Source organism: Aythya marila, assembly GCF_965140915.1.
Source record: "Aythya marila genome assembly, chromosome: 10".
In the NCBI taxonomy this organism is placed as follows: domain Eukaryota; kingdom Metazoa; phylum Chordata; class Aves; order Anseriformes; family Anatidae; genus Aythya; species Aythya marila.
In genome coordinates this window covers 19,235,114-19,366,820 of record NC_139051.1, presented here as the reverse complement: position 1 = coordinate 19,366,820, position 131,707 = coordinate 19,235,114, and the positions used below count along the sequence as shown (strand labels likewise).

The following is a 131,707-nucleotide window of genomic DNA, read 5'->3' as shown; positions in this document are numbered from 1 at the left end:
GCTCGTATCCCAGCTCCTTGTAGCTGAAAGCAAATCATTCTGTTACACGAGCATTTTCTCTACATAATGGATCGTTCTGACATAACAGGAGTAGTTATACATTTATACCTAGGTTGGTATCAGAATAGCTTTTCTGTCTAGGCACGCCCTTATTGTCTGCTGTCTCTATCTAAATGTTCATCTGTTTACTCTAGTGCCTGACACACATTGTTAAAAACAGTCTTGCCCTGAGCGTTTTTGATCTCATGTTGTGTCTACATGAGCAGTATTAACAGCTCTGTGCTCTTACTATAGATGCAGTTTATAGCAGCGCAGCTGTGTTTTGTGCAAATTGCAGCAATCATTCTTCCTCTCTCCCTTCAGAAATGAAGTGAGCTGGAGAGGAGCAGTTTTCCTGGTGTAACAGCAGCTAAGCTGGGGATTCTGTTGCTGAACGCTTGGGACTGTGTCCCTTCCTGCCCAGCACCCATGCAGTATTATTCCTGCACCATGTGGTGTGTGTTCCATCTCTTGCTCTGGTGAAGTTACAAGGCATTAGTTGCCCCCTCTTGCAACAACACAGAGGATGCATTACACTGCTAAGGCATAAACCAGTCACTGCCATGCAATAATCGATGTCAACAAAAATAAATCTTGTCTGATGTTGCCTACATAAGAGATGCCACCTGTGTGCTATGTGCTGGAAGTACAGTGACTTCACCACTCAATGTAACTATACGTGCAAAATTTGTCATGTATAGCTGGAGTGCAACTAGCTATCCACACACGCATGAAGTTAGGATGTGAAAGTACAGCAGATGAACTAGATCATTGCCCCAAATACAAAGCAACGCATTGACTTTTTCCAGAAATTACGGTGAAAGAGTTTGGCTTGCATTACGTTTGTGCCTGTTACTCGGGGCTCTTCCTTCCTTTGTGGCCCATTTCAGTGCCTGGCACTGCCCCCGGGAGGCCAGAGCCTGTCTTCTCGGGCAGAAACTACGTGGGGCTGGCAGAGGCAGATGCTGAGGTGAGAGGAGGTCAAGCTCTTGGCCCCTGGTAGATGCTCGTGGAAGTCTCTGGGGGAGTCTGCAGGTGCTGTTTGAGCAGGAATATGCAAAACTAATCCAGAACCAACACTTTTTTTTTTCCTTGCTCTCTGCAGTGTGGATGTACAGTTTGGCAACTGAGAATTAGGGTGATGCAGCAGTGGCAGCTCTGGGGCTGAGCACAGGCTGCACACTCACAGGTTGGGGGGAGCTGAACAATGTGTGAATCCACTCAGTGGGGGTACATGCATGGGTGTCTGTCCTCACCCTCGGACCAGAGGCTGTGGGCACAGGAAGCGGGTTGTAATCCCTCTGCTACTCATGCAGTAGTCTCGAGAAGCTTCCTGCAGGAATTACAGTGCATTTAAAATTAATCCTTTTCTAAATATTTACATCTCACGCTTCCTGACAGATGTCTTTCATACATGTGTTTATACATCTGCACCTACATTATGTTGATATTCACTGTCACATGAACTTTTTTGATGTGTTAATTGAATTAGTGAACACTTTTTAATAATCTATTGCCATGTGTAGACAGGTTGCATGTATCTCCTGAAACAACACTGGACTTGGGTCTCGCAGCAGCTCTGCCCTGAGCATGGAGACACTGAGGCAGCTGCCCTGTGTTTCGCTGGTGTTCTTCTCTTTTCTCTGCAGTCCTCTCTGCTGCCAGTTGTACGGGGACCACGCAGCACTGGGGCTGCAGCACACCTGCTGGGCAGTGGCAAAGGGTGGCCACACCAAACACAGGCTTCTGCACTGCCATAAGGTTTACTGTTAATGACCCAGAAAAATGTCTTGGGCACTGACTGTGAAGGCAGAAGTCAGCTCCTTGCTACGCAGCAAGTCTTTGCACCCTGTGGATGCAGCATCAGGTGCCCAAGACTGGAGGGTTCATTATTATTTATATAGGCCAACATGGTGTACAAGAAGTGAGCCTTTTCATTTCTCAAGTGAACACTGATAGGAACAACGATGATGGCTGCCAGACCTCCCAACCTACGTGCAGCCAGGACATCACTACCCATCCCCAAGGTGAGAGCCACACGGGGGTTATCAGCCACTGGGGTCCTGCAGCAGGGTGCTGGGGACTGTGCTGAGCCGACCAGACGTGGCTCTGAGGCCAGCTCTGTGCCCTGGCTCCAGGTATGGAGCCCATCTCACAGCTCCCATTGCCCAAGCACAAGGAGGGGGCTGGGCCATAGGTGCAGGGAGAGCCCAGCGTTGAGTTACAGAAGGGCAGTCAGAGAGATGTGAGCTGAAGTGACCTGGTGGAGCACTGGTGGGCAAGCAGCGTGCTGGGGAAGAGCCAGAACCAGCTAATTTCTTCTGCTCGTGGCCGTGCTGTGGCAGGAGGTGGCTGTGTCATGGCTGAGGTGCTGCAAACAGGCCTTGGACAGCAGCCACCAGGCAGACCCAGGGCCTTCTGGTGGGAACAGCCAGCCGGTGGGGTGTCAAGAAGGGCCAGTGCAACCCTCACAGCCATTTCAGTGGTATTTTGCACCTATAGTTGTGACTACTACAAGTAGAATAATAGCCCCTGCCCTCCTGCATGTGCAGCAAGTTTTGCTCCGCTCCCTCCAGGCTCTCCGCAGGCCCTGGAGGCCTCGTTGTGACCCATTTTTGCCTCCTTACAGGAGGTGAGCTGTGGAGCTAAAGCTGGATCGGATCAATGCAGCAGTACACGGCCAAGTGCAGAAAGTGCAACAGCCCGAAGGGAAGTCAGGCAGGGGGGAAGGAGAGCTTTTGTAGCACAGCCTTGCCTTGTGCCATAGGACGTCCCTTTCTCTCAGCCCACCTGCAGCCTAGAGACGAGGCAAAAGGAAGGGCAATGTAACAAGCAATTAAGCAGACCTCATTATCACCATGGCAGGCCTGTGAGAGGAGAAGCATGGGCTGGGTGCCCCCAGGTGAGCCTGGTCTGCAATCACCAGGCATGGATGGCCTCCTTCCTTCAGGGACCAGGCTGTGTGCTGAGGTTGGCAGGGGGTGAGCATTTAATATGCAAGTGAGGGATGTCAGTGCCAGGAGGGATTTGGTTGCTCAGGCAGGAGAAGGTGCAGTTTTGAATGTTTTTTGGGGTTGTAATGAATTGTTGGTTTGGTGTTTAAGCCTAGGTGTGCTTTGTGGTGAAGGGTGGGCCTGGTTCCTGGCTGTAGTCACATCTGTCCTCACGTAGCTACGCAGATGAATTTGACAATATAAACAAAAAACATGAGGGAATGAGTTTGACAATATAAAGGAAAAAAAAAAAAAAAAAAAAAAAAAAAAAAAAAAACCACGAGGGAACCCTGAAAATATAAAGTAAAAGTTGGGGTAGGTGCTACAGAGTAGCAGGAGTGCTGCAGATTCCTGTTGCCTATCAGCTTGTTTCAGTTTCGTAGTGGTGCAGTTACAGCACTTGTGACAAAGTGTAGTGCCCTGTAGTGTGCCTCCTGATCAGGATACATCCACCTTTCTGGATGAAACAGCCTCAAGTGACCCTTGTAAGCACAAGTAAGAAATTACAAAATAAAATGCAGAAATGCAGGAGAAGCATCAAGTCTTCATTGCAACTTCCCCCTTGGACTCTGATATCGTAATGGATGGAGGCAGAAGGCAGCTCTCAGCACAGCAGCATGCTTTGGGTGAAAATAACAAAATACGAGTACGACTGCCAAGTTATGAAATCTTGTTTACAAATGGTTTAAATGTTTATAAAAACATTTTGCATGAGGCTCCTCAGTGGCCACGTTACTCGAGTAACCCTGGCTGAAATCACTTTTACAAAGCACTTCTGGAAGCCGCAGCCTGGCCCTGCAGCCTTCGTGTGCTGGGCAGAGCTGCAGCTGGGTGAAGGAGGTTGCTGCTGGCCCTGAGGAGTTTCTGCTGCCCCTGAGGGTGACCTGGGGGTGAGGTGGGGCATTATCCCTCCAGAATGTGGCTTTTCCCAGAAGAGTTGGCAACCAAGTACTGATTTCTAGAGATTGCAACTGAACCTCTTCTGATGGTTTTTCTGCTTGGTGCGCCTCAGACCTCAACTCTTGCTGGTGACTCCTGCAGTCCTCTGGTGACAGTGACAAGCAGTCTGTCCATGCAGCCCATTGCTCCAAGAACCAACCGTAAGAGCAACAAAGGATTAAAAATAATAATAATAATAATAATAAAAAAACAAAAACATATTTTTCCCTTTCTTTTTGTATTTTCATTCTTATTTGCATCAGTGGCTGTGGACTCTGCTCTGACTTTAGCTTTGTGTCTGCACTGATGTATTTGGGCTGCTTTTCCTGGGGGCTCGTGGATGCTTTGGGTGCTTTGATGTACTAAGCACTGGGTGAAGCGAGGCCTTTTCAGGGAGGGAGCGGGACAGATTGCTGCTGCTTTCATCCAGCAGATGAGTCGTGAGGGAAGCCTACTGGCTGGTGCTGTAGGTGGCAACTCTGACTCCTCTTCAGCAGCTCCTGCTGCCTGTGGGAATGCTGCTGCCCTGCTCGTGGTGTGCCAGCTGAATCACACTTGTAGCTGAGATTATGACGATTTGCCAGGGGAGGTATTGTAAATCCAGACTGGCAAATACAGCTGCTCCGTACTGCCTGTATAAATTGGCTGTTTCCTTAGAGAGTAGAAACCCAATTTAACCAGGACATATGAAAGAGGCAATGACTGCGGGGCGCATGGAAGAGGGGAGGGATGTGCAGGAGTACCAAGCCTCAGGCTTTTGTTTGTGAGCGCAAACGAGTGCCTGAGCTCCCACTGCTTTGCTCACCCGCGGTGCCTGCAGAGGGCTGCCGAGCACAACCGTGCTGGGCCGTGCCTGCCTCCCGCACCGCAGCCTCCGCCACAACGCTTCCTGAGCACTAGGGGCCTTCCAGGGTGCGTGGAACTTGGACACTGGGCAAAATGTGACCACAGCCCAACGAACATGCTGGGAGATGTGTTGCCCAGCTCACAGACTGTGGCCCAGGAGCAGCTGGCTCGAAGTGGAGTGGACGTGCGGTCCTCGCAGTGAGGCTCTGCAAGCTGCAGGCCCCTCAGCTGCGAGGTGTGTGGAGGTTTGGCTTCTCCTCTGGCTCACGCCAGCACAGCTTCCCACTTGTCCAGGCGAGGAGCTGGGTCGCTGCTTGGGTTTGCTGTCCTGTCTGTGAGGAGCCAGGCTGCTTCTCAGGCCGTGTGTGAGGGGTTACAGAGCAAAGGCTGGAGCAGGAGGGTGGGCGGTGAAGCCCCTGCGCTGGGGCCTCCCAGCCCAACCCCTTCACCAGCCGCCTGTCTCACTTACACAAGTGTTTCTGATGAGTTAAAGCAGGTCGACATAACACTACATGACTGGGTGCTTTGCATGTTGGAGGATGTGGCCTGTGGGAATTGGCAAAGTCCACAACCAATGATGGAGAGGTGGTAGGTTGACCCGGGAGGCTGCTCTGAGACTCAGCCCTCGCTTACTGTCCTCCCCTTGCTCTTGCCACAGCTCAAGCGGGGATGGTGTGCTTCTTTGATGTTTATTTTATTTTTTCGTATTTAAGCTATCCTCCTGAAAATTAAGTTTGATGAAGTATTGCACATGTAATGTGTGTGGTGAGAGAAAAGGCATAGCTGGTGTGATGCTTCTTGCCACCTGGGCTCTAAACGTGAGGACTATGTTTAATGGAAGTATTTATATTGCTGAATTAAATGTTTGCTTCTGTCACTGAGCTCAGTAAAATGTGACAGCCATTCCACTACTTTATGCCCTGCTGTAAAACACAGACAATAAACACCTCAAAAATATTTCTGTACCCAATGTTCATTAAATTGCAGGAGGCTTTGGCTAATAAATGTATATACTTCAACAAGCACATCTGCCAGCACACCTGAAAGGCTGCAGGACGTGGTCAGGGTGATGCTGCAAGGCAGATGGTTGCTCTTCGATCCCACTGCCCTCTCTGGGGCTCCCCACGCTGCAGCAGTGGCACAGGAATACCAGGAAGGGTGGGGGGTGGGAGGGAGGACTACTGGTGATTTTCTGAGTTATTAGAATCTTTTCCTCCAAACAATGCATTTGAAATCTTAAAACCTTGTACAAAAAAAGCTGGTAAGTTTTTATTGACATCTGAGATGGTGGTCAAAGTTCAGGTTTTATGAATCCTGCAGATTCTGGTAAGCCATGCTGAAGACACAGTTTTATTGTCAGTACAATGCTGATGCCCAATGAAGTAGCTTCCTTGTGTCAAGGTTCGGTGTAACATGAGCTTGTGTGCTGAAATAGGAGGCAAAGTGAGTCGAAAGGTACATGTATGGACTGATAATGCAATTTACGTTAACTGTTATGAATACGAAATAAATTCTTTAACTAGATCTTTAAGCTAATTTGCTACATGAAAGGCCCTTTTAACCTAGTCTCCTGTTACAATTTCAATGATTTTTAAATTACAGATGCTGTTTACATTCTTGACTGCCTTGCTTCAAACGGCATATCTCATTATTCCCCCTGGTTTGGAATTTGGGTTTACTTGGGTGTTTTATTACAGCATTTGAACTGCTGCCTCTGTGTATTTACTGTAAAGTTCCCCGCAGGACAGCCCTGGCACTTTGTGTGCTGCATGACCGCTTGTGCCCGTGCTAGACCTGCAGGTTGGGTCCCACTGTTATCTCACTTGGCCTCCACTTCTGCTCATGGCAGGGCTGAACAATCACAGGAGACAGTGTGTGTAAGTTCTCTGTTCAGAATCTTAACTCAGCTGTATGTTTTTAGAAGTTTCTTAGTGTTTCTTGAGATCTAACCAATTAATGTAATAAGGAGATCTGGTATCAGATGAGGAAAACTGGAAGGGACGTACACTGTCACCAACTAGTTCCTCTCTTGCTGAAGCTCAGTGATCCCTGTTGTTTCAAGGTTGGTTTCATAGATATCTTCTTCGTAAACATTTACTTAATGAGCAGATATAGTTGAAGGGGAAAAAAGTTAATGTGGTTTTCTTCTTTACACTAGCAGTGAAATAACTCCAGGGACAATGTGTCGAAAGCTACAGGGAAGGACCTTGTATGTACCACTGTAGAGGAAATCTATAGGAAGTACAAAATGATAATGAGGAAAAACTGGAAAGCTCAAAAAATGGTAATGGTAATAAAGAACTTCCCTCTGTGCTGGTGATCAAGTCAGAGCCTTTTCTGTGTGCCTTACCAGGCCAGGGACCTGAGAGCTGAGTATTGTGAGTGTTTACTGGTTGTAATCAAAGAGCAGATGGAGGCTCCTCAGAAGTGCCCAGGTAATTCAGAATGTCACAGCTGGTGAGCCTTGTGCTCCAGGATCACCTGAATACTCCAGAAAAATCTCATCCCCTTCCAGAAGCTCAAAGATGGCAGCAGATCTCTGTGCGTGGTAGCCCCACGGCTCCTAGCGCTGTGTGAGCTCGGCCTACAGCTAGGCTGCTGTGAGCATCCTGTCCGCAGAGTCCGCTGTCACCATGCGGGTGTTTTCCAGGCAGCTGTTTGGGCTTATGCTGCTGGGTAGTTGTTGCTGTTGTTGTTTTCCTACCATTTTAAAAATATTTATTAAAAACTTGCTTCAGAATTTCGAACATGTTAACTCAGTGATCAAATTATGTTAGGTTAAGGCATCTCAGCATCACTCCACAACTCGCTCCTCCCTGCATGAGACCAGCCAAGCACCGTCCTTGCACAGCTACTGGGTCTACAGAAAAACTCAGAACAACGGGACAACCTTACCAATTAGTTTCTTTATATGCTAATCCCTGGCAAAATGAATTGTACAGCGTCTGAGTTGCCAGAACAGAGCATCCGACTCCCCTAACTTGTTTCCATGCAGTTTTGGCAGTGTCAGCTCCAGCAGCCTCCCGCACGCCGTCAGACAACCACACCAACTTCACACAAACACTTGTGCTGGTGGCGCCGCTCTGCTGCTGGAGCGGAGAGCAGCAAGGGACAGTGGAGCAGCCTCACACTGCTCAGACCGTGTCTGTGGAGCAGCGTCTGGCTACACTCTTGTGCAGCCCAGCCACCCTTTGTTGTGGCCACCAAAATCCCCGCAGTTTTAGGAGGGTTTCTTTCCCCAGTGGCTGTAGTGGAGACGTGCTGATGCTAGAATCTCAGGCGGTACTTTGGAAATAGGACTGCTTTCATGGAGATGCTTGTGGAACTTGAAGAAAGGATGTGATTTTTCACAGAACACATGGGTTTGGTAGCTCATAAAGCAGGAACAAGGCACTCCAGGTTGCAGTTGCATGCCTTTCTAGTGTGCGGAGGCAAGAAAACAATTTTTGCTTGACTGTCCCATAATACAAAAGGTTATCAAAATCAACAGAAGTTCTACCTAAACCTTTCCTGCAAAACTGAGAGGTTCTGATGGATGTGGTTGGCATGTTCAGGTGGCGAAGAGGGGATCCTATAAAAGCCCACTTAGCTCTTGTGATGGTTTTCTGGGCCTTGTCTCCTCATCCTGTGTAACTCCCTAGACTCGCTCTTCTTTTTTGGTTGAAACCCCAAGCAATTAAAATCATGATAAATCAATTCAAAGTTAAAAGGGGTCTGATTTTTAGAGGACAAGATCCTTATACCACTCGGCATAATGAGGAAAATAGGCCCCTTTGTGTGCCTCAAAATGTCGTTCAAAACAACTGAGTCATGATGTAAAATGTAGGCCTATAAACTTAGCCCTGCGTTACCACACCTTGAGCTATGCTAGAAATTCGGTTTCACTTGTAAACATTCATGGTAGACCCAGGAATGTAATTTCTGACACTAGTTCAATGTAGCTCTGCATGAACACTGACTGAAAGTCATTGCTGTGGCATGTAAATTTGATGGGCAAGGCAAGTAATTTTGACGGTGTCTCTTCAATTGGCCTAGACAGGTTCTGCCTGTGCCGACAATGGCCTTATCTCTGCAAGGGGAAAAAAAAAAAAAAAAAAAAAAAAAAAAAAAAAAAAAAAAAAAGAGCTCAAGTTATTTGGGCCCTTGAATTCCCCTTGTCTACTACAGGTGATTTCTGATGATTTTTGCAGACTGCTGAAAAAACAGAAAGGTGTCCATTTTTTATTTTATTTTTTATCTATTAACAAATAGATATATCCTCCCGTCCCTCAAATGAGATGGATTCAAGACACCAAATCAATTGTAACTGGCAATCACACGTCAGGTGGGACTCTTTGTGACTATTTTATGAAGTTTTCGCACATCTATGAGAAGTGTGCCAGTGGCTATCAAACACACTCAGGGCGTACATCCCAGCAAACATCCCAAAGTGTGACTATTTTAACCACCCCAACAGCTGTTTGGAGCCTAGGTGTTGGGGGAAATTGAGGTCCTGCATTCTCAATCTGGGTTCAAATTTTGCCTTTGCCCCCCTGTTTACTGCTCTCTGTCCATGAGGCAGCTGGTGTCTGTGGGCAGTTGTAGTCTGGGGCTATGCAGGGGTGTCCAAGGGGCACCTCAGAGCACGGAGCCCATACCTGCCGGCTTTGGGTCGGTGCTTTGCAGGCACGGGGTGTTTATTTTCACCTCTGCTGTAGCAGCCCTGCTTGCTCCGTGGCTAGTGGTGACCGGACCAGCACACGCAGAGGCAGGTACCTTCACACGCACTGCAATAACTCCAAACAACTAGCAGACCATTTATATATATTTTTTTCTTTTTTTAATATAAATCAACACACGTGCAGCTTGTGCCCAGAGGCCCCTAACCACCCTCAGGGCACTACCCAGCGGGGTGTCCTGTCAGCCGAGGGGGCAGCACGGCGGCTGCGAACCGCTTGGAAGCGCGGATGCTCCGCACCTGGCCGCGGAGCGAGAGCTGCCCTTGGGCGGGGGCGTCCGAGCCCGGCTGCAGGACGGGGGGCACCGGGGGGGTGCTGGGGGGCACCGGGCGGGGGGGTCTCTCCCTCCTGCCCCCATCCCTGGGCACCCCCCGCCGTTCCCGGGCCACTTTAGAAAGTCCCTCCCGGGGCACCGCACCGGGGATTGCCCCAGGCACAAGGCGACCCCCCTCGGGCCCCGGGAGCCCCCCGAACTCACCCGGCGCGGAGCGGAGCGGAGCGGAGCTGCCGCCTGGCCTCGCCTCGCCTCGCCTCGCCTCCCCCGCCGCCGCCCGCCCCAGCCCCAGCAGAGGAAATATTGCAATGTTGCAAGCTGACGTAAGGACATTACAAGGAAAGGGCTACATTTCGGAGTGTTTATGAAAAGCCTCGGTACTGTACTGTCACCAGGGGGCATGCAATATAATGCATTTCGCCAAACATTTTGAATAATAATCATTTAACAACAACAACAACAAAAAAGCCCCAGTCCGGTCGGTCGGCGCTCGCGGAGCCGGAGGAACCATGCAGCCAAACTTTGCGAAGCCCTTTATTATTTTTCTGACATTGCTCGCTCGCCCTTGAGGAGCCGTAATTGCATTATCTGATTTTTTCCCCCCCCTTCTTTTCTTCCCCCTTCCCCCCCCCCCCCCCCCCCCTCCCCGCTCCGTCTCTCGACATTGCAAATTTGCTGGCATTTTGGAAGGAGAAGCAGCAAAAGCTACCTAGCGGCAGGAGCCGCAGCGAGCCCCGCTCGCTTGTCTGGGAGTCCAGCGTTGTTTTGAAGGGAGCTAACATGGCGACGGTGCCCGTCTATTGCATCTGTAGGCTGCCCTACGACGTAACCCGCTTCATGATTGAATGCGATGCCTGCAAGGACTGGTTTCACGGCAGGTAACACAAAGAGATCGGGCCTTTTCCCCCCTTTCGCCGCGATCCCCCCCTCTCGCTCGGTGCCTTTCGCCTCCTTTTCTCTCTCCAGGGCAGAGCGAGGGAGACGGTGCCGTTGGAGCCGCTGCCGTGTGCAGTTTTCCAACAGGCCTTTTTGGAGAGGAGGAGGAGGAGCCACTCTGCCCCCGTCTCTCTCTCTCCCTCTGTTGTATTTTTTTTTTGTTTTGTTTTGTAAATTTCGCTCAATTCTCCTCACAAAGCCCCCCCCCCCCCCCCCCCCTTTCTCCCCGGGGCTCCGGTGTCACTGGGGTGGGGGGGCTATTGTGCTTTCCCCGGGGCGGGCAGCCGCCGAGCGGGGGCCGCGCTCGCCCCGCCGCGGGGGCCGCTGCTGCGGGGCCCGGAGCTCAGCGGGGCCCCGCGGCTCCCCCCGGCCGCCCGCGGGAGCGGCTCGGCGGCGGCGGCGCGTCCCGGGGCTCGGCCGCCCTGACAGCGGGCTCGGCCGCACGGAGCCCAGGGCCCCCGCGCGGGGTTTCTCTCTTTTTATTTATTTATCTATTTATTTATTAAATGTATTTATTTATTTTTAAATTTATTTTATTGTTTCTCTCTCTCCTCGCCACCCCGCGGCACCCACCGGGTGTTTCTGACAGGGCTGCTGCCATCGCCGCGCCGGCCTCTCGCCTTAACCCTTGGCGGGGCGAGCCGGGCGGCGGCGGGGCAGGGCGAGGGCTGAGGAAAGGGAGGCGTGTGTGTGTGTGTGCGCGTATGTGTGTGTATTATGTGTATATATGTGTGTGTGTGTGTATTATGTGTATAAATGTGTGTGTGTGTCTGTGTGTGTGTCTGTGTGTGCACGGGGGGGACGCGGCGCCGCCGCCGCTGAGGGCCGGGCTCCACACGCGCCCTGGCGGAGGGGAAGCGCGGCCACGCTGGCTCCGCCGCGCCGAGGGGGGAAGCCCCTCCGCAACCGGGGAGCGACGGCCCCGAGGCGGGGCGCGGCCGGGCGGGGAAGACCCCGGCGGCACAGAGCCCGCCCCTCGGCCGGGCAGGGCCGGGCAGGGCCGGGCAGGGCGCCCCCGCCTCGGCGGGGACGAGCAGGGTCCCCCCGGTCCCCCCTCCCCCGGTCGTTCCCCCCCCCGGTCCCTCCGCCGCCGTGTGGCGCCGAGCCCCGGCGGCCCCCGGACAATGGGCGCCCGCCTGTGACCGGCCCCGGCCGCCCCACCGGCCGCCGCCGAGGGCTGCAGCCCCTCCGAGGGGGCTCGTTTGGGGCGGACAAAGGCGGGCTGGGGCTCTCGCCCCGGCTCTCCCCTGAAGCATTGTCATGGAAAGCAGGCGCAGGCGGGCTTTTGTGCGGGAGACAATGGCAGAGCGAGCGCGCGCGAGTTAACGCCGCGAAACTGAACTTCGGGAGCGTTTCGCTTTTTTCTTTCTTTCCTTTTTTTTTTTTTTTTAAATTTTTATTCTCTTTTCCTTCCGCTCTGAGAGCAATGGGGAAGTCGGCAGAGGGGCTGAGGAGCCGGGTGGCGGGGCGGGGAGAGACAGAGTCACGGTCAAAATTAAAATGCAGCCTGTCACAGGGCGAGTGCTGGGCGCGGGTGGTGGCCGGTGAGGTGAAATGGTGTTAAATTAGAGGTGTTGGGTACGTGCCTGGGGCAGGGGGCACTGACCGCGGTCACGGGCAGCCGAGCAGGCCCCGTGTCAAGTGCGGCGTCCTGGGAACTGGCCCCGTGCGCAGAGGAGCTGGTAAAGAAACCTAGAGGTGGCCCTCGGGATGGTGTGCCACCAGTGGGTTAAAAAGCTGTTTGTAAACGTGAAGTGAAATAGGGAAATGTGCAGTTCCGTGCCCGTGTTGGCAGTGGGGTGCTCTGCGTTTGTGGTTCTGGACATCAGGCTCGAACAATGCGCGCCGGCCTGTGCTAACACTGAGGTACAGGTGGAACTGACTGAGAGGCTGAAGAGAAACTTCAGTAGGTGTGTGCTTGAGACTCGGGACACTAAAGTACTTGATAAAAATGAAGACTTTCACACTTCATGGATTCCTGAAAAACCTAAGCAAGACAAGGAGTTAAGCTGCCTCGATACAGTGGGTAATGTTGATTAAAACTGATGAAAAGCGATCAGCTGTAACTGAGCAAGACGATGATCGTTCTGTGAGCAGCTCGGTGACCATCTTCCACATGCACAAGGAAAGGTGGTTCATTTATAAAGGGAGAGTGGGGTCATAAATCCATCACACTGCCTTAAAAACAGGGTGCGTATGCTTTTTGCTTAGCCACAAGGTAGCATCCAGAGATGTATTTTAATGTAAACAAAACTGAGAAGGAGGAGACTTCTGTTCAAGGGGAAACCTCATGGTTGTATTGGAGAAGTATGTTGACTGATGAAGTAGGAAACCCCTTGTATATGTGCCTATTTGATTTGCTTGGTATTACATGAACAAATTCAACAATGAAAAATGTAAATCAGGATTTAGTCATGTAGAATTGTCCTGTCTGTCTCCTAGTCTCACAAAGCACTGACAGTGTTAATGTTTATGTGGATACTCTACTGCAACCAAAAATAAGCAAGTGTGCAAAGCTGCACAAGGAGGCTTGCCCAACTTTTTAATTCTGTAATCATGCTTGTCTCTTTAACATGGCACACAGTGTGCAATTCAGAAAACAAATGTCATTCCTATTTTGGTTTTGTGGAAAAAGATAAGGTGTTTTCCTGCTTCCTTTCTGGCCCTAGTTTCCAAATATTTAAAGAAATATTTTTCACAGTTTCAGTTACACAGCAGTCACTGTCTCCCTGCAATCTAATGGTGGGTAGCATCTCTGTGGCAACTTCAGTGGTTTTGAGGGTAAATTAGAAGTACTAAATGTGAGTTAAACTTGTTTAATGCAATTAGAAACTTGTTTAATGCAATTAGAAGTTGGAAACAGGGAGATGGAACCACCACCACGTGACGGATGAGCGCTTTCCAGACCACCACAGTGTACTCAGCAGTTTGCTGATGTGCCGTTTACTACAGTTTGGAAATCACTGCTCTGTGATGTTTCCTCAAACAAGTGCCAGAGGGAGGGAGCCAGGGTTCTCAGGGGCTTTCAGATTTCACTCATCAGGGAAATTTTTATTAGTGAGGATTTCTCTTGTGAAGCAGTGTTTGATCTTTAGAATTAATTCCTTAACTCTGAGAAGCTTCTACGTGGTTGCTCATTGTCATATCTAAACTTTTGTGTGGCAGGGGAAGGCTGTACCTCAGAGCACTCCTCTGTTTCCTGGCTGCCTGTCATCATTCTGGTTTGGGCCTGTACGTAGTGAAGTTACTGCGTTAGAATACACTGCTGAATTGATATAGATGGCTGATAGGTTTCCTGTGAGAGACAAAGTTTAGGCATCCCTGTTAATTCTGTGCATCAGTCGTCACTGGTAATCTTGCCCATGTGGTGGTGGTGATCTATAAAGAGAAAGAGGAAAGACTTTTTCATCATTGGCTCCGTTCCTTTCCTGTGAATGCCTTCAGAGGCCCTTTGTTATGACTCCATATGTTACCCATCATCAGAGACCCTTAGATGCTGTTTATGAAGTGGATTGAACGAAGGAGCCACTGGTATGTTCACAGAGTGCTGTTTGTGACTTCTCATTAGATTGAGTTTCAATCGTTTCTGTGCTTTCTATGTGCCTGAGCAGCTTGAGACGAGCAGCTCCAAGCTCCGGCTAGAATGGAGATGATCTTATAGGCAAAAGGAAAAAAAATCCCACAGCAGACAGCAGGGTTGTCAGACTCCTCCGCTCATGAAGACTGTACATTCTTTGCCAAAGAAATGCATGGAGTTGGGACACTTTGAAATACTTACTCTTGGATTCCCAAGGAATCACGCTTGTCCCTGCTGTTACTTTTCCTCCCCTGTGGTTAGTTAAGCTGGCAGAACGTTTCTGTAGCACAGCACTCACGAGTTTTCCTGTTGCAGTGGTCATGGACTTGTCATCCTCTGTGAGAATGATGAGTGGAAATCTACTGAAGACATCACTTAGGTCAAATGCAGTCTTATGGCCTGTATTTACAGGATTACAGTGGTCTCCAGTGACTCTAATCGCTGAGTCTGCACAGTCCATTCTCACTAGGGATATTGCTGGGGACTACCTGAAAGTCTCGAATAAGGTGTTGGACTCAAATGGGCGGATAAACCATTCAAGACTCAGACTTGTCTTTGTGGAGCTGACCATATACTAGCTTCAGTAATCCCAGCTCCTGTGTTTGCTGTCCTCTGCATCCTCCTGCTATGACCTCCAAAGTGTTGTCTGGTATCTCCTGAAATACCCCTGAAAATTGGATGGCAGCTGTGGCTTTCATAGTGCACAGAACCCACCTCTGACCAGGCAACTCAGCATAACTTCAGCGTGCAAGCTCTTTTCCCCATATTTGGCACAGGATAAAACTTGTATAGTGCAGATATTACACATGATTTTGTGTGGTCATTTGGTGCTATATGTGATGTATGCCGTCTGATGTGGATGTTTGGTCTAGTGAAATCCCTACACCCCAATTGCTTCTAATCCTTTGCTTTCTTGTAAACGGCCAGCCTGGGTGCTCCACGCTTTCCTAGCTCCTGCATCTTTGCCATAATGCACGTATGTTACGGCCCCACTTCCTGGGTTCCCTGCCTGGTGAGGAGTGCCAGGAGTCATCCTGCGTGTTATCCAGCAGCAGGACCGTGGGTACGAGCAACAGCGGAGTGTCAGAGGTTCCCCCAGCTGTAAAGCTGGTGTGGGAGGTGGCTCTTTGGGCCTGGGGAAGGCAAAGAGAGGAGAAGGAGGGAGTTGTAGCACGTGCTGGTTGACAAAGAAGCTGAGAATCGGCAGGTTCCCAAGCAGCTCCTCTGCTATGTCTTCTGCAGGCCTGGCCAGCCAAATTGCTCTGTGCAGGCAGTGCTGAGAGCTACACGTGTCTTCCAGGCCACGTACTGTGCAGGCTTGCTTTAGGTGGGGTGGGAGAAGATAGTTTACCAGCTCAGGGGCATGGTTTGGCAAAAGCATGTTCTGCCTCTGTGTTGTGAACGGCACCTTCTTGTCTACATCTCAGTGATGATGTTGCTCATAATCTGTGAAGTTGCACGTGGTTTAGGAGCCACCCGTTTTAGGGGCACCCTCTTCTCCTGTGCACCTTTGCTGCAGTTGAAAGCAGTTATGGTATTTTTGCAGACAGTTTGTGAATGCAAAATAATAATGGTAGGAAGATGTCATGATTAGAAAGAAGTCATATTTATTAGCGAGCCAAACTCAGCTACTACAGGAGTTTACAGAACCTAATATTCAAGACAAGGAAAGTCTGTTTGTACAAGTTTGTTCAACTAAAAATCCGTTGTGGGTTATTTGGTACAGCTGTAGGTGAAGGAAGGTGACTTATTTATTTTCTCTGCAGTGGATATTTTGTTACCAGTATTTAAAACATGCACCTGTGGTTTTAGGGAGGGATCCTACAATCACTTGATACAAGAATAACAAGTATTTTAAATATTTATTTTTCTACTCCATGTAGATTTAAACTTTAAAACTTTCTGCCACAGGCATAGCTGAAGTAAATGTCTTAGTAAAATTATAAAAGGTTTAGTTAACTAGAAATTGTTAATGCACTTACTGTATCAGCATAAAATTATGATGGGTTTTAATCATAGTGCCTTGATGCACAGAATGAACTCCATCTGGATTAAGAAATGCACTTTTCTGTTATATTGCAAAACTAAAAACACTGTGTTTGTAGAGATGTAATTCTCCTTCTGGAGTGTTCAGAATTGCCTCTTTTTTAAATAGGTCTAGTTTTGCATGGCAGTGTTTAGTTCTTCTCTTGTACATCTTTATCACTAGCTGTGCCCAAATTTGGGTAAATCTTAAAGATTAGGTTAATCCTTAAAATACCATGCAGTTCCCCTTAGTACTATAACAATGGAGGGAGTTACTAACGTTAATTGTACCTTGCACAGAAAAGATTTCATTGAATATGAAGAATTTAGATAGAGCAAGGTAAATAAGTTTTTTCGATAAATAAACAGTTAATATTTAAAATTATTTCTAGTTGTTTCTGAAGAGTTTGTCAGCATTATAGACTCAGTTATACTGAGAGGTTGACCAGAGCAACTATTGTGAATAAGCCATACTAATACCTGTACTGGGAAGTGTTTCCTTATGGACGATTTATTCCAGGGAAAAAAAAAAAAAAAAAGAAAAAAGAAAAAAAAAAAGACAGGTTCTTGAGAAGTGTTTTTATAGAGCCCATAAAGCATGCTAATTATTCTGGATAAACTATCCATACAGACAAGTTAGTGGGAATTGTTTACTTTAGAAGGAAAATAACCTAAACAAACCAAAACACCTACTTAAAAATATATTTGCTAGTGTGGAACATGAAAAAGTTTTGAACTTGTGATAAAGCTGTTAAAAGCCTTCTTCTGTTCGGGCTGAAATCAATGTCACTTTAATCTTCCTTTCTGTAACATAGTATTACTTATTCTGAAAGTTGAAAACAGTTCAGAGAACTTAAGAGACTTTTGTCAGTTCAAATGATGTCAGTTCAAAAAATATACTTAAATGCATTTAAAAAAAAATATCCAGGACTGCATAGAGATAGAAATGCGTGGCACACTTGTCCCAGTACTCATGCTGAGTTTGTTGTCTCATACAATTGTGTGATCCCCTGGTGATTTTTAACAGCAGCTTCCAGAGTACAGGGAGTCTGGCCAGAAGGTAAAGCGAGTCGGTTTTTGTGCTGCCAGTCAGTGTTGTGTTCTTGGTCCTTTGGCACGGCTACGTAGACTGCTCGTCTTACCTTCCCACATCCATTTGTGCTCTGAGAAAGAAACTGTGATTCCGAATAGAAAATATATTAGTTTTAGTATGCCATCAAAATTTCATTTGACCTCAGAGAGTCTCGGGCCTTTGCAGTATCAATCACATCTGCAGGAATACTTCACAACTATTTGTTAAAAGAATATGCTCAATTTATATGGCAGATTTTCAAATGCAGTTTTATCTGCAGTTTTATCTTGCAGAGAAAATATGCTAGAGTGTTGAATGCTTGTCTTTGCTGTAAATTAAAAGTATTGATTTCCAACCTCCCCTCCTCCCCAATAAGTTTACGTTTAAATTGAAGTTCACCCTTAATTTTCTAAGGTGGAATTCTAATGCTGACATCCCCAGGAAAAGCACTTGATGCTGCACTCTCTTGGTAAACTACAGGCTAGTCTGTGGATTTGCATGCAAGAAGTGCATCAGCTTCCTCACTCAAGTATTTTCAAGTCTTCTGTCCTCTTCTGGAGCACTGCCTAAGTAGCAAACTGTCTTTCAGAGGATGTTAATACAACACTTAGGTCTACAAAGCTGACTTTGAATGTCCTTTTCTTTTCTGATCAGTTCTTTGCTGTAGGACTCAGCATGACTGTTAGACACCTCTAGGTTTACAGTGCCTGGATGCCTTGTATTTAAATGTGCTGGTTAGAAAACCCTGAGGTTTCAGTTTGAAACAGCGTTTAACAGATGCACTTTGAGTCCAGCTGTGACAAGCACTGATTAGTCCATTTTATGCAAATAAGAGTTTAGGTATAACGAGTGCCTAACTGGCCTGTACATCGAAGTCTTGATGTGTCAGCTCAGACCTCAAATTAAAGAATGCTTTAGAAAATACGAGTTTCAGTAACACTAGGTGTGGACAGTAACATAGGAGCTGGCCTACAAATATGTTGTTTGTTCAACCGGTATCTGGCAGTAAGTATAGATCACATAAGGGTGCTGTATATAAAGATTCCTGTAATTTCAGAGGGGTTTACAAGTAAGAGGATAAAATGTTGTGAATTCACATTTAATTTAAAAAGGCGTGTTAGAAAAAGAGTATAAATTAATGAGTGCTCTTCAGCAGCCCAAACCTTTTAGCTAGACTGTGTTTGTTAAGCAGTCCTACAAACATCCAGGTGCCTGTTAAGTTCAGTTATAGCAGGACTGCACCCTTAGCAGGTGCTGGAGTTTAATGGGGCAGTTAAAGCAATGCCATTTTTCAGGCAACAAAAAATCAGTTCTGCACGCAACGTGAGCCTTGATTAACTGACCCGCTGCTTTTTCCTTATTGCTAAATAGCTCTGCGGTGGAGGAAATAGATAAAAATGTCATGAAAAAATGATCAAGGCAGTGTAGCTATGTATGGAGAAAAATTGGTGAGGAGAAAAAATGTTCCAGATGAATTATAAGACTCTCTAAACTCCATAATTTTCAATAGCACCTTAATACATTTTCCTCTTTGTGATCAATATACGTTTTCCAGTGAACGAGTGAACATATCCACCTAAGTTCTTCTGATCATGTTATTCCAGCAGAGCTATTACAGTTGCGCAGTCCTCATGCCCAGCTGCTGAACTGTTTGTTGGCTTTGTACCAGAGATACCTGCCTCGGGACACCAGCAATAGCGGTGCAGAGCCCTTTGTCAACACAGGAGGTCCAGCTCTGCTACCTTTCTAGACGTCAGGCGGCTGATGGCAGTTCTGTGGCCTCCGTGCAATGAGGTGGAAGCCTTCATCCTTTCCCAACGTGCCAGCCACATCCAGTACCACGGGGCTGGCTCAGCACCGTGGGCAGGCTGGGCCATTCGGGGAGCTGTGGCAGGCAGGCACTGGGTTAACTGAGAAGTGCTACGTGGCTCCTTGTCACACTTGGAAGGGGCAAGCGGTAGGGAGGGAGGTTAGTATAGTATGTGTTTGCTTCAGTTCTCAGATAACATAGCCACAGTGAAAACTAATGGTATTTTTACGGCCTGGATAGCTGTCTTGTGTATGACAGCCTGTAATAAAGCAAGCATGGGCTGCAGCCGAGGTGCAGTTTGTACAGCTGTGCAATTGCACAAGGGCTCTGAGTAAATACTTGATGCCTGGAGCTGTGCGACTGCCCCACGCTGAAAGCTAGCTCCGATCTGCCTCCAAGAATTTGGGTTGCACTTTAGAGCTGCACTGCAGGCTTATGCAGAGCTGCTGGGAGTCGTGCTCTGTGCAGGAGCACTGCTGAGGCCCTCGGTCGCTGGCCTCCCATTATGACAGTGTACTTTCACTTTCAAAAGCAAACGATCTTTTTGCTTGGAGCTTTATTAGCAGCATTTTACAAGACTTCCAAAACATGCAAGTTCTGTCACAGCAAATATAAAACCCCACTAGTGGTATTTTATTACAGCATGATTCCAACGAGCAGAACTCCATTAGCTAAATGGCACTAACTTTCTAGTTGTTTTGACTTGTTTTCCTGTTCATCAGAAGTTCCATATATCTAAAATGTCTTTTGGTTCCTCAAAACATTTATATTAAACCAAGCTTGTGATACTAAAAGTGTGATATAAAGGTGCCCTGTAGACCTAGATTTTTTTTTTTTTTTTTTTTTTTTTTTTTTTTTTTTGTGATGTAGGTGAGCTAACTCTTGGAAATCAACTGGATTTTTGACAGTAGCCATTTTATCTGCAATGTGTGTGTATATTAGAAAATCCTAGACTTGCCGAGTGATATAAATAGTAATTCCTTTCCAGATTTTTATTTGAAAACAATAACAGAGTGCACAATCTATTTAGGGCATCATCCACGATCTATTCTGGGGGCATTATCTAGCTGTTCATTGCATTGAAATACCTTTCATATAGTTTATATTGGCAAAAAGGTTTTAAGGAAATTTCATAAGTTCTCTATTTATTTTTTTTCCAGAAAATGAACCTGCTTTTAATTACCGTGTTAGGCAAATTATGTGTAATTTTACTTGCAACAATGTAAGTGCTAAACATGAAAAATATTGTAGGCCTTAACTGACATCATCTGCAAATCAGTGAGTATACTTCAAAACAAGGCTTCCTAAATTATGAACATGTATAGTTAGTCCAGTGCAATCTGACTGGCTAAATTCACTCTATTCTTTCCAGATACACTAATTAATACACAGGATTTATAAAACAATTGCCACTGCACCCGTGTTTCTGATGGAAATGTCATAATAACAGGAGATACAATTTGGATTTATCCTCCATGTAATGGCTGAATAGCTCAACCACTTCTGAAAAAAATCACAGAAGGGTGGACAGTGGTGACCAAGCTCACTGAGGATGATTCAGCCATACTGCAGCAGTTCCTCATTTATTCTGTTGCCTTTTTTTTTTTTTTTTTTTTTGGGTACTCTCCATAGCTGGAATTCCAGCAGGGAGGGTGGGGGGTGTTTACATCCAGCACATGAGGAGATAATTTTCTCATGGTCTCAGAGAGTGAAAACTCCTTGTTGAGCTCCTGCTTTTTTTCAGTTGATGTAAGAGGCTGAAGATGTGTGAAGGATGCCCAGCCAGGAGTAAGTGGAGTTCCTCTCCTCACTGCTTCTCAGGCAGATCCCTGGAAAAGATGGGTACCTCCTTCTCCTGTTCAGGCCACGACTTAGTATTGTACTTGCAGTCCTGAGCAGATGTGAGGGCAGTCACTTTCACTGTGGTTTCTATTTAACAAGATACTCAGCTGTTTTATCCATTAGTTCTAGTAAGTAGTCAAGACAGGCCTAAAGTTAAGCAAGATTGTATTCTGACAGGAAAAACCCAAATAATTTTAAAAAGAAAAATAGTTTTAAATTTTGTATTTGCAATTATTAATGTGATCCCTTAGAGCTATGTGAGAGCACTTGCAGTTATAGTTGCCTTTTTGTCTTTAATTAGTTGCTTATGGATTTAATTGCATTTTCCTATTTTAGCAAAAACTACAGAACATTTACCCTCAGGAAGAGCATTGTTCCTTAAAGTTTTTGTCTGGCAGACTCAAAGGATGTAACAAGTGGGGAAAAAAAGTGAGATATTTGTGCTGTGAATCATTAGTTGTGATTTTTTTGTTAAACCTCCTTTCTTTGTTGTTAACATCGCAATGGTAAGTGGTGGAAATGTGAAAATTGGCAGGAACATTGTTCCTATGGCATATGTGCCATTCATTGGTCTGGAAAGACTGAATTTTATATGTCCAAATTATAATGACTTAAAAAAAAACTAGTTAATACCCATTACCAAAAAAAAACAAAAAACAACACAATCTTCTGTGTTCCTTTTGCACAGTGACATTATGTCTACACTGTGTGTGGACAGAATAGTAATTTCAGTTGACTAGATGATGTCTTTGGTTTTCGTGGGATTTGCACATGTAGTATGAGTGATTGTAGTATGCATTTGTGATTGTTCATGCGTATAAAAATATACTCATTAAATGTGAGCCATGTGGTTATGATTTACCCTTTCAGCTCAGATCTTTATTATTACTAATATGGTGTAGAACAGTATCTCATTGTAAATTTCTAGCAGTGGGTACTGTAAAGTCTTCAGCATTCTGATGCCAGATACAACAAAGACTGCAAATGTTTTCCATTATGGTCTTGGATGAACACAGAATAACGTGGGAGCACATGAAACAGCCAGTGATGGTTATTCAGGCATACAATGCAAATAGCCAGAGCCTGAGCAATATTTAGTCCCTTATATTGAAATTTCATCAGAGGGCAGGAGGGGGAAGTGAAAGGGTTTGTCCTTCTGTTGTTGTACAGCCTGTGTCTGAACAATGGGAGTATCTCCTGGGCCACAGTGCTGTCCATCTGTGACTTTCTTTCTCTCCATTCGTGATTATTAAATACACTTATGTACAATTACAGCAGTTGCTAAGGAATGTAAAATTAGAAGTGTTATCTACTGTATTTTTTTTTTTTTAAGCTAAGACTTTCAGTTTATTGGCTGGAATTAATTGGGAGGAGGATCACATCCAGCTCCTTACAGACTTCTATAGGTATTGTGTATGAGCTCCTATCCCAGAAGTGTTTCTTGTGGAATTAAAGAATGCTGTCACGGTGAGGAATCCTGCTGGATACCTGGATGAATGCTAAGTGAAAGAAAGTTGGTAAAATTGTAGAGCTATTGAATATTTTTCCATCATCACTTCAGAAACGTACATCACAAAAGTACCATCCAAAGCAATCCACAGAAGGACCAAATAACCGAATGCTGCTTTCCCACTGTGTGTAATCTAGCTAGAGAAGAAGTCCGTGGGCAATCTCTCAGCAGTTTCAACTCATTCATCCCTACCTTTTGTGTATGAAACACTAAAGCCTGTAGTCTACATTTAGTTGCTGACTAGGGATTAATCATTCTAAACACTTGCGTAATTTCTGGTCTGGAGACAAGGCCTTTCAGTTATGCTTTAATACTGGAAGTCATAAAAATGGTAGAGTGTTACAGAAGATCTGAGAAAGATGAGAACACCATTTCCTTACAGCTGAACACAGGACATTTGTTCTAAAATGGTAGGCTTGCTCTTGCTTAGATACGTGAGGTGATCTTAAAATGTTCAGACTTGTTCTGAGAAGATCCTATAAATTCACAGGTTTTTGATGCCAAAATGGTGGTTGGCTGTATTCTGTACTCTTATATAGAATATCAATCAACTTTTTTTTACATCAAAACAAATGAGCTGAATTAAAGCACATCGACTTGTGAGAAAAAGTCAACAATTAACTAGTGAGTTGTTACAATGGTTGATTGTTTCATTAATAAAAAACAAAACAAAACAAAACATGTATTTCCAGTCTGTTTGCTTAGTTTCAGTTTCTAAATGTTGTTTCTTGCTATTTGGTTAGTTGAGTCAAGCTCTCTTTCTCAGACAGATTTTTCCATCAACACATTGACATCCTCCTGTTAAGAGTCACCTAACCTCTTTAATTGTAAGATGTTACAGTTGTTCATTTGAGTTCAGCTGAGAAAGTAGTTGTGTTTCTTCTTGAGTCCAAGAAAAAATGTTTAATTCCCTAGTTCTGTAAAGAGACCTTGTTTTTGACCGTATTTCTATGAATGTTTTCACATGTCTTCCACTCAACAATAATGGTTCCCTTTTGCTTTTTATATGTGTGCAGTAACTTGCCAGTCATAACCACCAAATATTGGTTAACTGCATTAAACTCATAAAGAAGCCAACTATGAGTTACTAGTTATTTTTTAAACAATTCAGTTCGGAAGTGGGCTTTATACCTTTTGAAGTAAATCATGAATATTAGCAGAAGACTCTGAGTCTTTAGAAAGTAAAACCCTCTCTAACATGGTGATCTAGCAATGATAAATCAAAGTGTGAGTATTTAAGAAAATTTAAATCACTTGCAAGCGTGGGCTTATGTTGAATTTAATCACAACTGCGGTGTCAGTGTACCATGGCTACAAGCTAATAGCTCTCAACAGGCGTCAGCTGTGGGGAACATTTCGTCATCAGTTCTGCAGGAGAGTTTCCTATCTGTCCATTAGACTGAGTCGGTCTCATGACCATAAAGCCATACATCACCTCTCAGAAAATGTCTGCATTTTTCAGGTGCTAAGTATTGTGTTAGCTGGGGAAAATTATTTGCTGCTATGTATAAGGGTTCACATTCTCCAGTCAGTCTATCCTAATATGGAAGGGAAGGTAGAACTTTATGATAAAACTTCAGAATACAGCAGGATGTTAAGACAGTGTCTTTGGAAAATAATAATTTCTGAGTCCTGCAAAAGACATACAAGAACTGTGAAGGTGAAATGTCTGTAAAATATTTGATTAATTTGGAGGAGCCCTGCCTAAGCAATTCTCTGGGTTTCCAAAGGATTAGGAGAAATAATGCATTATAATTCTTCAGAATCTGCTTTACTCAGCACAGAAAGGCTGTTCTGAAGTTCCTCACTTTCTGCATTGACTTTGTCTTCAACTTGTACCTCTAACACTTTACAAACTGTTTCAGAAGTGGTAACACTTTTTCACCCACAGCTGTATATCACCCCATGGCACTACTTACAGTTTCCTGTAGTTCTACTCCCATACTATTACTATTGAAAGCTATCCCGCATTACTAGTGGCACGGATATATTCATTGAAACTTACCCGTTCGCAGAATCACAGAATCACAGAATTGTCTAGGTTGGAAGAGACCTCCAAGATCATTGAGTCCAACCTCTGACCTAACACTAACAAGTCCTCCACTAAACCATATCGCTAAGTTCAACATCTAAATGTCTTTTAAAGACGTCCAGGGATGGGGACTCCACCACTTCCCTGGGCAGCCCATTCCAATGCCTCACAACCCTCTCAGTGAAGAAGTTCTTCCTAATATCCAACCTAAACCTCCCCTGGTGCAACTTTAGCCCATTCTCCCTCATCCTGTCACCAGGCATGTGGGAGAATAGACCAACCCCCACTTTGCTACAGCCTCCTTTTATGTACTTACAAAGAGCGATAAGGTCGCCCCTGAGCCTCCTCTTCTCCAGGCTGAACAAGCCCAGCTCCCTCAGCCGCTCCTCGTAGGACTTGTTCTCCAGACCCCTCACCAGCTTTGTTGCCCTTCTCTGGACTCTTTCGAGCACCTGCATGTCCTTCTTGTAGTGAGCGGCCCAAAACTGAACACAGTACTCGAGGTGCGGCCCCACCAGAGCCGAGTACAGGGGGACGATCACCTCCCTAGCCCTGCTGGCCACACTGCTTCTTATGCAAGCCAGGATGCCATTGGCCTTCTTGGCCACCTGAGCACACTGCTGGCTCATATTCAGCCGACTGTCCACCATCGCTCCCAGGTCTTTCTCTGCCTGGCAGCTTTCCAACCACTCATCTCCCAGCCTGTAGCTCTGCTTGGGGTTGTTGTGCCCCAGGTGCAGGACCCGGCACTTGGCCTTGTTGAACTTCATGCAGTTGACCTCAGCCCATCGGTGCAGCCTATCCAGATCCTCCTGCAGAGCCTTTCTACCCTCGAGCAGATCAACACATGCACCTACCTTGATGTCATCTGCGAACTTACTGAGGGTGCACTCGATCTACTCATCAAGATCATCGATGAAGATATTAAAGAGGACCGGCCCCAGTACCGAGCCCTGGGGGATGCCACTAGTGACTGGCCTCCAACTGGACTTGGCTCCATTCACCACGACTCTTTGGGCCCGGCTATCCAGCCAGTTTCTAACCCAACGAAGCGTGCGCCAGTCCAAGCCAAGAGCAGCCAGTTTCTTGAGGAGAATGCTGTGGGAAACAGTGTTAAAAGCCTTGCTGAAGTCAAGGTACACCACATCCACAGCCTTTCCCTCATCCACCAAGTGCGTCACTTTGTCATTCCTTTCATCATACCTATAGCTGTGGCCTTAAAAGGTCTTGAGGACTAAGCAACGAAAGCTGAGCACTACTGAGAGGCTCACAGTGTTGATAAAATGAAAATGAGTAACAAGGACTCAGTGACTAATGTGCTGCCCTTCGAGCAGTTGGCTGGCGTCATGTTGGAAGGAGCTGTACTGTTGGAAGACATGTCCTCAGCATTTAGTTGACCACAGGCAGTCATTAGAGGGCTTTATGGTGATTTCACCAGGCTGGATTTTGTAATGTTAAATTCTGTAAATAAAAAATAAAAATAATAAAATAAATAAAAAATAATATTGGGGAGGGAGGTGGCTGGCAGCAAGCTATACTTTTCTTTCTGCTCTCCTTGGTTCTTCAGCATTTTCATCTCTTGTTGCAATGTACCCAATCTTCTAGCTGAAATGCACAGTAAATTACAGGCCTACACTAATGTGCTGCAACTATCTATTGTGCTTTGTAGAATGACGGAGCATAAAGGTAGTCTGGATTTGAAGTTGCTGTGTAAATTATTATAGTCAGAACTCCACGTTAAATACTTCACCAGTATGAAGACATCTATATTTTCAGACATACTGGTTAAACACACAGATTAATGAAGAGAAAGAAGAGATGGACTGCAAGATTTTGTTGCTGGTTTTGTTCCTCATTTCCTCCTGAGTTTTTGTCAAATCAGTTAACCCCTCTGTGGTCTGGTTTGGTTCAACTCTCCTGCATGCAGTACAGAATGTAGCAGTAACAAATTGATACTAAGCCAAGGCTGCAATACTGATCCATCTTACCTATAGGATGTAGTAACATCTAATTAGTTAACTTTAGAAAGTGGCTTGAACTCTTTGGTTAAAATGTCCTTTGCACTCCTCATTAATATTTTAAATGTAATATGTAACACAATAATGAAAATGAGTAGCTTATATCTGCAAGAGGAAGGGGAATGAAAGTTGTTCTGGAAGACGCGGTCAGAACAGGACCAGGAATTTGTTGGGAAGATGTGATCGAAGTGTGGTTTGTGTTTGTTGGATTCCATTCCCATGCATCTGGCTGACCGTTTGAGTTACTTCTGATACATAATTGTACAGGAACCACTCTAGCCATCCTTTTTGCTCTTCTTTTTCCATGTATTGACTTACACACTGTTGGAAGTATGTATCAATGATCTTTGCAATATTTAATTATACTCGGTGGAAGTCTGGTAAATTGTAATTGCACGGAGTCTTCCTCAGTGATTTAGTATCTTAAGAAAATTGCTTCTTTAAGGCAAGACATATATCTTGAACATGCTGTGCTACTTTGCAGCTTGGCAGTGGTATAGCATAGCAGCTAAGGGACAGTGCACCATGATTTTTCTGAGTGTGTGTCAGAGTACTAGCTCTTGTGATATAAGCTATTGTGAATAAACATATCTGTGTACAGCTTGCAGTTTCTAGAATGCTGCTGTCATAAACTTGAGTAACGTCATTTGATCACTCTTCTGTGGTTTTTTTTTTTTTTTTTTCTTGTATTTCATTTTTAGTTTCACTTTTTCTCAGCAGAAGTTACCTGATTTCCCTTCTTACATAAGTCGGTTTCTGATCAGCTTTATTTCACTCCTGCATAGTCACTGCTCACTGTAACTGAGAAAAAATCTGAGTTCATTCTCAGGTAATGTGAAGTGATCGTAGTCTTTTGATTTTCAAGCTCAGTGTGGTCCATTGTCCTTGCTGGGTGCTGTAGGTATTACTCTAAAATAGATGTTTCAAATTCACTTGTGATGTTTGCAAGCTATATCATCCATGGAGTAGGTAAGAAAAAGGGTGCTAGTAGAGTGGTTCTGTGAGACATCCAGCAGAAGCCGTGAGTTTAAATGTGCAGAGTAGAGTTGAGGAAATGGTGTAAAGCCCTGTGTTTCACTGTGCTTGTCCCTGGCAGCGTGCTCTGATCCCATTCACAAACCAGGGCAGCTCCTGAGTTGCATCAGCTGCCCGCAGTAGTCAAGGACAGGTGGAGCACTGGGCCACTGGGGCTGTGCGTGCTTTGCTGGAAGTGCCCTGGAGTGGTCCTGTGAGGTCAGGCACTCGCTGCTTGGCCTGGGTCCATGGTGGTGTTGTGCTGAGCAGCCTCCTTTGAAGGAGTGCTTGTGATTTACAAAAGGGAAGGAGAGGGAGTGTAGAGGAACGAGCAGCCTGAAGATATAAATAAAGCTGTTACACTGTGTGTATAACTAATCTGCAAGATAACTGCCAGGCTGCTCACCAACTCTCCAACTACTTGAGTCCGATATACAATTTATATCACTTTTTATAATACTGCTAGGTTTTTCCATTTTAAAAAAGTATTGCTCTTGCTGAAATTAGATTACTTCAATGCTATTTGAAAAAATACTCAAACAGCTGTAGTAAGCAGTAACCATAATTGTTCCTTTATGCTTCAAAAGTAAAGGACAGGAGGAAGTTACCAATTCAGCATGTTACTTGTAATCGGAGATGTTGTTACGTGTTGTGTTAAAGGAACGACAAGCCAAGCCTTGAAGTTTTTACCTCCTCAAGCCTCTGCCCTTTCCTGGGAGGCTTTCCTCAGGGAGGGGCTGACAGCTTTTTGTTCGTTTGCTTTTGCTGCCAGCAGCGGTCCAACAGGAGGCAGAAGGAGCGGAGTTGTTTTGTGCTGCGGCAACAGCAAGTTGCACTGATCCCAAGTTGTTGCTACAAACGCTGCTCAGAATATTTTTTGTGCATTTTCACGGAGAGAGAGGGTTGGCAAATGACGTTATAAAGAAAAGTAGATTTCAAGAAGGTGTGGTATGTGGAGCGTGTTTCTGAACAGTGCTTGCACTGAATTCAGCAGTGAGCAGGAATGCGTCGTGTTTTCAGCCCATCTGACTGCTGACGGTCACAGTCTAAAACAGCTGTCTGCTGCTTATTTTTTTGCTGTTGTTCTGTTTCAATTTTGTGCTTCATTGCGTTCTTGGAGCTAAGTTCAGCTCAAAGCAGGACCGTTCACTTTAAATGCAAAACACGGCTCACAGCAAGTGAGGTTCAGCTGCACCGGCCCCCTTGCGTTCCCACGGAAGTGAGTGGCAAAATGCCTGCTGAGAGCAGCGCAACAGATTCAGTCCCGCGTCTTGCTTGTGCCACAGCTCTTCAGGGAACAGGAATACTGAAATTTAGACATCAGTGGCCAGTATATACACAGATGTTTTTGTCCAGTTTCCATAGAGATTACTGAGAGCAGAGCACGTACTCAAAGCCGAATTTAACTCCTGGAAAGTTTCCTGCTCACAAATCTGCTAGTGCTCTGCAAAGGAATATGTATCAGAATGGAAATGGGACAGGGCTACAAAGACGCTGGAGCATTCCCCAGAACCTTTGTTTAAAACCTTGTTATATTGCAGCTTTTCTGATCGTTGTTGCAGGTAGGCTCCCTAGGGTAAAGAAACTTTTGCACTGCTGAGGGAGTTAGTCCTTCTGTGGATGGCTTAAGGAAGATCAGCGAGTGTATTTGTGTAAAAATCTGGTGTGTTTACCATGGGAGGGTGGGCATGCAGAGCAAACCTGCTGTGCAGCAGAGCCTTCCTGAGGACTGGTGTTCGATGAACTGTGGAGCATCTTGGGGAAAACCAGCCAGTGTGGACTTGAAACTTTCACTCCTTAGGTGAAGTTTTCCCTTTCAAGGAGAGCAAGGCTGTGAGTTCTCATTTTGTGTTGATATGCCACAAGCCAGGAAACAATATCAATGCTTTATGTTGGGTTTGTACAATGATATAAAGCCTGCCTGGAGAGAAAGAGTAAATGTATTACTTCCCATATAACAACTTAAGTAGCTTTGGAAATGAATGCCACTAGTACCAGTTCTCATTTTTTTACTCTTTTATGTATGAGTTGCAGTAAATGTAGCATCTTGATACATGCAATATAATTTTTAAATGATAATCTTAAAGCATAATGTTAAGCATAAATATAATGCTAATTTTGCTTAGGAGTATGTACCAGAAAGAAAACAAAGTTTCATCTAAGACTTTGCAGAGGAATAGCAGAAATTCAGTAGCATGTGTCAAGTGTTGTAGATTCAAAGAACCACAGACTTCAGGTGTATGAACATCAAAGCCATTCAGTGTGTTTATGGAGACATTTAATCCCTGTCTCAAAATGTAAAACGATTATGTTTTTTACAGTTCTTTGGTAAATGGAAATCTGCTTCATAAATTGTGTGCAGTAAATGTTTGTCAATTTGCAGACATCCGAATCAGTTGAAGCAAATAGCAATTTGCCAAAGCGTAACATAACATACATAACAATGTGCAATCTCAAGAGCATCATTCGGTTACCAATGACGGGGAATGTTACTTGGTATTTTTGGTCCTGTTACTTGTCTGTGCTCCTCTGCAGCTCAAAATAATGTGTTACTAAGAAATATTTTGGGGTTCTCTGTTAGTTTGGAACAAATTACACGTAGTTGCATAAATGTGAAGTTAGCAGGTCTTAGCATATTTGGAGCAATTTGAAAATAGGCTAAAAATTACTGGAGACTGATGTGTTTCTTACTGAAAAGAAATTAGTATCTCCATTATTATGCACTAGTAATGACATCGTGAATCCTAAGAAAACCAATTTTAGGCAGGTTATTTGGAATATTCCTGCTTAAATTTGATTTCAAATTTGCTTTTTCAACTTTTAAACCTTTTGTGCTTTTAAATGACACAATTCCACAGCAAAGATAAGGAAAGAGCAGCAAGACAAACATCTTAAATGCATCTAGTTTGACTGCCAGAATAGTGCCATTTTGGCACATGAACACAACCTAATAACCACTTTCGAAGCTTGTCTTTTGCTTCCCACTCAGCCTACAAAAAGTGTTACAAGATTGTTCTGGCTGCCCAAAACGGCCTTTTCCAGCAATGTCAAAAAGGTAGCGATCAAAGAGCTGTTTTATTATTATTATTTTATTTTTTTTAAAAAAGAAGAATAAATTGGCACAACGGGGGCTGAGAAGTATGAAGCTTCTACTTTAAGAGTTGCCTTGGAGCTTCATTGGGACAGCATGAACAAAACGAAGTTTGTCCATGTCACCTGAATTAAAGCGTTGGGTTTATTTTAACTAGCGAAGTGTTGAAGGTGCAGCTAGCAAATGGCTGGTAGTCGCAGGTGCTGAGGGCACTGACCACTCTGGCCATGGAGGCCCTGGCTGGCCTTCAGGTCTGCAGCTGCCCACGGGCTCTCTGTCATCCTGGGCGGGTTGCCATGTATTTCCCAGAACACACACTGCTGCATAGTTCTATTTAAAATGCCTGGTTAAATGAAATTCTGATACTTAGTTTATGCATTCTTTCTTTCACATATGCAAAGGAGTCTTAGGTATGTCAGGTGCCTTGCCTAGAACCCTGAAAAAAAGCCCTATCTTCTTGCTGTTTTTAATTTGCTTTAGTTTAGGCAGCTTACCTCATGGAGGATTTGTATGTTACTTCAGAATTTTGTTTAAACTTCAGCTTTACTTGATATGCATGGCTTTCAAAAGAGTTAAGCATTGCTCTAGTTTCTGTATGAACAGCTACAAGACCAGAAATTGCTCCTGACTTTTGGTTAGACCATTGCATGCTAAACAGCTTTGGAAATCCCACCACATATGTTCCTGGGTTAAAATGGCTGTGAACCTCTTTTCTCTCCGTGGAAAATCAAAATCCCAATTGCTGCAGTCACGTCTACAGCCAAGCACTGCTTCTCACATGAGTAAGCTCCAGTTCACCTCAGTGTCAGGAGAGTAATGCTGGATGTTTGCTGAGTCAGGCTCTAAGGCCTAAAATAGAGCTTAAAAGAACAGTTTTATAAAATACAGTATAAGATTAAATTATAGCAAATTAATTTTTTAGGAATTGGCTGTCAAATCCCTGAGAGCTTGCACTGTCTCAGAGCCTAACAGGCTACTTTTTGCAAAGCATGATGTCTGTGGACGAGTTGCTGTTCTGAAGGCTGAGTAATTTACTGGGACAAATGTTAATATGGTATGTAGGCATGTGCTCTGAAATTGCTGATAAAGGAAGATAAACACTAGTGCAGTACACAGAAGGAATTCGTTTAGCAGCAGAGCTTTGGGACCTGTTTTAGTAACTAAAAGTTCTGTTGAGGTCAAGAGGGAGAATAGGGGCTCTGGGATCAAGCCTTGTTGTTCAGCGTGGTACTCGTTATTTTAGTGTGCCAGTATATTTGTCTGGCATTGCCACAGCGTATCACATTTACTATCAGCTGGGCATCACCAACAGATATATGATCAGTTTTTTCTTTTTTTTTCAGGAATATATTTGCTTGTTTTACATTATCCTGTGAGGGGAAAAAAAAAAAACAAACAAACAAACAGCACTTGCTTTTTACTGGCAGAACACAGCCGTTGGGAAAGATTCACTTGTTAATTTATGCCAGGCCTCATGTTTCTCTCAGTAAATCCAAGTATCATCAACCTCTTACATCATGCAACTTACTACAAGTTAAACAAATACCTTTGCAGACCAAGAAGAGACCAGTAGTACCAGAGTACCAGTTAATATTTGAAATGTGTATATTCATGGTTGAATTTTATCAGGTGGAGTAAATCATCCTATCTCATTATGATGGACACAAAGGGCACTACTACATCTTTTACCAGCCCGGTGATTCAGCTCAATGAAATTAGGAAACCTTTGTGTTTTACACCTTTGGATACTACATATATTACTATGTGGATTTGTTTCTGAAAAGTTTTTACTTAGTGTTTTACTTAGTGTTCTCTATCACATCTGGCATCTGTTATGCTGAGATATTTGTCCTCTCTGCTGTATCTAAGGAGATGTACCATCTCCATGATGGATGTCTTCATCAGTGAGACAATGAAGAGCACTGGGTAGGCAGAACAATCACATATTGCTGCACTAATTAATAATTTTTGAGGTAAGTCTGCCATAGTTGCAGAGAAGTGTACGTGAAAGCTATTCAGAGAGCACCACAAGTGTACATGTGCGCATATAAAGCCCATTTATCATCTTGAAATAGAAATAAAACATGGTAAATCTGTAATTAGATCATATGAAACTGGATATGAATCTTCAGAAAGGTATATTTGAAATGCTGAAAGCTAATGAGGTTGAGATACAAGAGCAGGTTATGCAAGTGAACTACAGAAATAGTCAAGAGTGGTTTGAGGGTTTCTGTTAATAATTTATTCAAAACGACATTCTTAAATAGCATTGTTGACGGTTTGAATATAATAGGTTCTTCATAAACGCAAAAGTGAAAATCATTCCCTTTCCTTCTGGCCTTCTTGGTGTACCACTGGTTCATTGTTGGATTTTCCCATGTGAGCGTTACAGTTCGCTCAGATCATTTGCCATGCAAAATAGAGCATGAAAAACAGTAATGTCAATGTACTATCAGGACTGCTATGTGTTATAAAGAATGCAGGAATGTATGTATGAATGAAAACGAGAGACCAGTAACACATTGATGGGCATTTTCAGTGAGATCTTGGTTTGCATAGGCATTATTGCTCTACAGTTATTACCTCAGATTGAAAAATAAGTGATAGAAATGGACTTTACAATTAAAGTAAATCAAACATGCAGTATCAGACATTTCATTTATGCATGTTTCAGTACAGTGTTTATGGTTGTACAAACTCAATGATGTTGCCTGGGGCCTTGTTTGTGTTTAGTTTACTTGTAGCATGTTTATTTGCATTTATCTGTAGCTTAGTTGTATATGTGTATAGTGCATCTACAGCATGCTCTTTCAGTACATAGGTTTTGGATGTGATACGCAGAGTGACTGGATTCTTGATTTGGTGGGTAGGTGGCTAGAACGAATATGGCAAGGATTGCACTCCTAAAACAATAGTTGTCTCTGCATGTTACGGTGCATGATGGCTGCTGGAGAAATTAGCGGTGGTTTGGTCATTCAGAGAGTGGCTGACTTGGTGAGGCCAAGTGGTGGTCCCTTCTGTGCAGTCCTCTCTGTGCACAACTTCTTGTGAAGGTGGTAGTCTGATTTCAGAAAACAAAAAGTGTTTTCCGAGTCTTCTGAACAGTTTCTTCAATTGGAGGACAGAGCAGCTGTGACGGTTGTCAGTTGTTTTATTTTAAAGTACTTACGTAGCCTCAATAACTGAGATACTAAAACATAGGCTGATGGACCTCCCATGTAGACATTAACTCCAGAAGACTGCATACCAGTGTAACTTAGCAGTAAAAATTACTCATACATTCCTCTATATAAATGAGCCCTCCAACTGGTGTACAGGGTTGTACAGAAAGAGGCAAAGACATCATTTAATCTCTGGGCAGCCTTTCAGAAAACTTAAAAATATCTGATTCAAAGAGATTTGCTCTCTTCAGAGCTTAATTATTTGTAAACTCACATTTATCAATGTAAAAATGCATGTAAATGCAGGTGTGGTCTACTCAGTTTGAAATCCAAGCCAATGTTGTTATCTATGCACAGGGAAATTACATAAACTCGTTTTTAGCACTGGGAGTAAGCCCTGTTTCTTCTTGTATTATTGATTCAAGCAGCATGGAGTATTTCTCTTAAACTATCCATAGAAACTGGAAATTATTCCCCAAAAGAAAAGAGCAAGAAAGATCAGCCTGAGGCAGAGCTTTTTGCTACCGAAAACGTGGGCACTAAAACCATAGATAAGCATGACAGCTTTTCATAAAGCGAGATTTGTCGGGAAATTTTTCACTCTGCCCAGGGAGCAAATACATATGCACATGTGCTTGCATCTGTGCACAGATCCTTCTCTTTCTTTCCTCCTGCTTTTGCATACATGCAGCTCACGATCCAAAGTAAGGAAGATGCATTTGTATTTGGTAAACATGCTTTCTGTATGCAGCCAGAGTTAAATCGTGGCCCTCCATGTGGCCTGTCTGCACCAGACAGCTGTTTGGTGAAGGGTGCGTGGCATTGCCAAGGCAAGGAGCAGCCTTGCTGTCGGCTGCAGCTGCTGGCCCATTCTGAGCCAGCCACACAAAGCTAGAAGGGTTTGTGTGTGTGTAGAGGGGACTGGGGATAGGGAATGAAAGAAGTGAAAAGGAAAAAGACAGAGGCACAGTTTTTAATGGACCTAAATTGCCACAGCTGACTTCAGCGCAGCCAGGACACTGGTGTGCCAAAGGTGTGATCCATGTGTGTCTCAAATGAAGAAAGTGTTTGGAGAAGAGGAAGAGTGCAAGGTTTTCTGTGAAAGATCATGGATTTGTTCATCAGGTAGTTCTCCTAATCTTTCTATTAAGGCAGTTCTCTTAGGCTGCAAATCTGCTCTCAGCTAACATCAGAGGGCTGGCAGCATGGGGGTGCACGAGGGAGGGCAACGAGCAGTTGAAGCCCAGGTCTCTCACTTGCTGCTAGAAAGATAGGAATGTAAAATTATTGTTTATAATCCCAACGTCTTTGGTTTGCCAAAGTTACATTGTTTCTATAAACAGCTGTGCATTATGGTTCGGTGTTTTGGCTTGGGAGTCTGTTAATGTATATTTTTCAAATTGTATTTTCAGCTATCTGGAGTTTTCCCTTAAATCCATGATGGTCTCTCACTCACTAGGCAGAGCTGCTTAGCTGGAGGTTTTCCTGCTGTTTACCAAAGCTAGCAAGTTACCTTGAGGTGCCTCGCAGAGCAATAGCAGATACCTTCCAGGCACTGTTGTTGCCTGTATCTCAGTAAGGAGCAGTCCCTGCATCTCCTCAGCTGAAGGCAGAAGGCAGCTGACCCGAAGACCAGTGAGACAGGTATCTCCAACAGTGGAGTGCAACATACCTGCTGCATCCACCTGAACCATGCTGTAGTCAAGTTGCCTGACTGAGAAGCAATACGGTCACACTGTTGCTTTTAAACTGCAAGTTAGAAAATGAAAATTGCTAAGGGATATACCAAACTGCAGATGTGAGTTTATGACACACCAGTGTTACAGATTTTAGTAAGTCATGGGTATTGCGTGGCTATTTTTACTGTGGTGGCAGGACACTATTGCAGTAACATTTGCAGTAACATTCCTTTTGTAAGAAGAAACAAAAGGAAAGGGTCACGGAAAGACTGTAGCAAAGAAAGCCTGAGGGCAAAATCGAGCTCAGTGTCTCATACTGGGTGCTGTCGGAGGGACTATTGCTTTCCAGTTTTCACTCAGACCAAGCTTCCACTAAAGTCACTGAGGTGCTCTGTGGGGCTTTGGTGTGCGCCAGGGCTACGTCTGGATGCCCATCCTCCTCTTCCACTGTGAGTGCGTGGCAAACTATACATGTATTATACTGTGAGATTGTGACCTTGATCAGTGAGGCCTCAGTGCAGTGTTGCTGATTTGGGCATTTTGGCTTTGGAAAATGTATTTGCAGTTGGTGTGTACCGTATCTAGGTAGGGCACTTAGCAGTGTGATGCTGGCAGAAATTCTGATTGTAAAGTAACTAAACTCCTGTGATATATAATATTTCATTTATACAATTCTGATTTGTTTTGGCTGAAGAACAAAAAGCACTTGCTAACAATAGACACTTTTCTAAAGCAGTTTTGACCTGTACTCACTCAGAAAGTGTCATATTAATGTAAACAAATGAAGGCTAAATTGCAGCGCTTCTTTGCGGAGAACAGTTTATGCTGGTTTTGGTGCATAGCTGTAATACAAGAATATTTTGACACTATCTTTCATATGGGCTGCATCTTGAAGCTTTTTATGGGGCAATGGTAAATAGCACGGAAGACATGTTAAGTGGGGATTGGGAGATGTATTTGTGGATGAATGAATGGTGATTCTCAGGGAGCTGGTTTAAGATGCAGAGAGAGACAAAGGCTGGTCTGAACTCTTTGAGAGTCACCTCTTGTAGCAGCAGTTTCAAAGTACAAAATATTGATTTCTGTTGTTCTTTATTTTAGTCATATAGTTATCAATTGGTTTCATGAGAAATATTTAAATATTGTGGTACCTGTTTTTGGACAAGGACTGTATTTCTGTTCTGTTTGTAGAGTGCCTAGTGTAACAGATCCCTGTCCCCTTGTGCTGGCTGTGCAGGAGGGCTAAGTTTGTACAAGGAAAAGTGCTGGGGTACTAATATCACCTCATTTTTTTGGTCATATAATAAAGCAAAAATGCATTTTTACCACAGACAGTTCCAGGGTGCCCACTGTGGATACCGGGCCACAGAACTGCTCTTGCTATGGCACTGTAATTTCCAGTGACCTATGGGTAGCGCTGAGTGCTGCTGTGGCAGGACACAGAGTGCCTGGTGGTACACGGAGCTGTGCCCTACCAGACTGAAAAGCTGAGAAGCAGCTTTTGTTGCGTTCACTTAACAGCATAGCTGCAGAGAATGGTAGTGCACAGGTACCACTGCAGGCTAGGGCTGACTTGGGACATACTATGGTTCTCAAGCTGTTCTTGATGCTGCTGTGAGAAGGAGAAGGTCAGGCTCCTGAACTCAGTTCTCAAGGCACAATGCCTTGAGGTTGCTCTCTGCAGTTCTGTGAGATCCACTTCTTCTACTTGCTGGAGCCTTGTCTTGCTGCAGCACTTGAATTTCCTTTTCTGTCCCTTTCTGCACTGTGCAGGATTTAGCCTACAGTTCCCAATGCGCAGGTGAAAATGAATACATTGCTATTACTGTTTTGTTTACTGTTGCACTTAGGATCTGTTAGAGAAAGTACTTCACTCGATTACTTGCAGCTGGTAAATAACAGCTTGTTTGGATCAATCCGGCACCTAATTTCATGTAAAAGTTTTGAAGTTGTGTACAGGGCATTTGTAGCTACCTGAACAGTTGCCTGGAGAGTCTGGTAGCAAGCGGGAAGTCTGAAGGAGAAAAGGGCAAAGGCTAATTTTGTGTGTGAGTCTGCTTTTTGATTTACAATCACTAAAATGACAGTTTAAATCTAGAGCGAGCCCCAGGCCCAGTATGCAGCTTGCTCCTTGTTACTCATGCAAAGCTCTCAGTGACTTCAGTGGGAATTTTACTGAGGTAGTAACTCCAGTACTTGCGTTGTTTTTTTTAGATCTCAGCCATCAAGAAACTTAGTGTGAGAAGTTATTCTGTTGACAGAAGCTTTTGTTATCCAGATCCCGCAGACCAGAGCTTGTTGTTTCATTGGTGCTGGGTGTAGTTTGGTGTCCAATTGAAGAGAGAAGGAATAGCTCAGTATTGGATCCTGATGGGTCAAACCAGATGGTGGGGAAGCCAAAGTGTCTTGCAGAGGGCAGGGAACCACTGAAAAACAAGCATTTGACTCAAAATAGAGGAGGCAAACTTTTTTTCTGTGGTAGATGAAATTTTTATGTGAGGATCACAGGTTTGAAGGCATTGTGCCTGCAAGGTGAATGTGAGGCTATTCCGTGCAGTAAACTGATAACCACCACCAAAGCAACATGCTTCTTTAAAGAATGGAAAGCTGCTCCTTTCTTCTGGACAAAGCAAAATGGGTAAACTGATATTTGACCTGGATATGACTGCATGAAATGATCCGTCCTTGAATTAGGTCTCTCTTTTCTCTGTACAGAACAGAAGCACTTCAGATTCCAAGGCAAAAGGCTCTACTTCAAGCATTTTTACTCTCTCAGAAGTATTTTCTCACATGACTTCCCTGTTTTCTGCTCCATCATTCCTGGGAGCTGAGTTGTTTTTGCTTGAACTCAGCTTGCATAGCAGTTTGTAGTTTAAAGTCTTGCACTGCAAAGGTCCTTGTGGTGACTGTAGGTCACAAATGAGGAGCGTGTACTGAGAAGTGGGAATAGCTTTGAGACCCTACAATATGTGTACTATTTATTGTTCAGTCTTGCATCGAGCCTTAACCATGGTTGAGGTCTGTTGTGCTAAATGTTTGAGCAACTGGTAGAAGAAAGTCTGTCCTTAACAGTCCCTATCATCAGTAAAATAGAAACAGAATAAGATATTAATGTCATTTTATGAAAATAACTTACTGCATATTAATGCAGAAAGTGGATCCAGATCTCCAGAGTCCCTGGCCATTTTGTTGCAGATGCAGCCGTTTTTCTCTTCTGTAGTGTTCTTTCCTTCTTCCCATGTTTCCTAGCAGAGTATCTGAATCACAGCTGTCAGCAAGAACCACTTGGTCAGTGTGTAGGAGACAAAGACACAAATGCTTTGGTTTTATATATGTAGAGATTACAAAACCGAGATTCAAATGTGCATAAACAAGTAGGCTGGGCCCATTTAGAAGGAAATTTGTGTTGACACAGGAGACACAACTGGTTCTTCCAGAAATAACCAGAAATATTTCGGTGCTTTCAGAGATTCCAGACTGGGAGAACGTTTCTATTATCTGGGGTGCTTTTGGGAAAGCATTAGGCTCTTTTACCTGAACAAACTGAAATATGTTGCAGGTACACATCAGAATCAAGTTTCTTACTGCTTTAATCATAGGTCTCATATTGCTTTGTAGCCTTTTCTCTAGAATCTTGATCAGAACTATAAGGACAAATTTAAGTGAAGGCCTGTCCTTGTGTTAAAGTTTTAGAAGCTGATTTGGTGATTGTGAATGCAAGTTTTATTAATAAAAATTGTATTTCACTACCATTTATATCTGTAGTGAAAAAGAGGAGCTCACTGGGTTCACTGAGAGGGAAAATACATTTGCAGAGATTTCAGCCTTTTTTCTCTATTACAGGTAGGAGTATGTGTCAGCTTTTCATACTGTATTCTCTATATTATATATATTCCTCTGTATTGCCTAACATAAATTTTAAAGATGTGAAATGTTGCGTCTGGGAAAATTTATGGAGAGCAATCTGTTAGGCATTCCCTTTGTTGCTGATCAGCAGGCCTGTAATTTTCAGCTTTAGGTAATACTGACCTATTATTTTATTGAAAAATTGCTGCTGATATAATGGAGTTTGGATCATGCCACTTTTGCTTATTTAAAAACTAGTTCAGATTTTCCTCGTTGGTTCCTGTTACGTTGCTATTACTATGATTATTGCATCTGTCTTTTGCCTGCTTGCTAGTCACACAGAGAAATTCTGTGTGGTCATCTTCACTGTCAGCCATGGGACTGCATGCTGCCAGGCTGGAGAGGAGAATTTTGCAGAAGGGACTGTGCATTGCACCTGGGTGTTGAGAGAGCGTGTGTGGAAAGGGAGGCAGAAGGTGTGCAGCCCATCAGTGTTCTCATCAGCCCTTTGGGAAATCCAGCCTCGAGTTTCAGTCATTGAAAGTATTGCGCTGAGGAAGGATTACAGACTGAAGGATTTATGCTGGTACACTTGAAGTGCTGCCTGCTGAGCAGTGAGCCTGGCTGAAAGCTTTCTGGCAACACACTTACACAAATACTACTTTAGATGATATCAAAACACCATTTCTCTGACTGTTCTGAGGAGACGGGGATAGAAGATGATGTGACTGGAGTAGTCCAACTGTGAGGACTTCAGCAAGATCCTCAGACAAGAGATTGTTCTTAAATATGCAGTCATAGCCATACAATACATGAGCTCCATGGAGACCCTGGAACTAAAAAACTGAATATCCAACAAGCCAGTGTGATGCCTCCTGATCTCTTCCACTCCTGATAACTAGATTTACTTTTTAATTTTTTTTCAGAGTGCCAAAAGCGGTCTGTTCAAGTATGTGTTTTGAATATGATATCGCCTTCATATTTTGTAACAGAGAGCATAGATACTGTCACACTGAGTCAGCCCAGTGCCTTGGCTGGTATCCGTTTTGTGGTCATTAGCCAACACCTGGTGCATCAGTTGAAGATGTAATAGAAAACTGTATGTGAAGAACAGAAGGTAACTGGAGAAAGGAGCGGAGAGAGAAAGAAAGCAACAGAAAAAAAACATGTGCATATAAATTCTTTTTTTTTCACACCTGCAGGCTATCATCTTACACCTTAAAGCACAGAGCTTTGTTGCCCTCATCAAAATCTTCTGTTGTGCAGCTCAGATACAATGCAATGCTTTTGAACACTTGTATAATGGTGCAGTCTGCCAACCAGCATGTTTGTCTTTGTAACCTTCCCCGGCTACCAGGTCATAATGAGCACTTCTGGGCTCCCTGCAATTTCCTTATGTCAAAGTAGCCTGTAAAAAATTGAAGTTCTATTACTGTGTGTGGCTGGATTCCTTTGTGGACCAATGCCACTTCTTTCAGTTGAGTTACCCAAGGAATAAATTGCAAAATAAGGGGATGATTTTGAGAGGCGGGTTATTTTTATATTATTTGTTTAATGTACTTCTCGCCCTTTTGTTTTTAATACACTCTAGCTTTGCAGTTTTCTCCTGAAGTTTTTGTTTAGTTCGTTCTTTTCAGCATTGTCTCTTTCTCTGTTGTTTCCCTGTTGGCTTATTTCCCATATGCTTTTGGAAAATCCAGTAGGGCGAAGGGGCAGGACAAGAATCAGAACAGCTGTAATCACAGAGAGCTGAGCAGTTTTTCCGCCAAACAGGCTGCATTTGGCAGAGCCTTGCTTCCAGCAATGAATCCTTGGCACACTAACAGGTGCCTCCACAAATGTCCTGTGCAGAGTGCAAATACCGCATGTGGCATATGGCTGAGGGTTTGACGCGGGCTAGAATGGCTAGGAGACGAGATGAGAGGGCAAGTTAAGCAAAGAAACTCAAGAACAAACTTCATAACTACTGTATGAATTAGGGAAAGAAACTGGAATAGTCACATCAGGATTCTAATCCCAGCTGTTTGGAGGTGTCCCTTGATTTCCATTAGCATGGTCCTACGTGACGGCCTGGTGTGGCTGAGAACAGGATCAGGCTCTGACTATCAAGACGTCACAGAGAGATGATAAATTTTGGATATAAATGGTAATATGTTGCTGTTCAAAAAAATGCACAAGCCGTTCTCCCATGTTGTCTCTGGTAAAGGTGACCTTTTCCAGGTATTGCCTTTGATGTCATTCGGATGACAGACATCACAGTCAGCTGGAATTGTATGACTAAACATTGGGGTCAGATCTCTGAGCCTTTAATTATTTTAAATTATATGACAGTGAGATGACAGAATTTTGATTTGATATAAAATAACAAGGGGGGGGAAGTGTCTCATCTGGCACTTTTCACCCCCACTCCTATTTAGAAACCTTTTCAGCCTAAATTTATTTCTGGTTGGTATCTTCTTGTGAGAGTGTTGTTTTTCAGCAGTAGGAATTGGGAGAACTGGATTCGCTGCTTAACCGTGCCACAGATTTTCTGCATGACCTGCAGCAAATCACTTTATTACCCTTGCCTTGATTCCCTGTCTGGGAGAAGGGGCTAATGTCAGCTCCGTACCTCACTGGGAGGATAATGGATGGGTGACAGTAGGGCATCTAAGTGGGGGGTTGCACTGGTTCGTGTGGGAGCAGTTATTCCCTGAGCACAGTAAGGTGTAGCCTCCTTCCTTGATGCATTGTTGAATTGGACAACGGAAAAAATGCTCTAGGAATGGATTTGGCCCTTGGCTTGAAGTTATAATATCCCTGCTGTCCTTTCTTCTGCCTTGGCTGATACCTTCTCAAGGGTGCTGGTGTGTGACTGTCCTCAGTGAGCCTCTGCTCCTAGTGAAATGAAATAAACTGCAGCTGCTGTAGCCTGAGCAGCTTATCAAAGTTGTGACATTACATGTTGCTTCCTAGAATAACAACTGTCTTAGTTATCTGCAGCTCACTATTTTGTTTGTTTTCCTTTTTTTTTTTTTTTTTTTTTTTTTTTTTATGGCTATTGGTGGCAAAAAATACACAGTAAACTCCACATTCTCACTTAAGTATTGATACAACAGGTAGTGGAAGACATCATACCACAGAGCATATGAAAAATTGTCAACTGGAAACAGCCACCCTGGTATTGCCTTGGTCTGCTCTTTGCCTTCTTGGGATGAGGTTGTTGAAAAATGCTCTTTTTAAACTAAACAGTAAGCCTCCTTCAAATTATATCTTAATAAAAAAGAGAACATCTTGGACAGTCTTTGATTTAGATGCACTGCATTTTAAATGTGTTCTAATTATAGTGCTCATCGCTTAACATTAATTTAATGAACATCCTCATTTGTAAGGACAAGGTTGGCAAATAGGAATTAATGCCATTAAAACCCACAAGCCTCCCAAAGGAAAAAAAATCAAAAGATCTATGAAGAAAACATAACCTTATTATTTATGACAAGCCAAAACACAAAATCACCATCCATAAGTTTTTGTAATTGGCTCACGGGCCCTTAGCACATGCAGTGCTGCCAGCAGCCCATGACACGAGCCGGTGCTCCCAGCCCAGCAGGTGGCTGGCAGGTGTCTGCACCAGGAGCCGCCGTCGCGGTGGGCACTGACTGGTGGCCTCACTGCAGCAACAAATGCAACATGGAGGCTGAGCACCTAAGGTGCTTCTGGTAGGTCAAGAAGTGTCCCACTCTTCTTGTGGACAAAAGCTTTTAACCTTGAGGTCTGTCAATCTGGCGCCTTGTCAGAGCACTACAACTATCAGATCAAACTACCACGTGTTTCCTATGCCCATACAAGATACCCGATTTGTGGCTGCTCTGAATCATGTTCCCTAATCCCAAGGATATCTTGGGATCCCTTGAGAGTCTGTCAGAGCCTGAGTGGGATTTTGTTGGCAATGCAGTGCAGGCCAGGGGCTGTTCTTGCTGCTCCATGCTGGAGGCTGCTGTAGAGAGCTGTAATTGCTGTAGCACAACTTGTTTTGAGGAATTCAGGTTGAAGTTCCAGACTTGTAGGTGGGCCCTTGGCATCGTTTTGGTTTCAGTTGTACAGATCAACACCGGGACTCTTCTAATCAGCTCCAGAAATGATCGCAATGGTTCATCAAGGCCCAAAGATAATGACTGAAGGAAAGCGTCATTGTTTTCTTAGTGGATCTGGAAAAGTGGTTATAATGCATACTTTTGCTTTTTTTTTTTTTTTTTTTTTTTTTTTTTTTTTTTTTTTTCCATATAATTGCACACTGATATTTGAACTGTTTTATCTGAAGAAACAGAAGTGGTCAGATTTTCTCCCAGGGCATTAACTTCAACGTACATGGAAGCTGGGTGCTCCACTTACTCCTGAAGAACCTTTTCCATCCTGAACTGTTTTGGTGATGGCAATGACAGTTACATGTGAGCCAAAGATATGTAAGGGTAGGTTTTGTTAACGAAGGGGTAGCGTAGACCTATATGAACCCCAGCTCCTCTCACACACTGTTGCCAGAGGCTTAGGGTGTCATGTGTATCACAGCCAGCTCATCATACGGGTGTTAACGGGGTGTGGTTGGACACCACAGTGGCTGTGCTTTACATCTAGTCCATCTTGACTAAATTACTGCAAGATAATTTTTCTTCATAAGTATGATGATGATCTGCAATAGTTAGCCCCTTCTTCAGCATTTAGTGAGGAGAATTTTGATCTAGTGATTTTGATATTAGTGAGGAGATTTTTTTTTAGTAGCCAAATCCCACTGTACAATTATTTAAAGGGTGGGGGACCACAGTTGAGCTCTAAACAAAGACATAAGCCTTGCTTCTGGGAGAGTTATGCCTTGCAGAGATGCTACTCAATAGAAAAATGCTGCAATTTTAGGCCCAGATGGTGCAAAATTTTCCTACAAAAACAAATTTCAGCTTCTGTTTGAAATCAGTGATTAGTACCTGCTGAAGGGCTGCTTGACTTTGGGGTGGAGTTTATCAACAACTGATACATCCGATGCTTTTTTCTTAGGTCTCATCTGTCTTCCACTTTTACTGTGGCAGCAGTGTCAATCCTTCCCCTAGATTGCAGCTGGCTACCTGTCTTGCAGCCTCTATGTTGGAAACTGTATACTCAGCCAACCACGTGGTCAGTTCAAATTCCTTAACTTTATACAGTTACAGTATCTGTATAAATTTAAGGTGTAGGTCTAAATTTCCATCTCTTTCTGAAATGCAGAAACGTAGGTCTTTATTCACTGAAAGTCCAAGCTGGAAGTAACTTCTTCAATCATTGCAATCACCTCCAAGGTTTGTCAGGCGATGCACAGCTGTAATGGCAGTTACAACAGGAGAACAGAATTGCAGAGCTTTTCCCTCCTGCATGGCTTTTGCGTGGTTTTCAGCAGTTCTGCATCTAGAACACCGGCTTCTTCTCCCAGGTAGCTCTTGTGAGCATGAGCATTTTGTGGCATTTTTTCATACAGAATTTGTTTTCAGTTAGAAAGAAGCTTGATAAGATACGTGATCATCAAGTTTTTTTTTTTTTTTTTTTTTTTTTTTTTTTTTTTTTTTTTAATGTTTATGGCTAAACTGATTTTAAACTAGGTCCAACTGACAGAACTGGGATAGCACAGCACAGCTGCTGCTTTGTTCTGAGTTTGCTGTCAGTGAGGAGGTGGGAGCCTGCCCTGCTATTATGCTGTGGTGTTACGGTGGATGTGGTTGCATATGCCGCAGACAGTTACTCAAGGACAATTCAAGTGTTATTTTTTTTGTCCCTGCTGTGACATGGCTGAGGACATTTTGTTGGCTCTCAGCGTTTCCCTGCTCTTGTCCTCTCTGTCTGTGGCCACTTCAGCCTCCTCTTCCGCCTTTGCTTCTTGCCTCCCCTCGTCTTGGCACAGCTCTCTGCCCTTTGCTGTCTTGGCCCTATGATGCTCATGACCCCAGTGTGCGTAGCAGAGGGGCACCTCAGAGCATGTGGCCAGGAGCCCTTTCTCACACAGAGAAGCTGCCGCCTCTGTTTCGTTGCTTCCCTCCCTGGCATTTTTAAACATGATGGAGTATTTTTGGTTTGTTTGCTTTTCTGTGTCTCGGGTTACAGACCAGCTTCTGATAAAGATGGAGGAAAACTCTCCATTTCCAATGACAGACATCCTTAGGGATTAGGTTATATTTTAAATCCTCTGGTTTTGTGTTTTTGTTATTTCCCCCCCCCCCCCCCCTTCTCTACAGACAAAATGGCAAAAGTCTTCATGTGTGTTTGGGTTTATCTTTGCCTCTGATGAAAGAACATACCTTCTCTGCTCATCCAGGCCAAAGTACAAGCTCATCAGAGATGATGAGTGATTATGTTACTAATATTTACCATCTTACTAAAAAAAATAGAGGTTAATCAATTAATTGTGTATCTTTTGCCTCTAAGTCTTGTCAGCAGTTCAACTCAGTAAACATTGGAGTGAATATGAGTTGGAACTGTCCCTAGATGAGTCAAAATAAACAGTTTAATGTCTGCCATCTAAATGTATGATCTTGGACTTTTACATTGTTTTCAAATATTGTAGCTTCTGAGGATCTCCCAAATAAAGTCAATAGTAATTCTCTCGTGGACTTCATAGAGTTTATTGAGGGTCAAAACCGTGTTTATAGGAAAAATGTTATTTGTGTCTTTCTTGTGTAGGTTTATGTCTATATAGATGTGGCTGTGTCTTAGTTGGTGGAGAGATATAGAAATGATTTTTTTTTTTTTTTTTTTTTTTTTGGTGGGTGCGTGTTCTAAAGGGACAGGTTCCCTTCCCTTAGATTTCTCAAATCCTGCTGTTGACTTCAGACAGTCCAGGTTTATAACATTTTATTCTGGAAACTTAAAGTGCCTTGTAGTGAATTCAAAAAAGAAAAAATAAAATGATGCAATTCAATCAGGAGCTGAACTCAATGGGAAAGTTGTTTCAAATATTAACATGGCGGAAAGGACTGTAAGACAGAGCTTCAGGAAAACCTGAAAAACTTCCTGAAACCCAGGAAAAAGATATACATGTATGATGGAGAATAAAACATCCACTGATGAGAAGACTTGGGCTAGATCTGTGTATATTTGAAAAACAGCCTACTGATTGCTAGCATGCTTTTCAATTGTCTCAGTACAGGTGTTCTTCCCTTTTTTTATTTCATTATTCATATTTAGGTTTCTCTCTATTAATAAGACATAAGCAGATCTAAATTGAGCTCCTACATGCATAGAAGAGGATGGGTTCTAAGAGCAGAAGTTGACTCAGATGATTAGTTTTGTGTGCGAATTTATATTTTGCCAGGCATTTTAACTCCTTTTTGGTGACTGAAAATGTATTGTTTCTATGGTACCAAGACACTGGTGTCAGCCTCCAGAAAACAGAGCACAATAGGAAATGCACATCTCAGAGTCTTAATATGAATAACTATTTACATTACTAAATGAGGAAATAGGTACAGAAAGGATATTTTACAGTTTATTTATGTTAGTATTTCGCTTTCTACATGGGCTTCCTGTTTTCATTTTTAAAATTTACATGTTTTGCTTAAAGCAAGAGTGAGAGAGAGATTATATCTCTGCTTGTCTCATGACCTAGTTATTGTTGCTTCAGAAAAAAAAAAAAAAAAAGGCAGGATTGTGTCTCTGCTTCTTAGCTTCTTGTGGAGCACAAAACTAAAAGACTGGTCATGTATTCAGTGGCAGGGAACAACAGCAAAGGCTAGGACTATTCCTTGATACCTACTCCTAATTTCAAAGCCAGTTGCACAGAAAAATTTATCTGAATCAAAACCAAGGTAGGCCTTAAGAATTAGCATGGGCTGTGTAGTACGATGATTTATTGGTGAATTTCCTGCCTCTTTTTCAGAGAATGTTTTGAAAATTAAAGCATTAGTTAGTGACCAGTAGCACGTTGAAATGAGCACAGATACCTGTGACAAGACTTTGAGCTTTACATTCGATAAATGGCTTTTCCTGCTGCTTGTGATAAAGATTTCTGTTTCTGTGGAAGCACATCCACAGTGTATATATTGCTGCCTTAAATTCAGCGAACATCTGTTTTTTTTTTTTTTTTTTTTTTTTTTTAACCTGAAGAAAAGCTGGGGTTTTTGGGTTCTATGAGGAGAGGAGCACATTTAATCTTTGGAAATGTAGGAACTTACCCATGTCTCAAAGAGTACAAGCTTTTCTGATTGTGGCCCCTCGGGACTGACTTCAGTCCATGTATGTACTCTACTCTGATGTGCAAGCTCTCCAGATGTTTTAAGTTGCTCAGTTTGAGTACTGGTGTGAGTAGCAGGGGCCTGGAGCTCTGTGTAGGCATGTGGGGCCTTGGTTGGTTGGCAGCGCTTGTGCAGCTTGAGGTGCTGTAGTAACTTCGCTGGGCCTACCTGCAGTGGAGTCGTAGCCTCCGTCTTTGTCAAGGCTGCAAAAGCTGAACTGACCCCTTTTCAATGAATACCTAATGATTCTTCGAGTTCCCTAATTTCCAGAATAACTTTAAAGTCTGGCAGTTTTTGAAAAGTTACATTGAAAACCTTCAATATTCAAGTTATTCAGTTAAAAGTATACTAGTTAGTTTGACCCAACTGTGACAGATGAGAAAAGAATGTGAACTGATTTATTAATAATTACTTTTAATAATGGTATGAATAAATGAGAAGTTATTGGGTTATCATAATTTTTCAACAGCCGTACTAATTTAGCTTCAGAGAAGGCTGTGGGAGAGTCAACCAGAACACCCTGGCATGTCCCAGTGCCCCCTTGAAAAATAAGAGGCAAACTGATTAAAGGATCCTTCTCTCAGGTCATGATTTGCCAGCTGAGGACTTAAAGATCAAAATAACTTTAAAGTCATTGAAACACCTGAAGAGCAAAAAGGAGGTGACTTTCAAGTTACCTAGGGAGAAAGCTTGGAGACTCGTGGTTTGACCAGTCTAGGGTAGGAACAGTTAGGAGAAACAGGCATGCAATCCGTTTTAAGAGAAGCTTATTTTAAACAAATACTTTATTTAAAGTACTTTAAATAAGTACTTGCTTTCAGGAGGTTATTTGGCCACTGCTTACAGTTTGTCATTGCTTCTGGAGGGAACAGAATTGCGGGTCTGAGCTTGCATGATGCTAGCTGAGCTAATTATGGCTTGTAGGGCACTGCTGCCAAAGCACCAGGCCTGAGCATGGCGCCAAGTGCTGCTGCTTAAAGATACTTGTGCTAGCTTGGGTACTAGAAGTAGGGTGGTTGCAGGCTGCAGAAGTGCCAGGTGCAGTTTTACTGAAGAGATAAGCAGGCTGTGGTTTCCCCCTTTGCTTCTGGCCAGGACGTGCACTCTTGCCTCACGGTGCAGGAACAACCATCTGGCTGTTCCACCACAGCTTGAGCATGGGGGCAGGCGCTGGCCCTGAGTGCAGGTTCCCCTGTGCAACCCGTCCTATGGGGGAGGCTATATTCCTGTGCAGAGCATTTGCTAGTGGAGCTATGTTGTTCTAGCACTTGAACAAGCTGCTTTGTGTCCTGTAAATGTACCCCAAGAGAGTAATTTGATTCCTGCCCCTACAGAGAAGCAAGAATTGAAACTCTTGTCTTGAAATTCATTGTTCACAGAGGAAGTCAGGAAGGCCCCAGGTAACTTCTCCTGGTAACTACGTCACAAAGACACTGCAGGTCATGAAGTCTGTGTATGTGGATACATATGAATCATGATTGCATGAAGATAAATCATAGGTATAGGCTAATGTCTTAGATTAGGGTTGTGCAAAGCCTCTAGTCTACAAGTTAAACATGCCTTTTCTGGGGACAGCCTCTAACATAAGTGTAAAATCCACTTTTTCTGTGAGCCTTTCTGGCACTAAACACATTGTGTGAAGATTTGTGGTTCCTAAGCCCAATGGGAGTTTAAATACAGAACCAGAAAGATCAAATTCTTATGCAAGTTGATGTTTGTAAAATACTCTTTCAGCTCTTTCTTGAGGCCTCCATGATAACCGGGTGAGAACAGTGATGTTGGCTGACTCCTGCAATGAGAAGGAATTTGGCATGCAAAGGAGAAATAGCAAGGCCAGAAGGAAGGTGGGGACTTTGTGTTGACCTGTGTTCAAATCCCAAACAGCTGCTGCAATAAAGAAGCAATCTTAGCTGCACCAGAAAGAACGCTTTGAAATAAAACCAATACAGCAAAGATCTGAACTTCAAGTCTGCTTGGTTTCTTAAGGGAGAATAGTGTGTAAAACCCAAATGTGACAGACTGTTGATAATTACTATGAATTCATTTGGACAGGTAAATTTTATTCTCTAACTGTTTTAGAGTTATGTTTCTACCACTGAATATCCAGACTGAGTAGCTGAGGGCATATTTACACTGGTAGGTTCAAAAAGCAGGCACTGCTTAACTATGTGCCTTAACAAATGTGCCAGTAATGTTGGAATCACTGATGGTTCTTTTAATATAAAACAGATTTTTTGCATTGCCCCTGCTTTCTTGGAAGATTGGCCAAAACCTAAACCATTTGTTACCTTTTTTAGTTTCCCTAGGTGTCAGGGAAAAAAGGTCTTATAATTTAGCATGTTCCAGGGACCCCCTTATATCATTCTGTTTTTAACAGATTTTTTGATCAAAAAACCGTAAGTCTGATGTCAGTAAATGCTTGTTCTGTAAAGGACATCAGGAATCCAAGACTGGCAAAGATTGGGAAACCACTTTTAAATAATTGTGTTAGCTAAAAATTGTATTGAGAGATAAAAAGATGTTTTTGTAACAGATCACAGGGACACCAGTCATCTTTCTGTCTATTAGGTATGTAAAGATCATTATTCTCTGTGTTACTCTGACTGGGAGGACTGTATATTTGTTAAGAAAGGAAAATTAAATTAGTCTTGTGTTTGATACATTATTGAGAACTTTTGTTCCTTGATATGAATTAGATAATGCAGCCTGGTTCTGTGGCATCGGGGCATTACCCTGTGATGGCTTAATTCTCAGCTGAGCAATTAGTGCAATTTCTCAGTCCTTTGTGCCCCAAGAGCAGCCCAGAAATGCTAGAACAGGATCCAGAATATGGCTTACAGTTTAAATACAAATGCACAAGGAAAGAAAAGAAAAAAATGAAGCCAAACCTGTGGTGCTTTATGAGGTGCCTGGCTCTTGACCCAGGTGAGTAATTGTTACTTGTGGAGCAGTGCCCATGTCCAGTGCAGTGCTGGTGGGGTGATGTTGGAAGACATGTCAGCTGAGGACCTCGGTATGGTCAGAACAGATCACGCCTATTTCACTCCATCCTTAACTACGTGTTTTACAGGAAGGTGAGCTGCTTGTGAAAAGAGAACTGATATTTTAAAAGGCTTTTTAAAAATAACTAGAGAGACTGGAGTCGTCTCTCTCGGGTGAAATGGAGATGTTTGAAGGATTGTTTTGTGCTGCAGTCAGGCATTTGCTGGGAAGCTTGCATGAGGCAAAACTGTAGGAACTATTTTTAGAACATGAAATGGAGAAAAATGCCCCCAGGTTGGGAACTACCGGGCTTCCTTCCCCGACTGCAGCTCTGTGGCGTGATCTGCTGCCAAGAACCAGGCAAGGGCTTCACGCAGCGAGTCCCATGCTGGCGGGCAGCCCTGGGCCCTCTGGCACCCCTGTCCTCCCGTGGCTGTCCTCACTGCAGTGCCCAGGCCTTCGCTCACGGCCTGCGTTGGGGTCTGTGGGGTTCACCTGGCTTTCCTCTCTGCTGGTAAATGCACAGGGTGGCTGTTTGGAGCCTGAGAGGGGCCAGGAGTGAGGCTGAGAGCTGGGGGGTTGTTTTTCACAGCTGGCTGAATTGCAGGACTCATGATGTCTCCACATAGGTGGGACAGCAGTTTAGTAAGAATCGAACACTTCGCTCATTTCACTCACTGATAATTTTATGTATCGGCTAACATATGGATCAGAGGCTTCTGAGTGCAAATACTGCTGCTGAAAAATACCTAATACAAATACCTAAGCTTCCAAGTGGCTTTTAAAAATTGTACCTCTTATTGCAGTGTCACTCAGCTGCTTGCTTCAAGATACCCCCCCTTTTTTTTTGGTATTAATTTTTACTGCCTCTTTTGGGGAGAAATTCTATAGAATTTCTTCTATGTTCCTTCCTAAGGCAAAATAGTGGTATAGCATGCCGTTCATTTTAAGGACTAATTTTCTTACCATAAATTTAAAAGAATCTTATGGTATTTTCAATGTAGGAATAGGCTGAAAATGAGTTTTCTGTGTCTGAGCCACTGGAGTAGTTTTAACATTTTGTATCTATGAATAGCATCAATGCAACCATGTAAAAATAGTAACTCCCTGCGGAGTGAACTAAACTTTTGTTTCCTTTGTAATGTCTTGAGATTACAGAGATCACTGGGGACTTCAGTGAGTGGATCAGATATAAAGCGTTCAAAAAACAAAACAAAACAAACAACAACAAAAAAACAGGAAGTCTTTTTCCACAACAAGTAACCTGCTAACAAAAATAGCGACTGAGGGCAGATTATCGTTAACAGCATTCAGTGTAATAGAGATGAAACTATTACACCTTAGGGAAACGTATGCTATAATAGTCTCAGTTACTAAATATGATTTGTTTCTGGTGTTTTTAAACTTGTTTTATGACTCAGGCATGAACTATCTGGATATTGTTGATTGCATAAAATTGGTGATTCTCTAAACGTAATTTAAGTTCTCAATGTCTGTCTTGTTCCTGTACCTACTTTTATTTTAACTTTCCTTGCAATTTCGGGTGCTCCTTCTGGAAAATTGCTTTTAAAACTCCAATTGTGATTTTTGCTCTCCATAGAGCTCAGTGTGGGTTGTGCCTTCAGCAAACCGACCAGAGCAGCAATCCCCTATTTCAAGCAGCTGAGTATTTTGCATCACTGGGGTTTGAGACATTTATGTTTAGACTTTTGCAGCTCTGTCTCTGTGATAAACATGTAGATGTAATGTATACTTCAATGCCTGTGTACTGCAGAGATGGTCTTCACCCCAGAAATAGGGAAGATTTTTCTCTTGATCAAGGCGGTGTTGAGCACCTGCAATGGCCAGTAACATTCATAAAGTCCCTCAACCATTTGCAATTAAAAAAAATACTCTGCAGCTGGCTTAGTTGGCTGTAACATTTGTTTTTCAGGGAGGTCCTGATTTCACTCACTTTTACGAATAGTTTTGTAGAGGTCAAGTAATTCACACTTTCTGCCAAAGGCCTGATTCTCTGCTGCATACCACAACTGCAAACAAGTTTGAAACAAATCACAAAACATAGTTCAGCCAACCAAAGAGCAAAGTTTCTCCAGGACAGCAAAACTTGTGCAACTGGCTGAGGTGCAGGGATGTAGAAGAGAGCAGCTCCTTGCTGTAATTCAATCCTGTTTGCATTTCTGTCCAGGACTGTAACAGATATAGTCCGTTCCTCTTTTTAAAACGAAAGGGCACCTACTTTGTAAACAAGCAGCTAACTTCCAGTACTATTGCAAACATCAGAAAGCAGGTAGCACCCCTCCTCCTAAAACAATTTCCAAATAATAAAGTGTAAATGGAGGCACGCCCCATGGCTGTGCCCCTAAAAGAGCATTTCCCTCTCTGTGTTCTTGGAGGGAATGTAGGACCAGGGTTTTCAAACAGGAGGAGAAGCACGTTTTAGGAGAAAGGAGAGCATTACTTGCAGCCCTGATTTCAGCAGGGGGCTGCAGTTTGACATGAGTCTAAGAGGCTGGCTTGGGGCCGTGCTGGGGTGCTGGCCTGACGTCCCAGCCAGCCCTTGTGCCCGAAGCCCTTCTGCACAAGGGGCTTAGCACAGCACGCTGCCTTTGCTGTCTGTGCACACTTCGAACAGTACGCAGCCAGGAGGAAGCAGCAGCAGTGCTTGTGTTGTGCCTATTTGCTGGAATAAAACCATTTACAAGGCTTGCTGTAGGCAAAAGCTGGTTTTAATGTCATGCCTCCAGTCCCCAAGTGCTTGGATAGTTTTGTGGCTGTAACAGGCACGGCAGCTACTCAGAAGTGGGGGTGTGGTTTGAGTGACTGGAATACGTGCCCTGTGTTAGCATGGTATTCCTGGTGTGTGCTGCATGTACTCGTTTGTAGCCTGGTGGCAATATTTGTTTGGACATTCCCCTGCTAAAGCCCAGTCTAAGGTTGCCTGTACATGGCTTGCATTCCCTTTGACTCTAAAATAAAGAAGAGAGCCTCTGCTGGCCATAGTACCTATACCTTACCCATTTGTTGTTGTTGTTCTTTTTTCCTCCAAACTCTTCAGTTTGAAGGAACATTGACAAAATCTTGCAGAACAGAAAATAACTGCCTTCAAGGTTTCTATAAGCTGGAGGAGGTTAATTCTTCCAGCTTCAAATGCACAGTCTGTTTGCTTTGAAGCTGACTTCATTGCCAGGAGGTTAGAGGACATGTACAGCACTCCTGCAGCACTCTGCCAGGTGGGGCCAGGCACAGCCGAGGGGCTCCAGTCCCTGCGCAGCCTTTGCTCTGTGGTGGTGCTCCCCGAATATGTGGATTTGTGGCACTCAGGAAAGGATAATATCACAAGGAGAACCTTTGTTTGTAGATCCTCACAGGAGAATTCACAAGCAGTAGAGGCAGAACCTCTGCAGCAAAAGGTCTGCATGTGGGTAGCAGAACCAGGCACTTGCATGGAGAGTCCCAACTTCAAAGCACTGAGCAAATGTTTGTTAATTATACTACAGCAGCCTTTGAGGTTATCAGGCAGGTATTAATATTACTGTTTTATAGGTGGAGTAATTGAGTCAAAGAAATTATGTAATTTACCTGGGATTAAAGAGAGCCATAGCAAGTGGTAGAATACAGCGTGTCGGAGAGGAGCCCACTGCTTCCTCCTGATGTAGAACACTAACTATCCAGTGGAACCAGGTTCATCGTCATTTAGGCTCTTCTTCAAGTCCCTTTTATTAGACACTCACAGATGTGCCTAAGTCAACAAGCATTGTTTTCCGGCTGCCACTGCTTGCTCCTGGGTTTCCTAGTGAGGTGACACTGATGTGTGCATCTTTCTGTTCTCCACAATGATTTTTCAACTCACTATTTAGCTTTAACCGTATCTGACAGCAGGCTTGAGGTCTCAAAAATTCACATGTATTCTGTGAAAATATGTGGCTGATTAGAAGAGACATATCCTTCTGCTTAGGGAAGGGCTTGTCTGTTTGCTTATTAGACACGGGAGAATATACGTGGAAGAGCCCTGGTCAGAGTTCACCCAGTAACATCCTCCAGGAAAACAGCATGAGACTCAAACCCAGACAACAGCTTTTTACTGGATTTGCTCCTCTTGGAACTACTTGTTTTTTTTTTTTTTCCTTGTCTTGTTTTTCCTTAACAACTCTCATCTGCAATATTAGCCATTGCATTTCTGGATGCTGTGATTAAGACCCAAGAAATCACTGTCATGGCCTGTCTCATAACTACTGTGTAGCCAAGGGAATGTCTCAGTTTGGGGGCAATTACAGCTACTTTGGCAGCTCTGATGAAAAGGAGTAACAAACACATGATCAAGTAGATATGTAAGCACGAGATAGCCATCAAAATGGGAACCATGTTTCTTTTGACTGCTGAGAAGTCACAATTTTCCTGTGGTACCTATAGTGGTGTTTTGTTTTGTTTTTCTCCCCAGATTACAAAGGCTTCTGAAACTCGATGTGTATCTTTCCTATAAGTGGTGTCTTGTTGTTAAGGAAGAGCATTATTGTGTAATGTGTGATAGTTGACATGTCAAGAAATTATACTAGTAGATGCCCTGTTGTTAAATGATGAGGACGAACTTAGGTTAATTACTAATTACCACCTTTATTACCCATAGAAGTGCCATGAACGCCTATTCTGCTCCATGATTGCCACCCCACCCGGGGCTTTGATGCTACATCCTCACGTGCTGAGGTCGAGCACCCTTGCTGCCTGTCCCCAAGCCAGGCCCTGCGTGGGCTGGAGCACGGGCCCCTCAGCACCTTCTTCCCTCTCCTGGTTCATAACCAGTGATTTTGCCTCCAGCTTCTGAGAGAAGAGAGAGGAGTGAGGTCAAGCACTGTTTTTTGTATTAATGGTCCTTATTTAAAGCTAATGGCACAGGGATGGGTCATCTGGTCTGTACCCCCTACCCAAAGGTACCGTTAGTCTGAATCATCTCAAGAGGATTTTGCTTAAGTTGTTCTCAGCAGCCTTGTGGGGTGACAACCCCACGGTCTCATTAGCAGAATTGCTGTGCCTTACCCCATGCAGGAATCCTTCACTGCTGTTGCAGGATAAGGCAAGGAAATGAAAGGTGAACGATGCAGAGGAGAAAACCATTCATGACAAACCATCCATGACAAAGGAAGGGTAGGCAGATGATGAGAAAGGAGTGCTGAGGGTAAGGACAGCTGTGTCTTTAGGTCTCCAACTTGGCTCTGGGCATTAATTGCTCAGCACAAGAAAGGTTGTCAGACATCACAGCCTGTCTCCTGCTGACTAATGTGGGTCAGTGCCTGGGTGCTCAGTATGTCAGGGTGCCCTGGCCTGGGGCTGTGCTGGTGACACAGAGCTCCAGGCTCTCCTAATTCCTTCGGTGGGACGAACACCACTGGCACGTGCATGGCAGAGGTGGCCTTGCACTCTGTCCTGTTGGGTCCTTGCATGCCTCAAAGCTTGCATATGCTTGTGCAGAAAGTTCCCATGTGTCTGGATTCACGTTCATGAAGCAGCTGGACAAAAGCTGTTCCTGAGCTGTCAGGAACTTCTTCAGCCATACGATGAAGTTTCCAGGTTTGTGGCTGGTGGTGGAAGTTATTTGGCTTTGGACTGATTGAGGAAAAGAAGGAGAAGCAGATATGCAGTTGTGTGAAACAAGAGTTAAAATGTCATCTTTTACCAGTGTTAAAATTCTCTAAGCTTTTGGTGTGCTTTTAGTGAAGTGGTAAAAGATGAAAATGGAAGTTAAATTAAATAAACAGAATATAACAACTAATGCAGCGGTTTATTTGCTAGTTACAAATTCTGAATAGTGTATTTTGACAGTGGTTGTGACAGACACTACTGCACTTAGCAGCAATCTCTGGAGACTTGTTCTATGTTCAGCTCTGCTGCTGGCCTGCCGGGTAACCTGAGCAGATCCCCCAGTCCTGTTAGTGACACCTTCCGTGCCTGCAGGGAGGTACAGCTGTGCTGGCCTTCTCTGCAGACAGAGTGTGTTTACATGTAATGCCTTAGCAGAGCTCTACTCAGCAGGAAGTGGATAAACCATGGCACAAAATGAAAGCTAACAGGTTAAATCTGTAATCATCTCGGTGAGACGGAAAGTAGAGAAAGAATGTTTTTTCCCCACTCCAGAATTTGGGACCTGCAATTAGGGGTGCTTCCTCCCACCTGAACGAAGTGTGCTCCCTGACAGGTTACCAAACACGATCGAATCTTGCAGGTGCTCAGCGTCCCGGAAAGCTGCCATCATTTCCATCTGTGCTGTCTTGCAACACTTAGAGACCAGTTCTCTGTGTGAAGACCTTATGTTTCATGCTGCTTTGTAGTTTGTGCAGTAGTGGTCCTTGAGAAAGGATAAAATGTAAGATTGGTTTGTTCTCGCAAGTTTTATTTATGTATTACTAAGTTTTAGTTTCTTTCCCATCAAATTGCCTTTTGTCTGGTTGTTTTGTTCTTTGATATTTTTCTGCACTTGTCTTCTGTTTGATAATGGTTATTACATGGTTTTAATGGAATGGATTAATTTTTCTCATTAACCCCTTAATAGGACGGGTTAATTTTTCTCCTAAAATTACTTAAATGTCATCTCACTGAAGATTACAAATCAAGGTCCTCATAGACGTTCGTGCTATAAAAACAGTTCAGATTTATGCACCTTTTATATGCAGGCAACAATAATAAAAAGTCATTAACTTTGTCAGAATACTAAAATCTGAATATCTCTTCATTGTGAACACAGAAGCAATTTTGTTTCAAAGTGGCAAAGGGCAAAGTGTCTAATAAAAATGTAATTTCTAACCTCTGATTGCAAATGCTTCTGTTAGCGCTAATTCTCATTTAAGTCAATGTAAAATGTGCGATATATCAGCTTAAACAGCTACAGTAACAAATGATTTACTTTTATTATTATTATTATTAGCCTATGACACTTTTGGTAAAATCCAAATGCATCAATAACAGTGCTTCGCTTTTATCTGATGATCAAATTAGTTTTACACTGCCTCAACCTAAGCTAAATTATTTTAATAACATTTAAAGTCAACCATTACATTGTTTTAAATCATCCCAACGAGATATTCTTGGATACACAACAATTAACCTCTTCTCCTAGCTTTACTGCATTTGGGCAAAGATGTGGCGCATGCTTTCTGAGGCCGCTGTGCTGCCTGCGTCTGCACTGCCGTGACTTGCACCGTAACCTCCAGCTCCGGCTGCTGCCCTGCTTCCCAGCTGGCATCTTGCTGCTGCAGCCTCTCACGTGTTTGTGCCCATGCCACAGTGTCTTTGCAAGACATCTTGGAGAGTGTTTTCTTTCCCTTTTTTCCTTAGCCTTTGTATATTAAGTTTTCTCCTTCAAATCTGCTTTGGGAACCTGATGCTTTTCCTGGAAACAACATACTTGGTCTGACGAAACTTCCTAGTTGTTACACAGTTAAGAAGCAGTAGCTAGAGATGGTTCACAGAGAGTGAGAACTGTCAGGGGGGCTGTAAATACTTGTACAGAGGACACCCCCCTCGTACCTGCACACGTTTGAGTGTGAAATTGCAGGCAGTGGTGGGTTACCCTTGCTGTGCACACAGGACTGTGTTCAACCACCTCTGTCAGACTGCTGTAGGGTAAGTGCTGTGCCACTTGGTCTGTGAGCTCTTGCAGCAGAAGGGGATCTTCTTGGGATGTCAGTACGTCGTTTTGGGGATTTTACGGGCTTTCTGAAACCAATTCTTGGCCTGCTGATACAAATGAATCTGTAAATGAATCAGGAGCCTGCTCCTGCTGCCATTCTGAAAGCTGCTTCCCATTCTGCCTGCTGCTGCCTGCCCCTCTGCTCCCTGCCCATCTTCCCTCACGGGAGCAGCTCTCCACAGCTTCTCCCCTCCAACCCTGTGAAGCTGCAGGGTCTCTCTACTCAGCCTTCTCCATCTCCTCCTGGCCCATGGGAGCCTTCCTGCTGGTGCCACCGGCCTGTGCTCACCTTTCTCCTCTCCTCCCCTCATGCTGCAAGAGAGCAGGGCTCAGCACAGGCAGAGGCCGGCTCCTGCTGCGTGCGTCCCGTGCAGTTGTTGCCTCTGCAAGTGGGGAACAGATTGTGAGGAGGCTGGCAGCTGTGTCTGTCCTGCGATGTTGGCTGGCATTCCTGCTCTCCCAGTTTATTTCCAGCTCAGACTGTGCTTTTGTAAGCTCTGCCTCGACACTACAAGTGCAGTTCCTTTGCTGAACCTCCCGTGTCCATTTTTATCTCATTGGCAGATCTGAATAATTGCACAAAAGTGCTATTGAGAGTTTTTTTTTTTCCAGTTCTTTGCTGCTGATGGTAATGCGTCCAGGGCTCATATTGACAGATTAATGTGCGAATCGGTGCAGCAGGGGCTGTTGCTGGAGGCTGCTCCCAGGCACGCCGCGTGGGATCCGGCATTGTCTAACTTGGAGCCCGTTTGATCGTTGTAGGGGGTCAAATGGTTGACTCCACTCTTTTTTATGTTTGCATTTCGCTCAGGCAAATAGGACAAAAAAAAAAAAAAAAAAAGGAGAGAGAGAGGAGAAATTGGAGAGTCTAAAGTGGAGCATTCTCGCAAAAAAAAAAGATACAAAATACAATGCACATTTTGTGCTAAAATTTGGGGGGGGGACAGGGCTTGAGGGAAAGGGCAGCACAGTTCAGCTGCTGTTGATGAAATGGTTTTATTCACCTAGAGGAATGTGATTTTATTCTATTGTTAATTAGCCACCTCGAGTTTAAAATACACGTGTAAGTTAGGCAGGAGACCACTTCAGGACCCTGCGCTGACCTCTGCCAAAGGCTGGCCTGGCGAGCTCCTCGTCTTCCCCCTTCACAGGTGCAAATGTGCTTTTGATACAAACTCAGGGACAGGCCACTGCAGTGGAGCTGACGGCAGCCCAGCAGCCAGTCCTTGTTCCTGTGCTGGCAGGAATTTCTTTGGGGATTGTGCGTCTTTAACTATGGAAATTCAATTTTTGTGCCCACATTCATGTGGAAGCGTCTGGCAAGTCAAGCTCTGTTCACTGAGAAAAGGGGAATGAACTGGAGCTGGCTCATAATTTTGTTAATGATCATCAGAGTCATTTCAATAGGGGTGATCGCTTGGAAAGTTTGTACCTGCAATTTCAGGTGCAGTAAGGGTAGCGGTTTCTGGCTGCTGGTAGCTGTAAGTGGCTAATCATTATTCAAAAGCCGTGTTGTGTTGGAAGAGTTGACTGCAGCCTTCAGAGAACCATCTGAGTTTGAGGTCAGTTATTTTTACTCTTCCATTTTGTTCTAGTTAAATATTTTTACTTGCTCTCAGAACAATAGCTCCCACCACACTGAAGCCTTTGCCCATTGCAGTAGCTTTTCATATCTCCTGTAGCAATCCATGCGGTGCCCAAGGGTCTCATCTGCTTAGTTTAGCTAAATATAGGCTTTTCAAGCCCTTGTATAGAGCCTAATCCATACCTTTACAAAGCTCGACAAGCTGAACCCAGTGGCATAAGCAGCTGATGTAGCTTTACGAGCAGAGGAATCCTCCACATTCTGTTACGCTTGTTCTAATCTGCCAGGGTTTGTTTAAATTTTCTACTGCTTAATCTGGTATTTATTGCCTGTACGTACTTGACTCTGAGGACTGGATTGTTGTGATGATTTTTTCCTGTCTGCAAACTTACTCTTCAGTTTTCCATGCTGTCTGCCCAGGGAGACCCTGTGATTTTGTATTTTTTCAAGCAACTGTTTAATACAAAAAGCATCAGCTAAATCTGTGATTACTTTTACATGATTCAGAAATAAGTTTTGTTTACCAGCAGTGCTGCTGCAGCTCTGCTGCCAGGCTGAACTCACAAAAATGAGAATTTCTGCAACTTTGGTTGCAAAGCTTCTTTAGTTTGGCGAGGCCTGGGTCCCATGCTTACACTGGTGGCTACAACAGGATGGAAATATCCACAAAGGTTTCTGGCAGAATATTATTTTGTGGTCAGAAAAAAAGGATTTATTTCCATATCTTACCTTCTTTGGCATTTTCCAGCTTTGTGGAATACTCACTGCTTGTTTTTTTGTTTTTGTTTTTTTTTGGTGGATGCTGGTTTTCAAAAGCAAGTAGATCTGTGGATTGTAACCATGATCCTTACAGTTACACGTCACTGTGTGGCTTGGATTCAAAGCAGCTTCAAACCTACCTCTGTAAACACAGAGGGTCATTGTGTATTTTGATTTACATGCTTCTGTCACTTTTTCAAAGCAGCTCCTGCTGCCCCAAGCATGCCGGTGTGTGCATGTGTGCTCACTCATGCTGTGTGTGCACATACCCGCACCCCCAGAGTCACAAGAGCTCTGAGCTCCACATAGCCAGGCAGGTGGTGCACGTGATGGCAAGATGACACTTCCATGATATGGGTCCAAACCCTTCCCCTGGCAAAAGAGATATATTGGAGTTTTTGCCAACCGAAGAGCATGGAGAAAGTGTTTCAGGGTTGAAGCAGGGAAACTCCAAGGCTGCTCCTGTTGTGGTGTGATCCAGCCTTGTTTGTGCTGATGGTCAAGGTGAGGCTGCTTTGGTGAGGAGCCTCTCATGGCTCCTCTTGCCCAGCTGAGCTCCCATGGAGCCATGGCATGAGGGTTCTCACAACCCCCAGCTTTCTGCAAGGCAGTTGAAGGATATTTTCCTGTATGTGCTGCAAAAATGTGCCTTGCAGTCTGGGCTGTTTCAGACAGAACAAGCAGGAGCAGAATCCTGTTTGCTTTGCCTCCTCCTGGAGGAACCGTGCCATTCTGGAGTTTGATTATTTGGCTGGCTGCTCAGCGCTTCGGCTGCGCAACATCTTATCTTTGGTACTTCATTCCTTCGCAATTTAGTTTTGTTTTCCCCCAGTGCTGTGTTGTGCCATTGGATTGCATTCACACAGCGTGCCCGCAGGCTGCGCTGTATTGTTACGTATGTTGTGCATCCAAAATAATCTCAGTGGGTGTTCCAAGCAGCTGCCATGATACAACCCATCTTCTTGGCAGCCAGAAGTGCTGTGAGCTATGTGTCTTCTTTGCCTCTTCATCTTCAGATATTGCAATAGAAAGGGAACCTACAGAAGCCTTGTATATGGTATACCTTGGCAGAGTGCTCCAGTACCTAGCAGCTGTCCATACATGCTTGGTGAAGCTGTGTTTTGTTAATTAGGTTTATGCGGGAGGGTACTTGAAGAACTCTGTGTAGGTACAAAGTAGTCTGCCTAGGAAGAAAACATTCTTGGGTACTCGGCCACATTTTAATTGGGAGTCCAGAGTGAGCTGGTAAGTGGCTTCCTGAAAGCCACCTTTTTTAGCACCACATCAGGAACGTAGGCTACAGAAAATCCGGTCAGACTGTACTAGTGTAAAGAGCAGCTAAGTTTTGCTTGGGTATAGCCGTTAGCAGTCAGCATAGCTGCATAGTAAATGCACAGCTTATAGGGTGGTGTTTTTTTTATTATTATTATTAATTGTGTGCTTGCATGTTTGGAAATTGGCTCAAGCTAATGTAATATCTGCTTTTAAATATTCCAGCTGTGTGGGCGTTGAAGAAGAGGAGGCACCAGACATTGACATCTATCACTGTCCAAATTGTGAGAAAACCCATGGAAAGTCTACTTGTAAGTATACTTGCACGGCTGGTCCTCAGACAGATGACAGATTCTGTATGTTTAAACAAAAGAATCTTCCTTTTGTTTTGTTACAGTAAGACACATTTAAATAGATTGAGTCATAAAAACAGGAGTTCAAAACATGAGGTGAAAAGAGGCATCAGGGGGAGGGGGGGAATCATGGACTGGATTCTAGAGATCTGAATTTAGCTTCCAGCCTCACCTGACCTCAGGCAGTGTGCGTGAGCTGATGCAAGGCACCTTACCTCTTCTGCTTCAGTCCCCAGTCTGCGATGGAAATAGCGCGTCCTCCCTTAAGTGTCATGAGGCACTTACTGCTGTGGACTAGACAAAGGTCTAATACAGTGATTTTCGGAAACTGTGTGGTGTTTTTTGTCTTTTGATGAGAAGAGTAAGAAACAATATGTTATGGTTTGCCAGGGTACAAAACTGTAGCAATTTCAGTGGCAGTCAAAACTGTAGGATGCGCTGGGGATGCCAATTCTTGCTGTTATTTCACAGGTAAAAGTTCTCCTGAGTAAAAGTGACAGTTGATCTCAGTGGGAGCTTTGTCTGGGAAAGAATTGTAGGATGTGTTTGCCTTTGGTCAGATTAATTCACAAATTCTTTCTGTTACACAATGGGAAAGAAAAAGAAAAGAAACCAATTGCTGTAAGATTAAATGCTTTACTTGAAAGCCATTTATTGTAAATAAGCAACAGTGATGCGGATGTTCTTGCTCCTTTGCAACATTACAGCAACACACAGAGGAAAAGCACTGTGCTCATCTCCCACGAGCACAGAATCAGAACATTTATTTTTTAGTGAGAAATCAGGGATGGGTGGAAACTGATTTCTGTTGTATTAAAACTCAGTAATACTAAAACCAGCTAATTATTCCTTCACTGTCTTCAAAATTCAAGTTGAAAAAAAAATATCTTGGAGGAAAGGGGAATGGTCTGAAGTGTTTGTTTTGAGGTCAAAAAATGAAATTGTTTTTCCACTCTTTTTCAAAATAAAGTGTGAACTGGAAACCTGGACAATCTGCAGCTGTTCTTGTCACCCAGATGGTCTGCTAACAACTGGTCCAAGCAGGGCACCCACAAATTGGGCACACTGGCAAAAAAATAAATTAAAAAAAATTGGGAGGCAAGTCCTGAAGGACTTAACAAAATCAGTATGTCCCCACAAAATGTTTTGATTTAAATTAATCAGTTTTGTTGGAAGATTTTTGACAAATGTACTGGAAATTGTTCAAACAAATAAGCACAAGTGATGTTAAAGCAAGCAATTTGGCATTACAATGGCTTGCCTTGAAAAGGGATGTATAGCTACAGATACTCTGAGGCTATTATTGAGCCAGTGTAGGAGAGAAAGCAGAGGACTTCTGAGAGTTTTGTATGACATTGAGATTTAATTTCTTCCACTTTGCTTTGAATTATGAATGGTGAAAGACACCTATTTTTCAGTGTGTGTATGGGGGGGAGAAATCAGACAGAAGTAGCCAAAATCTACCATCAGGAATTAAATATAAATCCTGTTAAAAACAGTGGTGCATGATCTTAGAATTCAGAAATGGCAGTTTTTGATTAAAAAGGCTACAAGTTGAATATACTAGTTAAGATGAGGAGAGTTTAAACTAACGACAGTCTTCTGATGCTTTAAGGTTTTTGGCAATTTAATTCTTTTTACTCCAGATATAATCTGACTTGGCAGTATGTCACTCAGTCTGCATTGTGCAGCATGGCAGAAAGTGGAGCTAGAACACTGTCACTAGTTACAGTGTTCAGTGTCATAGAAATACAGAACATTATATAACTTTCCCATAGATCAATATGAGTTTGTTTTCTCTCTACATTATGGAAGGTTAGAGGATGTACAAGACCAGCCATCAGAGTAGTTACATATAAAGATCTTGGGAACATTTAAACATTAGTTGTTGATTAACTTACCTTCAGTTTTGGTCTAAGATCACAGGTTCCTCAAGCTGCGTAGCAGTTTTCACCATTAACCAATAGAATCGTGGATTCTGTTGAAAAAATAGGCTGTTATCCTGTAGCCCCTCCTTGCGGAGTGCAATAGGCTAGAAAATAGAAAGACCAAGTAAATGAAGGCAGGAACAGCTTGACTTAATGCGTTCGTTCTGGCAGGCATTTGTATGCAGTACATCCTGCTACACTGCACTTAGCCTCTGTTGAGACTTCCACAAGATGATCAGATTCATTTGTTTATTAACTGTTCCAATATATGTTTAAACGAGTTATCTAGCAGTATCAGTTTTGTAATAAATGAGCAAGTGTTGTTCCTGAGCCAGTTGTTCACTGGTAGGATTTAATTATTGCAAGATTAGCAAAGGGAAACACAGACACCAATTGTCTGTTATGCAACTTGTCTGGATTTAAAAATATATGTGTATTTCTGGAGCACACATTCCACAATATATGTTTTCCAGATGTCAAATTTTAAAATCATTTTCCTCCTCTTACATTCTTCCACTTTACCAATGTGGCTTAGTGGCTATTATTTCAGAAAATTGCTTCCTGTCATATGACATTTTAAGCCATTTCACTTTAATGAAATTTGTAGGGACTTCTCTTTGGGAAAAATTATACACATTCACAAAAATTTTTCTGACATCATTTACATAAAATGTAAGTGCTTTGTTAAGGCAGACTTGACTCATTTTCATAACACAGTCTGAAATGTTTGGTTTGATTGCTGTCTGTTTTGCAGCAGTGAAAATCAGGGTAAGTTCTCTGGAATCAGGGAAGTTACGTAGATGCAAGCAGACCAAAGTTAGGCTGAAACTGTTTTTAAACAGTTACAGCCTTTCATGTAAGTCAATAGAGAACTAATATGGTGCTTCTAAGTAGCCCTTCTTCATAAATACATTTGAAAAACTGTAAGTACACCTTTGAAGTCTAGAATTATACATTTTCAGATCATGAAAATATATTCCTTCTTTCTTCTGGAGGGTTTTCTGTCAGAGGAGAGGGTTATATTTTTCAAAGGTCAAATTTTGATCAGAAAGTTCTGCAGAAAAAGAAATCTGTAATCATTTAAGAAAAAGTCCTCTTTTTGGCCAAAGCTAGTATTTGTTGCACATGTTAATGGACTTTAATCCTTACTGCAGTGCTCATGGTAAAGATGAAACATAAAGAGAATGGCTGAAAATGGGCCAAATGTCGACTGTTTGATGTAGCATAATGGCCTACAGCAGCCGGACTGCTGTGATCCTTGAGATAGCACCTCCTGTGGAGAGTTCTGGTGGCAGATGCTGCTTGCTGTCGTTGCATGAGAGGTGGATGCCTACCCGCTCCCTGTACCCAAGGAAATAGCTCCCTGGTGCTTTCTGGAGAGTTGCGGTGGATTTCTCAGATCACGCTGATTTGCCTCTTTTATTTCTCAACGTGCCATGCTATCTGAAATAGAATAAAAGAACATGCTAATATGATAAGCTCTTTAATCGTCACTGTGACAAGCAACACCTGTTTTGCTGGGACTTGTGTGAGTAGTCCCTGTGCTCCAAGGCTCTGTTGGGAGGGGGCACTCACTGGGAAGGAGAGAAGAGGAGGAAGGTTTGGCATTCATGTAGTGCTTGTTTCCTTTGTTACCAGGAGCACTGAATTAATACACTAAGCCTGAGAGTCATTAAGATAAAGAACTAGCAGCTTTAATGAATATATCCAGCTAGGCTGGAGAGCTGCATGGAACTAATAAAACCAACATGCTTTGTGCAAAACCCGGGGTGGATTCATTGGTAGATGTAATGGAAAAAGTTAGCTTGTTCCGGACCGTATGTCTTATAGCTGTGGCCTCCGGATTCCTTTCTTAACAAAAAAGTATGTGGATATGTGTGTGTGCATGTGCAAAGTGTGAGGAAAGAGTGCCATCCAGGCATGGCTGCTGAGGAGATCTTGATTTGGGGGTAAAATATTTAGTTCTGTGAGGGGTGAAAAACGTTGTGATGTATGAATATTCTGCTAATGGTTCTTGAAACTTTATGAATATGCACTTGGGACAGTACAGTGTACTGCAAAAATGAGCATGTCCAAGCAGACTGTGGAAATAGGAATAGCTGAGAGAGCTAATGCTGACTAAGATAAAAACTGGACTAGTTTTTCTCGTTTTGTGTTATCTGGCTGTCAGAGGCAAGGCAGAACTATATAGACATTTGACTTGCTTATTTGTGCTTATTTCAGCTGACCCTTTTTCCATGAGAAACTCGCCTATATGTCAGTAACCCACAGGGAGCATAAGGGGCCTTCTATTTGATGGTATCAAGTTAGTGCATAAACCTGGCTTGCCTTTCAAATCCTAGAAATAAGAGAAGTTGTAAAAATGGCATTTGTGGTGCCCTTGCGTCTTTTTTTTTTTTTTTTTTTTTTTTTTTCTTTTCCTGTTATGTGCATGTTGTGTGCAGGGCATAATTCAAAACCTTTCCAAATCGATATCAAACCTACCACTGCTGGACAGACCTTTAGACAAAGGTAATTCATAACAAATATGTTCATAAAGACCTATGTGACGTAGTGACAGAGCAGAAAAGTGTCTTTCCTAAGGGTTTTATGATAAGGATTAAGTGTGTAGTCTGACAAGTACAAAATGTCCAGAGCCTGTGTTTGCATGAAGCCTGTGATAGCTGTGCAGCTCAGTAATTATCCGTCTGGTTGCCCTTATGTTACAAAACGAACACTGTTCAGTATGTAATAGATCTTCAGACTACAGTATAAGTGTCTAATGGTGAATTGAGAGCAATACTGAAATTTTCATGGCAGCTTAGTGGGGGTCCCCTCTTCTCTGCTCACCTAAGAAATGCCATGAAGATTTGTCCTTCTGTCAAATGTTCTAATAATTTTCTTCTACTTAGCATATGCTACTGTCCAACACATTCTTTTTCAGTGAAAAAGAAAAGAAATTGGCATAAACACGATACTGGACAGACTACAGAGGTCAAACCTGTACAGAACGGGAGTCAAGTCTTTATAAAGGAACTTCGAAGTCGTACTTTTCCAAGGTAAGTTGTTTGGCTGCATAAGTAAACAGTGCTCTTGTGGAAAAGCAGATATAGCCCATTTCATATGAAGCTGATTGTTGTTCAGCTTCTTGCTGAAGGCATTGGATAGTACAGGGTTATGAAGTTTAAGTGAACACTTCCTTATTGCAGATGTCCCTGGCTCTTCCATGTTTTTTTTTGTGCAGCAGTATTAAAATCTACTGTTGACTGAACCCAGCTCCTGTGGATTTCAGTAGATGCGAGTATGTGTGAAGACAAGAACAAGAATGTGTTTGGCCCCTACAACATATGCTTGAATAAGAGACTAACAAATTTATTGCATAGAATTATCCAGCTCTCAGAAATACTAATGGTTTTGCTGAAGTCTCTCCATCTTGAAAAGAACAATGACATCCTCAGTTGCTACAGTGACAAAGGCTCTCTTATTTGGGGTAATGAATAGTACTAATTGTTAGGTGACATGTTCCGCACTTTATTAGGCTGCTTCACAGCCGTTTGTAAGAGTGGTATTTTATTTTTTTCTGAAGTAGGCATTAGCCAAATGAATTCTTAATTATTAATGATTAATTATTTTAGAAGTACCCATAGAAACTGGTAAAATGTACTTGGTAAACACAAAACTTCTTAATTTTACAGAAGATTTGATCTTACTTTAATTTCAAATATCAGTTATTAGGCTGGTTAAGGAAAAGGCTGAAAATACCACTGCAGAATGTTGTAGTGCTTGCTTACAGATGTATTTCACTTAATTCAGTACCCAGTATTTTTACTTCATTGGCTATTTTTATCTGGGCCTGCTTTATTTTTGTCTTAGCCATTTTTAAGTACAGAACAATTTGAAAGGTTGCAAAGCTAATTTAATAAAAAAGGATTAAGGTCTAGGCACAATGTTTTCAGTAGCCTAGGATAGCCTCTGAAATTGCAGGTACAAACAGCTTCTGAATCCAAAACCCTAGGTTTGTACACAAAATCCAAACCAGCAATATACCCTAAGAAGTAAGTGATCACATCAAGACTGACATTCCTTTCAGAGAACATGGCAATCCATCTAGTTTTTAGTGAATGTCTTTGTCTCCCCAGTCACTCCAGGGAGATGTGTTCTCAGTTAATGCTTTCAGCACCTTGCTGAAAGTTATACAAAACTGTATAGGATTTCTTCTCTAATTCAAAGAAATCGGAATTTGACTGAGTGTATGTGCTATGCCTGGGTGTCTGAGAGGTTTGCATATACTTGGAAGATCTGTGCTCACATATTCAGTATCTACGAGTCATTCCCAAATTATTTAAAAATATGGACCTCCATTTTTTTTTGTTTGTTTGTTTCCCACTTCCATGCACACGTAAGGAAATCCATGCTGCCAAATCAGAAAATATCTCCTGCCAAAATAAAGTTACTGAGCAAGTACAGTCTGTAGTCAAAGCGAGTCCCTGCAAGATTCAGGCCTCTGGCATTGACACTTCTGGCATAAGTAAAACAAAGTCTTGTTGAGAAATTTTCTCTTCTAAAGAAAATGAATGAAATCTGCAGATGTTCACAGAACAAAACCCAATGCTCAGCAGTCAGAATCTGATGAAATGAAAACTGGGGGTCTTCGTTTAAAGACAGAAACATCATGGCTGATTCACAGAACACAACAATCAGTTATAACCAGTTAGTCCCTTGGTGAGACTCAGATCAAAAGGAATAGTGAAGAAAGCAAACAAGCAAAAAACTGAATTCGTGTCATGCAGCTGATTTTTTTTTAATACTGAAATAGCATTAGAATAGTAACAGTAGTAATAACAAAAAATTAATTGTTCAGGTACTTCAGTGTAGGTGTCAGACTCCATTTTGGCATGATCATTACTAGACACTTCTGTGGCACATACAGAAGCAAACCAGACTCGAATGAGTATGTGAGATGTAACAGCAGAGGTTTAATGGTATATCAATACCATTTGCTCAAACTGAGAATAAACTGAAAGACTACGCTGTATCAGGACAGCAGAGGAAGTCACCCAACCTATGTGGATGATTTGCGGCTTCCTATTTGTTACTGCTGCTGCTGCTGAATCTCTCTCACCATCCATTTCTTTGGCTTGCATGGTACTTTTGTTTCCTGTGCTTATTCAAAGTTATAGTTGTGCCAGATACACTAGACATACCTGTAACAACCTGTCAGATGCTATTTTACACCCAGGAGGTAACTGAAATCTATGAATATGCTCTAGAGCTTTCCATAAGATAGATGAATTTGATTCATTCAGTCTTACACTCCTGTCATTACATGTAGTTCTAGTCTGTGTTCTTTGTTTCCCAAATGCTTTCTTCCTCTTCATTATCAGCTCACAAGATTACCTGGAATTTAAAGAGGAGCTTAGCTTCAGTTAATTAGTATCTACTTTGTCAAGAGGTATCCCAGTTCTCTAAAGCAGGAAACCCTCCCTGAGCTAATAAGCACTCTGTGGGCAGCAAAGAAGTGTCAGGCTGTAAGAGCACAGGCAAGGATCTAATTTCCCAAAATGCTGCCTTCCTCTGAGGTTCTTCCCATAGCTTACATCTTGCTCTTTAAAACCTCCAGCCTCCATCCTTCATATGTTACTGCTGCCTGGTACTACTGTTTGCATAAATACAGAATGCTGTAATCCCTGCCAAGCCTCAGAACGTACCTGTGAGGCAGCAGGATCAGTGCCATGAACACTGGATCAGTGGTATATTCCCTAATGCTCAGTGTTTCACGCTGCTGCCCACCTGGCTGCCTCTCTGGCGGTCTTCACTCTGCTTTGCCAGCAGTGTGCATGGATAATTCCTTGTTTGCCTTAGGCCATGCTGCTTCTGGGTGCCCACGCTGTGGCATGGCAGCAGGAGCATGGTGCTAAGTGCTGGCATGGGCAGGCTGTGTGGGTCCCCACCCTGCCACCGCTGTCCTTGTGGCACTGCTGAGGCCGCATGTTGCTTGCGGTGTGAGCCGGGCTCTCCCAGACCCAGTGACTAACCTTGCCTCCTGATTGCCCACTGTGGCTGGGATGATCCAGAAGTGAGCTGTTTTCTACATCTTACCCCTGCTTGCATCCAGCAAGTTTGCATTCTTATTCTCCCTGGGAAGCCCTGCCACATGAGTGCCTGCGAAGAAATGCATTTAATACACTTCTCACTTCCCCTGCCTTGCCTCCCACATGCCCGATGTGCTTCACGAAGCCTGGTAATTACAGACCCCTGCTCAAGCACTTATGCGCCCAACACTGGGCATCAGCAGGGCATCTGGTGTTCGGTGCTTGGCCTGGGCCGTCCCTGTGGAGCAATGTATACTGGGGGCTGTGTCCATGCCAGCGCCAGACACTGTGATGGTGGCATCCAAGGCCTATAGCATGTGCCTGGTGTCTTGCAGGCCCGGCTGATCGCATGGCGGTCTGGGCAGGGCTGCGACTGGGGCCTGGCTCACTTCGTGCCTGCAGGGACGGAGCACAGGTAACGCCTGGCCGTGCCCTTCAGTGCCATCGCCCATCCCGCCCGTTTTTTCCGCCCGTTTTTGGTAACTGAAAACGTGAGCTGTAATTCAGAACTGATGCAGAAGAGGGCAGTCACGTATTGGCCTTCAAGGTTCTGGGAAGTAATGCTTTTGGGCGTAAACATGCAAAGTTTTATTATTTCCACTGTCCCCAGCCGGCCCATGGCGGAGCTGGCTGTCCCCACGCTGCAGGAAAGGCCTGAAATATCTTCAGAAAGACCAAAGAGTTGCTTGGGTTACCCAGGTTGGCTCAAAGAGAGGCAAACAACAAGCAACAGCTGCTGGAGCGCTTTTAGGCCTGACGATCCGTTCGAGTACACTCAGTTTTCACTTTGAATTCAAAACATTTTGCTCTTGAAAAGATCTAGAAATTGGCCTTGAAATTCTTTTTACAGTTGTCAGTTTAAATAACTGATCATTTGATAAACCTGCCCTTTTATTAGTCACTTTGAAGCCCTCTCAGCTACTTGAAAACAATTTGCAGAGTATTTCCTGAACAATTTATTTGACTACTTAAGAATGATTTGCAAAGTATTTCCTGGACAATTTATTTGAGATTATGTAGCATTTTAAACTTTACCTTCTTTAAATTTAAATATTTAACACTAATTTCTTTGACATTAATCACTGGTAACTTGACAGATTCCTATAGTTCGGAAAATAGTCTCTCATTTTAAGCTGTTATTTCAGAAGTTTCCAGTAGTTGGTGTATTAGAGTCGAGTGTGTTGGTTGCAGATGGTTTTAGTATGCCTGACATGCTTTGCAATATGCTGCGTTATGGCTTTTGTCTTATGCACCTCCTTTGCATATAACTGGGGTTTTTCAGTTAGTTGTGATGGTCAGCATGGTTCATAGGAATGAAATTAGCTCTTTAGGCACAAAGAGATCCGAACCTCTGATTCCATGGCTTTCTATCATGTGTAGTCACTTCAACGTACTCCAAATGAGTACTGGATGCTGCTAAAACATTGTTTAGACGGGGCAGGTCTCAGTGACAGCCTAAAACACCATGTAGCCTAATGCCATCTGAAAGACTATTGATTTTTAGCTTTGTTGAGTGAATTTCCCAAGACCTTGGGGTTTATTGTATCTAGTGTAGTCTCTTCTGACGACAGGGCTTTGCCTGGTTCTCAGAGGTGCTTTGCATATAGAGTGTTTATTCCAGGTAATAGGAATTTGTTTGTTTGAGGGTTCTCAAAATAAATGTTTTCTTTAAAAAATAAAATAAAATCAGAACTCAAATATGAACTGGTACATTTCATGACCGATAGTTTTTTTTTTTTTTGTCTATAGTTGCTGGCATTGTGCATTCTTGCCTATCTGCAAATTGCTATTTAGCGAATACTTTTGGTTGGCTTTCAACAAATATACCACTTATTTATGTGGGAAATTGGATGTTAAACAAACAAGGCGTACAAGTAGTCATACTAGAGTTCACATTCATATACTGCTTACTTCGGTAGAGATACCCACAGCAATATAGAAAAATCACAGCATAGCTGGCATTTGTAAACAAGCTAAGACTTGGGTGCCTAGAATCCACTGCTTCAGGAAGTCTGGGTTTTCTTTTTTCTTTCCTTTTTTTTTTTTTTTTTTTTTCTTTTTTCTTTTTTTAAAAAAGATAAGCGTTTTTTTCAAATAACAGAATTGAGTTATTTTAGGTCTATTCTAGGTCATTCTAGGTCTCTAGGTCTCAAAAAGAGCTGAGACACCCAACTGAACAAAAAATGCCACATAGGCATTGGGGAGAAGTGACTATTATCTGATGATGTCAGTTTATTCTTGTTTGCTTATAACTTTTTCCTTTCAGTAGTGAAATGCAGAAGATGCCAAGCTCTGCCTAGAAGCACCTTACCATTGAACCTTACCTGTGTTTACTTTTCTAGTGCTGAAGATATAGTAGTGAAAGTGCCAGGCAGCCAACTAACAACAGAGTATCTGGAAGAAAATGGTTTCACAGAGCCCATCCTGGTTCCAAAGAAGGATGGTCTGGGATTGTCTGTACCAGCACCCACGTTCTACGTCAGCGATGTTGAAAACTACGTTGGTGCGTATGGGGCAGCAGTAACGTTTTACTTGCTAGAGCTCATTTACTTCTTTAAAAATGGTCCCAGGGCTGTGAAAAAGGCTCCCTTGCCTGGAATATTCCTGGTCTGCCTTTCGGTGCAGAACAGCAGTAGGGAAAGGTGGCGGTCAACTGCAGGTTAAATAACAAGAGTCTTTGCAGAGTCTTGTCTCTAACAAGAATCTATGAAGGCTTTGGAAAGATGGAGGCAGCTCAAAACTTCAGAGCCATATAACCCGTATGTAGGCCAATCAACATACACTATAGAAGAAAACTGGAAGAAGCAGAAAGAGGGTGTTGCACACCCTGCACATATTCCTCCATCACCCAGGTATGGCAGAGAAGAAGTTTGGCTTTTGGTGTAAATCAAAATAATCCCAGGGTAATTTTTTCTCCAGGAGTCAGCATGGTCCTAGTGGGCTGTACTGTGAGAGGTGAGGGACTGAAAGGCAGCATGCACTGGCATTGCTTGCTACCTGCTAGCTCAGAATCAATAGTATTTTCTCTTGTGATTTTACAGACATCAATGAAAACTAGGTTTTGGGGGTAGGATGCGTATATGTGTGTTTTATGGCCAAAGGAGGAAGGAGGTTATGTTATTGTAAAATACTGACATCAGACCTTGAGCTATGCAAACTTTAAGATTTATTATGTAGTGGTAGCCTGTAATTAGCAATTAATCCACACTTGTTTCTTGTACCAACTTGTGTATCTTACTGTGAACCTGAGCCAGACCACGTTGTATTCCATAGCACTGCATTAAAATAGTAGTTGTAGTATCAATAAATTGTTCCTTTGGGCCAAGTCTTAATTGATTGCTGCCATCTCACTTTCTATTGAAGGAAATACCAGACTGTGACTCCCACTCTGCAGAGGCAGTCTATTTCTACACTGGTGTCAGTTCACAGACAGAGCTTTTGTCATTGTTGCCGGTCATTTGGATTTCTGCTGGCATCCTCCAGACTCTAACCTGGGCAGGGTGTTGTACTGCATCTTGCGAGTCATCACGTCATCCACCCTTGGAAAACATACCTTGGCCAGGAGCCATGGAACTGCTCTGAAGTCACTTGTCTCATCTCCACATCCTTCTTCCTTTAGCATGTGTGATCTTGTCTCTTCTTCGCTCTCACTCTGTCTCTCTTCTGTGTCAGTTCCAATGAGATTCTTGTTGCTTCCAGTGTTCTGGTAAACTGCCGTCCTTTTGGAGCCATGACTCCAGCTTTAATGTATGCATGTGTTTCAGGGCTCCCTTTATCTCCTTTTATAACCTGCTAACCACTCCTCCTTCTGTGCGGTACTTACCAGGCCATTGACCTATTCCCCAAACTGGTGGATGCTGTCAACAGCCACTGTTGTTCTTGACTGCCTTTGTTCCTCTTGCAGTGACTGTGTGCAGTGAGATAACTATGAATAAAGCAGAATTCAAGACCCCTGATTTTATTGTCATTTCTATCCCATTGCTTCTACAGGAAACATATTTTCCTTGCCCATCTGCTACACTTAGCAGATTTTCTTGTTTGACCTAGGTGCTCCTCATGCATCTGCTGGCTTTCTCTCAGCCTCTAGCTGAAATAATCCACCTCCTCCTCCTCCCCCCCACCCACCCAAAACAAAACAAAACAAAACAAAACTGTTAGTGAAAAGCTGAAGGAAAAAACAGGAAGAGCACAGGCTATTTAATCCAAAACTGGCACCAGATTTTTAAGGTGAACAGAACAAATAAAATGCTGGTGTAACCTCCATGGGATTGGTTGGCTTCAGTGAGATTTCACAAGCAGGAATTTATTTCACTGTTTTTTAGTTTATTACATTGTACCTAGAATGTCTTCTAGCAACAATCTAAAGCAAGCAGTAGAGGATGGAACACCACAAATGAGATTGCCAAATATGTCATTACTGTGTTGGCATTTTGTAGGGGGAAAAATATTTTCTTGCTCTCCTAATGTGATAAAAGAAGTAAAAAATTTCATGGTACACCTAAAATATTTCTTAAAAAAAATCGTAAATAAAATTTTTAATAGAGCGTGAGGAAAACTGTCCTGAAAAATCTGCTTGACGAGATATCCTGTACAGTATTACACTCAATCACAAGAAATTTACAGTGTGGTGGGTAGGGCTTACTCCATAGATATTCAGGTATTTGCATATAATTTTCACCAAGCAAATAATGTCTGTAATGAAAAATAATATTAATCCTTTAAAAATAAAAACTATGGAAATAATTTTATCATGGGGCATGAATAAAACAGTACCATTTTATACATATGCAGTTTTTGTATGTAAGCCAAATAAATTACAAAAGCTAAGAAAATCAACAAATAAAATGTCCAAGATGTTTCTGGAAATGTTAACTCACACCCAAGCATACAAAATGGGACAAGTCAGGCCACCAATCAATCTCCCTTTTTCATTGAATTAATTTTTAGGACCAGAGAGAAGTGTTGATGTCACTGATGTCACCAAACAGAAAGACTGCAAGATGAAGCTGAAGGAATTTGTGGATTACTACTACAGTACAAACAGGAAAAGGGTCCTCAATGTGACTAACCTGGAGTTCTCGGACACGAGGTGAGCTGGTCCATCCTGTGGCACTGCGCAGTGCCCTGGGGTCCAACTGCTGCGTTCTGAGCAGCCTCCACCTTCTCTAGTGGTTCCCTTCTTAGGAAGTACTGCTCTAGCCTTGGGATCCTGGTTTCTTGTGATGCTGACAAGTATGGCTTTGTCCATATGTAGCCATTTTAGGGAAAGCACGGAAATGAAAGTGCTGTAGCTGTATGAAGAGTATGGTGTGGATTAGTTGGGCAAGAATTTTTCATGGTAATTCAGATGTGCATATCATCACCATTCACATGCTATCAACATTCACATATCAGAATGGAACGTTTTTACGTCTTTTAATTTTTATTTTAACTCCAGTAGTACAGGTATAGTTAATTCAGTTCAACTGTATACTAGAGACTTATAACTAGGACATAACTAGTTGTTCCAGGAGAGAATTCTCTGCCTTGTCCTAGTGGTGAGTGATAATGTTGTATGTTCCTATTATGATCTTAGGTGGGGCTTAGACACATACTGGTAAGACCCAAAGAAAGAAGGACAACATAGATTTGTGGGAGAACATGGACAAAAGGAGTCTTATATATATGCATATATAATATAAACTATTATATCGTGAGAGATGAGACTCATATGTATGTAAATCAGTGACAGCTCTTCTTCCAGATTAAGGCAATCTTTTAATGTGTTCTCCTTGAAGCATTCTTTTTTAAAATGTGTTGTGACATAGTGAGCACCCTATTCATATAGCACTGGCACAAGTGCATTGTATATTACGCACTGAAATCTTCTGTTTAAAGTAAATAGATGAGATGTGGCTCTGGGTATGGAATAACATGTCACTGGATGTCCTTGAATGAGAGTAAGTTTGAAATGATTATGATTTTGTAGTCCTATATTATGTGTTCAAGTTTCAGTCTTGGTGCTTTTGCAAGTTAACCTATAATCTGGATGACAGCAGTGAAGAACTAGAGTGATGCTGACGTCTCAACAGAAAGTTGGTGTGTGTGTGTATGCATGTGTAACAGTACCAGATGAGCTCTGCATTTGAGGCTGAGGTGCTTTAGTGTTTCAGTGAGACATATGTCATGATACTGGCTATGTGAATATCATCAATCCTCAATGACAGAAAAACTGCTATTCTTCTCATGCTTTAAATTATATGCTTTACACATAGGACAATTAGTTGATGTAAATGCCTAAGAGTTTAAGTTATTACTTTATGCTGTATATAGTTGTGATTTTATTCTATAAATAAGTAGATGCATCTATAATATATTGAAGTTTATGCAACTGTGTAAATCGTTTTTACAGTTCTTGTAGTCCTTCTGGGTATCTAATGCTCTAATGGGAAGTGTTAATGGAGGAAGAGATTCCTTTTTGTATAAACGCAATACAGAAAATGATGAGTGTCAACAACAACAACAACAAAGAACGGTGGTTTTGGGGACCATTCTATTTTAGCTGAGGACAGTAGACTTAATATAGCCTTTAAAAAGTAAGCTGATGAATAATTACGAGTTTATTAATTTTTTTTAAGCCATTTTAACCTCAAGCCCTGTAGTTAGTGTTTTAGTAGTGCACACCCATTCCTGCAGAAAGCATCTGTAGTAATTACAGGCTTCTAAGATTACCAGTATTTCCAGTAGGAATTTTTTAGCTTTCTGCCATTATCAGAGAATAACGGGAGATCTTTTATTCTGAAGGACTATTGGGGCTGTCACTCATATGCTGCTAATTTAGACATTAACTAGCAAATATTTTATCTCTTAGCATAGACAGTGACATTTTAATTGAATGCACTGCTCTGTCTTTCCCTGCCATTTTAAATGGGGCCATTGTTACCAGTATTTGACAGTGAGCATAAATGACACATGAGAGCTTTTAATTTTAGTTTGAAGTGCAGATACTCTTATGGAAGTGATATTTTAGGGTGTCCAACAGTGAACTTCAACCTCCTGCAAATAGTAGGCCAAATTTTCACTATTTAAATATAAAACCTAACACATTTGGGGATGAAAGACTTAGAATACTTTCTTCTTACGCCACCACGTCATTTTGGCTGTGATTAATAATATACAGTATGCTTATATAATTTATATAATGTATTTAAATGGTATGCTTACTGTAAATAAGACAATATATAAATTAATTATATATCATACTTTAAGTATATTAACATTATCAACCAAATTATATCTTTTCTTCTTCAGAGTTTTTCATGTAATTTAATCAATCTAAATAAAAAGATAACTGATTTTCAGCAGCAGATCAAGACTTATTTAGTTCACATGTCTGAAGTATCAATACTGTAAATTTTATTACTATTAAGTTTAACCTGAAAGTTGTTAAGATTTACTAGACCACTTATGTAAGAGTGCACACCTTTCACTTCTCTGAAGGGGGCTGGAAAAGTGGCTGGGATACAGCACAATTAGTAACTGAGCCTACATAGCAAGAGGCAAGAACTGGAAAATATAAACAGTTCATCATAAATATTGCTACTGAAAGAATTCAAAGGGTCATTGCTGCATCATCATACTGAAAAAAGCCTTAAATTTATATCTGCAAACAGTTTTCACAAAGTTTCTGAATAAAAACCAGTTCCACTGATATGTAAGCTGTTGCTTCATATTGCCATTGAAGTAATAGAGTCAGAGTCCACTTTTGGTTGTATTGGGATTCTTGCATTATTATTATTATTTTTTTTCTTAAAAGATGCATGCTTGCTTTTAATTCTCTCTATACAGGATGTCCAGTTTTGTCGAACCTCCAGATATAGTTAAGAAGTTGTCCTGGGTGGAAAACTATTGGCCTGATGATGCTCTTCTGGCTAAACCAAAAGTGACCAAGTACTGCCTGATCTGTGTGAAGGACAGCTACACAGATTTCCACATAGATTCAGGAGGAGCTTCTGCATGGTACCATGTGCTGAAGGTGAGGGTTCATCTTTTTTGCAGTGTATTTAGTAACGAACTACATTTTATATTTGAAGACCATCCTAAAATTCTCTTGATCTCATTTTTTTCCCCAATGGTCCACTTACATAAGAAATATGCAAAGCCTTAACTGCCGTCAGTGGGTACGCTCTCAGTAGTGCCAGGGTTTACTTGTCATGTGGAAGTTGTTGGTGTATTCTCACTCTATTAGGATGTGAATATTTGTTTAGTGCCTTCTGCAAATACATCTCCTAAGACCTGGAAGATATTACATCCTGCTTTTGCAGGGTAATGGAACCTGACAATGTAAACTTTTTGTGCCATCTGCCCCACTAATCTGAGCAAATGTAGTCAGCTAGTGATTTAATTATTTCAGCCCTTCTTTACAAAGCTGACTAGTAAGTTTTACTTAAATAGTGTTAAAATATGTAATGCTATATATTTATTTAAATAAATATTTGTGTGTGCTTGTATCCATGTCAGTGAAGCTTTGATTGATTTGGCTGCTTGTTGCTAATTGTGTTTTCTAATTCAGGGAGAAAAAATATTTTATCTCATCAAACCAGCCTCTGCAAATATTTCTCTCTATGAACGCTGGCAATCAGCAGCAAACCACAGTGAAATGTTTTTTGCAGACCAGGTAGATAAATGTTACAAATGCACAGTTAAACAAGGACAGACACTCTTCATTCCTTCAGGTGAGCAGGCGATTACAGGTGAGGTTTACTGTTTGTTTTACAGCTGCCGAAACAGCATGTCCAAAGTGCTAGAGGAATGTGATTTGACCACCTTTCTCTGACAAAGTATGAAGTCTAACTCTTGGTAGAAGTCCAATTTTGTGTGCTTACAAAACAACAACAATCCCTAAACGTTTACTGTTTTCTCTCAATATTTTAACAGCCTTTTAAAAATGCAACTAGTACATACAGTGTTCCACTTTTGGTCTACCTGGGTTGAAGTAACTCCCAAGTCCTCTCTGTACGCCCAAGCATGACATTGATGTTTTGTGCCACAATATCTAATGGAGAGCTCATGTTGCATTGCTTGCTTCACTTCTTGGTTGTTAATTCCCTTTGACACCAAGGTGCCTGCATGGTGTGAACGTGTGTTTATGGTTTCACGAGAGGCTGAAGACCAGGGTGTCGCAGATTTTTATAGGCTACTTCATAGACTCAGGCTTTCATTGTAGGTTGTGGTGAATTTTGTTTTTCTCAGTTCCTAGGATGATACTCATAAAGAATATTCATTTCTCTCATGACCATGTGTGAAGCAGATGGTGGAATAAACATTGAACAATGTATGGAGATTGACTAAATTAAGTAGATTTTTGTGTGAAAATAAGTGTTTGGAAAACACCTGTTTCTGACACAGCAATAAAGTCAGTGTCAGGAATTGTCAGTGATGTGAAAACAGCTACTATTATGTAACTGCTGCTGCTTTTAACAGCAATAAAAAAGTAAGGGCACTTGTGGCAATATATTCCCTTCGCTGTCTGTCTATTTGAAATAGCCACAGTCGAAGGTAGTCCTAGGACTGTGAGTGAAAGGTGCTTAGCAAGTCCCTGGACTGGGCCTTACTAGTGCAAATTGAACAAGGGCCTAAATGCAACTTTGTTCAGAGCATAGGTGGTTCTAGTGCTGACTTGGACTGAGGAGCAGTATTGGTATATAGGAAGTAAGTTGTACAGTGAAGTATGAAGTTCATGTAGTGAACACATTGTTACTATGGACCCAGTATTTATTCTCAAGGATCTTTTCTTTCTCTTCTAGGTTGGATTTATGCAACTCTAACACCTGTAGACTGCCTGGCCTTTGCAGGACATTTTCTACATAGTCTAAGTGTTGAAATGCAGATGAGGTAATCTGTTTTTTAAAATCTTAATTTAAGTAGAGGGTCAAGTTTTAATAAATTGGTCATCCTCTCTCATAATAATTATCCTGCATTTGCAGTGATGTTATTGATGTAGCTTCTTTGGGAGAATTTTGGAAAGCATGCACATATTTGTCCCCTTGACCAGTTTCTCCTTTGCTGGGTTATTCCAAGCCATCTTTACACCTGTTACATAGTGCTTGGAAGTTTATGTGAGCTGTTTGGACAGAAGTGGCCAGATTCTGAAGGAAGAATTGTTAAAAACTGTCAGGATTTTTGCCTTAGAACATGCCATTTACCTTCTGGATACATATTCACCTGCTCAGATGGGCTCTTTGCCCAGTGAAAAACAATAGAAGTAGTCTTTATTGATGTTGGACAAATAATGTAATAAAAATATCTTACATCTATATCACAGTTTCTTACTAGTGTTATTTGTGTTTTGCTTTTGGTCTGATGCCAGAGTACTTGGTAGCAGCACAAAGAAATATCTTTCCATGTGTACTGCAAAGTGAACCTCAGGCATTTATGAGCAGTGCTTGACACTGTGCAACATACTTGTGACCTGCTATGCTTTTAAGTTCAGTTTCCTTTGTATTGCAGGGCATATGAAGTAGAAAGACGATTGAAAATTGTCAGTCTAACACAGTTTCCAAACTTCGAAACTGCATGTTGGTATATGGGAAAGCATCTATTAGAGACATTCAAAGGTAAAACTGCTTTTCTTTGCCTGCCTTAATTGTTTAGATTTGGGGGCCTGAAAATACTTACTCTTATTTTCTGCTGATGAGCCACAGGTTGCCAAAATCAGTCTTGCTAGTATTTAAAAACTAGTTCTAACATGTCAGCTGAATGTGCAGATCTGGTCCAGCTGTCACCTTAATCAGCCTGCCACCTTGCTCTAGGAAGGACCTTAGCCATCCCTCTTACCTATACTCAAGTAAAGGTTTCATCTTTGTAAAAAATATTTAAGTTGCTTCAGAGGCAAATAATGTTGTAGCCAACTACCTAGGCTGGGTAGTGTAAGTTACGGATTCATTCCCTGTCTTAACGTAACGAGCTGCTTGCTTTGTCAGCCCAAGGCAGATGGAATAATGCCACCTTTTCTCATAATTCTTATGGTTCTGGTGGAAGTACGTTGGCAGGTCATATGTATACATGGGTTCACAGGAACATCAGTGATGGGGCCAGCAGGGTAGCAGGACCACTCCGAATTTAAGCACAGTTTTCTGTGACATTCAAAATCTTCTAAATCATATTCCTTCAGAGTTTATCCAAATGTCCATGCATGTTATGTTCTCTACAAACTTGGGCTCGCTTTTCTCCTTGCCTCTTTTTCTTATTATGGAACATGCCTAGAGACACCCACCAGATACATCTACAACACTTTATCTAACTAGTAAGTGATGTGTGGGGTTGCTTGGAAGGGGGCCCCCTTGTGACAGACACTAAATAAAAATTGTAACCAGCAGAAAAGTTTAGCCAAGCTTGTACTCATAAAGGAGAAGTGAAATGCTCTGCCCAGTATAGCTTTGTTTCCACATACTGATGCTTGCTTTTTCAGACAGAATGAAACAACCTTTCATGTCAGTTTTGTAAGCCCATGGCCTAGGATGTATGAACATGGAAGCTAGCTTGAATATGTGACCAAGAAAAGAGCCAAGATGACTGCCAGTGTAAACATAATTTACAGGAACCACAGTATAGAAAGGCAGAGTTGGATTTATGACACAGTAAATATACTCCTTATTACCATCAAGTAATAATAGGGATTTGTTGGCGGTGACCAACTTTTAAGTTAACTTTCACAGTTTAAAGTTTTTCAGATTAGAGAATTCATGTAGAACCACTTCAGCTCTCAGCATTTGAATGGCACTGCTTTTTCTCTGATTAGGTTTGCACAAAGCTGGGCAACAACCACCTGCTCATTTACTCCAAGGAGCAAAAATTCTCAATGGTGCTTTCAGGTCATGGACTAAGAAACAGGTAGGAGAAGACCCTATTTTAATATTGTGTTCCTCAGGTTTGTCAGTCATGGGAACAAAGAACAAACGCTGGAACAGACAGTATCATCGTAGCAAAACACCTAACTCTAGAATCCCAAAGAGAAGGGACCAGGAAAGCAGGGAAGGAGGGTGACAATTGGGACTTTATAATGTTACATGAGGAGTAAGCAGGGAATAAGAAAGGTACCATCAGAGTTTTAAAAATATCAGTTCTGCTTATGGTCAACAGGATACTGAATAAATGTTTTCCATGGCCCTGAGCATTTTCATGTGCCAAATCAATTAAGTAGAGGCTGTGTATGTGAGCGAGGCCTAGAACAACACCTTCATTTTTGTGTGCACAAGGTGCTCAGTTCCTGGAAATCAACACATCAGTTAAACTAGGAAATACATATATGCCCAGAGAGATGGCTTAAAGATACTTGCAGCCTGAATTTACCACTGCAGTCATTTCAGCCACGTTATTCTTGTATGCATTGCTCCAAAAATTTGGGGGAATTAGCTGCAAGAGGCAGGCCATTCAATCAGAAAATGGGAACAATTTGAGAAGGGGTGAGCAGCTGAGTAAACAATGTTGCATACGCAGTTTAGATCACTTAGGTGGCTGTCTCAGATTTAAATGTAGTCAGAGTCTTGGCTGCTTCCTACTGCAAAAAGACAGTCTGAATTCAGAATTGTTCCTGACTGCCTGTAGTAGGACTGTCTGATGTAGAAGACCTGTTCTTCATGTCACCCACCCTCTTTATTACTACTTGCCATGCAAATGACAAGTAGTGAAAGGAAGTCAGACTGTGTTGGCAGTTAGGTAAATTTGAACTTTGAATATTGGAACGTGGCATGTGAATGAAAACCTCAGTCCTGCCAGGGAGCTCCCAAACCACTCTGCTGACAAGGTATGTGCCTATTGGGTCCACTGAAGACAGACAGCATCCTGAGACAACCTTTCTGTGTAGATGTAGAAAAGGAGTTTCTCATAGAATGTCATGTAAGGGGGTAAGAAAACTGATGTTACAGTTGTGAACATGCAATAATATCTAAAAAAGATGCTGACTTTGTAAGTAGTTGTCCTGAAGGAACAGCAATAACACCTAGAAGGGGAAATAAAATGTATTTTTTTTTCCGTATTACTGATGTAGTCAGTATTGATTTGAATAGTTTGGAAAAAACATTAATGTGTCACTTAATGAGTTTTATTATATTTTTGCAAAAAAAAAACAACAAACAAACACACAAAAATGTACAGAAACGGCAGTCTGGCTTTGTTCTGGTTTAGGCTTTAGCAGAGCATGAAGATGAACTACCAGAAAACTTCAAACCAGCACAGCTTATCAAGGACCTTGCCAAAGAAATACGATTAAGTGAGGTTTGTACTCTTTTCATCATGTTAACTACACTGTTCATTTTTTAATAACTTAGACTCTAAAGCAGAGGACTTGAAATAAATGAATCTTTTTATCCCTATCTTGTTTGTTAAAGTAATTTGAAAGGTTTAAGCAGTAGGGTTTTCAGGACTCTTGTCTGTGGCTGACTGGCCGCATGTTTTGGGCTCCTGTTTGCTGTCTCCTTGACTTCATGCTCTCTCTGCCTGCCCTACACCCTTCCTCCTCCACGTTATGCTAGCAGGACTGGCCACACTCCCATCTCCATCCTTATTTTTCCTTTCACATTAGCTGCTTCCTACCCACAAATACGGTAGAGCTCAGAAAATGTTGTTGCCATCTCCTAATCGTGCTCAATATGTTCTTTGGTCTTACCTGTGATGTCTGAGCCAGGAGCTATCTATCCTTCTGGACATTGGCCTAGTAGGAGGCCTTGCTCTTGGCTGGTTTCTAAGCAGAGTTATTATATTAAACATAATCATTATATTAAAAACAAACAAACAAAACAAAACAAAAAAACAAAACAAACAAAAAGAAACAGAAACAAACAAACACACAAACAAAGAAAACCAACAACCCACAGAGGTTGTATTGAGCTGTTGTCCAATAAGTCTGGTATGATGTTCCACACTGTGGAGATGTGTGACAGTGCAAGGTGATAGCAGCTAGTTCATTTGTGCTTTGAGAAGGAAGTGTTGCATTCTAACTATATCCAAAGACCTCAAAATTGAAACCTATCTTACCCTCTTTGATGCAGCATGTACCTTTTTTTGATTGTCGGAATGACAAGTTAAGCAGAAAATAACTTCTTTATAATTAGTCAGGCATTGTCAATTTTAATTGGGCAGCTATTTCACTGCTTATTTTACCTGAGGGCATGAAACACGATTCTGCTACATTGTCACATCTGAATTAAATTGAAGTGGTTGTACTCAAACTGATTAGCATTTTAAACAAAAGACCATTCATGTTATACGTTTTTTTGTGTGGGCAGTCCATTTAAGAGTCCTACCTGATATAACCTGGTGAGAATTAACTTCCTCACCACTGGAGTTTCTCCAGGCCGACCTTGTGCTTGAGCAGCAGCTGAAGGGAAATTAGCAGTGGGCAGAACGCTACTGTGACATGTGGTGTGGTGTCCGTTCCCTGAGATGTGGATGCTGTTACTCCTGTATTGACGGAGGTTTCTCTGGTGTTTGTTTCCCTAAGGATGGGAGGGTGCAGGGGAATATCTAACCTGATACAGGTGGACCTGAATGCCTTCCTATTTTGTGCCAAACTACAGAATGCTTCGAAAGCCAGCAAAGCAGACACGAGTGCCAACACAAATGCTGAGGAGACCTGTCCTGTGGAGAAGGAGGATGCACCTTCACCCGTCCAAGTGACACCTCCACCCCCACCTGTAGAAAAGCTCCCTAAAAAAAAGACCCCAAAAACTGTGAAAACCCCCAAACAACTCAAGCCATCCAAGCCTCCTAAGCCCCCCAAGCCTCCCAAACCCCCCAAACCTCCCAAAACACCAAAAGTCAAGGGAGAAGGAAAAAAGAAAGGAAAGAAGGCAAAAGAGAGTCCACCGCCAGCAATCCCGAATCTTGACTTGCTGGAGGCACACACAAAGGAGGCTCTGACAAAGATTGAGACGCCAAAGAAGGGAAAGGTGGGTTGTATTTTAACCTCCCCCCGTTCTTGTCATAGTGGGGATAAAAGCTCTCCTTACGTCTCATGGAAAACAAAATTAAGCAACACAGTGTGAAACCCTGTCTTTACTGAAGTAAATGAGAGTTTTGCGTTTGCCTTTTTTTTTTTTTTTTTTTAACCTGGCTGCTCAGTTTGATTTGACTGTTTGTTTGGTAACTCATTTGAAATGAAGAAAGAAACCTACTGATTCAAGCTGAGTCTGGCAAGCTACTGCCAGGTCCCCCTCCAAACTAAGGTGAGATGAAAATTAAAAGACTTTTTTTTTTTTTTTGGCCCCTGTACTATTATGTTAATATTTCAAGTGTTACTATCACTTTTGTGTTCGTTTCCATGATCAGTCCATCAGACAAGATGGACTTATTTCTGGGGCATCTTGCTTGCGTGAGATTTTGCTCAAGAATGAGTGAACGAAGATAAAGCAGTAGTTTTCTTCTGGTTTTGTCCATGTAGGACAAGTTTCATTTTGATCTCTGTTAATGTAAATTTTGCTGTTGACCTCAGCAGAGGCCAAGATTTCTTTGAAGTGCTGACAGAATAATGCATTGTACACTTTATTTATTTTGTCTTAAGAAGATTCCATAAGACTTTTCTAAAATGCTTCTGAATTTCCTAGTAGTTTGTATGTTACTATATGAAGGAGAAATGCAGCTAATCTTCTGCAGTCTCTGAAACAGCAATATTTGATTGAATCTCACATTTGAATTCAAAAAGGAATAGATCAGAAAAGGAGTTCTCAAAAATATGCCATTTTATATTCTAGATAAAAATGTATTTGTGTAACATGCCAGTGCTCCATCCTCATTAAGACTGCAAGTTGATTTTCTTCCCCAGGCTGCAAAGAATGTTTTAAGTGTTCCCAATAAAGAAACAGCTAATAAGCAAAATGAGGTGGAGAAATTTGAAGCTCGAGAGCAAAATAAAAGCAAAACAGAAGCCAAATGGAAATATAAGGTAAGGTCTCCTGTTAAGTTTTGTTGCTGGTTCTGCCACATAGAGATAAGTCAATGGTGGAGAAATGTTTACAGGCCTACCTAAGCAGAGAGTGCGAGTCACTAATTTTCAGTTCCCAATGAAAAATATTTGAACTGAAAACAACAAACTAAGCACAAATAAAGGAGGCGTATGGCTGTTTTTCAAAAGCATGTGCTGAATTATTCATTCTTATCCTCGATGAAGCTGGTGGGAACACTTCTAATAGATTTTTCAGTGCTGATCACTTTTGTGGTTCTTACTCTAACCTAGTTACAGTACTTTAAGTCTGGAGTAGTTCCAGATCAATAACTCCTGATGGCATAAAAATATTGTTAATGAAATCTGAATCACGCCCCATAAACTAAAAGCTTGCCTCCAAAGAGAGCTAATGTAGGGTGAGAAAAATTCATCCATAGAATAAACTAATTTTTTTCCAGGTACCTTTTAAAACAGGGTGACATAGGCTTTCTCGTAAAAATAGCTGTCTGAATTTTGCTTACTTTGCAAACTTCTAATGACAAAGGTGCAAAAAAAATTCCTTGAAACAGAAGCATGTGTCTTTCCATGTGCAGAAAGCTACTAAGAATCCTGACCTTTTAACAGAGACATCTGAGTTCTAAATTTTGTGTTTAAAAACAGTCACAGTTGATGTGTTCAGTTCAATATATACCAGTTAATTACCCAGCCAGTACAGCTTAGGAAAGTATTAGGGCTATGCTTAAAATATAATTGAAGAATGAATGGCTTTGTTATTAAATTCATAATTCAAGCTCTTCTGAAGGTATGAAAGAAGCAAGTGGAGCCTGGGAATAAAATGTGGTCATGTTACAGGCACTGTGCTAGATTCTGTCCTTAGCTGCACAAGCGTGATGATGAAGAACAGTGTTCAATATTTTATCTCAGTCTGTACCAATTTAAGAGAGCTATACTTAAATTTAACATCAGGCATATTTGTGGTGGGCACTGCTCAAACTGGTGCTGAAGTTCTTCTTGAGCAGGGACAAGTCCCTGAACTAGAACCCATCTAGTCTAAGGAAGACTATAATTCTCTATTACTTACCTCATTTGCAGGGCATATTTTTTCTATGTACAGGTCAATGGATTCTCTAACATTACCTAGGAAATATTAGCAACTCATATAACTGATTTTATTTTTGTTTGTTTGTTTGTTTGGTTTTTTTGGGGGGTCTTTTTGCATTTCAGAACAGTAAACCTGATTCATTATTGAAAATGGAAGAGGAACACAAATCAGAAAAGACGCCTTTATCAGGAAATAAGGACAACAAATTTACATTCTCTTTCTCTAATAAGAAGTTGCTTGGGTAAGTAAAAATATTAGAATATTCATTAATTAGAAAATTAAAGTCTAGTGATTATTTATTTATTTTTATACAAGAAGGTGAAAATCTGAATTTATGGTCAATGTAGAAAATACACTTATTCAGAAAGTTTTTTACTATAGAACTTGATTTTACCTTGAATCCTTCTTGGTTGTCCATAACAGCAAAGATCTACCTTTGAGGCTGGGATTTTGCTCGAGACTACTGCCTTCAGTATTTGTGCTATGTCTTGCTTTTTGGCACCTCAGGTTCTTACTAGTTTAAATTTATGTTAAATGATTTTTTGCAGATCCTATTCAGGGTACATAAAAAAAGGCAAAAAAAACCCCAACTTTTAAATGAACACTGCATGCCAAAATTCCATGCTGTGTGTCCATTATGTATATTGTGTTATACTTTGAGACAACTTAATATTGTAGTGATTATTTCAAGCCAGGAAAGCTGCGCTGGTCAGCATTGTATTTGGGGATATAAATTGTAGGTACAGTAACATGTTTGTAAAATGATTTAAATTGCTCTGGCACCTCTGAAAGTGTTCAGATTGACTGAGATTTCTGTATGAGGAAAGGTATTCATTGTCTTCCTCTGTCTATTCTTGAAATGTTTCCCAGTCGGTATATTGTTACTGATTTTTTTTTTTTTTTTTTTTTTAGTTCAAAGGGAGTCAAAACCCAACTGAATACTAGTGTGTTTGGGTCACTGCAGAATTTTAAAGAAGATAAAGCAAAACCTGTACGAGATGAATATGAGTATGTGTCAGATGATGGTGAGCTAAAAATCGATGAATTTCCAATCAGAAGGAAGAAAAACACTACAAAAAGAGAACTGCCCTGTAAGAATATTTTAAGAATATTTTTTTTTTTGTCTGTGTGACAGAGTCTTGTGCATTGGCTGTCCAAAACTAGTCTTTATGTTGTGTGATTAACAGTAAAGAAATCTATATCTTAACTGTTGGTCAAACATAACTCTATTTGAATTGCTTTCAAAGTAAAGGCTTAGGAGTGCTACTGTTTAGAAGAGAAAAGGACCATGACTTACTTTTCCTCTTTTTTATTCAGTTTTATCAGATAAAAAAGACACTCTGCAGCATACTCCTGTTAAGAAGCCAAAGGTGGAGTCGGTGTCATATAAGGTATGGTAATTATTGTACCTATCACAAGTGAACACCCATTATATATCTCTTAAAGTATGTGGGGGCTTATCCAAAATTGGAAAGTTGTCTCAGATCTGCTAGGCAGTGCTTAATGGCAGCTATGCAATATGCCTTGCTGTAATCATCAGTGACATTCGTTCACAAGATAATAGCGTCTTTTTTTCTGCTCAGGTGAGGTAACAGCACTGTAAATGATGGTAGTGAAGACTTCTTTTGGTTGTCACATCCTCAGCTGGCCCAGAACAGATAGCATTCAGACATTGTAAGGACTAGGCAGAATTTGGCTTGAACTGCTTGTATGTGATTAGGCCTGATGGGAAGCATTCGTAGGGACCATGACACTTGAATGGTATCACAAGATCAGAAGCAAGCCATAAGAAGGGGTGGGAAGGGTCAGAAGGAGCTTTATGTTGTGCCTGGCTTGATGTTACATTGCTGATGGGCACAAGGGTCTGTCCTGGGCTGTGTTTTGACCTGTGTCTCCCATTTCCAAGCTCTTTGAACACTGATCATTGAAGATTTCCATGTTCATGTTTGACAATGAAACTCAGAGTAATGCTAATAGAACTGAAGGCATGTCATTTGGTGTTTCACATTACTAGAAGTCCTATTATGTACCAATTAAAGGATTTATTTACTATCACTTAGCAGAGTCTCCATCTGTCTATTATGGGCTTACATCTGGAATGCCCTAGGCTCAGTCTGATATTTTAGCATGTCCCTAACTTGAGGCATTGTCAATGTGCCCGTTGATAGCTTTGCATCAAGAAGCTTAACAGTACAGGCATAAGTTTGCTCTTATTTGCGTTAGCATTGTAGCTCAATGCTGGAAATTAAATGACATGCTGAAATGTTTTGTCTAACTGCAGTTGGTATAAATCCACATTGTAATACCTGAGTCAATCATAGAAAGAAAAACAGCTTGTTAACACAGAACTGTAGGTGACTGAAATGTTTAGCCCTAAGAGCTAAACAGTTTTCTACATCCTGGTTTGGCTCAGGGATGTTCAAGAATAAGTGCATATCTCCTTCCCTCAGCCTGTAGCTGAAGTCTGGAGTGTGATCCAGGGGGAGCAGGGCAAAACATGCTGATATCTCATTGCGTGGAAATTTAAGAAACAAAACTAGTTCCTGAAGAAAGCAGTAGTGGCAGCCTAAGCAACAATGGCTAGAACTTTGGAGGCCTGAAAGCTGACAGGAATGGAGAAAAAAAGTTGTTTTATTATAGTCTACAGTGCATAAAGGTATCAGCCCCAGAAAGTCAATTAGCTGCAGGTAGCTTCCTTCAGTGTACTCAGATGGTATTCACGCATTTGTCCCATTCCTTTGTTCCATCTTCCTGTTCTCTTGTAGCAGGGATGGTGGAAGTGGGTCTGTCTCTGTGTCTGAACTGGCCAAGCTAAGCATCTTGCAAGATACAAACCTAAGCCGTGATGTCTGGGCTGGCAGATACAGCCACACACTCACTGCTGCATGGGTCTCAAAAACAGGAGCAGTGGCTGGGAACGGAACACAGCACCTGGAAACACCACTGTTACAGTGGTGTGATCCCATGCATAGGATCTGATCTCAAAGCTGGCTCCCTAGGGTTGGAAGGGAACAGGAAAACCAACTATGCCTAAAGGCTGGAAGGAGACTGATTTTTATTGTGTACCAGATTTTTGTTTTTATTTTGTTGTTAACAAGAGCAAATTACAATGGCTAGCCCTGTGTCTTTAGAAGAGCAGCAGGCTGCAGAAATTCTTGTGTTCTTGTTAACTAACATAGTAAGTTTCCATTTTGTGAGCTGCCTTCTTGTTTTTGCAGAGTGATGACTCGTCAGATGAAGATTTGCTTCACATTGACACAGAGGCAAAGCCAGGGCGTAATTCCAAAGTAAAGAAAGAGAGCGGAAGTTCAGCAGGAATTCTTGACCTTTTGCAGGCAAGCAAGGAAGTTGGGGGTTTAGAGTATAACACCAACAGGTATGCACAAAGGGATGTTTTTTTTTTTGCTCTTACCTGTAAACAAGAATTGCTCTTTTGTGGTTATGTGTGTGAGAGAGAGAGAGAATGAACTTCGCAGCTCAGTCACTGCTTTTTCTCCAGTAAGCAAATTCTTCCTTTATCCTGTGATCTGGAGGGAGAGGTGGAAAAGTGTGTGGGAAAGATTTTAGTGGTATAATTTAAACAAATAGAGGCATTTCACATCTGTAAATGCTGAACATCCATTCTAGCAATAATACTATAATAGATGAATCATTCAAAAGGAGCTTTCTGCTCAGTGAATGCTGCTTGAGTTCACTGCCTCCACTCTTTATGTGCCAAGTCTGATCATAAACTACAGATAGATGAATTAGGGTATGCGTGCCATTTCAAAAGAATCAGAATAGGACTCTTCACATATGCAAATGTCTTGCTTAATTCAAACTTTGGGAACAGAGCCCTGGAAAAGAGTTTTAGGAACATCAGAGTTTACAGCTAACATGCATAGAATGGCCCAGCGGATGTGAACTGCTGCATCCTATGTCCTGTGCTCCCTAGCAATCTGCTGGTTAAGTAGATCTTTGCCGCTTATATGTGCAAAGCAGCAAAAACAATCTGCTTTACACAGCAGAGCTAAGTACCATATTCAGTAGTTGTTGGGATATGCCAACAGCATCTTTTTCTTCCCTGCTTTGTTTAGGTCTGCCTTGCTTATGCAAACCCACAGAACCTGTGCAGAAAGTAGTAGTGGTGGTAGTTGGTCTGAGAGTAGATAAAACACTAGGTAAAGGGAGCCTGGTGCTGTCCTTCTCACCCAGGCTGTGCCCTTGCTGGGTGTTGGGTGTGCGTGACCCAGGAAAAGTGCAGCTTGCAAATTTGAAAGGACCTTTTAAAGTGGAATCAGAGAGAAAGATATTATCTAAACCTGGGAAAGATTGGAAGTTAAAAGCCATAACTGTGGATTCCAAAAGATATGTCTCATGGTCAAAGGGGAACATATGGAATAAATTATCAAAGGAAACCATAGAAAGTGAATTTTATCAGTGATTAAAAAAAAATGTTGGGAGAGAGTATGGATTTTTTTTTTTAAAGGCTGCAGTCTGGTGACAGAGCAACAGAGAAATGAGAGGGTTATTGAAGCAGATGTTTTGACCTCTCTCAATTTATTAGGTAATTGTCTCTTTCCCAACACAGATAATTGCAGGAGATTAAAGCATAGTATACAGACTGCCTTCATTCAGGAGATCCTCATCTCTGCATTGAACAGGGGTGTGTATGCGAAGTCTCCTGTAAGAGTTTTCTGCTCGTTCCTAACGTTTTCCCATGGTACTCATTCCAGGGGTGTGTCACACAGCAGAACTGCAGGTGAAAAAAGCCAATGATTTTAAAAACAAGTAATGTAGTAACTGTCCTTAGGAGGCTTATCTTGACAAGACTGTTATTTCTAGGGAAGAGATCTGATTTCAGTTTAGTGCCATTTTTCTTCCATTACTGCCTTCCTTTTAGCAAGGAGTGGTTGTTCAAAACCAGTGATTGCAGAGGGTATGGAGAGAGGTACCAAAGTGTCTGCAGCTCCCAGGTAATACAATATTTTTTTTGTTGTCTGAGTGCAGATGGGTCAGTGCTTCTAGATTTTCCTGATCTCTTGAGATTTGGCCCTGTCTGCTCTTCAAAAGACACTGAAATAATCACATTGGCACTTGTTATCTGTTTGGCTGTTCCTCTGAATTCCTTTTTCATTCTGTATTATGGTGCATAATGGAACTAGAGTTTATATCAAATTTACACTTACGTTTTGGCAGGTAATTAGACATTTGGCAGGTGGTTAGGTGTATCTAACTGGGAATTAGGTTGCCTGTGTAATATGACTCCCATACATGAATATCCATATAAAAGAAGAAAATGCCAGCCATTTTAAGAATTAAAGAAATTTGTCTTGGCCATGTTTACAGTTCTAATTATTTCACATACAGTGTGGTTCATTGCCTACTTGTGATGTGCAGATATACAGAGGTAAGCTGAAAATACAGGTTAAAGGAAAGTTCCTCAAAGATTATCTCTCTTTGGTTGTGTCTTTTGCTGTCTGCAACGGGTTAAAACTGCCATTCAGTAACAGAGTAGGACTCAGGCCTTTCATTTTTCCTCCCTTCAACCTGGGCTCTGTATCCAGTGTATTTGTAGACTTTGTGGTTTCTGAAATCAAAGTCGCAAAGGCAGTCACATAACTAAACTCCGCATGAATTACTACACTGTGTGTGGTAGTTTAGTGGGAATGTGTCATATCAATTTTGGTTCTTGTATAAACAATTAGGTTTTGGCAGTGTGTGTTGAAGCTTGATTGAAAAAAGCTCCTGATAAATGAAATTACTGTGTTTCATTTCATAATTACGCTAGGCTTTTTAAACAGCCATAACGTGCTTCTTTAAAAAAGAAGAAACCTGATATGCAAACAAACTGTGTTGCAACGTAATGCCAATGTGGTCCTGCCTGACTCACAGAAATAATTTCCATGTTTCTCTAGTTTGTTTTCCTACTTGTAAGGCAGGTAAAGGGTAGTACATATATATGTACTATGTATGTATGTGTTTATGTATATACATGTATATATATAGGTCCCTTCCAACCCCTACAATTCTGTGATTCTATGATATATAAAGTATGTAATGGTGCAGTAAAGTCTGTGTGGGATGTCCTCTGCTTGCATGGTGATCTGTGCAGATTAGGGTGAGCTCTGCAAGGGGAAGCACAGTCCTATCAGACCAGCACCAGGGCTGCTGAACTGCAGCGGTAACTTAGGTAACTTAGGTGCTCTTTTTGTGTGTTAATGACCTCGCATGAATAGTGTGCAACTTTATTCTGTAAAATGTTAGATTGTCATTTGCAACTGACCAAAACAAATGTACTGATGGCTTTACCTAGATTGCTCTCCCACACTTGTGCCAATGGTAGCAAAATGAGGAGAGACAAGGAGAGAGAGGTTCTGCAGAAATGCTGCCATAGATGTGGAAACAATCTGAAAAGAGGGAAATGGAATATAGGAAAAAAAAAGTTGAGGAGACTAGTAGTCATGTGATCTTGAACTCAGTGGAATTGTTTCTTGTTCCCAAGCCTGGTAAAATATGGATAAAAATACTGTTTTTGTGCTTGAAGTTATTTAAGTCCTGTAGTTCTATACATTTGTCACTTTTCCAAAATAGTGACAAGTCATTAATGTCTCTGCTTCACTTCTTTGTAGTTCATTTCCATCTTGCCATGGGAAGGATGAGGGAAATGCAGAAATGACAGGAAAACTATCACATAGGGAAAATGGTGATTCATTACCTCCCCCTCTCATGCATCAGTTCTTATTTGCAGTATTCTAGAACAATGGCAATTGGAAGGGACCTTGTGAAGTCATTTCATGCAGCTGCCGGCTCAGAGCATGGCCAGCTGCATAGTGTGACCTGGTAGTTCAGGGCATTGCCTCGGTGAGTTTTAGATATATTCAGGGATGGAGATTCTGCAACTTCTCTGTGTGAGCTGCTCAGCCACCCTCAGCATGGCCCTTTTTTTCCTGTGGCTGGCTGGGATTTCCCCTCTGCTGCCTTTCATCCTTTGCTGTGCACCTCCGAGTAGGATCTGGCTTCCTCTGCTCTGTAACCCCATGAGGCAGTTCGTATGTCAAGTTAGATATTTCCACTTAGAAAATGTTCAATGGGTCCTGTGACTTTCCTTTGCTCTTACCTATTTTCCCCCAGTTATGAGACTGAGCAGTAGTTATTCAGAGGCGAGACAAAATGTTAGTAAGGTTACTGTCTCTTCTCCCCCATGCCCTTCAGTACCTCCAGCCGCTGTGCAGGCAGTGTGGAGAACAGGGAAAAGGCCAGCATTCAATGAGTTGTATTCCAACAAAATGAATACATTCAATTTCTAAATATAAGAATAGAGGTAACAGGTTCGGTAATTACTTATGAAAGGAAGATGATCTCTCAAGAGAGACGTTGGACCCTCAGAGAGAGATGGCGGTACTGGAGAGGGGCCAGCCCCAATGAGGGAGGCAAAGCCTTAGTCTGTCAGTGCTGAACTGTGTGTATTCCTGTCAGCAACCACAGTTGTTTGCCTGTTGCCACCTGCTCTGGTGTGCAGTGCCAGGGAAAGGATGCTCTTATCAAGTCTAGGAGGAGAATGCAGGCAGCACGAAAGCCCTAAAGCATAGCGCCTGAAGGGATGCTCTGTGCACTCCTCCCTGATGAAGAGACTCCTAGCAACAGCAAGCTGTTCTGGGCCTTAGAGCCCCTAGGCTTAAACCCATCCTAGCAAATAGTTGCAGGTAGCACTGTGGAGGGCACCACGCCATCTGTGCTGTGCAGACCAACGTGTCCTTCCTTGGCTTCCCTCGGAGGTGAGCTCCCCTTCCCCACTCTTCATCACACCATCAGACTGGATGCACTGCAGGCTGATCAGTCCTGGGATCAGTCCTTTTATTTGGGCTGAGTTTTAGCAACATATTTTCCCTTCTGTTACAGTACTGCTCTCTGTTAACACTGTGCAAACTTGCTGCCAATTCCACCTGCTGTGAGCAGCAGCAGCTCCCTGTGAGCTCCAGGTGGGAGCCGGGCCTGGCAGGCCTCGGGCTCGGCCTCCACAGCCTGGCCCCAGGGGTGGCTGAAGCAGCCACCTCATGGCCATGCCCTGTTGGCCATCTGAGCATTTCTGTTGCCTGTGGCACATGTCATGGCTGCACCAAGGTTTACTTCGTTGTCCTGGGGGTTACAGGCAGGGCTGGCAGTTTGCAGTGTGGACCTCTTAGTTCCTGCACTGTATGCGTCTGAAAACACCAGATGCTTGCTAGGCAGCAAATGGTTATTGCAGTAATCTATTTCCTCACTCGGGCAACCCTGAGAACACTAACACTCCAGTTCTTTGTAGAGTTTCTTTACAACAGAATCCCCCAAGGGGAGCCCACTGCAAAAGGCACGAACTGCTAGTCAATTAGTGTCCTTTTTTCTATTCATCCACTAAATTATTTTTTAGCTTGTGGAAAGGAAAGCAAGACTGCTGGGATTTGATAAGCCATGGCAGGGTCTGTGCTATCACCAAGTGCCACCTTGCTGTATGCTCGAAGTGCTCTTGCAAGCCAGCTGCTTGGAAGGGAGCACAGGGGCAGAAGGATGCTGGTTGCTCTGCTTCTGCTCCCATATTTACTGTTTTTAAGTTAAAGTTGGAACTCACAGTCAGTTTACTTTCATATATATATATTTATATATACATAAGATCATTGCTGAAGCTACAAAAAAGGGGATAAGTCCTCCAAGAGTTTAAAAATTGCTTCCTGATTTTTTTTTTTTTTTTTTTTTTTTTTTTTGGCTTAGAAAGCTGAAATACCTCTAACAGAAGCACAGGCAAGAACTAATCAGAAACACTTTGCTCTGTGTGCAGCTCTGTCTCTTTAAGACATTTTACCCACACGTTCACGTTGTGGTTTGACTCTCAGAACCACTGGTTTTGATCATATTCCACAATTTATTTGTTGAAGCTTGTGTTGCTTAAGGCAGTTCCTCTCTGATTTACCCACTTAGTGGTCAGTTTTTGATGGTCTGTTTGCACTGTTTTGGGAGTCCAGTGTTTGCAAAAACTGTTGGGGGGAAAAATGGAAAGAAAATATGTTAATTTCTTATAGATGGTGTGAAATATGCCTTTGTCAGGGGGAAGGCTAAGGCATCTGGCATGATAATGAAGGGATTAAAATGTCTCTTCACTAAATAAATGTTTCGATGTTCTTTTATTCCTTGCGTTGCAAGCTGCTGACACCAGTCCTAACTCATTTTCAGGATTATTTATAAATGCAATTAGTGCCCAGAAACTCCCTTTATGTCTAGAGTCTTACTCTATCTAGAGTCTTGTAATGGTTTTAAGTGGATTAAATTAAGATCAAATGAGAGAAAGTGATGTGGTATTGCTAATTTACTTGGGAAATGCTGTACGTTAGTGGCTTCTATTGCATAACTGTTCAAATATCTTTTCTTTTTTTGGCATTTCACTGTTTGCCAGAACTTCTGGAAATACTTGATGATGTGTTCTGCGTTTTTGCAGAATTAATGTCTGATGTTTCCTGATAAGATTAGTGTTCTTCTACATTCTTCGGTATCATGAAGAACATGCTTTGCCACCTTGCTTAAGTGTACATGCCAGTCAGAATTTACACATCATTTAACCTCAGCCTACTCTGTAGGAATATGTTGTTTTCTATAGTAGATGCACAGTGCTTGTTTTCAGTTGGCAATAAAATGCCAAAAAGCAAGTTCAATGTGAACAAGGTTTCCCTCTCCTGTAGCCCACTCATCCAGTCCTACATCTGTCCAGCACCTCCCATCGTCAGTCCACCCCACATACACATCAGAAAACCTCCCAGGGCACTGTAGAAACCTCATGATCTGCTTGTGCCCCATCATGTTGCTCTTCTGACGGTCCTGGGGCAGTGAACGTCCCCATTGACAGCTGTGGCCTGTGAACCTGAGCTTCATTCCCATTGTTTGGATCCTTTCTCCACTTGCTTGGCAGTACATAACAGAAGCCCACCACAACAGCACTGCTGCCTGTTGGTTGTTTCACTGCAGAGGGCACAGCCTGTGTTTCCCGTGCCCACACACAGCAGCACCCCGGTGTGAGCTGTCCCACCTTCTTCGTGCAGACACGGTGATTTGGTAGCTTGGTCACCACAGCCAGACTTCTCCATTCTCCTGAGCTCTGTCACTTCTCGAGGGGTGCCAGAGAGCCTGCCCACTGTCATGGTCCATGTGCAGTTCCCCCTTACCACTGCTCCCTGCCCTCTTCAGGCTTCGCTTTCATACATAGTCATGTGAAGGAGGGGATGGAGAAATCTGAAATGAATTTGCAAGGGTATTGGCCAACAGCAGGGGTCTCATCGTTCAGGTCAGTGAAGGCAATGTGGTTTTCACCCGTCATAGCTCCATTGTAGGAGGATGGGAATTTGGGATGTGTGTGTAAGGGGCTGGGGTGACATCCTCAGGGTTGGGTAGTACAAATGTTGTGTTGCTGGGAATACTGTTATAGAGGTTACTGTTACAGTAACCCCAAATCTAATGCACTGTGATGTTGCTGTTAACATAAAAAAAAAAAAAACACCTGTTGTCACTTGTGGCATGCCCAGCTGCTCAAAGCACAGTAATTGGGAAATTTCTTCTAGCAACACTGCGAGGTGAAAGGAGTCAACTGCTTGAGAGGGGTTTGTGTTTTCATGGATTCGCTAATAGCTCTTGTATTTCTCAATGTTTTCCTGCAGTCAGCCACCTGCCTCACCCAGCACGCAAGAAGCAATCCAGGGCATGCTATCGATGGCAAACCTCCAGTCATCAGATTCCTGCCTCCAGGCATCCTGGGGTACCAATCAGGCGAAGAATAACTCCATCTCCACACAGAACTCTAAAAAAACAGGCGGTGGTAGTAACAAAAATGCTGGCAAGCGGTTACTAAAGAAAAGCACAAAAAACAGTATTGACATTGAAGATTACGATGAAGATCAGGACCATTTAGATGCCTGTTTTAAAGATTCAGATTATGGTACGTACACACGAAGCAGTCTGAGTTGTGTGTGTGCCTGGGTATGCGTGTGCATATTTACAAATACTCCCCGTGTTTCTCATGGGATGCTTTTTTAATTTCATGTGGTCTGTTGCACTGAAATATCAAAATGTTAGTAAGGAAGAGTGTAATCAACAAGAGGTCTGCACTGCAAAATTAAGCAAACACTCCATAATAGATAGACTGACTACAGAACCGGTGGTGATATAAATATCCAGTTAGACTGTACTTGAGACATGGTGTTACCAGTAGATCTTAAAAAGCATGGAAACACACTGACAATGTGGCAGTCCGCCAGCAAGCATGGGGAGCTGTCCCAAAAATGTGTGTCAGGTACTAGTGCTTATGACAGGAATGTCCTTCTCTGCACAATAACACTAAAATGTCTAGGCAAGCTGAGTGAGAAGCTGAATTTGTACTTGGAGAAGGGTTCCTGTGGTATTTTGAGTGTTGGCACAGAAAGTAAGCATCTGAAGCAGAAGTGGGCGCATAGCCAGTTTGCACCAGTTATTATCAGTTCTACCATAATAATTTGCAGGAACAATTTTGAATATAAGAAGTGAGGAAAGGAAGAAAGTAATAATGTGAGGATTGATAGGAACTGGAAAACCTGAAGCCCTGAATGGGACAAGAAGAAAGTAGAGGTTTGTGGCAAGTATGGCCATCAGAAATCATGTTATGACCAGAAAAATAGCATGTGTTTTCACCCTCTGAGATACCAAGGCAAACTGGAGGTGCTGCGACATGTTGCAGAAGGCAGCCCAGTCATTTAGAGTGCTCTGCGATGCAGTGGTGGTGCTGCTAGGTGCTTTGAGAAAGGGCAGCTCCATGAAGCAGATGCCACGCATGGGCAGGGCTCTGCTCTGCTGAAGGGCAGATTTGCTCATTACACATCTGTGCTGCGACTGAATGGAGAGCCTTTGTTGTGAGCAGGCTTGGTTTCCAAAGGCTCTGCTGTTCCACATCTAATCAGCAGACTTACAGTGTCAATGGCCAAAGGCCACAGTAAGGGTAAAATCACTACTGATGTAACAAATGACAATGGGCAAGAAAATCAAATGCCTGTTAAAAAATGTACACACACAAACAAACAAAACTTCACAGTAAAGGCTGGGGCAAAGTTTAGATCAGGTGATGTTTTATCCCTGAGGCCTTTGAAGGGTCCTTTGGTAGAATGGTTCACATTTACCTCTTGGCCACTAGTAAATCAAGGAAAACGGTTTCTGAGGTCAGCACAAATGGCACGTCATCTTGTTTCTCTCTGCCTGACTGTGCTGGAGTCACAAGGGCCAGGAAGGTGAGGTGCCAAATGAAGCGGTTGGCTTCCCTGGCACTGGTAATTCTGCTTGCACTAGGCAGGCTCCCAGAAAAGGCTGCTTCCTGCTCCTGGGGGAAGAGCAGGGGATGTGGCAGTAAAGGAATCTGCCTTGGTCTGCTCCGTGCATGAAGGGAACCATGAGTCACTGCGGTGTGAGTTGTGCTTGCGGGTACTGCTGTCCAGCGAGGATGCTGTTCAGACAGCCATGAACATGAAAAAGCCCTACAGACACCAGAAATCAAGTGTGGGAGCCAAGATGTGTTGTGATCTCTCCTGCATATCTCCTTGCTGTGACAGCTGTCTGTGCCTGGTAATATCAGTGGGCCATACCCGTGCTAAGTCATAAGTAGGACCACTGCTACTGCGATAGAGACACATGGCAGATCACACGTATCTTAGCCAAGTTGTTGTGGATAGGAGTTTGTGGGAGGTCTGTAGGATCTTTAGGAGTGTATCAAGTGACCAGGGTACTTATCTGCAAGCCGTGTTAGCGCTGGGCCTGATATCATACTGTGCATGTGAGAGAGCCTCCTTTGAAAATGTGAAGCAAGGCTTGCTTGCATCTGGCAAAACCTAAACCCATGGGGACAGGAAAAAATCTGAGACATGGCACCAAGTCCTTCCGTGCAGTCCAAAGACCAGTCCCTTAACAAAGAGGTGGCTGTCTCCCTGTGAATCATAGCGTGGCTCACTTTTTCCCAAGCTTTTGAAGAAAGGTAGAAGCTCCTCTCATGGCAGGAGTACCCACGCACCTACATGTGTTTCTTTGACACATGAAGATTCACATCTTGTCTCGCAAGGGGTTATGAGAATTGTACTGGCATGTCTTCAATATCAGTCTAGCTTGGGATAAAGAAACTTGTCTGTGTCTCTTACAGCTGTGCTGCCACTACACAGACAAGATGAAGACTGCTTTTTGCTGTTTGAGAAGTTTATCTGTGTATCCTAAAAGTAGCTGGTTGCAGCGTAATGACAGCAACTTCTAAAATGCAGTGTGTAGATGAGAGCAAGAGAAAGTCTCCTGATTGTTGCAGCTGTGTCACCACTCAGCGTTACCTCTGGGGGACATAGCTCTTCTGAGCTGCGATGCCTGCGGGCACCATAACTGTACAGAGCAAGTGGACTTGTGTGCAGCACAGAGCTGTCCCCACACTGAAAGTATCCTCTTTGTTTCCTACTGTAGTTTACCCTTCTCTTGAATCGGATGAAGATAATCCAGTATTCAAATCTCGGTCAAAGAAAAGGAAAAGCTCAGATGATGCCCCTTATAGCCCAACAGGTAAGTCCATAAAATCTGTGCTACCCAGACTCAGACTAAGTCAGGCAGGTACCTAATGAACCAGCCATTTTTCAAGGAATGTGGAAACTGTAAGACCACAACTAGCAATTTCTCTGTATAGTGAAGGATTAATTCTTTCCAGCACAATGGGAGGTGATTTCATGTGCTGGGACTCAGCCGACCAGTTTTAGCCTTTTGCCATCAACCAGCAGGAAAAAGTCGTTCCTGGATGGGTTGCTTTTTCCTTCGTGCTCTTGGTGAAGGAATGATTGGTGGCCACCTTAGCAGTGGCGTAGTTGTGAAACCACAGACAGCTGAGTAGCCCTGGCTTTTAGGTGTTGACCAAATAGAGAGAAATGACAGGGAATGTGAGAATGGTCTCCTCTGAGTTTGGCCAAAGCTGATGGTCTGGAAAGGTGTTTTTGTTGTGGCTCACCAGAGGCAGTATAAGAGGCTAGGGGGTTCCTAGACCCCCCTTTGCTATGGCCCACTAATGGGGGAGTCTCCACAGCTTGCTGCGTGTGACAAAGAAGCAGTGTCTCAGCTCGTGGCACTGCATGTCCATCCCCAGCAGATGGGGCGGTGAACGCTGTCCATTTGGAAACGATGCTGGACTCATTCATACTACCTGTAGTAGGCAGAAATCTCCCATGGCTTCAGCTTCAGGTAGCTGCATCTGCCTGTGAGGTTACTTGGCTGTGTTATATCTTTGTTGGCAGCTTCTCCCCAAACCACTGTGACTGGGTGGAGGCTGTCAGCACTTCCTTCTTCGTACACATCCTGGGGAGGAAGGAAGAGCAGAGGCTGTGGCATCCCTGGCTTTTCCTGCTCAGGAGGGCAGAGTCTCGCTGCCCAGTGTGGCTGTGCTGCTCATCTGGGCACACGCTGCATGTGTCTCACCTGCACCTGCTTTCCTTGCAGCACGAGTCGGCCCCTCGGTGCCTCGACAGGACAGACCGGTGCGAGAGGGTACAAGAGTCGCCTCCATTGAAACCGGACTTGCTGCTGCTGCCGCAAAGCTGTCACAGCAGGTGAGGTTGCTTGGGAAGTAGTAGCTGTCAGGACATGAAAGCAGCAAAGTCATGCCCAAATAGCAGCGGTGTCAGTCCTTCTTAGGGTTTATTCATGTCAGGAACACAAGGGTCATCAGTCTCAGGTGAAATAAACAGGAGGAAAGTCCTGTAGTGTTGCAGCATACCTGACAAAGCCCCAGCACAGGGCAGGCAGTGTGTCAGAAGTACAGAAAAGCATGAGAGAGCAACCATGGGTACCTTGCAGGCTAATGGTAGAAGGAGGGTCCCTGAAAGGAGTGTGTGAGAACGGTGTATTGATGTGCATTTGAGAGTCTGACTGGTGTGATTGCCTTGTCTGTGGAAATCAGCTGCTGGGAAGCATTAGGGTTTTCTCTCAAAGCTTTGGTGAACCGAGGATAGCTCATGTCAGTTGAACAAAGATATTGAGGCATTTCTGGGTGTTGGTAAGTGTCCTTTGGTCTCTGGAGGTGTCATATAGATGCTAAGTGCCTCATGCACTTGGGCCCCACAAATATGACAGAGCAAGGCGTGAAGGTGATGAGGTCTGCTGGAGCCAGGTTGGCGAGATGCTGGAGTTGCTGGAGTTGTGGCTTTTGGTGGCATTGCACTTTTATGATGGGTGCTGTTAGGTAGAAGAGCTCCAAGAACGGTAGCAGGGTTTCAACAAGAAGTGGATTTGAAGGTAGGCAAGGGAAACAGGACGGTGAGAGACCACTTTTCTCATGATGTGCAGTTGTAGGTGGTGAGATAATGTCTGTCTTAGCAGGAAGCAGATTCTATGAATAAGTGGGGTGCTTAATATCCTCCATGCTATTGTGAAAGTGTGTGAAGATTGAAGATAGGAGATGCCAGTTTATGTGGAACTTCAAAAGGTTTGTTCATGCAAAACCATGCTGGTCTCCCAAGGCAGGGTCGTTTCGGTCCTGACTGGCTGCTACTCGCCGCAGTGTGCACAGAGTTAACAAGCAAGGAGGCTCTGCACAAAGCACAGAGAGGCAAGAAAGGCAGCGTGTGCATGCAGCAGAGATCTGTGAGAGAGATGGTATCGGAACAGACTGAGCAGTTTGTACATGGCAAACTCCATTGTTTTTCATTGTATCAGGACCCTAAGCAACGCCGCTGGCCCTTGCCATAGCTAAAGGTCTTCTGGGGATTAATATGAGCTTCATGTTTGTCATTTTAAAGGAGGAACAAAAAGGCAAGAAGAAAAAAAATACCAAAAAGAAGCTGTCAACCAACAACGCGAACAAACCGGCTCAGGAAGGCAGCTCGCCAGAGCCGAAGCTGGAGTCACATGCCAGCAGCCTCACAGATCACGAGTACACCGCAGGGGCCAGCACCTTTGGGGTCGCCCAGCCTAACAGGGGATCACAGCCGATGGCACCTGGTGTTTTCCTCACACAGAGGAGACCCTCATCATCCTCGCAGAACAATGCCTCCGCCAAAGGTACCAGGAAACGCCTGGGGTTACGCTCTAGGAATGGGGAAGGGTGATTTGGTCATGTAATCCATGCCGTTTGCAGGGCCCTCACGTATTATGTTTGTCATGGGTCTGTAGAATTGTTTTGGTAGATCAGATCTGGTTGGAGATCTAGCCCACGGCCTTGGCTCCCCTGGTAGTGTGGGCCCAAATTTGTGCCTTGCTGCTGGGCTGTTGTTGCAGGGTGTGAGGCATCCTGTGCTAGGAAATGCTCCTGAGCATGCCCCAGGGTTCCTGAGGAGGACATGCAGTGGCCACATCACAGTCCAGCCCGTCTGGTGAAGCCTTGTCAAGGGGAGGATGCATCCATAAAGGCTGCTCTGCTCAGGGCGGGGTCAGGCACTGCTGAGGTCGGCTAGTGGTTGTGCAATACCTGTGCATACCTGTAAAGGAGGACGTCCTGCCCAGCGCGTGTAGAGTAGTGCAAATCTGCAATCCTGTTGCAACAAAAGAGCAGAGGAATGTCAGACCTTGGGAGTAACACAGCCACGCAAACAAAACCAAGAGAGGAAGAAGTCACTTGTCTGCCATAGGGAAAGCCAGGGCTGGGCTGGGGCCTTCTGTTCTCTGCTTGAACTGTGCTGAGAAAGCACGATGAAGGCAGGTGTGTGGGACAGGCAAAAACTCCAGTCAAGTGCACTGTGTATGGTGAAGATCAAGTGCTCGATCCCACTGGGAGAGGCCCTGTTGTAAAAAGTGAGGCTATGTGGCAGACGTTTCCAGTATTCCGCATTTGAGTGGAGCAAATCAGAGGCAGTGTGTAGTGTCCTGCAGCCCCAGTAAAACATCAGGGCAGCTGAATGGGCCATACAGGAGGATGTGTACAGCCCATTATAGGCCCCAGGGCTCTGTCAGGAGCTGGCAAGACTTGTAGCTGTCTGCAGAACCAGAGTGAAATGAAAGTATTTGCCTGGAATTGTGTCTTTGTGATGCCATGGTAATGTGAATAAAACAGGTCCAAGAGCATGGAAGATGTGATGGGAAGAGGAGTGCTGAATGGAGCCAGGCCCTGGTCTGGCAGGTGAGCTGGGTGCCCAGTCAGGCCATCGTGAAGGGAGCCTGAACAGGCACGTGGATCACACCTTGCCCGTGACATAGCTCAGTCCTCAGAGGAGGGAAGGAGCCATGTGCCAAGAGTATGTGCCTGACATTGGGTGAGAGGAGCACATTCAGAGCCTCCAGTGAAGGGCCTCCAGCTGGGGCCACCTAGGGGACTTCAGGGCATCTCTCTTGCATGGAGCACAGGAGATCCCAGAGCTTGGGAACTAACAGGTTGGGAATAAAGGGACTGTGGAAGGAGAAGGTGGGATGAAGCAGAGTCAGGGAGCTCTCAGACTATTTCAGGAAGGGAGACAACTCACAGTGAGGCAAAAGGATGAGAAATGAAGAAACTATAAATTGCTTTTGTATGCCGCCAGTCTTCTATGGCTGTAGAAGCACATTCTTATTGAGAAAAGGTATGGTGTGGAAGGTCACCACCTGCCCTTTGGGCTGGAGCACTCAATGCAGGTGGGAGAAGTGGAGAGGAACCAGTCTTTGCAGGTGTTGCATGTGAGTGCACTGACAGCATTATGGGCAGGGAAATGGCTCTGTGGGTTTGTGGAGTGCCAGGTAGTCCCAGATACCTTGGAGATTCACAATGTTTCTGGCTGTAAGGTAGTAGCTGGCGAGAGGTGGGGTAGAGATCAGCTGTGACAATTGTACAAGTCTCTGAGGACAAGCATGCAGGGAGCACAGGCCTTCCTGAATGGCACAGCCCACGAGCAAGGGCTCACAGTGGTGTTTTTCTTTCTTGAGTGTGGGGATAGGGGAGGTTGTCCCAGTTAGGTGCTTTGTAGTGCCTTGGTGTTAGCCTAAATCTGTAAAGATGTGCATGTCTGTGCGTGTGTGTGTGTGTGCATGCACTGGTACATGCAGCTGTTCAGCAGCTTGTGCCTAGGCTGGATGCAGGTGGTCTCTCTTGGGAAAGAGAGGGCAAGGAACCACAGTGGTACGTGGACTGGTGCCAGTGAGGTGCCAGACTGTGTCCCCATGCTACAGATTAGCCCTTGAGTGTGTGCAGAACAGTAGAGAGGTGTCCAGAGGTCCTGGGGGTGTGTGCATGCCCACGGTGAAAGCAGGCAGCATTTTACAGCCTGCTGGGTGCCTGTGTGAGCACAGCCTCCCCAGTGGGGCAGTGCTGGAGACACTGGGTTTGGACGGACTGTCATGCTGGGGGCAAACTGGTCACCCACAAGCCATGAGCTGGGATGCATGCGGGCTGGGTGAGGGCACAGCACAGCAGGGCTGGCACTGTGGGGGTGCCCCAGGTGTGTGACGGGACGCGCCCCAGCTGCGGTGGTGCCGCTTTGGCTCCTGTGCTTGGTGCACCGGGGAGCTGGGGTGGGAGCGGGCAAGGACCCAGGCTTGTGGGGTGGCTGTGGCCTCGTGGAGGTGCTGGGATGGGGCCGGGCTTCCCGTGGGGAAGGCAGCAGTGGTACGGGGCTGGAGGGTCACTTTGTGTAGGGCTGGAGCCGCCCTGGGGCTCACCCACTCCCGCTCTCCCTCCAGGAAAGCGCACGAAGAAGGGGATGGCCACGGCCAAGCAGCGGCTCGGCAAGATCCTGAAGATCCACCGGAATGGCAAGCTGCTGCTCTAGCAGCCTCCGGGCTACTGCCACCTAACTTTGGCCACCATGACGGCAACCCTTTTAACTTTCAGCGGTTGGAGTGTACAGAATCCTGCTATAAATATTTTTTAATATAGATGTCCTTTCTCAGAGTGCTGAGAGCGACCAGTCCGCAAAAAGTTAACGCGCCCCCGGCCCGGCCCCCCGGCGCTGAGCAGCGGGAGGCGGTGAGGGGTGGCGGGGAGCGGGCGGGCGGCGGTGCCTGGCTGCCGTGTAGATGCGTCTCCTGAGGCATCCTTTTCCTAGAATGTAGCTTGTACATAGCTTTTGGAATAACGACCACCCGTTTTTTATAAGGGGAAAGTCTCTCCGGGCGCCGCCAGCCGCAGCGGCCCGTACCAGCTCTTTGCGTAACTTCTTGTACGAGGAGGGAGACAGTTATTTTACTAGCACCTTGTGGAGTGTTTCCGTGTTTTGTGACGATGTAATTTATTAATGTTTGTAGCTTTTTATATTTGTACATTTCTTATGGGCTTTGTTTATATACACACATTACCGGGGTGCGGCGCCCGCGGGGAACCAGAGCCACCCGCAGCCGTGGCGAGGGCCGTGAGGGCCGCGCTGGCCTGGGCGTCGCGCTGGCTTTTTTTATTATGATTATTATTATTAGTATTATTATTTTTTCGCGACATGTACATTTCTAACAAAGTTTATCGTGGCTATCTATCTATGACGGTGTTTTATTTACCGATTCATATCAAATGCTCTTGTATCAAGTTCACGAAATCTAAGTAAACCTAGAGCAAAGTTTAAAAAAAAAAAAAAAAAAGGGAAGAAAAAAAAAAAAAAAAGAAAGCAAAGTAAACTATTTCAGGTTTTGTATACATCCGCCTGGGCCTGGCCTTTTTGTGGGGTTGGCGAGGGGTGGCGTGCGGGCTCAGTGGAGGGGCACAGGGCAGCTGTGTGCCCCCGGGTCCCCCAGTGTGGGCAGCAGGCAGGGCAGGGCGAATGGCCTGGCGTGGTGCTCTTGGTGCTCTGCCCTCTTCCCCCTGCTCCTCAGCAGGGGCAGGCAGGCACGGAGCTGTGCTGCCCATTCATAGTCACACCACAGTGCTAAGCCAGTGCTTCAGCTGCAACCCATCTGACCACCTCTTTTTGCTGAAGTGCCACCAGAAGCCCTGGCTAGTTGGACATGGTCTTGATTCCTGTCCAGCCCTACCCATCCCTGAAGGGCAGTTGCTTAGCTTATGTCCTGGTAACACACACCATGGTCCACACAGACACACCTGCCCGCTGCCTAGCACTCCTCTCATCATTTACCACCCTTGGTCAAATATACACACTCATTTCCCTCTGCTTCCTCCCTCCATCTGGGAGGTCACCAGGTGCTACAGCCTTCTTTTCAGTCATGGAAAGGTCAGGTAACTCACCCTTTGCTCTTCTGCCAGCTGTCCTGATGGACCCTTCTGTCCCTGGTGCTGTTTTCCACCTACTGCTTCCTTATCACAAGAGACTGAACATGGTATCCACACACATGTGCAGCCACTGCTGCTTCTGCAGTTCTCTTTCACAACACAAGGCTGTTTCTGGTTACATCTCCTACACCCTGGCTGCTCCCTTGTTCTTGGCCATATTATGTGGACGGTGACGGGAGCTGACTGTAACCTGCACAGAATTACCCGTTACCCTATCAGACATCCCCAGCACGCTCAAGGTGAATATTGTGGAGTCGCAGGTAAGCATGTAGGTAAGCATGATGTGGTCTCGAGCCGATCACATAGATGACCATGAGAGTTTGGGGATAACATGGATCTTTTCACTGCCCACATCTCTTCAGACAGGTGTCTTTTGATTAACTTTTGCTATAAGTAATTCTTTAAGAAAGACAGCAGGCCAGGTGTGCTATTGAGGGATAGCTTCCTCTTAGGGAGGCCTTGCCTGCATCTGTCCCAAGTCACTGTGACAACACCAGGCAAACACAAAGGCCGTGTATGTGTGCAAGAGAAGCGTTTACCATAAAGTATGTGCAGTACAAGGCATTGCAAAATTGATCGGACTTGGATGACATTTGCTGGCTGCAGACTCTTGGCTCGGACACTTCCAGAACCACAACATCATGACCAGCTCAGACCATGAGAAGGTGTGTGCTGCTGAGCAGGTGAACAGCTTTGATACAAACTGCCTTCTCAGTAATGCTGTGCAGCAGTGTTCCTGCCTCTTCTGTGAGTTTAAGGATTAATGCTTTAATTCAGGGATGCTGAATTAAATCAATAATTTAATGAATTACTGATAATTCATATCAATAATAATTAATGAATTAAATAATGAATTAATTAAATTAATTTAATTAATGCTTTAATTCAGGATTTTAAATCAGGGATGGTCAGTGACCTGTTATGTATAATGCTTCTTATGGACAAACCCCAAAAGACTGTGCAAGGGACCTGAAATGTGTGACACGGGTCAGGTTTTGTGCCTCTTTTCCTTGAAGTCATGCTTCCAAGTGGCTGGGATGCTCCCTCATGGATAGTGATAGAGAAATTGCTGTGCCTGCAGCCGCTGGAGATTTGGCTCTTCCCATATTCAAGTCCAGAATCGCAGTGCTCAGACTTCATGAAACAGACAAACCCCACCAGCTGTATGACATTTTTAAACCCAAGCTGACCTTGTTCCTCCTCCCAAATGACAGGCATCTTGGTAAGCCACATTAGCTCTGCAGCTACTCATGCTCCGATTCTCCTCCAGCTTCTGACTGCACATCGCAGAATGCTGGTGAGGTTTGGAGTCGGTCTCGCAGTACCTCACAGAGACATTGTGGAGTGGAGGTTGTGCCTCACGGTAATAGCAGACGTTCACCAGCTGGGGGAGTTCACAGTTCAGAAACAACCCCAGTGTATAAAATAGTACCTGTTGTAGTAAAATGCCGATCACCTCTCAAGGCTTGGTGACACACACAGCCTTTGTTTGGCAGGTTATTGTGGTGCAGCTGAGGATGCCCTGTGACTCACTCCAAGCGCACGGCTACCAGAAGCACCAGGAGGCCACCGCAAGGCTCTGATTCAGTCCGTGCAGAAAACACCCTCAGAAATAAATGATGACATAGCGTGGCTGCTACAGTCAAAAGGATCCTGACACACCAGTACAGGGCTGCAGCTTTCATCCAGTGACAAGTGCTAACAGTTGCTGCTTCATCTCCCCGCTGGAATGGGACAACGTACAGTACAGTCCTGATTGCGCGAGTCCCTGAGGCTCAGCCTGGGGGTGCCTGGCTTTTGCAAAGTCCCCTCTGGACATCTTTAGAAAGCACAGGCAGGAGAGCCCAAATGCTTCAGCTTAACCAACAGCTCAAGGAGGCCTCATCAGCAAGCACAGAGGTTTTCCAGCAACACAGGCTGTTTGCAGGTAATGCAGCCTGTGTGCAGAGCCTGTGAGCAGGTCCTGCCCCCTGGTCTGGGGTGCAGCACACCTCCAAACAGCACCGAGGTGGGCAACTTCAGTTGTTGGACAATGTGGCTTCCCATACACATAGCTTGGCCAGCAGAAGCAAAAAGTTTCAACAGTGTCTTTATGCTTTCCTTATCCATAGCCAATTGTAAGGTTTTGAGCCAGTGCTGCAAATGTCCTTCATGTGCCGCTTCTTGTGTAATTCCATGGTGACATTTTTAGAAAGGACTGCCTTGCTGTGCTGTTGGTTTGCTACTGGCTTCTTGCGATTCTCCTCTGGGTTTTTTCAGTCTTCCCCCTAGGAAGAACATGTAGTGGCTTGTTATATATCATTACTTGTCTTTGCTTTCCAACTGATGATTCCATCCAGTCATTTCTCTTGCCTATTGTCTTAATTGTTATTACTTTGTTTCCCTGCATATTTTTTTGCCTTTCCTCTATGCTCTCAAATAGTCCATTTCTTTCAACCATGTGCTTATGTACCAACTGACAGGGTGTGTAGCTCACTACTGGCCTTCACTGTGAGTTGTCTTGGTAAAAAAGTCTTTGTGTCTACAGACAGGCTCTTGACCCTGTGCAGCTTTCCAGGCGACTCCTCAACCGCTTCCTGGGCTAACTCCAGAGGCTTGGCATTTGACAAGTTCTTCTGTACACAAACATAATATAAAAACTAGAGCACACACTGCATAATGGGGTCCAGCCTACTTTACCCCCAGACTGGCTTGATGCTTCCCATCCACATGGCAGCCTTGTCCTGACAGCAGAGGTACAGGACGCCTGGCGCAGGTCCTGCCTGGTGCATCTCAGCTTCTCAGCAGGGCTCTCAGAGCAAGCCCGAGTGAAAGCTGCAGGGTGATGGTTAGGCAGAAAAGGCTCCTTACATTGTTTCACACCGACAATGCAGCTTGTTTGGTTGCAGGCAGCATGTGGTATCTCCAGCAGCCCCCGGACTGCTCCAGCTCCCTCTGCTTGTTCTGTGCTGGGCAAATGCTGCCCGAAACATACACTGCAAGACAGCTGTGCATTGATCCTGCTTCTTTGCATCTTCCGGCTCCACACCTTGAACGCCCCACAGACACCTAAGGCCACAGAATGCTCCTGTGTGCCCATGTTTACTGGTTGGTTGAGGACATCTAACACCCTCGGGTAGTCTCACTATGCTTAATGAATGCTACATTTGGCACTTTTGCAGACTCAGGTGAAATATTCTTAATCCTCTTTGTCAATGTGGAGTTACCTGCAAGGGAGACTTCTACACTGGATTTTAATTTTACAATTACTGTCAACTGGAAATTCATAAATCCAATGATTTCTGTACAAAGGATGTTGTTACCAGATAGGTAATTTCTGCACACGTGCAGAGAGGCTCTTGGATGATTCTGATAAATGATTGCCAATAACATTTGGGTTTCTACTGTATCTGTCTTTAAAATGACAAGGATCACTCAAAAATTGACATCTGGCACAGCCCCACATCAGTCTTGCAGATCCTTCATTTGTCTTTCATCTTGGATCATGGCAGGCTCTAACCGCACCACAGCGAGCATGTTTGTTACTTAAAACAGTGGCATGTTGCCATCTTGCAAGACAAACGCTGTTCTTTCCGTTAACATCTGACATGGATTTGTAGTACCCACCCAGCAGAATTCACAGCATTTGTGTAAACAGTTTTGAAGTTGTTCTCTGTATATCATGAGAGAAAGTCTGCTTCTCCTCTTCTCTTAGAAGTGTAATAATTATAATTAATTAGATTTCCTTCTGTTTTCAGTCTGCTGCGAAGACATACTTTGAGGCCCATTTTTAGGTCACTGTTCTGTCAAACTTTACATACTTCTTTCCCCCAGCTAACTGTATTTACTAAACATTTAGCTCCATGGCGCACTTCTCTGAGAAAGGCACGTAGCGAACCTATGGCTGCCAGCCGCTGCTCGCCTCGTTTCCTTGGCTCGCCCCTCTGTGCACTGGCAGGAGTTTGCAGGCTATGTGCAAAGGGGATCCGCTCCTAAAAAGAGGGCCCTGCAGTCTTTCTCTCACCTTCAACTTCATCAAATTAATAATTAGCCCTCACTTAAGTGACACGGATACACGTCTTAAAAGGCCTTGTGTTTACACTACTCCTTCATTTACTGTTTAAAAAGCTTTTGTTGGCAGCTGGAGGAAAACACGATGCACCCTTTTCTCCTGAGGTCACTAGGGCATCTTGGTTGAGCTCTGTAGGCCTGCCCGCACCATGAGCCTCACGCCTCACCCGGCCACGCTTGCCCCTCATATCTCGCCTTTAGCTGTGAGACAGCAGCTGGCACTGCGGACAGACCTCTGCCGGGACCACAGCTCTGCTCCAGGCATTGCCTCACGCTCACACAGAGCCTGCTGCCCCTTCATGAAGACCGTGCTTGTGCCTCAGAGCTCTGTGAGGGCCACGTGGGTGCTTACATCCAGTTGTACCATGAGCCCTTCTCACAGCGATGTCCCCTGCACCACCACAGGTCTTCAGGTCGCATGCATCTCACTCTTGCCTGGCTGTGGTGGCATGTCCTCCCTCCAAGGGATGGTTCAGCAGGAGGGCAGCACAAGGGCCATTTGTTGTTTTTTCTTCACAGTGGTAACACAGATTGTATCACTTTGAATAGGCATGTGTATCCTCCATGTGCTGAGAAGAACAGGCATTTCTTCTTCATAACAGGAAGACTTTTAGCACAAGGCCATTTGTCTGTTCCCTCCCACATCTTCATTCTTGATCTGCTTTACACTACAGGGACATCTCAGAAATTATTTATTTTTCCCTGAATTTGTGGTACGGAACAAATGGCCTTTTCCCAGAGCTGGAGACATTTTTAATGTGGTGCTGCTTGCAGGCCTGCTGAGAAATCCCTGACCCTTCAAATTCCTTTCCTTCCTTCCCTCTTTGCCCTTTCTCTCTTTCAGTTTTTGTAGTACCATGACCTACCTCCAGGCCTAGGCAGACCAATACCACCCCTGTGGCTGTCAAACTGGACAAGATGCTGCTGTGTAGCAACGTTTTGCTGAAAGCATCAGATGCAGCACTGCACTGCACCTAATGGTGAGATACTTCATGCAAGTGGGGTGCACTGCTGCTGCAGGCAGGGCAAATAATGCCTCACACAAGGGAGTCTTTCCATGGTCTACCTTTGCTTTGGTGAATAGACGATGATAATTTAATTGCTTTCCTCTAGGATACCACAACATCCTTTCTAACCTAGGTGTGCCACTGGCCATAACATGCTGGGATAATGTCATCCAGTGATGCATGAGCAGAATGCTCAAGAGGTCCTTAACACAACAATGAGAGATGGTATATCAATGTCACGGGAGCCATTAGATAGATTAAGTGCCTCTCTCTCCCTCTGTGCACATCCAGGGAGGGCTTTCTTCAAATGGTGTCTGATAAGCCCATAGGTAAACCACTCAACACATAGTGGCATCATTTTTCTTACTGTACCTTCAGCTTGCAGCTCTGAGATCTGTAATTACTTTGCTCAGGATACAAGCTGTATCCTGAGGAATTACAGCTGGATTAAGAGACTGCTGCCTAACAACAGCACATGGTGAAGGGAACGAGAAACCACTGGATGGAGTAGCTCAGCTTTTTACTCAGCGCTGTAGCTCATGAAGGCTTCAGCCACCCTAGGCTTGCTCGTAACTTCTGGTGTGATTCTGTTATGGCAGGGCCCAATCTGCCACATCTGTAAGGGTGTACAGCACTGCACCCGTGGCTCATACAACTCTTCACCACGGGGCTGAAGGCCCCATCAGTCGGCCCTATCTGGGCTCCCTGCACTTGCTGGTAGCAGCAGCTCTCCTCCAGTGGCCATTTTTTCACCTTCCTTGCTGAACTCAGCAGTTCCAACCACATAGCCACTTTATTTTATTGCTGTCATAAAATATATTTGGTGGGTTGGTTTGGAAAACAAATACCTCCGCAGAATATGAAATATCAGATGCCCCAGTCCAGAGGAGGCAGAAAGGGAAGAAGGGGTGAATGTTTCCTAGCAGCATTTATGTATAAATTTATTGGAGCAGACTGTAAAATAGGACATAGAACAAGTTATACAATAAAAAGTGCACTAATACCGTATGGTTTACATGTCCCTCACCCAAAGTTAAAGACTGTAACAGCTCCTTCAACATACTTTCTTAATTCAAGCTCACCAGCCTTGTTATTTTTCCTCAAAATGTGCAAACCTTTAACTTCTCTCAAGGGATAACTTGAAACTCGCTCAGAGAGTGAAATATTAATTAGAGCAAAGAATCTCACCATACGCTCGTCACTGTGTGGCCTCTAGGAAGCAAGAGGAACCCAGACATGCTCAGACCTAAAGTGCCTCCTTTGTGCGGGTCTTTTGTTTCCCACATTCCACCCGCTCTGCACTGTCACAGTTGATAAGAGCTCCCAAGTCCACTGAAAGAAAACTGTCATGGCTAAGTATACCTTGGCTGCTTATGGCGAATATAAGCTATTAACGAGCTTGTTATCTTGAGCAGGTCTTACGCAAATTGTTCCCTGTCCAGCATTTGGCATAAGCAGTGATGACAACTTTTCAACAGATGCTAGTGAGAAGAGAATAAAGATGCTGTGGCTTCAAACCATCTGCAGGGATTAAACCTTCATCACATGAGGTGACTTTTCTGCTCTTGAGACAAAGGAAACTTTTCTTTTCCTCTACCTAAACACCTCAGTTTCTCCAAGACACCATTTCATTGCCAGACACTTTGATCATAGCTTGTCTATCACAGTTACTTGAAAACCTGCAAAAATTGATTTTTCCCCCCTGTAACATCCAGACAAATCTGGATGCTCATTAATTCTTTTCCTAATCCATGACTGCAGCTTTCTGCTGGATCCTGGGGCTGTTTCAGGAAGGTTCTGGTTGCTCCCTAGGCCACCAGCTTCCAGCACTGGCAAAATGAGTTAGTTAGCGACAAATTTACCAAGAAAGTGACCCTGCTCACTGATTTGTTATGTGTGACTTTATGAGTCACAGCTTTTCTTAAGCTTCTGAGCTATGTCCAATGGAAAGAAAAAATGTAAATCACCAAGAACATTGTGATTGTCCATTATCTGCACAATGTCACAAATACGATGGGAAGAACAGAAAGGAACATTTGCTATCAAGAGAAAAAGAAAAAGGAAAAGATGATTAATGCTAGAGTTTATTTGCCCATTGCTTAAAATTGATCAGGAAATAAAATTCATCCAGGCAAAGCAATTAACTTCAATTAAGAAACTGCTGTTTGTTGTCAGTCTGCTTTAGCTGGGTATAGTAGCATATGAAGAGGAAAAAACATCAGATGGGGCCTGTTTATACGGTGGTTTGTCTCATGAAAATGACTCAGTCCTTGTGTCTGGTGCATCTCAAAACACTATGGCTTACTCCCCCTCCTTGCAACCTTATTTCCATTGAATTCTTGATTATCAGCTTGCTTTTTTATCCCTTCCAGAGCCCTACTCAGTATTTTTCAGGTGGTTAGCTGGCTTCCTACAGATTTCAACTGTTTACATACTAAAGACATGAGGAAGTAGGATCATGTGCTGCTGCTGGCCAAAGCAGATGTCCTGTTTGTGCCATGCTGGACCAATGCTTACTTTCACACTAATGGATATTCCCCAAAGTACTGTCCAAACTCTGGTCAAACACTGCATTGCCAGAGTCATAGTTCTGAGGAGGCAGATGAGAGTTTTCTGAGGAGAATTTTGCAAACGTGCCTTATGTTCTACAGAGCTTCCTTTCCCCTCGGCACTACAACCCAACTGCTTGCTTTGCCTGTGGAAATTACTGGGGATGTTGGCACACTAGATGGTTTGGTAAAGAGTTTGGTGCCTTCATCAGCTCTTCTGGCAGGCCAGAGCTGTTGAGTGATGAGTCAAGAGACCAAATGGACTGTGGGAAGGATGACATTTGTCCACATAATCCTTGCATAGCTGAAAATATGCTGCACTCCTCTGAATACACGCTTTGTTATAAAGAATATCAAACCAACTATAACAAAAGCAAATGAGGAAGGAAATCAAAAGCCTTTCTTATTGCGGTGCCCACAGTTAAAGGGAGAAGACTCTGTTTCTGCAGATTTTGCATTTGCTGTCAAAAGACACTTACTGTTTGCAGTGTTATTGATACTGGAGTTCTGTACAGTGCTTGCTGCTAAACCTTCCTCCAGACTCTCAGCAATACATTCAGGAGCATTAATAACCAGACTGTTGACGAAGACCACAGCTAATCCCCCCCCCCACACACCCTGCTTTGGCAGGGCTAGATAACCTGTAACTCACCGAACTAGGTGGCAAAATGGCTGTACCCTTCCTAGGCCATTCCTGACCTCCCTCCTCTACCATTTTCATTAAAGAGCAACACCAACTCAATCATTACTCAACAAGAGCCTCATGAAATATTTTTCCTGAGTTTTAACAATCTTGGTTTGCTAAATGAGGAGCAGGGGGAGAAATAAATCTGTAAAACTTGTGCAGCAAGTGGTTTTTTGATTCATGCTTGCCTTGCAGTAGACAAAAAGTCTTGTGAACTGCTAGCAAGGGCAATATTAGCATGACTCGTTCTGTTCTTGCAAGTGGATATCTTTGGGCTTTGGAGGACTGACTATAAGCCAAAGAGCATCTGGTTTTGTCTCTAAAGGTTAGGCATGTTGGGTGTACCTCAACAGTATGTGCTCCATTGCAGCAACACTGTCTGGAAAGAGAGGGGAAAAAGGGGTTCAGGGAAGAAGAACCTCTCATCAGAATCATTTCTTGTTGATTGCTGTTTGGCCTGTGAAAAGTGGAGGCCATATGTTCCTACCTTGAACTGGCACAAGGCCAGCACAAGGTTTCCGCCTGACTTCACATGGAGCCCTTCTGGATGCCTGCAGGTCCTGCGTGTGCAAGGAGAAGCATGACAGACACGGCACTGCATGCACAGGTAAGGGACTGCAGGAGCAGCAGAGCTCCAGCCTGACCCCCAGGGCCTTGCTCCAAGTGATCAACACGATGCTTTCAAGGGAATTCACAATGCCATCTGTGACAAATACTGCAAACAAAAACTGTCCAACCGCAACCTCACAGACCTCTGAGAATGGTTCTGTCTTGCAATGTCACCAGATCAACAAATTGATCCTGAATCTTGAATTTCTTTTTTTTTTTTTTTAATAATATTTTTTATTTGCCAGCAGTGAGTGCTATGCTCCATAATACATTGTTCTACATAACCTGATCTCCTTTTAAAATGGAATAACAGAGTTTGAAAGAAAACATGACTTCGAAGATTAAGAGGTAGGATCAGAAGTAAGCCACCTGTCAGACAGCATAAGAACCCAGGATTTTTTTCTTTTGGATTTAAGCAGTCATTTAAAATGTAATAGTCATATGTTTTAATGTTCTCTATATGGTGTAATTTTAAAGTATTTGTACAAAATAAATGTGTGCCTCCCATTTAAAGCCATATTTTCAGCTATTATCTTCCTCATGGCTCTAGCCAATAATGACAAGGAACCAGGCTCTATTACACTTATTTCTTGTCAGCACCAATTTATTTATATGTGGAAATCAAGGAAAATTTCTTTCCCAGAACTGTCTCTGTGCTGGCCCTAAATGCTCAGCAACCACTTGGCCAGGTGAGGCCTTTCCTAGGCACACACCTGCCTCTGGGAAATCATGCTAATTGCGCTGCATGTGTACTTTATGGCTCTGAGTCCTCAAGTGCTTGCGTCGGTCCCCATTTACAACCCATGCCAGGCAAGACAAACCTTGGGCCAGGTCCCTTTTCCAAAGCAGACACAGGGCAGCTGGCTCTACGGCTGCTGCTCATGGGTATCCTGGGCTGGAATCAGAGGCAGGAGATGGGCTCCCAGCCTCTTTCCTTCTTATCTACCAGCCAGGAGGGAAAGGCAGTGTGCTATTCTGTACCCTGTTACTCCCAAGGAACACGAGATGAGCAGATGGGTGTATTCCTTTTTTATATATATACATGTATGTATTTATAGATATGAAAAACAAACTAACCTTAGACATAACAATAGCTAAAAGCCATACTTCACATTGTTATTCGTTGTTATTGCTATTAAACGTCTGTTATTCATAACACAGCCCTACAGTACTTTGGATCTTAATCTCCTTTTGTGGTATAAAATGGTCCAAACAGCTGCTAAATGGAACAAAAGTATAATCCATCAGTATTGATTTGAATAAACATAAACATCCCATTTCCTTGCAGACAAACATGGTATAGCCTGAGCAGTTTGCTCTGGCCATCACTCCCTGAGCCTTAACAGCAAGGAAAAGCAGGGTACCACCTGCACCAGGCATGTGGCACAGCTGATGGGCTTTTTGGGGAGCCTAGGGAATGTGACAGGCTGGAAGGGGGTTGGGTGTCCCATTGCTTCATGTACACACGTCCCTGTCTGTGTCTGCATTTTGTTTAGCAGCAAACTCTGGGCCAGAGGTTGGGAAAGGCCAGTGTGTGAGAGGCAGGGTCTGAGCCCAGCAGGCAGAGGGCTAGCAGAGCCGCAGGCTGCAGATGCTGCTGCAGGTAGCTGTATTTCCCAACAATAGTGCTGGCTTCCTGCTCACTTACCAGCTCCCAGATACACAAAACCATGTCTCAGCTGCAATTAGAGCACGAGACCAGCAGGAATGAGTACTCCTTGCGTTTTCTATAGGAGAAACCCCATGAGGCATGGGGTGCCCGGCCTGGCCCCAGCTGATCCCAGGCACCAGGTGCTGCTCAGCCAGGCTCTGGGAGCGGGGAGATACAGCACCGGGGTGTCCCTCCTGCACACCAGCAGGGAGGGTGCCCTTTTAGGTAACAAAAACTAAAATTGGAAGTTATGAGCACTAAGCTGTTCTTCAGACTGCTGAGCCCTGGCCTCCCTTGCGGCAGCACTCTCGGTGTGCTCTGGCGGCTTAGAAATGCCCGTGGCTGGAGGAAGAGGATGATCAGGAAAGCCTGGCTTTAAGAACCAGAAATGCTTTCTCTGATTGAACTTGAAACTTATAAACCTGAAACTAATCAGAAAAATGTTTCTCCCTTTGAAATGCATGGCTGTTTTGAACACATACACATTTCTGTTCATCTTGGTTTCAAAGGAAAGCAGGCACTCGTCACTCAAGCGCTGCCTGGCCAACAGGTTGGGCTGGGCTGGATGGAGTGACGCCTGTCAGCTCCGCACCTCCTCGGTGTGCTGCAGCTCTGCACCGAGCCACTGACAGTGGGGCTGCAGAAAGCTGAAGAAAAGGAGATTCAAACACTTAGTGGGTAATTTATACTGACAAAACATACATGTGCTGGCAAAAGCAGCGTGCAGCACATTCACAGAAGGGACAGACCCCAGGTTCAGAGCTAGAGAGGAAATTCCCAACCAGTTGTCACAGCCTGGATGGCAAGCCAAGGTCTGCTAGAGAAAAGGAAGGCAGGAGGGGAGGAAAGAAAAAGCAATGCAGCTGGAAAAGAACATGGTGGCCTCACCCACGGATAACCACTACCGCCATCAGCTGCTTAAAGATGCTGCTTAAAACACTGCTTTGCCATCTTCTGCAAGTGCTTAGGTGTGGACGGACATGACTGGCATGTACTTTACATGTACTTCGACCAGAGCTCATGGTTGCTGAAGTGACCACGCAAATGAGAGCAATGCTCGCTCCATCCTAGCAAAGGCCTGGCACACCAAGACTTCACTGGTTACTTGTACTTTGCCCTGAGTTTCAGCTGAGGCAGGACATGGCTTTGTGTCTGATCTGTCTCCTCTGGAAAGTGCACGTCGGGTCTCAGCGTGCAGTCAGCTGTGCCACAAGCAAGTGCTGGAGGCATTAGCTTCCATTAATGTAGAGGCAGACCTCTGTGCCATCCAGAAATCACCCGATATACATCAAAAAGGAAATATTATGGTTTTGAGCCTGGGACTACATGGAAGTCCCTCTTTATCTAAACAGGCATGCTTCTAAATCTTCCCCAGCAAAAGAATATTATCAACAACACGGCTTTGCTAATAACTAAAAGATTTTAGCATATCGCAAGTGCGTGCAGAAAGGCCATGTGCTTTTAGCTACCACAAGTCCAGACTCAGAGTCCCATTCAAATGTGATCTGCTGTATGAAAGTAATTGGAAAAATATGGCTAAATATGTGTGTGTATACATGCACACAACAAGAACAGCTTTCATTAAACAGTATTAAACAGGGAAACATATGCCAGGAGATTTAAATCACAAAAATTTCCTCTGATTTGCAGTGGTGACTGAGCCCTAGGTGTGCAGAGTGCTACCTCACAGGGCCTGGCCTCATGTAGCACAGGCACCTCCAAGCAAGGAGGCGAAGTTAGAGAAGAGGTTGGAGGCTTGGGGAGTGACAACTGAGCCTCATGGACCTTCACTGTTGGAGTAGGAATCGGGAGCATCTTGTCTCCAGCAGCACCAGACCCAGAGGCCCAGTGGCTCAGCTCCCAGGTTCTGTCACCAGGGAAGACCCAGGGGGGTAAGTAACGCCGCAGGCCGGGATAAGGGGAGCACAATACCTGAATGTGTCCCTCTTTCTTTCCTTTATATCCTGTTCCTTTCCTAGCAGGCCTTCATCAAGGAGAAGCTTGGGTTCATATTCTCATGGCAGAGCCCTTTGCCAGTGCATCAGAACATGGGACTCCCCTTCCCTGCCTCCCAAACGAGACGTGGAAACAGCAGCTGTGAGAGCAGAACATGCCATGGCACAGCAGTAGCCGGACATCGCCAACGGATGGACAGACGGATGGATGGAGACGGATGGCCTTCCTGAGGTCAGCAAAGACGTGCAAACACCGCAGGGAGCACGGGCAAGTCAGATGCTGCGCAGGCAGCTGTTTCCAAACCCCAGCTCGTGCATGCACCACTACGATTCTGGCAATCAACTTAACCCCACGTAAGTGATTAAACTGTGTCTAATCCCATCTGTTTGCTTTCAGTGCGCATACACGCCTTCCCCCTGCCCTAAAGACTGGCCTGCCGAGCTCGACGTACGCTGGAGCAGAGGTGCCATGCCGCTGCTCAGCGCAGCGCATCCTGTTTACAGAACGAGAGAATTAGCCAATCTGCGTGTTTATGCATGATGTTAGCTGGCCTACTGCTGTAATGGGAGTGCAAAGATCATGGTTTTAGTTTGTAATGTGTTTAACGTGTTTGTTTTGAGGCTAAATTACCAGACCTTTCTGTTAGGGAAAAGGAGAATTGTTTTTAAGGGGCCTCTGTAACATGAACCTAAAAGTTAGACGTGGCCTTTAAACAGATCCTGCGACTGGCCAAGGTACATGCGTGGCACTTGAAAGAGAACTGGTAGTGGCCACCAAAAAGAGAGTTAGCATGACAAAGGAGCTTTTAATTCAAAGCTCATTACATTGCTCGCATGCACGAGCTCGGCGTGCCATGCACCCTGCACATGTAGAGCAGGACCCAGCCACACGCTCAGCCCTTGGCATGGGCATGCATGCAGGCTTGGGTTTCATGCTGGCCAGATGACAAAGCCCAGGGATACAATCAGGGCAGGCTGCAGCAGTGCCACACGGCCGTGGGCAAGCTGAAGCTCGTGTTTCTCCATGAAAGAAGCATATAACGGAAAAAATAATAATAAAAAAAATTCCTCTGAATGACTTTGGCATTAGCCTCTGCTCTGCAATCACCCATTCCCAAAGCAGGCCTCTTCTGCATCCTCTTCTGCATATCTAAAGGTTTACAGCCTTCAATCCTTTTTATTTCCTTTTGTCTTTTTCCACCACCTGTATACTGTACAGTTGTTCCTGCGAGCGGTCCTGTTGCACTCAGACAACACCCCTGCAGCAGGCTGTACGAGAGGTGAGAGTAAAGGTTCCCAGCAATTGTTCCTTGGGCTCGGCAGGAGCAGCACTAGCTCAGCCGCATGTCCTGTGCGTGGGGAACATGCTCCAGAGCCACTCAGTCCATTTCAGAGCAGTCTTGGGGACACGCACCCACAGCAACGCTGTGGATGCCCCATGGGAGCCTAGTGGCTTGAGCAGGGTGACCCCAGCAGCCTGGCAACTGCTGGGGAGAAGGAGAGGAACATACGGCCCGTGGAGAAAAAAAATATGCATTTCATATAATGGCCCTACAATGCATAATGTTTAGAAACTTGAAACCAAGAGAGCCAGTTTCCTTTTTTTTTTTTTTTTTTTTTTTTTTTTTTTTTTTAATTGAGAGTGTAGAGTTTTATTATTTAAAAGGTTTTATAAAGGAGTTTTAAATAGACCATGGAATTGCTATGGCAATTTTTTTTCTGTTGGAAATTGCTCAGCCATTTGGTTTCTATTTTTGCAAAAAGCACAGGCTTTTTGAACAATCATTTGATATGCTTGTTGATGCATCACAAAAAGGAGATATGCTTTGAATTCTCCTTAAAAACCCCATGTAAACACAAGGCTTATGTATAATTGCAACAAAATACCATCTCCTTATTGAGTGCTTTCACATGTAATTTCCTCTCTGACTACTGCATGTAAACACACTTATTGTATTTGGGAACCTCCCAAATCTCAGGCACAATCAGGATCAATAGCTCAACAAAGGCAAATTATAGTTTAGGATGTCCATGTTTTGCAACAAGATGCCTAGACGGTAACAGAGGATGACTGCAAGAAACGTTTTAAAATAGATGGGTGGTTGGATAGCCCTGTCCCCTGCTCATTTGTGTCAGGTTTGCACCACGCACATCAGCAGAATCCTTCCCATCCTGGCACTGCTGGCCCATGGGACAAATGTCCAGGCACAGGAGTGGAACTTCAGTCAGATGAGGGCATTTGCCTCTCTTTCCCCCCAGTTTCTTTTTTTTTTTTTTTTTTTCAGGAAAAGACTATCATCATGCCACCCATCGGGCTGTGTCCATTGTTCCCATTTTTCCTTTTTACTAAAGCAGCAGGAGGCTGGAATTTGCTTGGCCCTCCGTGGTTGCTGCTGCCCAGGGTCTGCGGCTGTGCCGGGCCGGATCCTGCCCCATGGCACCGCCAGCAAAGCCCAGGATGTGCTCAGGGAATGGGATCACCACCAGCCTTGAGACTGGGAACAACATCAGGAAACAAGCAATAACAGCACCAAGACATTTTTCCCTCTCACCGTAATGCTTACATAGATGAGAAGAAATAACAAGTAAAATTCACCATGACACAAAACTGTAAGAAAGAGAATGGTTAATTACCACTGAGATGAGTGTCTTGGTTTGCAGTTGGGCATTTCCATGCATGTCATCCACCACTGCATATTTTTTGCTTCCCCACAGAAGCCATCCCAAGTGCCCCATGTGTTCCCCATCTCTCAGTGTCCCCATGGAGACCCTCAGCTTGTCCCCTGCACAGCCCTCCACACATCCCCTCCTCCGAGCCTTTTGCACCACCTGCAGGAAGACTAAATCCAATTTACTCGTTGACAAGAACCCACACGATCCTCTTAGGAAAGTCTAAGGCACTGTGTGCACCTCCAAGGCCCGACCACGTTGGTTTACACTGGAGGGAAGTTCGATGCCATTTTGCCTCTGATTTTGGTTAAGAAAAAGCCTATGGGTCACACATAGTGGCTTCCTCAGCATCCTCCTTGCTGTACAGTGACAGTCAATAAAATCCCATTGCCCAAAAGCTGTGTTTACTTGCTTCAAAGCTATATTTACTTGCATTTATCTCCGCAGCAGCACAGAGACCCTGAAAGCAGCCCATGCTTGCCAGCAGCATGCCCAGGGCAGGCACCACTCCTCCCTGCTGGGAGCACAAATGTGAGCAGAGCCCATGCACCCAGGGCTGCTGTCACTGGGGGCTCTTGCTTAGCTTGGAAAAGATGCCTATTCATGGCAAATAACATGTAGTTTTTCTCTGTGAAAGTATGTATTAAATTTTTAACCAGGTACAGGTCCGTTTGTACCTGAAGGCAGCACAGCGCTGGTCTCTGCTTCTTCACAGCCCCTGCACCATGTTGCATAGCTCGGGGCTGAGCATGACACGGGGTGAGGGCAGCTTTGGCTCTGCCAGCACAGCCCTGTGGCTGAGCAGTCACGTCCCTGGCTCTGTCCACACACAGGCAGTCCCACTGCTGGGCTGCACGATGCTGTCGTCAAGCAAAAGAGCTGCGTAACATGAGTATTCTGTAAAAATGGCATGATTGCAAAGCTGAAATGGTTTTCCTCTCGACTCTATGTATATTTTTTGTTTTCAAATTTGTTTCTGCTATGCCCTGATTTATCAAAGCACTAAAACACATGCTTGACTTTAAATGCCTCACTGCAGCTAAAACTAATTGCATACTTAGTCTTTGATGGCTCAAGGTCATAAAGAAATCACTAGCTTTTCAAAACAAATACTTCAATATGTTAATTGCTAGCAAACCAAATACCACAGCCTCTTCAGCTATGGGTGTAGGTTTGCATGCCTGACTAGAGGGTTAACATGTTTCTGCCTGGGATTTTCCAGCACAAATGCAGGCAGCCAGCAATTACTCGGGGCACAGAAATTCCAAAAGGCTCAGCCTACGTGCCTGCTTATAACCCAGTCAAGCCGTGGGTGCTCCACATATTTACCTGGGAACCCCTGACCGAATGCATGGAGCAGGACAGCTGCAGGGCACAAAGACACAGCAAAAGCTGTGCTTCCTATGGCCTGCATTTCATGTGCAACAGAGCAATGGGCAAAAAACGCAGTGGTGCTGACCCCGCTGCCAGGTGTCTGGGGCAGTGATGCCTAACCTGTTGGGATCACCTGAGCACATCTGTGAAGCCTTGAGCAGCAAACGTGTCCCACCTGGCTGGCCGTGGGCATGCCATAGCCCTGTCTTGACAGCATAGCTCATGCGATCTGTGCTTTGCCCAAAAATATAAGGATGTGGAGGCATCACAAAGCCTAAGACTCATGTGTAAAGATGATGCTGTTTCAGTGCAGGCAGACAGGAGCACGCTGCTCCTTGTGGACACATTGCTCCGTCCCCAAGGGGGCTGCAGTCTGGGCATCAGCACTACCTGTGCCAGCTCCTTGGCATGTTCTCCTCCTGCTGAAGTGAGGCTGACAAAGACTGACTGTCTCCTCTGAAAATGTGAGTTGGTACTTACTGGTGGAAGCAGGTGGTGAAACAAAGGATATTAAACATCTCATCCCCAAACATTTATACATGTAGTGTGTACACACACATATATACACACACATACATATATGCATGTGTATATAAAAAAGTAAAAGCAGTGCTGCATGAGCAGCATTCCCACGGACAGCAGTGCACACGATGTTTGCTCTGACAGCCTGGGGATATTTCTTCCTTCTCTCCCTCCCTCCCTCTATACTGGCTGCTCTCCCCCTCCAAAACTCTTAGTAGAACAATAATATTTTAACAGTTGCAGCTCTAAAAAGCTTGATTATGACCAATCGTTTCTCCCAGGCAATTGTATATTTAGCAGAAGGGAAAAATTAAACTTCCCAGGAATGAGGTTATTTAGGGCATAAAATTCAAGGAAATAGGTATTTAGGTCATTGCGGGCATGGTTTTTATTTTCCCTAATTTTCAGATTACTTTCGATTAGGTCTGTTCAGAGTAGAAACTTCTTGATGTGAAATAGATACTATCTAAATCATTAGAGCTCATTCATTGCCATGTGCCACCTTTTAGAGCAATTAAACCTGACCCCGGGGTTACCTAGCTGAACACTCACCGACCCAGGGCACTTCCTCTGAATATGAAAAGCTTGTAGTACAAATACAGTCGGAGAGCAGCGGCATCGCTCCTGGCACAGATAATGCCTTTGTTAACTGGAGCTGAGGTTCACGGGCTGTTAGACTACGGAGGCCATTGATTTAGAGCACTCTGTTGGGATCAGTTCAGATTTTTTTTCCCTTCTTTTTCCCCCCTTGACATCTGGAGTCTATCCCTTTGCCAACCTCTCAACCCCTCACTCAAAAAGAGAAAGTGAGAGGAATGGACAGATTCACGGACAGAGTGAATACAGTTTTGACAAAGCTTAACATGAAAACTCCTAAATTTTTAAGCCTAGAGACTTTTAGACAATAATTTTGCCATGCATTTACCAGCTGGACAGCCTCAAAACTACAACCCTGGTTCTCTGAATCGGCTTCTTCGCACTTTGAGGCTTTAGGTAGGTCTTTGTGCAGTTGCACCACGCAGCACCTGCACGCCACATTTTTAGCCCTTTGATCACAGTACATTCACAGGGCAACTGACTTCCAGTATGCACATGAGTGACTGAGCTCCCTGGAAATAGCTGGGAAGCCAAGCTACCCTTCAGACTTATTTCAATGCCTTCTTGCTTTGGCAGAACAAATGTGGAAGCTGCCTCTACTTATATTAAATAGAAAAGGAGATACCAGTAAACAGTTAAGTGGGGTCTTGTTTAGAGAACAAATCTTTTTAATATGCTGCCAAACTATGCTAAACAAAAACTGTCAGAATCTGTTAAAATAGCAGAAAAGCAATATTGCTCGGTACAAAACTGATTTTGCTAGCATTTGTTCACAAACCGCATCACACATTTAGTCCCGTTTCCCCCCTGAACTCTCAGCAATCCAAGACAGCTCCAAATGATGTTTCTTTTAGTTTTCATAATGTGTTAAGTAGGGAAGAAAAGCCATATGGCATTCCTTTGCCTGGCAGGGCAGGCAGCTCCTCATTAGGCTGCTGACCTGAAATGTAATCTCCACCATGACCTGTGGAGAAATGCCTGGGACCCACCTGCAAAGTAAAAGCCCTTTTCTGAGAAATAATGCCAGATTCCTGGCTGATGGTGAGCTCAATTCACCTTTAGGAAACTTGGTCAACTTGTGTTTCTTTGCTGTGGTGTCTGAAGGCAATGACAATTAAAGAGCTGATCCTATTTTTGTTCTCCATTTGTCTATCATCTGCTGTATGTAACATGCTGAATTATACACAAGCAACAAGTTTTCTCTTCTATCTGTAGCCCTGGCTTGTGGCCTGACCACCATGCCATCTGCGTATACAGTACCTTGCCTGCAAGAGAAGCCAGAATTTGGAGGGCTTGTGTAGAGAGACCAAAATTTCACTGAAAACCACTGCTAACCAGTATGTTCCAAGTGTCCTTAACCATTGGTATTACAGTATCCACAGCAGAAATAACCAACCACTTGTTACACACAGTGTGCTCTGAACCATCCCTGACCTCTCTAATTAGGGACATTTTGTTTTCTAAACTGCAAAATTCAACACATTAATCAAAAGTCAAATGCTTTACCACAAACTAGATACAGTGTGGGCTTTCCTTCTCCTGCAGTTACGAAATGCATGCGTCTGCCACACACAACTATGGAAATAAAGATGTATTTTTATAGAGCTGAAGTAGCAGATTTTGTATTAAACATGACTTCATAATCTTAAATTGTCTATAAATAAATAAGCATTATAAAATTTTATATGAAAATAATTATGCCATTAATCCTATTAAATTACTCTCTGCTGGCTCCTACCCAGCTGTCGCATGGATTCAGTGATTGTTGCCTCTCAAAATCCAGCCTACATTGAAATCATCTGCTTGGTCAGGGCAGTGGCATTTTCAATGAGGAGGCAAAATGAAAAACACTTTGAGAGCCAGAGCTAAGGAAATTGCTGGTCTTTTTCTCTTCTAAAGTAAGTTAAAAATGATCACTGGGCCTATTATAATGAAGACAAGATAATCACTATTCCAGATGGAAAGCTCATCACATAATCCAAATGAAATGTTTTTTTATTTTATTTATTTATTTATTTATTTTTACAGGTGGGGTGGCTGGTAATTCCTGGGCAATAGCACAGTAATTTGGGAATTCTGCATGCACTGCATTTATGAATGCACAGAGTCAAAATAGGAATTCACCCTTATTGGAAATTGCTCCAGTACGCACTGGGCAATGTCCTGTAGTCCTGGTTTTCAACGAAGCTCTTGTATTATGCCTGTGGCTTTGATACCAGAACCACCTGTAAATCCTGAAGTGATGAGCAGTTGCTGTGGACAACAGAGTCCTCCCCAGATCTACCCTGCCTGAACTGGATCTGCCCCTGCACATGTCATGGCCATGGTTTTGGGGAGGACCAAAGGTGCTGACTTCCCACCTCAGGTCCCACCCCACCTGCCCAGCAGAGATGTGTGTGAGCTGTTTTCTCTGAGTTTCTGTTCCACCATGCTCCGTCCATGGTAAAACAAGGTGCGCATCCTAAACAAAGCTCCCCATATGCGCTTACTTGGCAGGCATCAGGGCCAGGTACCAAGGATTGGGATGGTAATGATGCTAGCTGAGATTTTCTGCTTGAAGCATTCCAGTTTTCCAGTACTACCGGAGAAGGATGCTGCTCCTTATCTCCTCAGAAAGCAGAACTACTGGCAGAAATAAGGTTCTGTGCTGGCTGGGCAGTTTCAGAGGAAAGTTGTGCTCTGTACCAGGCCAAAGCAGTGCTCCAGGCACATTTTCAGCCTCATGTGTAAATGCAGGATCACACTAGCCACTGCTGCATGCTTGCAAGTGGAGCACTTGAGTTCAAGAGACCATCACTCCTCCTCTTGAAAGTTTCTCTCACCACAGACTGACAGCCCCTATGGATCAACTTATTTTCTGTGTAAGCATTTTATTCCAAAATCATAATATTACTGTGCAATGAGCATAATGAAATGTCACCTGTGGTGGGAAATACAGGTAGGAGACACGCTACTGTCATCAAAGCCAGCACAAGTGTCGGGATGTAGGATACAAATGAACATGTAGTTGCTCAGTTAAAGTACTGCAATTTTACTTGATCAGCTGTTTAACTGATTACAAAATTATACTTCTGTCAGCAAAATAATAATTTGAGAAACAGATTTGGCAGGCAAGCTGGAAAAAAAAACAACAAAAAACACACCTTTTGTGCCAGGTGGCAGGTGAGAGGAACAGCAGCAGCAGCAGCACCACAAGCACCCTGAGGCCTTGGTGCCATGCTTGTCCCCCAGTCCTGCATGGGGAAGGCAGGTGGGCTCCCGTGGTGGTTGATGTCCACTTCCCAGAGAAAGCAGGATAAATGTAGTCCTGCTCATCAAGCAGTTAGAAGAAATACAGGCTGCACAGTGTGGGCTCCACGCACACATGCGGCAGCAGCCAAGGCAGCACTGCCACCTCCGCTGTGGCCATTAGTGAAAGCAATTTGCGCACAAACAATCTGGAAAGAGTTTTCTCAGATTACAGTAAAGTTAATGGAGTTGGAAATTCCTCCTCTTTTGGATTAGCTAGCCTTCTTTATGTAACCTTTAGGTATATCGTGGAGCACGAGGGAGGTTTTGATAGCAGCAAAAGCAATTTGGAAGTGCACAACTGATTTGTAATGGGAGGTCTCTGACAAGGGCCTAGTACAGGAGCTGCTAACTGTTTTCAGTTGTTACGGGTGTGAAAGCACAAGACCTCCCTGTACCGGCGCCTTTATGAATGGAGAGGAAAATTAAAACACTTGTAGGCTGATTGTGATTTAACTGACACTTCAAGGGTGGGAGAGAACTGACAAAAACAACAGAACTTTCCCCAGTTACAGCATCACCGCTTCGGTATCAGATTTTCCTGACAGCCAGAGCATTGCAGAACCTCAGGAGCGCACAGCAAGCTGTTGAGAGGAGGGAAGAATAACATAGATGTGCCAATAGAAAAGATGTATTTGAGGTTCATTAAAATGAACTGTCAGTCTGAGCCAAAATCAACTGTGTGACACCGATTAATCAAAACATCATAAATCAGCTCTGTTGTCCTGCGCATTGGGAATTTCTTCCATATATCTCTGATCACATCATGGATTCTTCATGCCTTTTTTTGCAGTTGCACATTTCCACCTCTTCAGATTTAAGAGCTGTTATTATAGTGTCAAGGTAACTGATTTAAAAAAAAAAAAAAAAAAAAAAAAAAAAAAAAAAAGTCCTTCATTTATATCAGGAGGGAATTGAGCAAAAGGTGTGTTTATTCTTCATCCAGCTCTAGTACACATAAGATTTGACAAAATAAATGAAATTGGGAGAACTCTGTGAAACCTCTTCCAACCTAGAGGGCAGCAGGATGAATCCATGCGCCATAGGTGCTTCTATCAGCAAGTATCTGTGCTTTTACCCCCAGAGGAGAGCTAGCAGGGAAACAGTGAACACTTGCTGCGGTCACCTCTATATGCAGAAGAAAGGAATAAAAGGCCACTGTGCTTTAGTAAAAGACTGGAGCAGCTCTTACACTGCATGATCCTGATCCAAACCCCACTGCAGCCACAGCTGCTAACTTGAGTGGGTACAAAGGGCTGTGTCTTCTTCTCCTCCTCATTGCAGCAATCGAGGCAGGGCAGCCTTGCTGCAGAACTCATGTTCTTTGAAGCCAAGTGCTGTTGAGCATGGAGGCACCCACAGACACAGGGCAACCATCTCGGGCACAGCCTGGTCATCCAGAGGCTGGTGAGGGCCCATCCGCCTTCTTTTATCTCCACCTCTCCCTTCCCTTCCCTTCCCTTCCCTTCCCTTCCCCTACTGAAAAATACTTATACTTAATCAGCACTACTTAATCCTGTTCACTTCCATCTGTGCCTCGTTGTAGCCTGACACCTCTCCTGTCCTGGGGCCATGGAAAGCGGAGGGTATTTAGTGCAGGCCCTGCTGCTGGAGCCCTCTGGGGAGCAGCTGTCCCCAATCATCCCATCCACAGCCCTTTCATTCCCAGATTACATCTTGTACCAACAGTTTGTGTGTGGGAAAAATCAAAGCTGTCAGGGGCTCCTCCCAGGACGTGCACTTTGCGTAAGGTGCCCCATCACGGGGGCTCGGGCATTTGACCTCTGCGCTCATGGCGGGTAATGAATTGGGGCCAGGCCGCAGCCGGCAGCGCCGCCACGACGTGCCCCGGCAATGAAAGCCGCCTGTTGTTAACTGCCTGCCTGACTGGTCCCTGGCCCCAGGACTTCCTGGGGCAGCCTCCTGCTTGTGAGGACGTAAAAAAAAAAAATCTCAATGGGATAAAAGGTGCTTCATCATAGCCTTCCTGCCAGTGACCAGGACAGTTGACCGAAAAATCCAAGAATGAAATTTCAGCAACCATAGATAATAATGGAAGTTGAATGCCTGAATAAATCCTAATGGAATAGAAAGATTGATAATGAAAATAATTTCTTTTGTATCAGTTCTTCATCCATGCTCCTTGCGATGGACCCACTGAATTACTGGCACTTGCTGATCAGAGCAGTTCCTATGGCTTGACATGAAACCATGCTTATAAAGCTGCACTCCTTTATGGGTGCAGCTCTGACCCGTAATTCACAGCAGAGCATGACCTGTATCTTGTGTGTTGCCCCAGACAGAGCACAGCTGGGGACCTGAGCCCTGCTGCCTGACTGAGCCCTGCAGGGCAGTGGGGCCATGCTGGGACCCAATGCTGCAGGTCCCACAGGACATGTGGAGCCTGCTCCATAACAGCACTGCCAGCATCCTGCCTCTCCTGGTTGTTTTCAGCTTCAGACGTGGTCCTTTACACCACACTGTCCTAAAATCGTGCCTGGCTCCGACCTGCCCTCCCAGGTACTAGCAGCTCAGTGTGCAGAAGTAGTTAAATTTCAGTGTGGACAGCACAAGAGTATCCTGCTGAACTGCTATTAATGCTTTAAATAATTACACATCCACCCTCGTATAAAATGCTCCTTTTTGACTGCAGAAACACCATTGCTGAGGATCTCAACGGTACTGCTAGATAAACTTGTCAAACGCGGGTAATATTTTATGACTCATTTAAGCACTTTTTCCAGCTGTTAAACAAAGGCTTCTCTTACAGCTTGGCTGGTGCATTGCTACTTAGTACCTGGGTCACGTAAAAAAAAGTGCTGTTATTTTACGAGCAGAGAGAGATGACGCTATTGTGCTTTCTTCCCCACTCTGACGGCTTCCTGTTGCCGACTTGTTGGCAGGTATTTTGCCCTGATGTTATCAGGCCACGGGGCAGAGATCGGCATGTCCGGACAGCTCTGAGCGACTTATGGGCCCTGTCCCCACTCCAGCACCGGGAGAAATAATCCCCATTTTTCATGCCGCAAGCTAGGAGACGTCGTCAGGCCTGCGCAAACAACAAAAACAGATATTTTGACAAGAAATTTAACTTTTCCCTCCGTTATTTTGTCTAATATTTCTCATGTTTTGTCTATTGTGTTGTAGATTGGTTAAAATAGGAGCACAGGCAATGTGATGTAGTGCGAGCTGGGCGGGAGCCCCTCTGCACAGCCACCTCCAAGTGGATTAGGGAGTTTTAGGGTTTGGGGTGCAAGTGAGGAAAATGCCCCTTCTGCAGCTCCTGAGGGCACCAGGCA

General features: G+C 43.7%; 1 protein-coding gene across 2 annotated transcripts; it reads left to right on the top strand.

Moving 5' to 3' along the window:
- Positions 1–10,193: 10,193 nt before the first annotated feature.
- Positions 10,194–107,265, top strand: PHF2 (PHD finger protein 2). 2 transcript variants are annotated; one of them, XM_082768444.1, is made up of 22 exons: positions 10,196–10,687; positions 62,152–62,237; positions 67,131–67,245; positions 72,621–72,781; positions 75,226–75,367; positions 78,106–78,292; positions 78,830–78,992; positions 80,064–80,151; positions 80,767–80,873; positions 82,058–82,149; positions 83,443–83,532; positions 84,834–85,205; positions 86,078–86,197; positions 87,422–87,540; positions 88,212–88,390; positions 88,617–88,690; positions 90,518–90,675; positions 97,958–98,235; positions 100,758–100,853; positions 101,775–101,884; positions 103,073–103,334; positions 105,918–107,263. In XM_082768444.1, the coding sequence occupies exons 1-22, from the start codon at positions 10,590–10,592 to the stop codon at positions 106,004–106,006; spliced, it is 3,186 nt and encodes a 1,061-aa protein (XP_082624570.1). In that variant the 5' UTR covers positions 10,196–10,589; the 3' UTR covers positions 106,007–107,263. The 2 variants fall into 2 exon arrangements, with proteins under 2 accessions (XP_082624571.1, XP_082624570.1); XM_082768445.1 differs by lacking the exon at positions 103,073–103,334 and having other exon boundaries at positions 10,194–10,687; positions 105,918–107,265.
- Positions 107,266–131,707: the final 24,442 nt, after the last annotated feature.

What these genes read in the sequence shown, in the direction of transcription:
- PHF2 (XM_082768444.1), top strand. Translation starts at nt 10,590, where the DNA reads ATGGCGACGGTGCCCGTCTATTGCATCTGTAGGCTGCCCTACGACGTA. An exon ending in AAGGACTGGTTTCACGGCAG is followed by an intron (nt 10,688 to 62,151) that starts GTAACACAAAGA and finishes TAAATATTCCAG; the next exon opens with CTGTGTGGGCGTTGAAGAAG. An exon ending in CGAAGTCGTACTTTTCCAAG is followed by an intron (nt 67,246 to 72,620) that starts GTAAGTTGTTTG and finishes TTACTTTTCTAG; the next exon opens with TGCTGAAGATATAGTAGTGA.